Source organism: Rhipicephalus microplus, chromosome 8, assembly GCF_043290135.1.
Source record: "Rhipicephalus microplus isolate Deutch F79 chromosome 8, USDA_Rmic, whole genome shotgun sequence".
NCBI classification, from domain to species: domain Eukaryota; kingdom Metazoa; phylum Arthropoda; class Arachnida; order Ixodida; family Ixodidae; genus Rhipicephalus; species Rhipicephalus microplus.
Genome location: NC_134707.1, coordinates 42,184,942 through 42,317,984, shown reverse-complemented (window position 1 = coordinate 42,317,984; position 133,043 = coordinate 42,184,942). Strand labels below are relative to the sequence as shown.

The 133,043-nt window shown below is 44.1% G+C and overlaps 2 protein-coding genes across 5 annotated transcripts; both read right to left on the bottom strand.

The window, feature by feature from the left end:
• Nucleotides 1–44,477: 44,477 nt before the first annotated feature.
• Nucleotides 44,478–128,724, bottom strand: LOC119185370 (venom metalloproteinase antarease TserMP_A-like). 4 transcript variants are annotated; one of them, XM_075870461.1, is made up of 15 exons: nt 128,536–128,721; nt 113,089–113,235; nt 112,475–112,635; nt 107,396–107,491; nt 104,800–104,914; nt 99,530–99,583; nt 94,656–94,789; nt 90,031–90,102; nt 83,804–83,973; nt 81,808–81,857; nt 81,116–81,224; nt 71,756–71,899; nt 65,639–65,774; nt 58,506–58,688; nt 44,478–44,876 (listed from the first exon to the last, which is right to left on the bottom strand). In XM_075870461.1, the coding sequence occupies exons 2-15, from the start codon at nt 113,192–113,194 to the stop codon at nt 44,760–44,762; spliced, it is 1,647 nt and encodes a 548-aa protein (XP_075726576.1). In that variant the 5' UTR covers nt 113,195–113,235; nt 128,536–128,721; the 3' UTR covers nt 44,478–44,759. The 4 variants fall into 4 exon arrangements, with proteins under 4 accessions (XP_075726576.1, XP_075726577.1, XP_075726579.1 ...); XM_075870462.1 differs by lacking the exon at nt 128,536–128,721 and adding an exon at nt 128,339–128,474; XM_075870464.1 differs by lacking the exon at nt 71,756–71,899 and having other exon boundaries at nt 128,536–128,724.
• Nucleotides 47,675–51,780, bottom strand: LOC142768972 (uncharacterized). Its single transcript, XM_075871637.1, has one exon. It carries the CDS (start codon nt 51,576–51,578, stop codon nt 50,718–50,720), a length of 861 nt encoding a protein of 286 aa, XP_075727752.1. The 5' UTR covers nt 51,579–51,780; the 3' UTR covers nt 47,675–50,717.
• Nucleotides 128,725–133,043: the final 4,319 nt, after the last annotated feature.

The following is a 133,043-nucleotide window of genomic DNA, read 5'->3' as shown; positions in this document are numbered from 1 at the left end:
TCAACCCAGGGAACCACCAACGTTTCATGGGTCATCGTTTGAAGACCCGGAAACCTGGCTAGAAACATACGACCATGTGGCCGCCCTCAACCACTGGGACAACGAAGAAAAGCTCCAACGTGTGTACTTATACCTGGAAGACACCGCAAGGACCTGGCTAGAGAATCGGGAGTCCACACTCCGAACGTGGGATGTCTTCTGCGGCGCATTTCTGCAAACATTCGCGAGCGTCACTCGCAAAGAGAGTGCCGCTGCTCTATTAGAGACCCGGGTTCAGCTACCAAATGAAAAGGTTGAAATTTTTACAGAGGAGATGACCCGCCTATTTTGTCACGCTGACCCAGACATGCCTGAGGAGAAGAAAGTTCGTTTCCTCATGCGAGGGGTCAAACAGGAGCTCTTCGCGGGACTAATGAGGAATCCACCGAACACCGTCCAAGAATTTGTATCCGAAGCGACCACCATCGAAAAAACCCTGGACATGCGCACCAGACAGTATAATCGTCGCCTGACTCCAGAATGCGCTGCTGCTCAAGCCAGTGACTCCGACAACCTGCGTGAAACGATCCGAGCGATCGTGCGGGAAGAGCTGCGCAAACTGTTGCCTTCGGCGCAACCTCAAGTGGATTCGATCGCCGACATTGTGCGAGAAGTTCAGCAATCGCTTCGAATTCCTCAAACACCGCTGCCCGAGCCAGAAACTGTGAGCTACGCCGCTGCAGTGCGCCACAACGCTCCTCCCCGTCCACGCCGAAACGCCCCCCGTCGCACTTCCGTCGCCAGACACCACCGCCACCACCACCCCCACCGACGACCTACCGTTCGCCAGCGGGCCAGCGCAGTGCGCCGAGGAAAACCGACGTTTGGCGCACCCCTGACCACCGCCCACTGTGCTACCACTGCGGCGAGGCCGGGCACACTTACTGCCGTTGCCAGTACCGACAGATAAGACTGCGTGGCTTCGCCGTCAATGCACCACGTCCGCAGCCAGGGGAACGGCCACGTGACATCGCCGACTACCTGAAAGGAACTCAATGGACACCACGAAGTCCTTCCCGTTCGCCGTCGCCCAGCCGCCGCATGTCACCGCACCCCCGGCAGTGCTCCGGCCCAACGTGGGGCCAGTCTCCTAGCCCGTATCCGGGAGACTAAGGGCAGCAACCGGTGGAGGTGCGGTTGCTGTTCGACGAACTACCGAAGATCCTCCGACGACGACGACGCCGCGACGGAGCTTTCTGAACACAACGCCAACCAGGCAAAGCCCTGACGGCGAAAGCTCACTTACCGAAGGTGGCCTGACAACGCAACATGGAAGCAGCGGAACAAGCCGACGCAGCCGTGACCCGACGCCACGCCCTAACTGTAATGCGAGACGGCGAACTAGCGACCTCGACGTTCTTATCGACGGCCACAGTGTGACCACTCTCGTCGATACTGGAGCTGACTATTGTGTCATCAGTGGGTCGTTCGCCGCGAAGTTAAAGAAAGTTAGGACAGCTTGGAAAGGCACTGAAATCCACACAGCTGGAGGTCATCTCGTAACGCCTGCAGGAATCTGCACAGCGAGAGTCACCATTAACGGCCGTATTTATCCTACAGACTTCGTAGTCCTACAACGTTGCTCGAGAGATGTCATCCTTGGCATGGACTTCTTATGCCTCCATGGTGCTGTCATCAACCTAAAAACAAAGTCGGTAACGTTATCCACAGAAGAAGCACTACCGCCGCGCACGCCGTCAGGACACCATGCCTTGAATGTGCTGGAAGAGCAAGTCACCACTCCGCCTCGCTAAAGCGTCATTATTTCACTCGGTGCTCCTAAATCACCTTACTTGGAAGGCGTCGTCGAAGGCAGTCAGCATCTGTTGGTCACCCGAAATATTTGCGTCGCAAGAGGAATGGCAGAGCTGCGGGGAGGCAAAGCAACGGTTATGCTCACAAATTTCAGCAATGTGTACAAACATGTGAACAAAGGAACAACGGTCGCATACTTCGAAGAAATTGTCGAAGCCACCAGTGCTTTCGCCCTCACCGATTCTGGGGAACCTGCTCAGAGGAACCAAGCCCCTCCCATAGCTTTCGACGGGAATCCCAGACTTCCGAACGATAAGCAAGAACAGCTCAAGGCCCTGCTCCTGCAATACGAAGATTGCTTTTCGTCGTCATCGAAAATTCGGCATACCCCAATCACGAAACATCGCATCATAACCGAAGAAAATGCCAGACCACTCCGTCAAAGTCCGTACAGCCCCGCAGGGGCGCCTGTTAAAGCAGGCGTTTGGTGTGTAGCGACACCACGGACCCGAGCTAACGGGGGAGTTTCTACTCCCTCCCACGCCTAGCCGTGCGTGGCTTTGCCGTGTCCGGGGAAAAGGGGATCCTGGGGGTTGAGCTGACGCTGGGTGATTGGACCTTTAAGGCCCCCCGGCAGAGGCAACAAACCCCTTTGGCCCCGGCTTCACGTAGACGGCACCCCTGGGCTGACCCACCCAGGGGAAATCGGTAGTCGCCTTTTCCTATTTCTCTCTCTCTCTACATCTTAGTCTTTTCTCGTCTTTAAATCTATCCTGTCTTCTTCTCTCTTCTATTTACTTCCGATTTTTCCTGGCGGCAAGGGTTAACCTTGTGTATGTGCTCTGCCTTGGGCACAATACATTTGGTTATAGCGGCTGTGTACAGCTGACGTTGGCATGCCCCATATATATTTAGGACTTGTCACGTCCCCGTGTTGGGCTCCATGGTGGGCGGCTGGCATGGCTGCCGAACTCACATTTAGTTTATGGCTTTCTCTTCTCTCCCTCCATTGCATGATCGTCCTCTCCCGAAGAGAGGGCGCACCGAAGACTTTTGCAAGTATTTCAGCAAACCGAAAGAAACCTTTCCCCGCTACCATGTAATCCATTGTGAAACCGCTGAAAAGAACGCCAGAACTATTTCGCCTTTCGTTGTTTCCAAATGCCTCACCACTACACTTGGACCAGGTTACCAGGCTACAAGAATGGCCAGTGGGGATCTCCTCCTCGAGGTAAAAAGTCAGAGCCAGTACGAAAACCTCTCAAAACTAGAATCGTTTGGAAACATACCTATCTCAATTACACCACACCGCTCACTCAACACTTCCCGAGGCGTTGTATCTGACCAAGACTTGCTTGACCTGACTGAAGGTGAGCTCCTCGAGGGCTGGAAGGACCAGCAGGTGACACAAGTGCAAAGAATCAAAATTAGGCGTGATAAGAAGGAAATCCCAACAAAACACATAATTGTGACATTTTGCACCAGCACCCTGCCTGAACATCTCGAAACACGATACTTGAAGTTGAATGTGAGACCTTACATTCCCAACCCACGACGTTGCTTCAAATGCCAGCGTTTTGGTCACGGCTCTCAGAGTTGCCGCGGCCAACTCACCTGCGGAAAGTGTGCCACCACAGGACACGCTACGGACGAGTGTAAGGTGGAGGATGGGGCCCACTGCGCAAACTGCGATGGTGCCCATCCCGCATACTCTCGAACCTGTCCAACATGGAAAAAGGAAAAAGAAATTGTTACAATCAAAATCACTCAAAACATTACTTTCCGAGAAGCCCGTCAACAAGTATCTGGGCTTTTCACAAACAAACCATCGTTTTCCGATGTAGTGCAACAGGGGGCAGCACTACAACGGCCTGCGGCAACTGCCCATGCCAGGCACAGTGTGCCCAGGCGGTCGCCAATGCCCCCACCCACGGCGGGAACAGCCAAGGCTGCCCTGCCACTCCTCCCCACGGCGACAACCAAGGCCACTGCAAGCTCTTGCAGCGGCCAGGGTATCCCAGCACCAAAGGAGGTTCCTTCGACCTCTAGCCCAAGAGGACCGAAGGTTTCGCCCCCCGAGGTGAAGGAGACCCCAGGGTCGGCCGATATGAAGGCCTCGTCTCACCAGGCGAGGTCCCAAGTCCAAAACATCAGCTCGCAAATGCGGGCATCCAGTGCATCTGAGGAGGCAATGGACACCATGGCACCCCTGGTGCAGAAAGATCGGCGTAGCTCCCTGGAGCGCGCCAAACGAAATAAAAAGCCAATAACGGGGCCCGGCGACGGCCCTGTTCTTTGAGTCTTAACGCTTAGCTTAAGAAGCAGACACACCCATTGCTCCTTACACACAGCACTACGTTACCTCCAATATGGCAACACAAATAATACATTGGAACGTCAGAGGACTCCTCAGAAACCTCGATGATGTTCAAGAGCTCTTTTGCAAACATTCGCCGAAAGTGCTGTGTGTACAGGAAACTCATTTAAAATCTAAAAACACGAATTTTTTGCATCGGTATGTTCTCTTCCGAAAGGACAGAGATGATGCTGCGGCATCATCCGGCGGTGTAGCCATTATTGTTAATCAAAAAGTAGCATGCACACATTTACCACTGCAAACAACACTAGAGGCAGTGGCTGTTCGGGCAGTTCTTTTCAACAAGCTCGTCACCATCTGCTCTCTGTACATACCCCCACAACACCGTCTTGGAAAACGAGAATTCGAGTCCTTAATAGACCAACTACCCGAACCTTATCTGGTCCTTGGTGACCTGAATGCTCATAGCAGTCTATGGGGTGATTCTCGCTGCGACGCACGAGGTCGTCTCATTGAACAGTTCCTTTTTTTCCTCCGGCGCCTGTCTGTTGAATAGGAAACAGGCAACATATTATAACCTTGCCAACAAAACCTACTCTTCCATAGATCTCAGCATCGCATCTCCATCACTTGTGCCATTACTCCAATGGAAAGTTCTAAATAATCCCTACGGAAGCGACCATTTTCCTGTCGTTTTGAGTACACAAACATCATACGAATATCCTCCACGAGTTCCCAAATGGCTTATACACAAAGCCGACTGGGAACAGTTTCATAACAAAGCTCACTTATCTTGGACTGACATATGTACGCTAAGCATAGATGAAGCTGTGCAGTACTTCACAGCTCTCCTTATTAATACAGCAGCCAAATGCATCCCACAAACATCTGGACAGCCCGGCAAGCGACACGTCCCATGGTGGAACACAGAGTGTCGTAATGCGCGAAAGGAACAGAACAGGGCATGGAGGCTGCTGCGCAACTTGCCGACAGCGGAAAACCTTGAGAGCTTTAAGAAAATAAAGTCTCAAGGCAGGAGAACGCGTCGGCAGGCCAGAAGAGAAAGCTGGCAGAAGTTTTTGTCGGGGATCACTTCATACACACAGGAGGCTAAAGTCTGGAACATGGTCGGTAGGATAGCAGGAAAACAAGTACACACACTTCCACTCGTAAACACTCAGGGTGATACCTTGGAAGATCAGGCAAACTTCCTCGGTGCACACTTTGAACGGGTATCCAGCTCGTCCCACTATACTGACACTTTCCAAAAATACAGAACAAGAATAGAAAAGCAGAAACTAGAACACAAATCCACTAGATACGAGGCATATAACCAAGCTTTCAGCCTAGCTGAGCTCCGAACATCTCTAAACTCCTGCAGTACTTCTGCCCCAGGTTCTGACCGTGTGGTGTATGAAATGTTAAAAAACCTACCAGCCGAAACACGAAAAACCTTACTTTGTTTATACAATGCTATCTGGTTTTCTGGCACTATCCCTACCTCCTGGAAAGAGGCGATTATTATTCCCATTTTGAAAGAGGGCAAGGACCCTTCTTTAGCTTCAAGTTATAGGCCTATTGCACTTACAAGCTGCTTGTCCAAAGTATTCGAAAAAATGATAAACTGCCGACTTCTACATATTCTTGAAACAAACAATTTGCTCGACCCATTTCAGTGCGGGTTTCGAGAAAGTAGATCCACCACAGACCACCTCGTTCGTATCGAGGCACAGATAAGAGACGCCTTCGTCTATAGACAATACTTTCTCTCTGTGTTCCTCGATATCGAAAAGGCGTATGATACAACATGGCGTTTCGGAATTCTAAGAGACCTGTCGCACCTTGGTGTGCGCGGAAGAATGTTTCATATAATCGAAAGTTACCTGTCAAACCGGACATTCCGTGTCCGTCTAGGCAGTGTGCTCTCCCAAACATTTGTCCAGGAAACAGGCGTGCCACAAGGTGGTGTGCTTAGTTGCACACTTTTTATCATCAAAATGAATTCTTTGCACTTGTCCATTCCCCGCATGATGTTCTATTGTACATATGTCGACGACGTTCAGCTTGGCTTCAAGTCATACAACTTAGCCATGTGTGAGCGGCAGGTTCAGATGGGTTTAAATAAGGTCTCCAAATGGGCAGACGAAAACGGATTTCGACTTAACCCACAAAAAAGCACGTGTGTCTTGTTCTCTCGAAAGAGAGGCATGCACTCTGAACCTGACATTCGGCTGAACGGGCAACGTCTGTCCGTCAAAGCCGAGCATAAATTCTTAGGCTTAATCTTGGACACCAAGTTGACCTTCGTATCGCACATCAAGTATTTAAAAACAAAATGTTTAAAAGCCATGAATGTTATAAAAGTGTTGTCACGTACTACGTGGGGTAGTGATAGGCAATGCCTCATGAACCTCTATAGAAGCCTTATTCGTACCCGCTTAGATTATGGGGCCGTTGTCTATCAGTCTGCCACTCAAAGTGCCTTGAAGATGCTTGACCCCGTGCACCATTTGGGCATCCGCCTTTCTACGGGTGCTTTTCGCACCAGCCCCGTAGAAAGCCTATATGTTGAGTCAAATGAGTGGTCGCTTCATCTGCAGAGAACTTACATGTCCTTTGTTTATTTCCTTAAGGTGAAAGCAGACAAGAAGCACCCCTCATACTCTACAATTAATGATTTGTCGAGCTCAACACTGTTTCAAAACAGGCCTTCGATGAGGCAGCCCTTCTCAATTCGCCTGAAGTGTCTAGCTGAAGAAACTGAAGTGTCACTTGAACATAGTTTAATGGCTCCTGTAGCATACCCGCCACCGTGGCAGTGGCAGACTATAGACTGCGATGTGTCTTTCCTAGAGGTTACAAAACATGCACCTATTGCCCATATCCGAACATACTTTCTCGAACTTCAACACAAACACACATGTCCTGAGTTCTTCACAGATGCCTCCAAGACTAACTCCTCTGTGTCCTACGCTGCTGTCGGCCCATCCTTTTCGGATGCTGGCCCTCTACATCCACGCACAAGTATATTCACAGCGGAAGCTTACGCGATACTGGTGGCAGCTAAACACATCAAACAATTACAAATACAAAAAGCAGTAATTTATACAGACTCCCTCAGTGTGGTAACGGCTCTGCACAGTCTTAAAAAACAAAAAAACCCAGTCCTTGTCTCACTTTACTCCATTTTGTGCACACTCTACACACACAAACAACATGTTATAGTGTGCTGGGTGCCAGGGCACCGTGAGATCCAAGGCAACGTGAGGGCGGATCAGCTCGCTGCATCCGTCCATAAGAGCACCGCCATTACATCCATATCTATCCCGGCCCTTGATCTTAAGCCGTCTCTCAAACTAAACCTCAGGGACTACTGGCAGAGCAAGTGGGATACACACACACAAAACAAACTACACGTTATCAAGCCACACCTTGGCCATTGGCCACCAGTATCAAAATCACGTCTAACAGAGGTAACACTAACAAGACTCAGGTTAGGGCACACATACACGACACACACACATCTTTTATCCGGTGATGATCCACCATTGTGTGATAAATGTGGTGAGGTTTTAACAGTTCTTCACGTTTTAATCCAATGTAAAGATTTAGACACTCTAAGAAGACAACACTTCCCATTACCCTACCGACAACATATACCTTTACACCCTGCAATGTTTGTCGGTAGGGAACCACTTTTCACCCATAAATCATTGTTAGCTTTTTTAAGAGATGTTAATTTTTACCATGTATTATACCCAGGCATTGCGTAGCGTGACCTCTCAAGAGAGGTCGCTGCTGCTGTGATTACATTTAAAAGCACTTGCCTCGCAGCCCTTGGACACAAGGGCACTGATGAGGCAAGTGTGCTAGTGCCAAATATTTTTACGTTTTTATTATCAAAACCTTTGTCACCCTTTTTAATATGCATATCACGCCACTGTCATGTCTTTAATACTTATGTTTTTACCCGCATTATCGCGAGGAATTTTAAGGCCCCTATACAGCCACGCAACATATCATTGTCCGCATCTTTATACTCATTGAAATGGCGCTCTTTGGCCATCAATTGGCCCTTGCGCCATAAAACACCACACATCATCATCATCATCAAAGTCCGTACAGGGTTTCGACACGAAAACGTGAGGCCATGAAGAGACAAGTAGAAAATGCTGCGGGATGACATTATCCAGCCGTCCAAGAGTCCATGGGCATCCCCCGTGGTGTTAGTGAAGAAAAAGGATGGAACCCTACGTTTCTGCGTCGATTATCGCCGCCTTAACAAAATCACAAGAAAGGACGTGTATCCTCTCCCACGAATAGACGACGCACTTGATCGGCTCCATAACACCAAGTACTTTTCGTCAATGGACCTCAAGACTGGCTATTGGCAAATCGAAGTCGACGAAAGAGACCAAGAGAAGATGGCGTTTATAACACCGGACGGCCTCTTCGAGTTTAAGGTGATGCCATTCGGCCTTTGCTCAGCGCCTGCAACTTTTCAACGCGTTATGGATACAGTACTGGCAGGATTGAAGCGGCAGACTTGCCTTGTGTACTTGGACGACGCCGTCGTGTTTTACTCGAATTTCGAGGAGCATCTTCGGCGCCTTGTAGCTGTACTTCAAGCCATCAAGACGTCCGGACTCACACTGAAGCCAGAAAAGTGCATATTTGCTTATGAGGAGCTCTTGTTTTTGGGGCACGTTATCAGCAAGTCTGGAGTTCGTCCCGATCCACGGAAAACAGCCGCCATCGCCGACTTCCCGCCGCCCACTGACAAGAAGGCCGTGCGCCGATTTCTGGGCCTGTGCGCCTATTATAGGCGGTTCGTGAAAAACTTCGCCCGCATCGCCGATCCTCTCACTAACCTTACCAAGGCTGACGTGGAGTTCAAGTGGGAAACGCCAGGGTAACACGCTTTCCAGGAGCTTAAACATCGCCTCCAGACGCCTCCGTTACTTGCCCATTTCGACGAATTCACCGAGACAGAAATACATACTGACGCAAGCAGCGTAGGTCTTGGCGCCGTTCTTGTGCAGAGGGCTGACGGACTTGAAAGGGCTATTAGTTACGCCAGCCGATTGCTATCCAAAGCAGAAGCAAATTATTCCACAACAGGGAAGGAGTGCCTCGCCATCATCTGGGCTACGTCAAAACTTCGCCCCTACCTCTACGGCAGGCACTTCAAAGTTGTGAGCGACCACCACGCCTTGTGTTGGCTAGCCACCTTGAAGGACCCTTCAGGTCGCCTCGCACGATGTAGCCTGAGACTTCAAGAATATGACATTACTGTCATTTACAAGTCCGGCAAAAAACACTCCGACGCCGACTGTCTCTCTCGTGCGCCTGTCGACCAACTGCTACCCGACGACCCGGATGACGACTACTTCTTGGGAACAATAACTACAGACGACTTCGCTGAACTACAGCGGGCCGACCCGGAACTTAAGGCCCTAATAGAATACCTCGAAGGCAGCACCACCGAAGTCCCGAAGGTATTCAAGCGCGCACTTGCATCGTTCTTCCTACAAAACGGTCTTCTACAAAAGAGAAACTTTTCACCGTTTCGAGCTAAGTACCTTCTTGTGGTGCCTTCAGCTCTGCGACCAGAACTCCTGCAGGCCCTGCACGACGATCAGACAGCAGGGCACATCGGTGTTTCTCGCACGCTCGCGAGGATACAAGAAAGGTACTACTGGCCACGTCTTACCGCCGACGTCACTCGTTATGTGAGGACATGCCGGGACTGTCAGCGACAGAAGGCAACGTTGACTAGGCCAGCGGGACTTCTGCAGCCAATTGATCCACCTTGCCGACCTTTCCAGCAGATTGGTATGGACCTACTAGGGCCGTTCCCGACGTCGGCTTTCGGAAACAAGTGGATTGTGGTAGCTACCGACTACCTCACCCGCTACGCCGAGACAAAAGCCCTGCCAATAATAGGCAGTGCATTCGAGGTAGCTAAGTTCTTCGTCGAAAATATCGTCCTACCCCTACTGAAACGTTCCGTATGAAATCCCACGGAAAATATATGGACTCCGTAACATTTCCTTATGCTACATACAGAAAAAATATGGAGTTTTATGGAAATATACGGAAGTTGAATGGCATTTACGGAATGCTTCTTATGGAGTATATGGAAGGATAAGGAAATTGTATGGTGTATACGGAACGCTTTTTATGGAGTATACGGAAGGATAAGGAAAATATATGGCATATATGGAAAGCTTTTTATGGAGTATATGGAAGGATAAGGAAGTTTTATTGCGTGGATGGAGTGAGTTTTATGGAAAATATGGAAAGATAAGGAAATTTATGGAGCATACGGAGAGTTCATTATGGAAGATATGGAAGGATAAGGAAAGTGTATGGAGTTTACAGAAGCTTTCATAAGGAAAATGCAGAATGTAAGGTCTTACGGAAATATACAGATTTTGTGAGGTGCTTACGAAAATGTGCAATAGTGTATGAAAGGCATGTGGATTGTTGCAAAAATGTGGAAACTCTACAGTTGTTGTCACATTTTCAGCAGGAAATCCGAGCTCTATATAGTTATAAATGAATGCACAGTGACATATATAGTACAAAAGAATAACGCAGGCTAGTCTGTGTTGACAGTCACCGCTGTTCGCCCTTTTCCAGAATGAATACAACTTCTGCAGATGACCAGGTGTTAAAGTCTGTCACACGGAAAATGTGTCATTCACAAGGAATGACAATAACTGTCATTTTACTTGCATGCTGTCACACGAAAGCAAATCAAGCAAAAAAAGCATAACTTCAAGGGCTCGTTTTTTGGTAGAAACAATAATAATGAGAACTAAATTTAATATGAATGAACTTGTCAATATTAATGAAACTGTTCTCATTAACAATGGCAAAGAGAAATGTCATTTTAAAATATCGACCATGAGCTTAGCTCTCCTGAGCACCGACAAAAAAATGAAAATCTATGAAAACTAATTGCATGTAGCCTAAACATAATTTTTTATTGATAGTATGTGCTCCTACAATATAAATACAGCTATACACAACTTGCTACAGCTTCACGACAGAAAAGAGGTAGGGGCAGAGGGAGTGGTCCGAAAAATAGTTAAGTATGAGAGCACAACTGTTATGTACGGACACATAATGGTGCTTATCATTGATGCTAGGATGGTCGTGTATAGAGCTAAGTCGTTTTGAGATTTGCAAAAGCATTGTTTCAGACCACTATGCAGATTACGGTTCAATTGTAGTGCTACATAAGACACAACTTATGGGCCAGCTTTAATGAATAAGAAGATTATAGGTTAAACAATGCTTTAAAATATATCATATCATGGTTGCACGGACGCATACAAGCTATGTAAAGCGCAATAAAATGAGGACGCATAAGCTTTTCTTGATGCTTCAGTTCTACTAGATGCTTCAACTGTGCTGCAAAGAAATTTAACCAATGTCTGTGTGTGCAACATTGTCCATTTTAAACTATCTATATGTATATATAAAATTCCTACTGCGAGTTAAGCTACGTAGCACTCCATAACTCTTCCTTTTATTAAGGGCAATTTTTCAAACAATCAACATTATTCATTTTCTGTCTCATGACTTCGTGCCCGCAATTCTTGGTCTGGCTCGATCACAATTGTGCAGCCCTTATTTTGGAGGAATCAAAAAACATCAACCAAAATATATTTTGGAACTGCTTCTCGGCGATATTGCCTTCCTTCAACTGCCACAGCTTGAGATGAGTCATATAGAAAGTCTCGCGCATACCTAGGGCCTACCCTTGAAGAAACTGGTCCGGCTGTGAAATGCTCAGTTTTTTCTCAAATAAATTTTTTTGGTTTGAGTTTTCTCACTTCTCAAGTCCCTTCACAATCAAGCAGACCCAATGTTCCCCTTAGTCCTTTATTTCGTTATATTATGGAATAAATAAAAAAATTAATAATGAAAATAAAAATACTAATAACTGTTGTGCAAAAAACACAGTCCCACATACGTACTTGAACGCAATATTGCTTTAATTTTGTTTTAGAACCTAAGGCATTAGAAAAGACAGCAGTACAATAAAAACGTTGAAAAAAAACAAAAAAAAATTGACTGGGCGGGACTCGAACCTGCGCCACTGAGTTGTGCTCGCGTCGTGAACTGAGTGCGTTAGCTTGCTAAGCTATCCACGCTTTAGAGTGTCTGCGTTTAAGTTATGAATATAAATTTGCTTTTTCCACGCTATGTGTTGGCATATTTATGTACGATATGCGATCGTATCTATTGTTGTGTGCATATGTTTTGTGATTGTATATACGTCACATGCTTTTCGCATGTCTTTCAACTAAAGATTGCTGCCCCGCCGCGGATGAAAACAAGTATTTTTACACCCACACACAAGCTTGAGCAGTTGAAGGTTGTTTCCCGGGGCTCTCTTGCGATTGAGTCGGCCCCCACAGGGAATTAGAGTGATACGCCATTAATCCCTGCATCTAGCTGTATTCCACTTAGTAGCTCTATTGCTTGATGACAAATCAAGCGCGGGGCGCGACGCTATTGCGCATGACCATGCCTCGCGTAATGGCGACATCAGCTGAATGCGCCGGCCGGCTTGCTTCGATTTGCTTCAGAGCAAAGAAATGTCATACCTTGAAAGATTGCGTACTGCACTATGTCAAAATGTTACTGCTTTGTAGGCATCCTATTATTCATTGAGAATTGATAACTCTGATATCACTGTTGTAGAGCTTTGCGTCGGCGACACGCACCGAACGTGAAACCGCACTACGTCTGGCAGTAGGAGGCTGTCGTCTGCTAGAACAAAACAAAACAAAGACCTGCGAAAATATTCATAACTTGTAACTTGTTTTTTGAATAACTGTTTATCACTTTTAAAGTTATTTTGCCAGATAACATACATTTTTTTCAATTTATAGCAGCGACAGCTGTTTTTTTTCTCACACAGATATCCAAGTCAAATCCATTCACAGCTAAAGCCACATGTTGTTTGCCTTCTTTGTTTCCGTGGGCATGCCCTTTCGGTGCGTCTCTCATGTGTTCACGCTGCTACACACGAGAGCACGAAATGTTACATTTACGCAAGGAAGCGCCGTTCCTCGTTCGTGTGATGTGCTAAGATTGCGCCCTATTCCCGCGGTTGTTCGAGTGCGGATCAAGTGCAAGTCGTCCAAGGAATCGGCGGGTTGGGCGGGCGCTCGAAGGACTCCGAGGTGACGGCTGACGCCTGTGGTCGCTTCCCTCAGGACAGTGTGAAAGAAACTAAAGGTAAGAGGGACACTTTTTTATGTAGACCAAGTATGCCACTCAGTGCAAGTGTGTGTTGCTGCACTCGAACGAGGCGTCGTGAAACGGCAACCTTACGCGCCTTTGCGAGTGCGGTTGCCGATTCGCTTTGACAACGCTAACGCCAGCAGAGCCATGGCGCATCGGCGCGGCCTTACTGCAGCTAATTCGAGACAACTGCGGCAACATGCATGTGTATGGTGATCGATTTTTTCATATGTGCAATGTAGTGAGGAAGACGCACACGGCGCTTGCTACGTTGTTGATTAAACGAAGCCTGCAGTGCCATTTGATGCAAAGCAGCATTTTATTTACGTTTACGTTCGCGGGCGATACAATTTGTATTTTGGCTCGATTCACCTAGCCAACCGCCTAAGTGGGTTGATTAGCATACGTTCACGGTAGAGCGTTATTATGCCCCTAAACAGTGGCGTGTGCTTGTTAAAAGATATAATGTGTGTGCCTAGTGTAGAGAGAGAGAGGTGTTCGTGCAATCTGCATGTGTACCTGCAAGACGCCATTGCTTGTAACTAATAATGTACCGGCCAGCACCTACATTGTACGCCTGACTTTGAAGAAAACTTGCATGCACATTGTGAGATTTTGTAATCTGCCAGAGTTGCTTTTTATATAATAATACACTGCCAGCATGTTCAAAATATGTTTCGCTGCTGTGCGGCAGGGGTGCGGTTATCACGCTGTTGTGTAGTTGCTGATGCAAGCACTTATAGTTTTGATGCGTTAATATTTCTCATCTAACTCATCAGGCGTTTGGCTGTTTCAGCACAAACAAGGCAAAGAGAGAAGGAAGACGGGTAATGACAGGACCAGTGCCGACTTTTGTTTGCAGGAGAATACCCATGTTGGTGTATTTATTGTGACAGCCTTTCTGTGTTGCTTTTTTGCCCAATTCATGCAACAACACAGTTGTCAGCAATATGAGAGAGAACACTGAAATTAGCTTTAAAGATCATGGTGACTAAATGCCTAGTAATTCACAGCACAAAGTAACAACAAAAGACATCAGTATGATCAATGTGGACGAGTACAGTCTTGCATCTAAAAAATATATTGTGCAAAATGTTGCCTATGTAAGAAACCTCTCTATGTTTGCAAATAGTGTGACGTCACTTCGAGCGCCGTGCCATCCATTCCCTCTCTCTGTGCAAGCGCTGGTTGGCAAGGAAGTTGTTTGTGACATTCCTGATAGACCACTGAGATGTATGCGATTCTAAACCTGTAGCCTAATATATACGTAATCTTTTGTGCAGTTATATCGCTGCATCTGACACCTACAACTTATTTGCATATTTACATTGCTCCCTTAGGACCTAACACACAAAATTGTTGTTTGCATTGTCACTTCACGAATATCGAGCGGTAAAGTTACCGAGTATATGTGAAACAAGAACTTCTGCTTATTACATGAAGACATATGAGGCCTTCGATAAAACGAGTTATACCTTTATTGGGCTTGTGTACTCGTCGGGGCGATTCATACATGCAGCTTCAGCAAATGGTATCTTCCAGCCCGGTGACCATGCAATTTTTTTCTCCACACAGCGCAAGCACCGAGATGTACCCACTCGCAGATGGTCGTGTCAAGTGCATATTTACCTTGACTAAAATGTCGAATCAAGTTTTTTCATCCACCGGTCCCTGCCATGAGTACTAACGTCTTCGCAAACAAGACACATTGTTATTGACACTGCACACACCACACACAATATTCTCAGTTGAACCGATATTCTCAATACCTTTCAATGCGCACTACATGCCGCAATCAACAGTGCACATTTTTGAAGACTATGCCGCTGTTCCTCACACAGGCCACCACGTGTGTTCACTTCTTCAAGATAAACAGACAGCGTGGCAAATATTTTACCACACAGTTTACCACACAGCTAGATGTTTGCTGACACATACTACATCTAATGTCGACATTGTAATGTGAAGTGTAAGCTTTGAAAAATTAAAACTTGCCCCGAACACCACACGACTGTACCGGGCTGAGCCACCAGCGGGAGTGTTTTTCCAGCCACACCTTTTACATGTGCCAGTGACATCATGCTGTGACGTACCTCGGTAGGGGCCTATCGCTGCATACTCTATGTGAATGAGGGTCCTGTTAGTGAAAGCAGGCATTGTTGATTTCGTAACTTGTTCATTCCCAACTGGACCTTCATTTGCACGAGTTGTCTGACTAATATTCAGGCGAACTCTTGTGCAATAAATTATACAGTTGGCAGTCTGTGCTTGCTCCGTACTGTTGTTACTGGTGTTTCTTGTTGTTTCTTTGCACTGCTCATTACTGCTGACCTACAGAAACTAGCCTATCTCTCCGCTGTTTTGGACAAGATGCAGCTGGCAAGTGCGATAGTGTGCATAACTCTAAATTCTCAAGCTAAAATTATCGTTTCATATTCAGTTAGTTGCATTCATATCAGTACATTATAAGAAATCATTGAATAAACATGAATCCCTGTTCCTTCACATAATGCTCACAACTTTTATATCAAATTGAATGGTGTTTATAAAAAAAGTGGGTTTTAACTAAACTTCATGCTCTTTTCTTGAACAGCTGACAAAACGCTATTGCATGCTATCTTGCCATGAATTGGACTGTGTTTGAAATACATTGCAATTCTTCACCGGACTGCCAGTACACTTCACATTGGGGGAACATTTATTAACCATGGATTGATTAATTAAGAAGAGAAAGAAAGAAGCGGCAGGCCGGGATACTTGATATTGGCATTCTTTTTGCAACCCAGCGCATTATCATGCAAACTTCCTATAGAGTGGTTATGCGTCTTGCATGTGTGTCTGTAAACCAAGAACTTTGGGTAGAACTATATTTATCTTACAAATGGTTGCAGGACTGTGGATGCTGTAGGGCTGCTTAGGAATTGTGGAATCCCTGGACATATGTTTAACTATGCTGCATCAGCTCCTTGGTGTTTTCAAGGCATCTTTACAGATGTGTTGGGTGAGTAAAGCAAGCAGGTTTCAACACAAGGAAAAGTATAATATGGCAGCACCTCTTGTGCGTGCCTTCCATCCCAAGTATATCAAATATTTATCTTGCACCTTGTGGCCTGTATTTTTTAAAGAGACACTTCTTTTTGCTTTATATTTGAGTCTTGATGCTTCGACAGCAATGTATTTGTGTTTGACAGCAAGTGTTCTTGAACAAATAACTGATCTCACTAATGACAAAACACCCTTCATACTTGGTCCTTGGCATAAGCTAGCACATATCTGTAGCAGATACAATTATTCATTTTTTGCTGGGATGATATTGGGCAAGTAGTAAAGGCAAGTTCAGATTGGAGTGGTCGGTGACTTCTGTTTAGGCTCTGCCATATTGCTTTGCAACCAGAGTTACTTGTGGCCACATATACAATGAAGCCACATGACGTGCATTCTAAGTGTTATTACCATATCACATTTCACTGCATCTTAATATGTGCCAAACAAATGCAGATATCATTAGCTTGCCACTATAAAGAGATCCTAAACCAACACAAGGTTGAAATTTAGTCGTTGTGTTGCAGCTGTGTATGACTCTTCATCGGATGCATAGCCGTGATAATTGGTCTATATGTATTCGCAATAGTAATGTTACACACATTGTACGATACAAAAGAGGTCCTCGCTTATTTCGCTTTTTTTTTGCTATGCTTCTTTCTTGTCTCTTCTTGCCATGTGCTCCTCTTCACTGTACAAGGAGCAAGAACAGTGGGCACACAAACACATATTTAAAAAAAATGTTGTAAGGTGAGCACTGAGAAGCTGAACACTTCCAAAAAGCTCAAAGAGGTAAAGTTATTGTTTCTAGCTACTTTTTGGGCACCCATAGCTAGTTGTGCTGCTGCAGTTAAAAAATAAGTTAAATGTTCAGAATTAATTGTAGGTGGTTTGGCACCCATAATTGCAGTTACATACAGAACTAGGTTTCAATGTGTAAGCAAAATCTGTTCACTCTAAATCAATCCTAATGATATCTGAAATTCAGGAAATATTCACAGAAATGCTCAGGAAAAGGCTAAGTGGTTGCCCCTTGAACGTGAAGGAGATACCCTTCTTCTGAAAGGTCAATAGACAGTCTAGTAGTCTCGATATTACATGCACTACAAAATATTCTGGTGTGGTGTTTTTCATGCATGGTATAATGAGAGGGGTTTTTAATAGAACTGTTGTCACTTTGCCCTGCATTGCTGAAATTGTTCACATAGTTATAATACATGAATCACTTTATGCCTTTTGATTTTATGCAAATGGTTTGCTTACCCAGTCGGTTTAACTTGATTTGGATAAAATCATAAACGCTCTAAAATATTTTTTACTATACAGCAGGTTTATTTTTAAAATACGCGACCATTGATGTGAACGCAGTTGATGGCGTGCTTGATTAATCCTTCACTATAACCTCTCTAACTACACCTGCTACAGTGCATAGTGTTACAAAAGTAATGGTACTTAACATTACTGGCAGCATATACCTTTATGTCTCAAAATGTGTTAAAAAGCCTGGTAAAAATGTGTGTACATTTTTTTTCGCTCCAACTAAATATTCTGGTCTACTCAAAGTAGCTTCCGCTCTTTTAAGGTCCTCAAACTATTAGGTGTTCAAAAGAAGTATCAATGCCATATACTTTCTTTGTCAGCCTACTCACCACTCTTATAATGAGAATTTCCCGACAACATTACCCAGTAAAATATAGGGATGTTATAAAAAGTAATGTCAATTCAATTGCCAAAAACACGTTGCCAAGTTACGTTTTTGTTCACGTTTCTTTTCACAATTTTGTTAAAGTTACTTTTGATAACATCCCCTATAGTTTGTTTGGCATCATTTTCTGCTAGTTCTCATTATAATGTGTTCAACAAAGACAACAAACCCTTAAATTTATAGTTCTTTCCTTTACTCATGAATCTGAAACAGTGAATCTCAGTAATGATAGTGGTGTGTGACTTGTTTTTTTTTTTATCAGTTGTGCATGTGTTCAAGTACATGCATTTAGGTGGGAGGGCAAACCATTGCCACCTCCTCTGACTAGCAGATTTTTTGAGAACTGACAGATTCATAATGCTGCCAAAGAAGTATAGGGATATTGGAAGTAATCGTAACGTAATTGGAAATGTATTGTAATTGCCAGTAGGCAAAAAAAAGGTGTCCCACACTCGCCATAATGGTAACAGGCAGCGCTGACTGACTCTTCCATGTATAAATGCACATATATACCGTACAAAAAAGGAAGAGGGATAGCCGCCATGGTAGCTCAGTTGATAGAGCATCGGACATGTTATTCGAAGTTCGCAGGCTCGGTCCCTGTACAGGGCAGGCTATCTGTTTTTCTTCTACTTTTCTTTCTTCACAATTACAACACTTTTATTCTTCTTGAAGATTTTCTGGTGTAAAAAGGTACCTTATAATCTGAAGAGGCAAACAGAATGTGCCAGTGTACGAGTTAGCTCTTGTAGTGGTTACAAGTAAGATATGTTTTGAAGAATAAATCATTCTGCCTCTTGGCTAAAGAATGGCTACAGGACATGGCGCTGGATGCACTTTGTTATTTTTGAATCAAGCTATCTTGTATTCTATTTTTATAAATTACATGGGATACACATGACGGTATCACGCACTTTAATGTCACAAAGATTACGCAGCGAACAATGTTATAAATGCGAAATTGCATAAGGATAAGGTGAAAACTGCACCCTCAACGAGAATGTACAGGGAGCACAGGGTGCAGGCGTCATTCCTTCTGCCCGTGCTTTTCAAGTGCGAGCTGTTTTCACCTTGTTCTGACCAAGTAACTAGATTGAGATGTGTTGTTATAGTGCAAGAGGATGCTCCACGGGAAACTAGGTTTGTCTCAAACTCTGTGTGTGTCTTTCAACCTATATGGTGCCCGGTTCAAGAGTTCATGCAGACCAGATCGCGTAAAACAGGACCTTGTAAAATGGACCGTGTAAATAAAATAAAATGGACCATGTAAATAGACAGGATCGTGTAAAATGTCGTTTTCGTGTGCAACTGTAGTTGTGGTTGTGCTGAATGACCTTTCTTTATATACACTACATAACAAACTTGCTCCTTTAGAGTCGAGTGCATCTTCGGATTGATCGTAAATGTTTGCGTATGCGAGGCCTTAAGTTTTATAAAAAATTCCTCAGTGTGCCACGAGGAAATGTGTGTTCAGCGAAAATTTGTATATCATTATATACGACTCTTAAAGCCTCGTCTACAACTTTGTGCAGGTTGACCTTGAGCAGAAAACGAGGAGCGGCAGCAGCCCCCAGGAAAGAGCAAGCACCCTCCAAGCTCCCGAAGCTCTCTTTGACAGGAACAGCAAAGTCACTGTGTGGCATTGAAAACCATTGCAAGGAGTGTCTTATCAGTACACTGTGCTGCTCTTTCATCGCAGAAGACGAAGTTGACCACTCCAGAGGAACTTCACGCTGTGTATTGTGAGTGCTTCAGTGATTTTGTTTTTGTCCAGCCAGCAGTTAAGAAATCATGTGTCAGATTCAGCCGGGAGGGCTAGAGGGAGTCGGGCAGGCATGTTTGGACATTTGTATAGCCAAGTATTGCCAATTTTTGCACTGGTCCTGTTGGAGTTACTGCCACAATCACAGAAGCTACGTCACCTCTCTAAATGTACAGATGTGTTGGGGAAGATTAGCTGCATTAGGTTTTTCTATAACTGATAGCTGCCAACATTCTTTATTATACAGGAGTTTTGTTTCTCACTAACGGGTGTAAAGCCCTCCACAGAAAAGATGCAACACGTCTACTTCCAGAAGGCTCCAAGGCCCTACTTGTAGGTTTTTTCGGCTTGTATCATAAGCACCTTGTTTGGGTGTGCATGAACATTTTATAAACATGTACAGCGAAAAATTTTGGTGGCTGGTCGTTTTGTCGTTATCATGTTCCTCGCAGTATTCTTAAGCATGTTGTGCATTACGTTGTCAATTTGGTTCGTGTGCATAGAAGACAATACGAAGTTTCAGGCTACAGTATAAAAAGCCTGGAAGCAAGCTATCAATAATTTTTTAACAGAGTTGCTTAATCTGATACATGATACATCACTAAACTTTCGTGCGTATTCATCAATGTAAGCTCATCTTATGTTATTCAAAATGAAGATGTGAGTCGACAGATAGAAACATCTAGTGGGGTAATCAGGGTGAACAGTGGAAGTGCCTCAGACAGGCTGGCCGATGTTGCGATAGGAGGACCTATTTTTTAGAAGTCACCTTGTCATCCTTGGCGTATTAGTTTAAATGGGGTCAGTAATGTCATCATCTTTCGGTGTAAGCATGTGTGCCTGTTGGAAATGTTTGTCTGAAAAAAAAACCTATAACGCAGAAGAGTGCAGCCCTTGCTTCTTTTCAAGTTAGGTTGCGCTGATACAAAGTGTTCTCCTGTCGGAGGTTGGGGGTAAGGGAAGCAAAAAAAAAGATAAGTGATAGAAAAGAAAAAAAGAAGAAAGAAAAGAGGTATGCAAAGTAAAAGTAGTGCTACACTGCTCCTAATTTGCATCCCCCCGCTTCTTCTTTTTTTCCTTGTTTTCTTTTTTCACCTTTTTTGTTACATTTGCATTGTCCCATCTAGTGCATGAATCAATGACACATGGCTTTGCTATAGCAAAGATGCCTGTGTGGCGTTGGATTGAACAGTGCATTGTACTTCATTCAGTTAATTACAGACTGATCAGTCTTGCAATAAGTGCTTCCTGTCTATCACCACACATGATCAAAAGAAAAGTTTGTGCTTGGCTCTTAGTATGCTGGTATATAGCTTGTGTCTTGGACTACTCAAAATGAATATTATTTTGCTGCTGTTTATGGTAATGAATTTATCCAACATGAAAATATCTTGCCTCGTGAACTTTGTCAGACCTGCCTTTTTTTTCTTTCCTATGCAGGCATTGTATGTGAGGGAGGCAGTAACGGAGAGGTGATAGCTTGAGCTTCGGAAGAATAAATGCCGGCAGTGAGGCAATTACGCATCAAACATCCCAGCCATTTTGCCAACCATCCTAAATTTGTTTTGAAAAAAAAATATTGTGCTCGTTTACTGTATTGAAAACAGCAAAATGCTAAAATATATCTCAGAGAACAAAATATTAGGCCACGTTGGTGCCTTATAGACTTCCCAGGATGTCGTCTGGGTGTTGTTTGTAAAAAGTAAAAATAATTGTTTCAAAAATACTGCCTCTTCCACACCAAAATCGGTCTAGGTATTAAGTAAAGGGGATTGTGTGTAGTGCATAAAGCTCAGTAATATTAGTGCAATTTTTTTGCCACATCGAAAGCAAGGAAGCAGTTCTCTTTATATGGCAAGTTGTATGATTACACTTTGTCTTAAGGTAGAAAGGAATTTTTGAAGTTTTCTTATGATGGCTGTTTTCTGCATTTGATATGCGACTGCTTCCGTTCTGAAGTTCCCCATGGCTTTCAGTAGGAGACTTCAAAAATCATTTTCCTCATTTAAACGAAAATTGTAATGATAACACTTGCCATATAACAAGAACTGTTTATTTGCTTTCAAGATACACATAAAAGTAATTTTCAATTAAACAAACAAACAGCTCAAATTGCATCTCTATGTGGACAAAAACAATTATATAGTGATATTTGTAATCTGGACCTAACATTATTTTTTTCCGTGAAATATAACTTCTGTGCAGTGAGTCTTTGTGGCTCAAATATTCATACAAAGTGCAGTAATGCCATACAAGAAATGCAAACGATAAACAGTTTGGCTGAATTCTTCAAAGCCTATGTAGCGGAAAAATTGCACTAATGTTACTCGGCTTCAAATACTTTAAGAAGCATCTTTACTTAATATGTAGATCAAATTTGATATGGCAAGAAAAAGCGGTACTTTGAAATTTTTCTCACAAATAACACCCGCACGACATCCTCCCAAATTCTGAAGGTACCCACGTGACCACTACTTTTTTCTCTTCAAAACATTTCTGCAAATAACTATTTTCAGAAGAGTAAATTACCATCATTTTTTAAACTATACATCTGTGATGGTTGCCAGGCAGTATGGTTTGTATGTTTGGTGTAGAATAGCCCAGTGCGAAAAACAACAAATGTCTGAGCATCCTTTGACGCTCGGGCAATTTCGAAAGCATTTTTTGTGAGCAACAATTCAGTTAAGCCCTTGTCTTTATGCTTAGGCCCAGAAACAAAACACAAGTAACCAAAGTAGTCCTAAGAGTCATGCAGTCTCGCTGTTCCAATGCCCCGCCGCGGTGGTCTAGTGGCTAAGGTACTCGGCTGCTGACCCGCAAGTCGCGGGTTCAAATCCCGGCTGCGGCGGCTGCATTTCCGATGGAGACGGAAATGTTGTAGGCCCGTGTACTCAGATTTGGGTGCACGTTAAAGAACCCCAGGTGGTCGAAATTTCCGGAGCCCTCCACTACAGCGTCTCTCATAATCATATGGTGGTTTTGAGACGTTAAACCCCACAAATCTAATCGCTAATCGCTGTTCCAAGGCTTGTGGAGCCTAATTTAGTGCAAGCTTCACCATTTTTTAAAAATTCAGGTTTAACCAACACGTTTTGGAGGCACAGTGCATTTTCAGCTAACTTGTTTCACACCAGTTACTTAGATAAAAAGCGGAAAGTAGAGGAAAAAATGCCATTTTAAAGGCATTGTAGGTAATAACAAAAAAGGACTGCTTTCTTTTTTTGTGTGGTGCTTTGCCTGAACGCTGTGCTTTTTGTGGTATAGTTCATTGTCTAGTGAACATAGGCCTTAAAAACTAACATTAGCCATGTTGAGGTCGATTTCTTGGTTACAGTCATAGTAGCAATATTAAAAATTATGACTTCAAACTTGATTGTTCTTTTGAAGATTTTTTCTTTCATAATAATATTTCAGAGTCTTAGTCAATTTTGTTATAAGAAAACGTGATGTGATATTAGGGTCACTTTTTGTAGAGTCGTTAATTTCTACCTTACCTTTTACATTCCTAATAAAGCAGTTATTTTCAATATCGGTATTTATATGAAATGAGCATGCTGTATGTAGTAAGGTGTAAGCACTTACAGATAGCACATGCACCCAACATTTCTGTTGGCAGTTTATTTCTGTTATGCTTGATTTATATGTGGGGTTTCACATCCGAAAACCACTATATGATTATGAGAGACGCCATAGTGGAGGGCACTGAAAACTTCGACCACTTGGGGTTCTTTAACGTACACCCAAATCTGAGCACACGTGCCTACAGCATTTCTGCCTCCATCGGAAATGGAGCCGGGATTTGATACCGCGACCTGTGGGTCAGCAGCCGAATTTCTGTTACTCTTGCTCCCCTATATGTGTGCAGTTCAATTATAGTTATCTGGCTTGCACAGATTTTTAATGGCACCTGCCTGGTCCTGCTTGCTTTCATGGTGATTTTAACCTTCATAAGTTGCATAGGCTTAACTCTCAAAATTGTTCAAGATGCCAATTTTGTGCACAAACTGTATAGTAAAAAGACAGCAGATGTACATGCACACACTATTAAATGTACATTGAGAGCTTTCACTTGAAGTTCCTAAAGTTTTACTGTTCAGGAAGCATTCAAATCATAATTTCATAAGGACATATTATTCGATTATCTCTACCATTGAAAATCGTGACAACCTAGTTGTTTTCACTGTGATAAGCATGCTGTTTTCTTTGATGTGGCAGAACTAATTTTTACACTCATTCCTTCTATTATTCACATATGCATCACATGAAGGATTGTGTGCCTTACATTTTCAGTTTCATTCTGTGTGTTATAATATTTCTTGTGCATGTGAACTAATGTGCTAACATGTGTCTCTGACATTATTTGTGCCAATTATTTTTATTTCCAGGTGCCTATAAAGGACACATAAGTTCTATGGCAGTGACCTTCCGAATTTACAGTGGTGCCGGAGCCTCAAGCAGCATTTCGCCGATCTCCACAAGGCGTTCATGAGATAAACACAGCGCCACACTTTCAGAGTGCTATGATTATTATTTATATTTAAACATTTCGTTCTAAAATTGCTGTTACATTGTGTTTTGTGCCACCATTGTGGTTGGTGGAGCTCGTGAAATTAGGGTGCAGTCACCTAATTTGTGTACCATCAACACTGCAATGCCACTATTCACAACTGGAGCATACAGACAAATAAAAAAATATATTGATTGTAGCAGGGCTGTTGTGTATAATAATGCTTCTCGATTGATAATAATAACTTTATAAGTTCTTTAAGTCTTGCATAGAATACTGCATTAATGTGTTGCAATGTAATCACCATTTATGATCGCTAGCATGTTAACTTAGTAGTTTTGTAAAGTATTTTATTTAAAAAGTAATTTTGCTTCCGCATCACAATTAGAAAGATGCCGATGATTCAATCCTTCATCATGCACATTTAAGAAATATTGTGATTTGTACACAGTATTGCATGTACTCAAGATGTAGACGTCTATTCAATTTACACATTATATTGCTTTGCACCAAATAAAGACGTAACATGCACTCATTTCAGTAATTTCTGCATGATACGTCGTTCCATAAAATGCGGAGTCCGCATCATACGTCTTATGCGGAGTCCGCATCATACGCCTTCCATATACCAATAATTCCGTACTTGAGGTCTCCGCATCATACGGAACGTTGCAGTAGGGACGTCACGGCGCCCCTGAGGTCCTTATTACCGACAGAGGAACGGCATTCACTGCCGACTTAACTCAAGCGATCTTGGCATACAGCCAAACAAACCACCGCCGGACGACAGCGTACCACCCACAGACCAACGGCCTCACCGAGTGGCTTAACAAGACGATCGCCGACATGCTGTCAATGTACGTCGATGTCTAACACAAGCCGTGGGACGCCATTTTTCCGTATGTGACCTTCGCATACAACACGGCGGTGCAAGAGGCGACGCAGTTATCTCCATACAAATTGGTCTACGGAAAGAGCCCGGCAACGATGCTCGATGCCATGTTACCCAACGTCACCGACGAAGAAAGCCTCGATGTGAGCGAGTACCTTCAACGTGCCGAAGAAGCCCGACAACTTGCGCGTCTCCGTATCAAGAATCAACAGACGACAGACAGCCACCGTTACAACATTCGACGACGCTTCGTGGAATACCAGCCCGGTGAACGTGTTTGGGTGTGGACGCCAATACGCCGACGTGGACTAAGTGAAAAGCTTCTGCGATGCTACTTCGGACCATACAGGGTGGTTCGACGTCTCGGCCCACTTGATTACGAGGTTGTCCCCGACGGCATCTTGAACTCTCAACGACGCCGATCGCAACCTGAAGTCGTGCATGTCGCGCGCCTCAAGCCGTTTCATGCGCGTTAACAAACTGAAACAGTGTTTTTTTATATTATTGTTTCATCGTAATTTATTCATTGTACTTTCTTGCATTATTATTGTACTTTAATCTTTAGTTAAAGCATCGGGACGATGCCTTTTTTCAGAGGGGGGCAATGCCACGTTCCATTTCCCAAGTTTTCGTTATCGTCCCAAAACACCACACGATTCTCAGCGCATACCGCGCCTGCAGTTTTCGAGAAGGTTCCGGACTGTAGTAGATCATTTCGATAAGATCACGCCCACTGTGCGAAGGGTACAGATTGTTCTGGAACCTACGCCACCGCCAGCGATAACGCTAGAACATTCGATGGCAAGAGTATAAATGCCGACGCGCTTCGCCGCTTGTCAGTTGTTGAACGAAGGCCGACGCTCCGTGCGCCGCTATCAGTCCGAGACTGCTATCTGTGCAAGACTGCTGCTGTAATCGGACTTTCCGTTTACTGGGCACAGGTTCGCCCAAAAAAAACAGTTAAATCCCAACACGAAGTCTCCTGTCTTCGGCCACGTCACGACCCCGCGACAATATCTAGCGAGAGCATCGAGAACACCGCCTTCCTTTGGCGTAGTTAAGCTTGGTGTGACAAGCCACATAAATTCCGTTATTGAAATGCTATGATGCTGATTAATTTGTTGCTGGTCTTGTTGCACAATGAAAGAAACTAAAAACCAGCTCAAGGGCGGGTACACAGAAAGACAACAAGACAATGGACGTGCGCTTAAAGTAATTTTTTTTTCATTTCTTCAGCTCTGAATATGTCAAGCGTATACAGAATACTGTGCCGCAATGTGTCCCAAATGGCCTGGTTAACCATATGGCCCGGTTAATCAGGATGCTTTACACTGCAGGCCCATTAAAAGCTGTCCAAGATACAATCACGGCCCGTCTCCTCCAATATTGTTTTCTGGTGCACTTAATGCAAATATTTCCAGATTCTGAAAGCCGTGAACAGGTTTGCATGCCCCTTCATCGTCATGACCTTGTCGCGGTTAGATCTGCATTAAATATTTATCAGCAACGAGTTGTACAATTCTCGGTTGTACTTCTGTAGTGTCGCGAGAAGCGACACTTTTTCCACTTGACTGGCGGTGGTGAGAGTGACGCAGAAGGCAAGAGCTTTAATGACGCCTTGTGTATGCATGCAGTAGACAGTCATACAATGTGTGGTGCTGGGTGGCACCAGTGTAGCGCGCCTGGCCATGCATCAAGTGTTGCGCTCATGCGTCACATGGCTAAGGTTGGCAAGTAGGCGTCACAAAGGATTGCATCACTTCGCCAGCGTCACCACAGACCACGCACAGAACTGTCTATTGAATCTGCCCAATGTGTCACTAACGTTCTCACCTTCGACGTCATCCTTGCCATCAGCAGACAAGCGGGTCGATGATTCACATTCGAATTGCCGAGCATAGTACGTATTGTCAAATTGCAGGTCCTTGAAGGAGGACTCTTGCGTTCACGATGTACACTTAGAAGTATTTTGATAAGTGTCTCTACATTGACGCACTATTTTTCTCCACATGCAATTAGTGACCTGAGCAGTCTTACGGTGCTGTTGAGAAGACATGCACCGGCTAATGATGCGACGCTGCTCCACATTTGGTACCCAGCTAGAACTCCTTTTAGTGCATAACTTTGAAGAAAATGAATACAGAATCATGAAAACAATAAATAAAGAAGACAAATGCAAGTGTATATGCACCTGCTATAAGTGTACCATACGTTAGAGCCAAAGTACGGATTCGTGATGAATCTAAATTTTGTGTTCTACTGTTCGTTGTTTTATGACACCACCTAAAACATTGTAAATCGTTTCTAAGGCTTTTTTAGCTATCCTTCCTGGAAAACGAGAATACGCTGTTTGTTGATGAATACAATGCTTAATCAACTTTCCAATTTTAAAATTACTATCAGTTGTACGCATAAGTAACTTGGCCAGTAAGAAAAAAGCCGCAGGAACACCAATATGTTTGCGAATGTTAGCCTGGATACACTACATAGCGCTTTCGTAATAATGAATAACTCCACTTTATTCAGCATATGCAACATCCGTCTGATGAATCAAGATTTTGATTGCTTTAAGAGCAAGTGGCCTTAACAATGATCCTGTTATATATTATGATACTTCTAAAACAGATATTGGAAGAATCTTGCGAATGTTTCATATCCTGATGAATCAAGTAAATTTTATGCCTCAAAAGCTCATTCATTTATATCATATTCAATCACTCCGTCCTAAGGATCCTCTTGTAATTCAAAATAACAAGCCAGCCCATAATTGTTGGTTTTTTTTTGAATACCAGGAAGGCAGTTAAAAGCTACTTTCAGTGTCCTTGAATGCCGCAACGTTAATTTACAGCTGTGCTTCAGGACTTAAAGCGCGAGTGTGACAAATTAGGCGCTAATGAATTTATGAGATCTCAGTTCCGGTTTGTACGCACTCGGCTATCGTGCATGTTTTCTCATTCACCAAAAAGTATTATCAGTTAAGTATACTAGACGCACAAATTAAGCAGAGCACGAACAAAAGATTCACAATAATGCACGAAACAGCGTCGTTATTTGACTAGGCACCTTTGTAATGGGCTGATCGTTCCCGCAAAGACGGACCACGTTCTTGTAACGCCAACGCAGTTTCGAGAGAACTCCTGCAACGCTTAGTTTAGACAATATAGAAATGAAGATTTTACAGCATATTGTGCTAATTAACTGCTATTCAAAAGTAGATCTTACCTTTAAGCAGAACAAGGTTCTCTTCACAATATAAGCGCTGCTATAAACCGTTATGCAGCTGCACCGCGTATGCGTGATCGAAACAACACTGTACTCTCCTACGTGTGATGTGTTTGATAACAATACGATTCAACAAGCCTGTCTGGTGCGAAAGCCAAGCAACAGTTAAGCTAAGCAACCCGTACTCTTGAAGCTCACGCTAGCAGCGTTAGTCGAACACAAGTTGCGTCTGAGAAGTGATGCAAACGTGGCCGCATCCTTACACGTCGAAGCTTTGTGACCGTTGAAGCTTCCAAGGCACGCGCATTCCTCTGCATGAGCGTAGTATTTGAAGGGCCTTGGAAGACTATTCGTGGACAGTACGTGGGAATGGTGTCATCAGTCATTGGCTGCTGTTTTCTTACAGCTGGCAATGTGTTTCTTAAAGCTGCAGGTGCCATGAATCAATTCGTTTACACAGAAAACGTTAGACTTTTCTCTAAATTGACGTGTTCTGGCATCCAGAACACATAGTTAATTTATTATACTTTTATTATACGCTGAAGTACACTTTGTTTATTAAATGCGGCCTTCGTGACCTTTGTGTCGAATACATCTTTATTATGCCTTCATTTTCAAATGCGGAATTTGTGACCTTTGTGGTGTCTCCGTCCACGAATACCCTTTAACCTACAGCTAGCTAAGTGCGACTGACGGCGTCGTAATTCCAACTTTGCCATTTGCCATAATATTGAATTTTTAGGTGCAGACGTAAAAAACTAACCACTGAGCGTGACATTTCGACCAACTGCCGAACGTTGCCAGTAGCTTGAGCTGTCCTTTCTAATGCTATTAGTGATCTTTCAGTACTTCTCAGTAACGTGTCATCCCTGTGTCATGAACATCGAAAAATAAAGCAACATAATCCATCTTGGAGGGTCCAATGCCTTTATTTAGAAATAGCTGTTAGGTCCTATTTGTGGAAAAGAATATTCCTAGGATTCCTTCGGCAAGATTCATTATTACCGAAGGCTATTGATGTCAACTGTGAACAAAATTGTCAACTGTGAACAAAAATCAACTCAACAAAAAGGATTCTAAGTACGAAAAGACACAAGCTTACTTCTGCTTCGCGTCTTATTTTTACTGTGACGTTGTAGGTGAACGGACAGCCACATTTTGCTCCATTTCTTTCATAAATGTTTCACGCTGTTACATAAACCGTGGATGACAGCGTTACAATTCCCTAACATACAATAGGGTAGGTAATCGTTGGCGTAGTTCATAATAAAAGGTTCCGTTAGAGGACATTTTGCAAGATTAAGAAGACTTTACCTGATCGCTCTCCGCCACTGACGTAGTGTGATTCTGTAAGCAGATTTGTACAGTGAATATGATGTATTTATAGGCCTTATACAATGCTACATAAGTTAAACAGATCCCTCTCATGTTGAATCATGACAATGTTACGCACAGAGTCGAAGTTGAAGGCACTCGAGTAGTCGAAAAATATCAACTTTTCAGACTACGTACCCTGTAACGTGGCTATGGCGATCAAGAGAGCTTAATCACAGCATGGTGAATATGCGCTAGTTGTTGATAATTTATTTTGACCATTGATGGCGTAGTTCAAAGAAGGTGGTGACAGTGCTATCCACGGTGGTCTTGTGGCTAAGGTATAGTCAGCTGCTGACCCGCCTGTCGCGGTATCGAACCCGGCAGCGGCGGATGCATATTCGAGGGAGGCGAAACTGCTGCAGGCCCTTGTGCTTAGATTCGGGTCCACGATAAAAATCCCAGACGGTCGAAATTTCTGAAGCTCTCCATTACGGCGTCACTATGGTATTAGGCCCGACATATCAGACCATCAGAAAGCGGTGACACAACACTTGCTTTGTCACCTTTTCTGAACAACGCGTTCAGCTTTTAAGCGCTGTAAGCCGGTCAAAGCGAAGGCGTCGTTGATATTTAAAAATAAGAAAATCTTTATTGGACTAACTTAGGCCCAGAAATAGAGCATTCAAAATTTGATTGATTGGTGGTGTTTAACGTCCTAAACACACCTCAGCTCTTCGCCATATCCCCAGTCTATACTCGGAGAGTGGAAAATCGGGAGGCAGTCAAACTGACAATTTCATCGACAAATGCGCAATTAGTGAACGTGATGATCACAAATTGATTGATTTATTGATTGATTGATAATGTGGGCTTACCGTCCCCAAACCACCACATGATTTAGAGAGACGCCGTAGTGAAGGGCTTCGGAAGTATCGACCACCTGGGGTTCTTGAACGTGCACCCAAACCTGAGCACACGCGCCTACAACATTTTCACCTCCATTGGAAACGCAGCCGCCGCAGCCGAGATTCGATCCCGAAATCTGCGGGTCAGCAGCCGAGTACCTTAATCACTAGACCAGCGCGGCGGGGCAGCGTTCGAATTTGAGCAGTTTACACTGTACAATGATAGCGTTCAAAGGAGTGGAGAGATGTCGACAGGGGTGTACGCTCAAACATTTTTCAGGGGTGTGGCACTTGCTTGATTTCGGGATGGGGGAGAACCTCCTGGAAATGGCCATATTTTGCTATATATGCCATGTCGAAAAAACTTCGGGGTGGGGACAGGGGCCCGGTGTGCAACTCCTTGGCTACTCCACTGGCTGTTGAATAATCATATCTTTCGTAGAGCGCTTTGGCTTTTATCAATGCTAGATCGTAAACTCCAGCACTATTGATTTATGCCCCATCAGGTCCACAAAATTCTGAAGCTCTTGTTGCCCACTAAAGCTTATCATAAAGTGTTCAAAGAATATAGAGTACTCCTGGACACTCGGGTTTGGTTTGCGTAAGGTAGCGCACACCTGTAATGAGCCAGTTTTGTGGTTGCAATTGCAGTTTATGTTCTTTTGCAGACAAGAAAGCTCTAGGAAGTGATTTGCCTGTATTTGAGCGATGATCTCAAAAGGCATGTGGGGTGCGATCTAGTCGGTAAAAAGGCCTACCGCTACATATACTACAATATTGGCCCTGACCTTTTCAGATAAGCGATGCTCCTGTTGTGTCTTCCGTCTTTGTAGTCTGAGTGCTTTACGAATGAACACTGCGGTTGGTGGTATTACATTACTTTCTTCGTTGATTTACTAGTACAACCACTAGCAGCTACTAGTAGGGGCCTTGCTTGTAAGAAGACGGTTTATATGTACTTGAAATATAAACAAAACCTGCTAAAAAATGTCCGACATCTTAAGCCGTCTTCGTAACACTCCTCAAATAAGCAAACGGGGTGTTTGCAAGGTTTTTTTTTTGCTTACGAACACCCAAATTGTTAAACTACCGGTGTACTGAGGGCGTTTATAAAAGTGCGAAACACACGTATCACACTCCTAAGGGTGTGAATGTTTTTTTTTTTACTGTGTAAATTTTAGCACCCTCAATGCTGCAAAAATAAAGGGGATGCGCCTAAAATACTTGACTACCGTACCAAGGCAAACTTGTTCGTAAACATTTTTTTTGTCACAACTACTGTGCAGTAGAGCCGGCTATGTGAACTGCAAGTGTGATGTTAACAAAGTCTTGCTTGTTTGCCACCTTTAAACTCCTACTCTAACGCCTTCGGGTAATGCGGGACTATTATTGAATAAATGATGAAAGAATCAAAGCATGCGGTAAGTCTCTGTAACCTTGCTCGTATTTGATGGATTTTAAAAATAAATGCGTTTTGATTCAGTAGAAATATCAGCCGTCATGCAGACACTGCGGAATCAGAGCGTAGTTGAAGTATATATAAACATTCTGGAAGAAATCTACAGGGGATCAACTGCTACCATAGTGCTTCATAAAGAAAGCAACAGAATGCCAATCAAGAAGGGTGTAATGCAGGGGGACACAATCTCCCCAAGGCTATTTACCGCGTGCTTACAGGAGGTTTTCAGAAGCCTAGAATGGGAACAGTTAGGGATAAGAGTTAATGGAGAATACCTTAGTAACCTGCGCTTCGCCGATGACATTGCATTGCTGAGTAACTCAGGGGACGAATTGCAACGCATGATTACGTAGTTAGACAAGGAGAGCAGAAAGGTGGGTCTTAAAATTAATCTGCAGAAAACAAAAGTAATGGACAACAACCTCGGAAAAGAGCAGCGCTTCGAGATAGGTAATAGTGCACTTGAAGTTGTAAAAGACTATGTCTACTTAGGGCAGGTAATAACCGCAGAGCCTAACCACGAGATTGAAGTAACTAGAAGAATAAGAATGGGGTGGAGTACATTCGGCAAGCACTCTCAAATTGTGACAGGTAGATTGCCACTATCCCTCAAGAGGAAGGTATATAACAGCTGTATCTTGCCGGTACTTAGCTACGGAGCAGAAACCCAGAGACTTACAAAGAGGGTTCAGCTTAAATTGAGGACGACGCAGCGAGCAATGGAAAGAAAAATGGTAGGTGTAACCTTAAGAGACAAGAAGAGAGCAGAGTGGATTAGGGGACAAACGGGGGTTAAGGATATCATAGTTGAAATGAAGAAGAGGAAATGGACATGGGCCGGGCATGTAGCGCGTAGACAGGATAACCGCTGGTAACTAACTGGATCCCCAGAGAAGGGAAGCGGGTTAGGGAGAGACAGAAGGTTAGGTGGGCAGACGAGATTAAGAAGTTTGCGGGTATAAATTGGCAGCAGCAAGCACAGGACCGGGTTAACTGGCGGAAAATGGGAGAGGCCTTTGTCCTGCAGTGGACGTAGTCAGGCTGATGATGATGGTGATGATGAAAAAAAAAAAATGATGACATTCGATTCGTGAAAAGACAAGCTCTTCTAGTGAAGCCCTTCGTGGATTACCTCGAATGGTGTTGCAAGTCCCTTTTGCGAACAATAATAAGGAATTATTGAATCAAATAATGAATGAAAGAATGAATGAATGTATAAACGCCAACTTTTCGCAGAAATCCTATCATTTTTGCTTTGTGACGTCTAGGTACAAGCAGACCAAGTTTTGTAAGCATTCCAACGGCTGTCACGAGTTCGCCTTCGACATGTCGCGTACATGTGAACTTTAAAAAAGCAATAAAAAAGCAGGCATCTTGTCTAAATCGGTTGCCTACCTACTGTAACAAGTCATATAACAAAACACAATAAAGAAAAAGAAAATGGCAGGCCTCTTACACTGACCTGCAAATTTTGTGTGCAGGGTGATTCTTTCCGCAGCTTCAGAAGCACTTCCACACTCCCATTTATTTTCTCGGAAATTTCTGCTTCGCACATATTGAGTGTAGAACAAAAGGTCAATAAACTTGAAAGCAGGTGTCTTGCTATTATTTCTATCGCGCAACTGATCTGCAGTTCAGCTCCTTGACAATCGATTCCTATCGACAAGCTGTACTTTCTGTCGTTTTAGCTTTTACAGAACTTATTATTCTTGCTCAAAACATGGCCTTGATGTGTCAACACTGCTGATAATGAAAATATTTTTAATAACAAAATAATTTTATAAAATGGTAAAGGTTACTTACAAATGAATACTCGCCTGTAACCTTCAGTGAGCCAGAGACTTAATTCGTAGAAACAGGGCTGTTTGCCATTTATAAATTTGTCCTCTCCATGACGCCAGAAACAATATAGAAATACATGTAGGAAAGATGTGACGTCAGGTGGCGAGTAACGCTGTTATTTCTGTCTTAATTGCTGACATGTGGTTACAAAGCTCAAATTGCTTTTAACTAATTACCATAACGGCCTAAAGCATTCCCCACAGAACTTTTCAAACGACATCGCACCACTCTCATTTAGAAAAGAAATTATTCTTCAGTGTGTACAGGCAAGAGCAGATGTCATGGCAAAGCATATTGCAGGATGTCCATTGACACCAGGGCATCTGATACCTTCACATATGTTGTTTACGTGTGTTGGTCTTGACGTTGCTGTTCTAAGAAATCAACCACAGTCACAATACACGTACCTAAGTGCGGCTTCCTAGTATCGCTCCGTCGCAAGGTATTCCGAGCAAAAGGACAGCTTAACCTGCCTAGTTCTCAAAAAAAGCTGTAGGTTTCATAGCCTTGTGCTTAATCAGCCTCAGTGGCCAATGGGCATGTACACTGGAGCTCAAGATCACTGCCTCACATCCAATGGCCAGCAGGAGGCTTCAGTGAGAAGGCGTAGGCAGTGCAAACGAATCTCAAAGCTTAATCTTCAAAGTTCATAGAATGACTGATTGTCCAAGCCAAGCATTTCACGTTATGAGCATGTCGCGCGCATGCAGGCATGCTACAGGTGCTGATTGATGAGAATGCCGCCATTCGCTGATTCTTAAACAGGTTTATTTTTCACGGCAATACACCTTAAGTTCACGCTTTTTTAGTCATTCGGGCTGCCACCGGGGTGCAGCCCGAATGCGAATTGAATTCCCCCTACCAGGGGAATAAAATTGCTGGCTAGCCCACATAACGAATTGAAATTTTTTCAAATGTGAAGCATTTCTTAGCGAACTTCGGCGACTTTGAGCGTATCTATCTATCTATCTATCTATCTATCTATCTATCTATCTATCTATCTATCTATCTATCTATCTATCTATCTATCTATCTATCTATCTATCTATTTATCTATCTATCTATCTATCTATCAAGCCGCCTACGACATTTAGCTTTCCTGGCCGATTCGATAATGGTATCAATACCAAACTTAGTATGGCATAACGTGACTGTATGAAAAACATATTTGTCTACTCATAACGTGATAATCATCACATGTTTTTCATGAATGTCATGATTTACAATTCAAGGTCCTGCAGCTCCTGCGGTGGTATCACTCACGTTGCATGTTGCAAAACTGGTATGGTATGACATGATTGCATGGCGAACGTAAGTGACAAACCCTAACATGAAAATCATGAGATGCGTGTCATGTAACAGCATGACTACATCCCGCGCTCATGATGTGCTGGTGGCAGTTTCACTAGCTTCACTTATACAAAATTTCGTATTACGGGACGTGAATGAAGGACGAAAGTATGATACTGGTGCAAACATAATAAACATGAGATCTGTGTCATGTAACAACATGACTACATAGTACGCTCATGACGCGACCGCGGCCGTTTCGCTAGCTTCACATATGCCGAATTTGGTATTACGTGATGCCAATGGATGACGAAGTTATGTGACTGTTGCAAACGTGATAATCATAAGATGCGTGTCATATGAGAGCATGGCTACATGCCGCAGTCAAGGCACCAATACATTTCGACGTGACGCGGTGCGTGTGCTCGCTGGCGTTCTTTCCGTCGAGTCACGCCGGCGTTGTGACGCCAGGCGCCGGTCCTGCCTTATACTTGCAGGCGCACGCTGCGCTGCGATGCTTTGACGCATGCGTGTTTCAGTGTGTCTGGCGCCCCTTCGTCATGAAATAGGGAGACGCAGTGTTTTCTGGGTAATGCATCGGCGCGAAATGCAGCAAGTCGCATTTTGCGCCGGTATCCGTCGGGCCACGACGACGGACGCTGGTCGCGCCTGGCGCCAGACAACTCGCGTTTTGCTAACGTAGCATCGATAGGCCCACTGTGTTCACGCGTCAACGCTACATTGGAGTATATTGGGCCTTTCATGATGCGCTCGCGGCCGTTCTGCTAACTCCACATATACCAATTTTAGTGTTACGGGACGTCATTGGATCAAGAAATATATGACTGGGGCAAACATGATAATCCTGACATGCGTGTCATGTAAGAACATGACAACATACCACGCTCATAGTGTGCTTGCAGCTGTTTCGCTAGCTCCACATATACTAAATTTGGTATCACGTGACGTGAACAAATTACGAAGGTAAACGACACATTTAAACATGATAATCATGACACGGAAGTCATGTACGGCATAATATACTTCCACCCCGTAAGGGTGTGCTGGTTTTAAAGTGATAAATCAACATTTCTTATTCGTGCTTCGCAGATCATCGATTCCCGTTGTACGCTGTACGCGGGATCTGTTAATTTTTTTTTCATTTCACAAGTACGATAGTATACTTCGAGGCCACAAAAAAGACATTCATAATGCTCAGACATCCGTGAGCTCTCTGGCTGTTCGAAGGTGATGAGAAACTGAACGTTTCATTTAGGTTAAAGGAAAATTGATATTCACATGCAAGCGATACGTACAAAGTTAAGCTGATGCACTCATCAAGAATGTGACCCATGCGACAAACGTAACATAACTCAGAAACTAAAATACCGGTTTATGGCGTTCTGATAATGTGGGCTTGAAAGAACTAACTATAAAACGCACTACATTCATATTATTACGCTGTTTTTTCGAATGAAACAAAGGTGTTGGACAATAAATAGGTTTTGCGTTTTCAACATTTCTTTCTTTATTCTTATATCTGTTTCAAATTAAAAATGTCAAACATGTGTGTGAGGAGTGGGATTGCTTTTAATTGACTTTTTTTCTTTCTCGCTTTGCCGATATTCTCATGGGTAAGTTAGTTCGCTCAAATGAGTTGCGACAGCCACCCCACTCACTAGAGATGAGACACAGTTTCTGATTATGTAAAGTTTCCATCAGTCAATGACGTGTCTCATGAGTAGTAGTCACTTCTGAGTTCCACACAAGCCGATGAGAGCCAAATTCAATCAGGAACGCTGTCAGCCTGATTCATAAGAGAGATAGCTATTGCATTCTGTTGTCAGTGCGCTGCAGTCAAGCAATTACCATGATTCATATCAACAACATGGTGAAAGTTTCGCGGAAAACAACAAAACTTCATATAAGCTACCCGAATTGTGTCGCATATTATGGGCATCCGAAAAGTATGGTACATTCTGTGTCACAGGATTCTTTAATTGAAAAACGAAAAATGGCATTCGGGAAGTGTAGCGGCAATACCAAAAGGCTACCATATTGTAGGAGCGTATTATGTTTCCCAGCTTGCCGCACACGTGCAGTAGAAAAAGATCACAACCACTGGTGTAAGCCACAACCTGAACCGAACAATAACAAAAGTAACTTGAAGGTCTTGAAGCTGTTTGTGAAGAGGACGGACTAGGCATGCTGGGAAAGTGATTTGAAGGCGAGGCGTTGAGCTTTCGTTTGCATCCTTTTGTCCGAATGTCGTCGGTGGCGTTGGCTCGACGGCGACACGCACAGTCCTGCTTCAGGTTGCGCCGACGGTCTTACTACTGCTATACTGCCCTGCTTTTGAACCTAGGGCAGGCATTCAACGCACTGCAAATTCGAAAAGCAATTGAGTATGCCGCTAGCGTGACGTATAGCGCCACGATACTACGGATAACCGCGACTAGTTCACGTGACGTGTTCCAGAAATGATATCTGGTCAAAATAACTGTTTCAAACCTGGAATTTTCATTTTTTTTCCCGAGACTGATCTAGTAGGTATTTAGTAACAGATAGGACCTCAGTAGACTGCAAACGTACTATTTATTCGGTGGTGCAAGCATTTATGAACTTACAGACAAGATATCAAATAACGTCATCATGTCCTTGATTTGATATATGAGGTTTAACGTCCCAAAACCACCATATGATTATGAGAGACGCCGTAGTGGAGGGCTCCGGAAATTTCGACCACCTGGGGTTCTTTAACGTGCACCCAAATCCGAGCACACGGGCCTACAACATTTCCGCCTCCATCGGAAATGCAGCCGCCGCAGCCGGGATTTGAACCCACGACCAGCGGGTCAGCAGCCGAGTACCTTAGCCACTAGACCACCGCGGCGGGGCGTCATCATGTCCTTGTAGTCATTAAATAACATAAATTGCAAACTTATTACTGCTGTTCCCAAGAGTACACAAAATCTGAACCAATGTCGTATTAGAGTGGAAAGATCTTCAAGAATCCTTCCCGAAAACGCGGCTTGTCTGCCTCTGGTTGCCCGGCTCATTGTGATGCATGATGATGATGATGATGATGATGATTGTGGTGGTGGTGATAATGATAATGATGATGATGCCTCCACTATGGCTCTTGCCCACTAGGAGGATTTTCCAAGAATTGAGGATATGAAATTTAGGCCTTTCGAGTGATACCTAATCCTAACAGAAGGAGGATTGATTTGATTGATATGTGGGGTTTAACGTCCCAAAACCACTATATGATTATGAGAGACGCCGTAGTGGAGGGCTCCGGAAATTTAGACCACCTGGGGTTCTTGAAAGTGCACCCAAATCTGAGCACACGGGCCTACAACATTTTCGCCTCCATCGGAAATGCAGCCGCCGCAGCCGGGATTTGAACCCGCGCCCTGCAGGTCAGCAGCCGAGTACCTTAGCCACTAGACCACCACGGCGGGGCCAGGAGGAGGATAAAGCACACGTAAATACAGAAAGAGTGCAATACTTTTTTTTGTCATTTCGACCACACAGACTAATATACATCTTGACTTTAGTCAGCCTTTTTCTTCTTCATGGCTCTAAGCTCCACCAAAATAAAACAATGGGGATATCGATTGCAGTGGAAATGGTAGTGGGGAAATTTTGTGCGATGACATGAGTAGACGACAGTAGGACCACCATTGTTGAAACTGCTACGCCAGTCGCAGTCTCCGTTTATTAGAGCGTACGTGCTCGCGTGGCAGCCAGTATGAGCCACGTCATGTAGTGACTAAGCAATAATAATGTCCTGCGTAAAGCGTGGTGTGCCGCGCACTTTTTACAACCTCGACTTTAAAGACGTCGCTAAGCTGACGTTTCATTCGAAGAAATCAGATGGCGCGACGCCTTTGTCTGATCTAGGGAGCCTACGTGTGCGCGCGTCTCCGTGTAGACGCGCGCACATGTAGTCTCCCTAGTCTGATCAACACTGCCTCCAAATCAGTGTCGCCTTCCCCAGAATTATGGTGATGACGCCTTTTCTTTAAGCGAGCGCCCAATTGAGTCCTTTACACGGACACCATCTCTTTTCAATGGGACGTACAAAGATGATGAGATACACGCGTGAAACTGCAGCAATAATGTGTTTCAAGTGAACAAAGAAACACAGCACCAATTCACGGCATCTGCTGTAGCGCGCATGCGTATTACAACACCACATGGTGGTTGTGTAGGGGCGTTGCCACCCTAAGTCTTGTGTACATGAGTGCTCTTTAGTCTTAGTACTTGATTGATTTATTTGTGGGGTTTAAGGTCACAAAACCACCATATGATTATGAAAAATGCCGTAGTGGAAGGCTCCGGAAATTTCGACCACCTGGAGTTCTTTAACGTGCATCCAAATCTGAGCAGACGGGCCTGAAGCAGCCGCCGCAGCCGGAATTCGAACCCGCGACCTGTGGGTCAGCAGCCGAGTACCTTAACCACTAGACCACAGTGGCGGGGCTAGTCTTAGTACTAAGCAACCAAGCTGTAAAACACGCATAGTCCATGCATCAATGTGCAGCACACGTATTGGCACAGAGAATTCACGCAAATACATCCAAGCGATTCATTAACGGATAGAGGCATTTCTTAGCGATGACGTTCGGGCACTTCTAGGCGGTACGTCCTGAAACAATACATTCGTTATTGAATTGTAAGGAGACCTAGAATGACTAGTGTACTCACATTCTAAAATAAGCACTTTGGTCTACCTCATTTTTGCGTACTACTGTGACAAATATTATGCCCACCACTGCATCTCTCTACAAAGGTAATTCCCAGCCAAGGTGTGTGCTTTTAGTTGGTAGGCATATTTTCAGATACGGGTGTCCCACAGGAGCAAACAGCAAATCTTGCAACTAATGCACATTCGGGGAATGGAGCTACTTCGAAGCAGTTTAAGAGTAACTGCACGTGTCCTTTGTTTTTATTTGTACAAGTCCTGGACGGACGGCTCTCTGAAAGTCGAGTGCATGTCATGGGCTTAGAAGGCACGTCGTCTACTCTATATACTAAAGCGTAGTTATGCTGCATCGAAGTGTCGGAACTCATGTTCTGGCACTGACGCCAGTTTTAACGAAACTAAGTGCATTCTTTGGTGCAATACTGTCCATCTCATAAGTGGCAAGACCCTCCTCCCACCCATTTTTACTTGATGTTAGGCAACTGCCCACACAGCTGCTTGTGAAATACGCCTGTTTAAATTCTTTACATCTAGGCGGTTGTCTGATGAATCTCGCAGCCCGTTTTCAAGCGTTTATCTGCTTTATTATGTCTATTACTGTAACTAAGTGTGTCTTCACGCTGTCCCTGGGTATATACAAACTTGTAAATCGCCTGGGGCGCACGCCTTCAAGGAATAAATCGTAATACTAGCCTATATGGATGTCATGGCAAGTTAATTGTGCAAGTCGCATACGCTTGTACTCTTATGCTAATTTTGGTATATAAGAACACGGCCATGAGAGCATCCGCACGCACGCAACTACATAGATAGATAGATAGATAGATAGATAGATAGATAGATAGATAGATAGATAGATAGATAGATAGATAGATAGATAGATAGATAGATAGATAGATAGATAGATAGATAGATAGATAGATAGATAGATAGATAGATAGATAGATAGATAGATAGATAGATAGATAGATAGATAGATAGATGCTTTATATAAACCCTCTACTTAAGGTATGTGTAACGCATGCCGTGAAGCGGGAGGAAAATAAGCCCTGACGTGACAACAGATAATTTATCTGGAAAATACGCATGCGTTAATGATATAACCAGAGGACGCCTCTTCTTGAGTGCGACAGCTTTCCTAATGATGGCAAGAGCACTTGTTGAAACCATATATACAGTGATATTTGCTATTCAGCGTCAGAAATCATCACCCACTTTCTTCGCATTTGTACTTTTTAACCACATCCAACTAATCACCAACAAGGCAAATAATGACCCAGGACTTCCATAAATTATGCCCTAAGCCTTGTGCTACATTGCTAAAACGTCCAAGGGATATTTCAAATATCCGCTAGTAAACATTGTTGAAAGATCTAAAGCGCTGCCATCTACTGGATGGCTTTGCGGAGATTTTTTCTCGAGTGCATACGTATATTGAGAGATGGCGGTGGCATACCACTTGTTTGTGAACACATATAAGAAGTAGAGTGAAATCCAGGTGGCTACATTTCGGGGAAGAGACAGACAGACAGACAGACAGACAGACAGACAGACAGACAGACAGACAGACAGACAGACAGACAGACAGACAGATAGATAGATAGATAGATAGATAGATAGATAGATAGATAGATAGATAGATAGATAGATAGATAGATAGATAGATAGATAGATAGATAGATAGATAGATAGATAGATAGATAGATAGATAGATAGATAGATAGATAGATAGATAGAAAAGATTTGCGTAATAACTATTCATACACCCTCCCTCTCAGCCTTTAAACTTGAATGAAATATACCGCTCAATTTTTACACTTTAGTAATTTGAGCAAAAATTATTTTTCTGGCAACGGCAACTTCACTGTTTACTCGATTGCAGGTAGTGATGCAGTGATTATTTATAATCGCAGATATCCTTTTCGATTTTTTTTCTCTTTCTGTGCAACATGGCTTGCTCTTATGCACACATAAAAAAACGTTTCACTGAAAAGGTCTGTATATTCTTACGTAACATAGACTCATAACAGCACGAAGCTTGTAGACAGAAGAGGTGCCTTGCTCGTTGTTTATAGCAGATACTTGTATTTTACTTTTAGCAGGATAGCCGCCATGTGAATACATGTTGCAAAGTAACTGAGCACTAAGCTATTGTGGTAATGGGTAATTCAAATACCAACGTAACAGCGCTATGTCAATCGGCTTTTTTTTTTCTTCCGACTTACACTAGTACACGTACATTCATGGTCGTTATGGCTTGCATACTTAATTTAAACAATGATAATTAGTTGACAGCTCATCGTTGGTGGGGTGATACTGATTTGTCTAGCTACTATCTATTAAAACTCTTCCACTTTGCAATTCCTTGCTTGGATTTCTTTTATTCATAACGGTACATCAATATATCCTCAGTAGGGTGTTTGACATCACTAGAGCTTCTTTTGCATCGGAAGCAATGCAACGTACTATTGCGGAGTGATCACCTTCAAAACATTTTTTTAGTCACCCCGAGCGGTGCAATACATATCGAGGAGTTTACGTGCCATACTAACTCCCTCAAAAATCACCCCTGCCAAGTATTTTGTAGTTCTCAGTTTTTCAATGAACCTCGTTGCGACGTACGTAACCATATGATGAGCCCATATTCTCTTAAAAGCACCCCGTGAAACGTTCACAACATTTTGAGCATTTTACGGTTGCACAAACAACGTTATATACATGCTTGAATGCTTTATGTGCAATCTCAATATATTTGGCAAATGAAAACCCCTATCAGGCTGCATTTTAATAACCATAGACCACATGGCACAAGTCTACACAATCTTCCATTGCCTAGGTACGTTATTATTCTTGCTCACTTTTTCGATCAGCTGAGAGCTACAATATTGCAATTATGTTTCTCTTCACACCATCATACCGAAATTCGCGAGTCGTTGCTCATACACGAGTTAAATGCGTTATGATCTGGCTTAAATTCAACTCCAGGCAGGCTGACGTTTCTCCCGGTGCAGGACTAAGTTGTCGCATTATTATAGTCTAATCAGGTCACTGTATACAGACAGTTTCCTTACAAGTTAACGGTAGCTTCATAAACCATCGAAAAGTTTGCTCATTTACAAACGTAGTGGTCTGAATATTCACGTACTAAAAGGCTAGTGATAGGAAACATGAACGATAGGAAGGCACTCGAACACACAGAGGGAAGTGTTTCGAGGATGGATGGATGGAAGAACTTTATTAAGGTCCAATAGGTCGTGCTAGTGTCCTATAGACCGACGCGGGCTGCTCCCACGTAGGGACCGAAATACTTAGTCTTTCAGCCTTTTCGCGGATTCGTTAGACTGCCCGTAATTATCCCTCTAATCTAAGACTGCGCAAAGCTGCGTCCTATTGTTCTTCATCATTTTCCTTGTCGCTGCGTAACGCGGAGCAACGCCAGAGCATATGAGCAAGATCGATGATGTCGTGGCATTTATCGCATGTTGCAGTAATTTTTTTTACTTAAAATCCATCCCAGACCACTTGTGGACCACGTGACAACTTCAACGCACTGAGAAATTTTTGACCAATTTTTTATAAAAATTGGCCGTGTGATGATATATTTTTTCTCTTTGTAGAATATGAATTTTGCATAAGATTTCCTTAGGATAGTTAAGTTTGTTCCGGCTGGTTATGCACGAATTTGAATACAGTGGAGAACAGCGAGAGTCTCTCAATTGTTTGGAAACGCGCTATTTTCTATGCCAGCTTATAATGCTGACTGTTTAGTTGCCTTGTACAAAGAAGATTCTTGGGCATTTACAGCAGTTTTTACCTCCATTAGGGGTGTAAATAGATGTCATGGCATTGATGCCGCATATAAATTCTAGATACGCCGCTCGATTTCTGGCACCATGATTGAGATAGGCAACGTCTGCTCTTTGTGTGCGACACCTTTAATAATGTGCGCTGTTTTGTTAGGAACAGAAGAAAAAAGGAAGATACTTTGTATCAAGCTTGTTTGCACGCGTCGTTATAAGTCTGCAATTGAATCGATGCACGTCAACATTTTTCAAAGGATTATGCATGTGGAAGCAGGTACGTGGGTGAAGCTTTACAATTGGTATTTCTGAAGCTGGTATGAGGGTGGACTGTTTCATGTCCTCCCTGCTTCTGCAGGAAATGCCTCTTCAGCCCTTAATAGTTACAACTTGAGGCAGGCTACATCCTTGTCAATAGTTGTCGTTGCCTATTGGACACAGCCTCGGGCTCTTTGAGGCAAATGGAATTTCCTTGTTGACGTTTGTGTGCCTGATCAGAGAGCGTGTTTATTGATGGAGCACGTGTACTCAAAAGCTATTCAACGTCAACAATTTAGGGCAGACCATTCATGTCACAAAATTAAATTTGAATATGGAAATGTAGAAATAATTACAATAATAAAAGAACAAAAACACAAGAAGTAATGTTGTTTAAAACAATACTTTATTATTCTCTTTACCGAATGATGAAACATGGAAACAAAAGTTTTACTTATAACAATTACGGGAATAGAATCAGTCATCTTATTCATTTGGCTCTATGATAACAGTAATGTTTCTTACAATGCAGCCATGCAAAACTGATAGTTCAATAATAATGCAAACTGGTTTCCCTATATTTCTGTAGGCGATTTCAGCAGGGATGTTTGTCGGCGCTACTTCACACAAAGAGCACCTGCGTAATTAGAGGGCTGTAAATAGCGTTTAGGCAATGTAGAGCGATGAAATAGGTGGTTCAATATCATTAAACGTCCTGTTAGTGTGATGTTTTTTCCTGATTTCATCCCAGTTGAAAGTGTCGCAAATTCCTTTGTAGCATGTCTGTAAAAAAAAGTTATAACCGTTACTTATCGTCACTCTATGCTTAATCGCACCTTTAGCGATTGTACTAGAGTGCAAAGTAATGAATACCTAGGTGATCAATCATACATCTTAGTTATTTGGTGCACTCATACATTCAAAATTTCTCTGTAGTCTATTTTGCAACCATCCGGCCAGTATGCTGTTGATGGGACACTTCATAACTTGTAGTATTGCAAATTATCCCAAAGACCTCATAGCAATGTTACCTTTATTCCAGAAACAAGCAAAACCACTAATAAATAAAAGCAAGGAGAAATAGAAAAATCAAGGAATTACGTGATGGGAAGAGGAAGTTATGCAAGGCTGCCCTTCAGCTTCTTCCTTCCCAATTGGTCAAATACAATGACGTTTCTAGTACTCAATGCACAAAGTTTGTGTCGCTAATAGGAAGAGCTAATATTGTCCATCAAGTACTTTCCGCAATGTTCTCGGACAAAGCAGCACAGCAAGGCAAGAGTTGATTGCTCTACTCACGCTCCCTGCCTCTAGGATATACGTAAGCGAGAAGAGCGTCGCCAATAGCACTGCCCTCTTTCTCGTCAGTTAATAAATCCGTGCTCATACATATTTGAGCACAGGTAGTGTTTCGAGTTCCCAGCATACGACTAGTAGGGATATGATTAGAAACTTAGAGTACCACCTCAGAATATTTAATCTTCTCAAGGAACGACGAAAAACTGGTGTTCCTCCTAGATTTGCAATCTCTGCGTCTAAGCCCACAGAGCACTAACCAAATATAAAGTATAAATGTTGCCGCTTTATGTAGAGAGAGAGAGAGAGAGAGATAAAGATGCAAGGAAAGGCAGGGAAGTTAACCAGACGCGCATCCGGTTTGCTACCCTGCACTGGGTAAGGGATAAAGTGGAGAAAAAAGGTTGCAGAGAGATGAGAAGGTACACACAATCACGAGCACACTCGGGGAGCACACACAGTCTACAGGCGGTCGCTCAGGTTTGTTGACTTTAGGTAAAGTAGCAGTGCTTTAGTTGCTTTCTGCGCAACTGAGGCAGATGCTTAAGGTCCCAGTATCTTCTGTACACAAAATGGTCCGGGTTCAAGAAAATTCAAAACCATCCGGAGCTGGCATCGCTGTGTGTCGTAGCAAGCGCAGCTGCACAGGACGTGTTCGATGGTCTCATCAGCTCCGCAGAAGTCGCATGTAGAGGTGTCTGTCATACCAACGCGAAAAGAGTACACCTTTGAAAATGCAACACCCAAGCAAAGGCGGCATAACAGTGTCGCATTGGAACGGGAAAGTTGTGATGGTAGCTTTAGCTTGAGCGAAGGATCCAGTTCATAAAATTGACACCTTTGGAAGCTGGTAGACGACCAGAACGTACGTGTGAGATCTCGAGCCAGCAGGTAAAGTTATCTTGCTGCATCATTCTTTGATAGAGGAATCGGGACAACATGGGTTCCTTCATGGGCTGAGCGGGCTGCATCATCGGCTAATTGATTTCCGGTAATACCGATATGTCCAGGCAGCCATTGATATATATTATCATGCCCTCGTGCTAGAGCTTCATGATGGCAATGTCTTATTTCTTGTACCAATCGGTCATGACTCCTCCTACGCATGCCAGACTGCAAACTCTGAAGCGCTGCCTTCGAATCACAGAATTTGACCCATTTTCCTGGAAGTTCTTGAACGAGATATTGTAAAGTAGCCCTTATAGCAGCAAGCTCTGATGCCGTAGATGTAGTCATATGCGACAACTTAAACTTGATGGTCATTGCTGCAGCTGGAATTAGGAATTACAGCGGCACCTGATGAGCTGCTGGACGAGACGTACCCATCAGTGTATATCTGCGTTCGGTCTAAGTACAACTCATGTAATAATAGCAGTGTTGCTTGCTTGAATGCTACTCTGCAGTGATTGCTTTTCTTTTTGATTCCCGGAATTTCTAGACGTACTTGTGGCTGGTCGAGGCACCACAAAGGACATGCCATTCTCACAGCTGGCGTATAACCTGATGGAATGCTGTTTAGGTGCTTGGCTATGACGTCTGAAAACGTAGCACGTGGTCTTCCTGAGGGTAGAAGGGCCAAGCGGTGGTCGGGGACACGGCTAGCATGTCGAATGTGCGCTCTGAGGCAATCTACAACTCTGTATGTCTTGACCGGATGGTCTTTGGCAAGCATGATTGTGGCATAAGTAGAAGCGCATCGGGGCAGTCGTAGGCAGATACGCAGTGCCTGACCCTGCAAACTCTCCAAGGAATGAGTATTCGATTTTCAAGTGTTAGTCAGTACCGGCAAGCTGTAGCGCAGTAGACCCAGAAATAGGACTCTGTACAGCTGTAGCATGGAGGCCACAGAAGTTCCCCATGCTTTCCCGCACATGAATTTCATTATATGCACAATAGATAGCAGTCTCTTCTTTAAGTACGCACAATGTGGGCTCCACGAAAGACTTCTGTCGAGTATTATGCCCAGGAAACAATGCGTCCATGAATATTTGACACTCTGCCCATTGATGTAAACAGGGTATGGCGTCATTGGTTTGCGTGTACACGCCATCAACGCGCACTTCACAGTTGATATAGTTACGCCTTGCTTCTGAAGGTAGGCTGTTGTGAGGGTTGCTGCCCGCTGTATTCGTGCACGCACCTGAGGGCGAGTAACTGCAGCACTCCAGAGGCAAATATCATCGGCGTATATGGATAGGCACACCGACTTTGGCAGAACCTTCACCAGACCAATGAGGGCCACATTGAACAATGTGGGGCTTAAAACACCTCAGTCAGTCAGTCAGTCAGTCAGTTTATTTTCCTTAAAGACCCCCAATGGGGGTATTACATAAGGGGTGGGAATAATATTTAACAAACGTAATCAATACATGGGTTTCAACTATATACATTTCTTCATATTACAAGGAAATATGCATGTACAATAAATAACACACGTAACCAACATGTAATTCAAAAAAGCACTTAAAGGTTATTTGTTAGAAGATGGTCAGTGACATGTTGTGCAAAAGAAGATGGACATATTATGTCGACAATGGAAAAAGGGAGGTCGCTCCAGTCTTTTGCTGTGCGGGAAAAAAATGACGCGAGAAATGTTGATGTTCGAGCGCGCATTAATGAAACCTGCTGCGTGTGGCTTGTCCTGGCTGATATGCGTGTTGCGGGTTTGATGTAAGATGGTTGATGCAGGATTGAACTGTGAAAAAATTTATGGTAAAGACAAAGAGAAGAAATGCGCCGACGAAGAGCGAGCGATGGAAGATTGGATAGTAATTTTAGTGATGTGACGCTGATGTCGTATGAATACGAAGAATGAATGAAGCGAGCTGCACGGTTTTGAACTGATTCTAGAGCGCAGATGAGGTATGCTTGGTGCGGGTCCCAGATGGCGGATGCGTATTCCAATTTCGGTCGCAATAGTGATGTGTAGGCAAGTAATCTTACTTGCATTGGAGCACTTTTGAGGTGACGTTTTAAAAAGCCTAAGGTTTTGTTAGACGATGAAATGATGTTTTGGACATGCGTACGCCAGATCAGATCGCTAGTCACGGTGACACCTAGGTATTTATAAGAGTTAGTCAGTTCTAGGGGTAAGCTGTTGATTGTGTACGGAAACATGAGCGGATTATTGCTACGCGTAAATGACATAGTTTTGCATTTATTTACGTTTAGTGTCATTAACCAAGTGGTACACCATTTCGAAACGTTAGTAAGATCGTTCTCTAAGGTTAACTGGTCAGAGGTGTTTAGTATTGTGCGGTAGACAACGCAGTCATCTGCGAACATACGTATATTACTGGTTACATGCAAAGGTAAGTCGTTAATATAGATTAAAAATAGTAGCGGGCCAAGGACGGAGCCTTGAGGGACACCTGATGTTACTGGGATGGCAGTAGACAGGTGGTTATTTACAGCGACGCGTTGTGATCGATTAGTAAGGAACTCTATTATCCATTTTATGACGGTGGGATGTAAATTTAGTTGGGAAAGTTTAGCGAACAATCGTTGATGAGGCACCTTATCGAATGCTTTAGCATAATCAAGAAAAACGGCATCAGTTTGCACGTTAACGTCGAGGTTAGTATGAATGTCATGCAAGAAGGCTGCCAGCTGTGTTTCACACGACAACCCCTTGCGGAAGCCGTGTTGTGAAGGGTGAAAAAAATTATTGCTGTCGAGAAAATTCATTATGTGGGAGTAGATGACATGCTCCATGATCTTGCAGGGGACGCTTGTTAGGGAGATGGGGCGATAGTTAAGTGGAGAGTTTCTATCGCCTGATTTGAAGACCGGAACGACCTTCCCTATCTTCCAGTCACATGGGATGATTCCTGAGGAAAGGGACTGGGAAAATATTAGAGCAAGAAAAAGCGAAGCACTCTCTTTAACATTTTTTAGAATTTTGGAATTGATACCATCCATGCCCGCAGAGGATGACAATTTCATTTTTTCTATTATAGACAATATTCCATTTGCGCAGAAATTGATTGCTGGCATGTCATGATTACAATTAAAGCCAAGTGAAGGTATGCGGGAGTGTATGCTTGGTTCATCAGTAAAAACTGTAGCAAAAGAAGCGTTGAATAGATTCGCACATTCCCCGTCAGTAATAGCTTCACCAGATTCAAGGGTTAGTACAGTGTCACGCGGTTTGTCAGCCTTAAGTGTTTTCCAGAACTGTCTGGGATTAGTCTGCAGTAGCTTGGGTAGGTCTGTGTTATAGAAGAAGTTTTTTGCTTTGCGCAGGGCTAAAAGATAATTGCGGTCAGCCTCATAGTACCTATCCCATACACTCGGTTGACCTGCACGTTTGGCAGATCGGAATAAACGTTTCTTTTTATTTTCAAGGCGTTTTAGATTTTTAGTAAACCAGGGTTTGTTGCAGGTGCTTGTGAAGCTGACTTTAGGTATGAATTTATCGGTTAGCTCCGTCAGTTTACCGATAAAGCGGGTCCAATTCGTATCTACTGTGTGTTGATGTAAAGTTGCTTGGAAAGTGTGGAAGAATGCGCTAAGAGCTTCGTTTATTGTTTCGTAATCCCCTCTGTCATATAGATGGATCGTTTTTTTGTAGGTTTCTCGTTTAAGCGGTTGAAAAGAAAAAGTGGCGTGAATTGTCTTATGGTCACTGATTTCGGGTAGATAGTGAATGCGTGACAGGCTTTCAGGATTGTTGGTTAGTATCAGATCCAGGACACTGGCTGTATCTTGCGATACACGTGTTGGCTCTGTGACTAGTTGGGTCATGTTGAAGTTTAGGCAAATATCAAGAAACGCATTAGCTTCACCTACACCCGTAGATGAATGCACATTGCTGGTGCGCCATTCTATTTGTGGGAAGTTAAAATCACCGAATAAAAGTACGTGCGCGTTTGGATGAGCAGACGTGAGCTGGCACATGGCCTGATTAAGTTGGTTGCTAAAATTGGAACTAGCACGGGGTGGTCGGTAGCAAACGCCCAGTACAACGGACTGAGGATGTGCCTTAATAAGTACCCAGAGCATTTCTAGCTCTGTTTTAATATGTACGACTGAGCAAGATAATTGCTCGTGAACAGCAATGAGTACACCGCCACCACGAGTAGATGCGCGGTTATTCCTGTACAACTGGAAGTTTGGTAATTCTGACAGAACTTCGTCATCACGGATGTCATCAGTTAACCACGTTTCGGTAAGTAATAGCACATTGCTTTCAGAGGATGATACAGTGCTAGATATAAGTTCCCGTTTGGGTAGGAAACTGCGAATGTTAGTGTAAATAACAGAAAGTGAAAGAGTTTTGCTAGTAACCGCAACAGCGGTCGTTTTTTTTTCCCGGTGGCTTGATTGCTACGATAGTTCTTTGACGGTGTTTGATTCGGCGTCGAAAATGTAGCGCTTCTGATTCATGTGCAGTGTTTTGAAGTGCATTGAAAATGGCTTGTTGTTACTTCTCGCAAAAGCAATTAGTTGTTTTCTAGCATTTTGGACTGAGCGTGAGAAGTCTTCACCTATGCCGTAACTTGTCCCCTTAAGCTTGCGACCATTCGATAATATTGCAGTTTTTGTCTTGTGCAGAGCAATCTTCACGATTATGGGCCGGGAGCGTTCAGGTGAATGTCGACCGAGACGATGCGCGCGTTCGATATCTCTTGGTTCTAAGTGAACCTGTAGGTTGTCCCGGCAAAGATTCATTACCAGCCGCTCCGATTCAGAAAATGTTTCAGATGCGGAAGGGTCCGGGATACCGTAAAATATTAGGTTGTTTCGCCTTGAGCGATTTTCAGCGTCATCAATACGGGCTTCTAGTGCAAAGATTCTGCAGGAGGTCTGCTCCGTGTTAACGCGCAGGACTTCTATTTCTTTTCGAAGTGGTACCAGAGACTGATAATGACTTTCAAGGTCTGATAATCTTTTGTTCAGTTCGCCAATTGTTTTATCGGTGTTACCGAGCTGAGACTTCAAGCCCTGTACTTCTGCAATTAGTTGTGTTTGACCTGTAGATAGCTTACGCAATTCAGCAAGAAGGTTCTCAGAGATATTTGAAGGGCCAGGGTTAGTTTCAACATCTCCAGCTAGAATTAGTAGTGCACGAATTACATGGACACACTCGGCAATAATAACCATACAGCAATGCGGGCTTGGCAGCTGTACCAGAAAGTAATTACCAGATCTTTTCGAAAAGACAACGTAGGGCTCACCAACCTGCATAGCGGGAGCGAATTGATTAGTGATCCGTGCAGTGGCACAGACACCAAGCCCACAGCGCTCCGTTGAAGGTCCTTGTTCTTTTATAGGTGTCGGGCTCGTGGATGTCGATGATGATGCAACCGTCCAGGCTTGGTTGAGCTCAGCTGCCCAGAGTCCCTCTTCTGGTCGAGCCAGGCATTTGACGATAGGCAGAGGGCATGCGCTGCCTTCGTCGCTTCCAGGACAGCTGAAGCCATGTTCCGCCGGCGCTACCGCATGCGCAAGCGCCGGCGGAACCTCCACCTCCCTGAGGTACTCCGCAGTAGGTGTAATGTTCAGCAGTTTTACCCTCATATGTTTGCACGAAGAAACCCCTGCCAGTTATATAATCTTTCATCCATTGAAACATTCGTTTACCAATGCCCATTGCTGCGAGAGAAGTGAGGATGACATCGTGAGCTACATTATCATATGCACCCTTCACGTCAAGCAAGAGTGCCACTGATATGCGCTTGCGACTTTTTTCTTGTTGCACAAATGTCGATAAGTCAAGGACACAGTCAATGGAGGAGCGGCCCCGACGAAAGCCTGCCATGCAAGAAGGGTATTTGGTGTATCGTTCCAAGTACCACTCGAGACGAAATAGAACCATTCTTTCCATCACCTTTCCGAGGCAGCTTGCGAGGGCAATAGGGCGGTACGCTGTCAAGTCCAATGGTTATTTTCCCGATTTCAAAAGTGGTATTAATCGACTTATTTTCCATTCTCGCGGAACACTGCCGCCGAGCCAGGAGCTGTTGAAGCATGTTAAAAGTTCTTTTCTGGCTTTTTGTCCAAGGTGTCCCAACGCACTATAAGTAATACCATCAGGACCTGGCGATGACATGCGCTTAGAAGCGACTAACGCACCTTCCAGTTCTTCCATGGTGAATGGAATGTCCATTTCTGGTAATCGCGTCTCAGGAACGATCATGGCGTCGATGCTCTCGTTCATAATATTCCCGGCAACTCTCGTGCAAAATTCTTCAGCCACCTCGAGTTCTGTTTTTCCATGACGGAGTGCCAAAGCTTTAAAAGAGTGCCGTTGTTGCGGAGAGGAGCGAACACCACGAACTGTTCTCCAGATAAATGACAGCGGTTTATGAGGGTCTAGAGATTCGCAGAATGTTTTCGAGCGTTCGCTCTCCAGCTTGTAAATGCGTCGTTGAATCTTTTTCTGGAGCCGCCTTGCTTCCCTCAGAACGTAAATTGATCTTGTGCGTCTGTATCAACATTCAGCACGCCTTTGTATAGCTCGTAATCTTTCCAGTTCGATGTCAAACTGTGTTATTTTAGACGAAAATGGTAATTTACATTTGGACGCTTGCATAGCTTCCGCTATGGTAGTTTCCAGGCTGCAGGCGAGGCCTTCTTGGCAAGCGTCCTCAACACGCGATGTAAACATCGACCAGTCAGTGCCAATTGCAACACCGGAAGAAATTTTTTTATGATACCATCGATCGTCACGTAGGTGGGTATGAGATCACTCCCATGAGTCTGAATATCGCAAAACCATTTAACTTTGGGAAAGAAGCACCGTGACACCAACGTCAGGTCAAGGCAACTGCCATACGTGAGACCCCGCAGATATGTGGGGGCACCATCGTTCATGATGGAAAGGTCGTAATCGGAAGCGAATGTAACAATGTTCCGGCCCCTGGCATTCATCCTAGTGCTCCCCCAAAGCATGTGATGGGCGTTGAATTCACCGGTGATGATCCAAGGCCCATCGGTCCTCATTAGGATGTCTTTTAATCTGTCGCAGTCAAATCGCGATGACGGAGATACATATCCACCAATAAGTGTGAACGAAACTGCATTCTTCTTTACACGAAGACACACGTACTGATTGTCATCATTTGAACTTATTGGGTGCGAAAGATAAGTCAAGTCTGTGCGAATGTAAACAATTACTTTGCTTCGTTCTTCGCAAGCGGCTGAACAAAAAGCTTCATAACCGGACAATCTATAAGGCGTTGATACGTTTTGTTCACATATGACAAGTATAGGGATTGATTGGCCCGAACAAATTGGCGAAAGTCCGAGATACGGGAATTCATGCCTCGGGAATTCCACTGAAAAATTGACACACTTTTAATTTCAGTGCGGAAGATGAGATTTTGTTGAGCCATTGTGCTTATACGACGTTAGCTAGAACTGGATTCAGTGCATCCAGTATTTGCAGTGTACTCTTAGCAGACGGAGATTGTGTGCTGCTCAGTAGCGTGTGAATCGTGGCGATTAATGATTGCACGATTGCAGTCACTTGCCTGTCTTGGTTGGAAAGATCTCGAACCGGGATCGCGGACTGGCCGTCTAGAAACTCCTTCGGTTCACTTGATGGTGTTTCCCTTTGAAGTGCAGGCCTCTCTGTCGCAGTTAGGGTATGCTCACTGGCTTTGTCCTTTACAGCCTTTTCCACGGCATTTGGTATGGGAGGCAAAGGAGGTGGTACTGATGAGGGATCTGGCAAACGTGTCGAGGAGGTAGCGGGCTTCCTTGAAGACCGACGTCGACGTGAACGACGCCTTCTGACTTTAGCTGCGGCTTCTCGATGAGATGAGTGATCGCGCACCATCTCCGTCAAGATGGCAATTTCCTTCTGAATCCGCGGGCAGTCCTTCGATGTGGCTTCATGGGATTCATTGCAATTAGAGCATTTCTTGACAGTCGCGATGCACTTATCCGCTTCATGGGGCTCGGTGCAGCGCTGGCATAACACCGAATTCTCGCAGATGCTGCTCACATGTCCAAGTTTCATGCATTTACGGCACTGGAGAGGCTTTGGAATGAAAGGCCGCACAGCATGTCTGAAGTATCCCACCTTCACATGAGAGGGGAGTGATGTGCTCTTAAACGCAATCTTCACACAGCGAGACTTGCCTAGCCGGGTGACATCAACAACTGGAGTATCAGTTGTTGACTTGACAAGAAATTGTAAGTCATTATTGGATATAGCCACATCTATGTCATAGATCACGCCGGTTACTACATCACATCCCAAGGGAACATGAGAGCGCACCTGGTTGCCGTCCAAGTCAGTTACGCTGCGCAGAACGCCCAACACGCTTGCGTGTGAAACGTCCACAGCCAGTATATTCTTTCTGGCGTTCACTCTTATGTCCGTGATCTCATTTGGCACGAGCGTTTCCAGAGACCTCGACACAGACTGTCTGTTAAGGCGTCTTATGCTGACGGTAGGAAGTGCAGGCAGAAACAGGATGGTATAAGTGTTCGATTTTGGCGCTTCACTTACAGTTTGAATAGTTGAGGATGAGGATGTCCTCATGTTCCTCCTCTTCGCTTTGCGGCTCCGCACAGGTTGGAAACCGTCATCTAAAAAGTTCTCACTGCTGAGATAGTAAGCATGAGTATCTTCACTGTCGCTGTCACTCGATTGTCCCATCCGCTTCCTGGAGGCGGCCGCCGCTGACGCCGCTGGTACCAGCAGGCGCCCGGGGTGGTCTACATCCATCCCCTCCAAGGGAGCAGCTAAAACTGATCAACAGACTTAAATTACAAATGAAATACGCCAGAGTTAGCAGAAGTAGCTCCTATTCAAAACACACTTCTTCGTCTTTCGCCGCTTTATGTAAAATAACAACTATGGGGCTGATGTGTTTTTGCCAGCTGTCTCTAGTACTGCTAGTAGACCTCGGTTGGTGTATATCTTAGTCGTTTGATCCATCAAGCTATTTACTTAACTCGTCGAGCATGTACTACATGCAGTAAAATGAAAGTGAATTGGATAATATTGAAATTCAATATTCTGGTTGTGGTGGACCGTGCCTCTTATACACTTACAATCTCAAGATGGTAAATTTCTGAATAGCCCTAAGCTTTCCACTCCATGAGAATTCGTACTGCAGACGGGGCAGTGAAAATGAAAGGTGACAGGTATTGAAAAGGTAGCAAAGACTAATGCATGTCCCACACACTTACGGAAAACTACCCTACTCACCAGTGGTCTCTTAAAATGTCCCAACATGCAGATTGCGGTAACAAGGCAGATGCTGCTCGAATGGTTTCATGAGACTGGGCATGAAATGGCTTGCATGCGGCGAGAAAGCGCGCGCGGCAATCAAGCAAGACATGCATATGTATATTGTGACAAATGTAGGTGTACTGTCCAACATAAAGTATTACTGGAGCGTACACTGAAGTCAAAGGGGCTTTCAGTGCAGTTCAAAAAAAATTCTCTTCCTGTCTAAGTATACAATACAATCAAATGCTGTGGCACCTCTCTGTCGTACGTTGCACAGCTTCGCTGATCGCCCACCTTGATATAGTGGACCGGCTCATGAATTTTTTCGCGCTTCACACATGTAAATCAAATAATTTCACGCGTGTTATTTTGAAGTGCCTGTTTTAAACCAACACAGGCTGTCAGCAGTGCTCGGCTCAGATGGTGCCCATTGGTTCGGGAAGCTTCACGATTGTAGCAGAATGTTTTGTTGTTTTGTTAAGATCGCGCGCACGACGTGAACTGCCATGCTTATCCAAGAGCTTAGGCGAGCGCCAGTAATAAGGCTTAAAAGTTCAATGTCAACGTATAAAAGACGGTTCGACCCAGTGATGATCAATTTTATTGACGGCCGACGCTCTGTTCACCGGCGTGGGTATACAGCTCGCATTCCTTGTAATACGTTGAGTTTGCATATTCCACGCCACAAGCCAAATTACGTGTTTTATTTTGTACATGCCGTCTCTGCATCCCGATTCGGGACAATATGAAGGCTCTTGAGTTGACTAACACGCAATGCCATCTTAAAATCAACAGCTGTAAGTCTCAGCACACTATTGGACGTATAGAACAATAAACTTCCTTTGCATCTAGCTAAACGCATTAACTGCTCCCGTTCATTGGTGAAGAAGCCTATTTCTTTCTACACAACTGGCACATGTGTGCTGCGTAGAGGTCAACCGCGCAGCGCAATGAGTCGCTGTAGGGCTAGGTAACGTCTGCTCTACCAAACCGCTTTTGAATGATTTAGATGTCAGTTGCTGAATGTTGAAATATTTATTTCTTCAAACTGGTAAAAGAAATCCAGGGGAGTAAAGCCTATCTTGAAAAATACGCTGTATTTTCCACTATCTACACCTTGGTATGAACATCATGGTAATCGTTGCGCGCTCGTGGTAAAGTTTTGTCATTTTGAGGCACCCAGCACATCTTCAAAAAAAATTATCCGCAGGACGCAGGCAGCTCGTTTTTTACAATGATAAGTAAACAATTCAGTACACTTGTTGAACCAGTACTCTGGTCGTGGTCATGGTTGACGGGGCTGTTTGAGGTTTTACGATGCTCAGTTTGTTCATTTTTGAAGAAATTCTTATGCCTGTATTCTATACACAAGGACATTCTTAAGCACAATAACTGAAAGTGAACATCCTGCCAGTAGATATACGTTATGTAAACACGCTAAGCCGATCACAGCATTTCAGTGGTAGTCACTCAGTGGAATGATATACAACGTAATTGCAGCATCGATTGGGAATACAATGTATACGGAAGGTAATAGAAAAGAGCAATTTACACGAGCTAGTCAAATATGCTCACAAAGAGGAGGCCAGATGAAAAAAAGAAACAGTGATCCCAAGAAAACATTTCTCATAATTTCATTTGTTAGAGAAAGATACTAAATAGAGTGTTAGATTGAGTGAGTATCTGCCATTTTGGAGTGTCAGCAATCACAGGTACTCGGGACGGAAGAAGAATATAAATTTAACTGCACGGTTCAGCAACTAACTACATACAACAGTCTGATAGTTCACGAATACTTTGTAGGCCTTTTAAATTCTTTGTGCTTTTGTGAAAACATTGACACTTCGTATCTATCTATCTATCTATCTATCTATCTATCTATCTATCTATCTATCTATCTATCTATCTATCTATCTATCTATCTATGTATCTATCTATCTATCTATCTATCTATCTATCTATCATGCCACACCTTTCTGTGGGTCTGGCCATTTCTTCACTTTGGTACAACAAGGACAATTGATGGTAGGACGGCTGTATAACAAGCATGTCGCTGAGGTCATGCCGCGAGTTGGCGTTTCCCGTGTATCACAACAAAAAATATAATATGTCATCATGATGTGAAGCAGTGCCTTTACAATATTGTTGCGGAGATAAAGTGGGGGAAAATGAAGGGAAAAATGAGCTTACAGGCGTGAGAGTGTGTTAGACAGCCATACGTACTTGCCTGTTTTTTTTTTCAATAAATACATCTTGTACATGCGCCACAATCCCATAACGTATTGGTGGAGGTGCTGGGTATGCATTATTGGTATACGTGTCAATTTTTAGGACGTTCATGTGTATGTGTTTCTGTTTATATGGGCGTGCATATGTGCCCCCTTCATAGCATGTACATATATACATACGTTTCCTATTCACAGCCTATGCCTATCCTCCCAATGGCGATTATACGCAGAGATGGACAGTTTGTGTACGTCAGACATATTGCCCTCTTGCTTAACCCTAATCGTTATGATGAAGTGTCCGTAAATGTGATATGTCACAAGATAGTTCAGTGCGAACAATTCGAATAAAATCATTTCGTATTTCCTTCTCAGGGAAGGTCACGTAGCTCGACAGTTGTCGGGGCAAGGTGTCATGTCATATTGTTTCTAAAATATGCTATAAATACTATAAATATACTATAATAAAAAATGCCAGTAGACAGACGCTACACGGCACTGTCTCACGCTGTCGCATTTCATTTGGGTTTGATAGACTTCAACAATCTCCGGATAGTTAGTTTTGCCTCAAGTTTAGTACTGCGATGTAACGTTGCTTTTCAGATCACTTCACCGTTGCTAAAAAATTGTATAATACATGGTCTGGCTGCACAACTACTCACAATATAAAGGAGAAAAGTTATGTATGCCATAACATACCTTGTTTTCGCCACAAGTCATTCCGTCCGGCTTGTCATAGTTCTCACAAACATCTGCATAACCACCACGGCCATCATATTCACCTATTGTGTCTGCAGTACTCGAATAATCGTATTCGGCACCGCCATTACTAACATCTGTCAAATTCCAGCAACACTCAATAAAACATTGCAGCGTCTTGTTCTGTCGCAAGGAGAATAAATGCCCACATATCATAAATGATAACACATACAGTCACATGATAATAGTATTAGGAAAAGTTGTTGTGGTAGTGCGGAGATTAGAAGAATGCTCAATATTGCGTCATTAGAGGAATATTAGAAGTGACACTGGCTATATGTGCCCTACTTTAACTTACTCTCCGCTATCGTCACTCATGGTATGCCATTGTCCCACATTGCAAGCAGCATTCGAGGCAAGTGAGCATTCGAAATGCCTCGTCTGCAAGCTTACTTGCTGGTCTTTGGTTTCTGTCTGTATGCTAAAGAATGGCATTCTTATTTCCTTCATCTTCACGACAACATCAGGACTTCATACAGTGTTCAGATGTTAATTATCTCTACTCGTTATATTTCATCAGATTTAGTGAGATTTAGCATCCCAAGAAGTAGTCCTGAAATTCTGACCCATTGGGGTTATTTATTGCGCACCTTCGTCTAAGCACGCTAATCTCAACCATTTCCACCTTTACCAATATAGTGGTGGACATGGCTAGGATTCGATCCCGCAACCAAAGCCTCATTATTATTTTACAGCGAAGTCTTGTGTCCGTGACTTACGCATTCATAATATCCACCTCACATGAAAATTGTGATCATTGTGATACCTGGTCGCTACCACACTGATAAAAAAATTAAGGTATAGCCTATAGGCGTGCCAAACCCGAATTACGAGGGACGCAGCTCCCTCTGGTCAGTGTACGGTGTCTTAATCTCTACAGACAACGTCCAGTTGCCGGATGGAGCTGCGTCATTCGCACTTACCCGTCCCAATGTCGCCAACAGTGGCCGTTGAGGCATGCAGAAAACAGACATGTGCACGCATCCACTGTGCATTCAGGCCACACTCATCCCACTCATGCAGGGAGGGAGACGCGCAGATCGTGTTCCATATTGAAAAATCTGTGCAACACTTTGATATGAAGCATGGTCAGAAAACGCTGCCGATCGGTGCTAGATGTTCCCGGGGACACTCGAATGAAATATTATAGCGCAAAAGCGACCTCTAATTCGCCATAAATCCAAATTCATCTAAACATATAATGCTTGCTCTTTGTCGATAAACGACGGATGAAGCTTCAAAATCCCTCTTCACAGACGTTCTCTCACGGGCTGATTAGAACACGACACGCTTGGTCGTTACAGGGATCGTCGGGGGAAGCCATGACTTGTGCACACTCGCGTGAGTGATCGCCTTGAAAAAAAAAAAACCGCGTATTCTAAGAATAGCAAATTTGCACCATCTCCTTCTCAAGGGGACCATGAGGCAATGTGAAGCAGCATGAGGGGTGCACACCGCGGCGTTTGCATCGGTTTTACTAGGTGTTTTCGTTATGTTTCTGTTAATGTTTTATAGTTTGTGTTATATGGTATATTATATAGAGGTATTTAGTGGCGTCAGCACCATCGAAGCCTGCTCGTTGAAGCTGTCTAGAGAAATGTTCTGCCCGGGCGTTTGACTCCCGCCTGCAGCCGACGTGTGGGCTCAGCGCTTACCTGTTCGCAATGCCCACGACCTATTGGTAGCACGCCGTGCAATCCAAGATGGCTGCGGAAGAAGGATGAACCCGTGAACTCGCATAAGAAAAGATAGGACGCGTGGACGTACTCCCCGTACCGCTTTCAGTGGATGAGCTGTTAATCGTCAAATGAATATATACTGAACCAAAGTACTTTCCCAACCGATAGGAACTGCTGAATGCTTGCTACCTCATTTCTTGCCGGAGTGCAAAGGTTGGTGGTGTCAGCTGATCGACCATCACATATGATGGTCAATCAGCACCTCTACTACTCACCTGATATTCAGCACCTGGTACTACTACTCAGCACCTCCACCACGTATGAAGTCTTGGTAGTCTTGGTTGCGACAGCGTTTATTCGAGAAAATACCTCGCAAAACGCAGTCAGAGCCAGTACACAGACGATGACGATGATGCTGACACAGAATGACCATGAGGATAAAGAGACGAGCGGATGATGGTGATTATGATCATGTAGAAGTGAGAACAATGTAAGTAATAAACACCCACAGTATCAACAATGATTTGCGTAATCCTGTGCATGCTACAGAAAACTGCGCGAATCAGAATTCACGTATGAACTGAATGGCACAAGGACATCATTCGTGCCGAGCTTTTTTGGCGGATTTGACACAGTAGTAGGCCACTAGCGAATAGCGTGCCGTCGCGGCTGCACAGGAACGAATGCTTAACGTAGTGACGGTTTCCAAACAAATTACGCCGTCGTTACTTGCGCTGTAAGTATCATGTAGCTGCTTCTTCAATAAAACACAAGCATTTAACTTCCCATTAGGTAGCACTTGTGTCTCCCCCATGATCGGACGCTACCAGTGCGAGATTCCCTGCACTTTGATGTTGCAGGTCTCATCAGCGCAATCGAAACAATGATATCGAAACAAATATACGCGTACGCTTTTCGCAACGTCAAAATTGGAAACATTTGTCGAACAACAACGAAATTCGGACGGTACCAGTGAAGTGCAGGAGAACTTAGGTGGACTGAAGTCATAACTGCCTAATTGATTGCTCTAACCATTTCGTTTCACTGGTCGAGCTCGAGCGTGTTGGCGGCATGTGGCGCTTCGCAATATCCACTGTAATTGGGATACATTTCATGCACAAGAAAAAGTATGCGTCTATTTTGAGCTCGCTGAAGGATATTATACAATAAATACAATCAAAGGGACCTACGAGCATGAAGAAAACATTAACGCACGACGGGGCGTGAAGTGCAACTATCTGCTTGTGAGCTAGCAGCTGATTGTTCATCGTCGCTGTCACTCTCAGCACGTTGACAACTATGTACGTCCAATGAAAGATCCTCGACGTCAAGACGTTTTCTTTGAACATCAGTGCTGAAAGTAATATGAGGAATTCTCTCCGCCAAACGACTTTGATCTCACCAACAACGCGTCATTCACCACGCACAACACCCACACGGCGACACTCACTACGTTTATCAGGCGGTGTGGATATAATTTTGCTGCGATACCTGACAAAAAAAATATTCGCCTGCAGTGTGCTGTCATCTATCAACAAACTTTAAAAAAAAACAAGCGCCGCAACGTAAGTCAAGGTTTGGAAGCGCAAATCGCGAGCCTGCGCTGCTTACTGCGTACAATGAATGTTGTAAGGTTCATGCACTACAACAGAACTGACGAATGCTATACGCACGTGAAACAAGGCGAGTTTTACCTAAAATGGTCAGAAGTTAACATTTAACTATCCAAAGTGGCTGCAGAAAATCTCGCGAAGCTGATATGTGTACTCTGCGGGCTATGATCGAAAGAGTGAGTAGCCACGAATTTTCATGAAAATTTCGTGTATCACAAGAACGAATCTGATTTATTGTGTCACGAATGGTCCAGTACATTCACTGATGCACGAAACATACAAAGTGTTCTGTGTTCGTTTTTTCCTAACGCCTTAACACTGTGGCTAGCACAGCCAAAAGCATTGGGGGCGTCTGCCTACTGATCAACCTTGAGAGGACGCTCCTGATTTACGCAAGGCGGCGCGACAGTTTATGAACATTGCGAACAGGCTTCGACGTCGACGTTCCGTACGGCATGGTTTTCTTGCCGACGCTGCCGTTTAGTTTCAGCATGTCGAGCCCGAATTTCAATCGTAGAATTTTTCCGCCGTCATTGTAAGTAGCGATGGGCATGCGTAGACCAGAGCTCGGGGTCCATTTGCCGACGTGTACATTGCGCTTCAGCGTGTCGAGCCTCGGCAGGCAGCGTGTCCAGCCACGGCCGCGATCTTGGCAAGTATCTGATGTTGAGGCAAAGTGAGGGAAAGAGGCCACAACCTCTTACACAGCCACTTATACAGGACCGAACGCACTAGTGCGTTACAGAGCATTCTTACTAAGATACAATGCCTTGGTTTATCGCACGTCAGTGAAATTTCGCTTGCCGACGCCATCATATGACTGCTGAGACAGTGTACGGAAGACAAGCCACAGCATGTTACACAACCCCTTCCACAAATCGGAACGCGCTAGAGCGTGAGCGCGTTCTGGCAGTGCTCAGGCCAGCTGGGGCCAATGCGCAGCAAGGTTGGTCACGCCGAACACCCAATCGAACAACGCTCTAAGACGCCTCACATGTAAAAAATTGATGAAGGTCACAAGTCGCCCATGACGTACTTTCTTTGCTTGTGCTATCTCTCTCTGTTTTGTTTTCAATGAGTTCGTTTAGGAGGAGAGAAGAAAAAAATGCGATTGAAGCATGCGACAAATCTTTGTAACTCCACTCGTACTGGACGGATTCAAAGAAAACTTGCGGTCGTCATTGTGTGAGGCAGTAAGCCATTTTAGTGAATCCTTTCCATGGGTGCTTGAAAAAGTTGGGCAGGGCTCTTGAGTGCAATGTCAGAAGTGTCCATAAAAGAAACAGAATGCTTCTCGTTTTCCGTCTCACTTAACGTGGAATTGTTTGTTTAATCCACCTACTTCCTCTGTAATTCATTTATTTTGACACCTGAAACTATTCTTGACTTTTTCATGTCATGCAATAGTACCAGCGCTAATGAGCCTACACCCAGTACATCACATACTCATAGTGGTTTTTCTTTTTATTTAGCTAGACGGTGTCAAACTCTTGCGTTGCTTTGAAGTAGAACGTAGAACACCAGCTTCCATGCGGAAGGCCTGCGTTTGATTACAACTCATACGAAATATATTTATTATTCAACTATTTTCATCTAAATCCAACTTTCTCTAGCGGACAACGCCAGTTTCTCACTCACTACTAAAAACATTCCCACCGGAGTTTATGTGATATGATTTCTGCAATGCCATAGTGCTAATAAGATGAGAGACTGTAAATGAAACAATCACAGCATATACACGGGGTGAATGATGATGAGTGGGGCGAAACGTCCGTTCGTGTGTCGATACGTACATGTTCCCGTTCATTCACCCACCTGTCTGTCCGGAAGGACAGATGGATGGACGAAAAACGGACGAAAGCATGGTCGGATGGACGTACGGTTTAGTGAAAGCGCGGATGGACATACGGAAGCATGGACGGACGCACGGATGGACAAAGTATGAAGAGACGGAGAGATGCTTGAACGGATGGACACATGAACGGATGGACGAACGGTTCGGCCACTTATCATCAAGCACTTCTTAAATACGCTGTGCAAACCCCTATTACCATCGAGACATATTAATCTCGAGGACATATACACACAACGCCATCTAACAAGCAACTCATAAACTAGAGGCCACTACATACTACTAGTACTACTATCCCTACTACTGCAGAGGAGGAAACGACCCACGGCCTAAGGAGCTTCACCCCTAAAAGAGGATACATGCTAATAAAGCAGACAATAACAGGCCTATCTTGGTGGAGGTGGTGGAAAAACCTGATTTATTGTCCGGGAAATTAGTGGCACGGGCTCACGTCTCCCATGTCAGGACGTCAAGGTCTTGCCTCTCCACCGCTTCACGGGACCGCTAGACTGCCCAGAGATGGTCAGTGAGCTTAGAGCTCAACAGAGTGGCTTTCCACCTCGCCGATAGGACATCGACAATAATACGTTTTGTTTTAGCCTCGTATTTCCAGAGCGTGTGTGTTAGCGTAGCGGTGTCTGTCTGGCAGACCTTACAGATGTTTGTGCTATAGAACTGCTTGGGCTCTGCATAAATTGTCATAAGGCGGAGGATAGCATCGGCGGGTCAAGTAGAACGCCTTGGTCATGTCGTTGCATCTGGTAAGTCGATCCTGGCCCGCGTACTATTCAACAAGGCCATCGCCTCCTGCACAGTTTGTTGCGTCACGTGCGGCGGAGTGAGCTACCTCGTTAAGGTTGGGGAAGTGCGGGCAGACTTCGCCCATATGGGTGGGGATCCAGATCAAGGTAGACTGGGAAATCTGTGCGGCATGCACAAGTACGTGAAGGGCTTCAGTCGAAATCTGACCCTTAGCGAAATTCCGTACTGCTTAGCACGAGTCACTGAGCACCGTTTGAGTTTCAGGGTCAGTTAGAGCCAGAGATATGGCCGTTTCTTCAGCCATCTCCGGGATAAGAATTTCGACAATAGCTGCGTACGTGTTCGCTTTGTCGGTGTTAATCCTGACAATAGTGCACCACCGTCCGTTCGGATAGCACGCGGCGTCAGTGAAACGCGTGTTTTTTATCGTTGCAATATGCTTTCAGTAGAAGTGAGTGTAGCTCTGGCTTTTCTGCGACCTTGGTTTTAAATCAGGTTCATAGGCGCTTTTATTTCATCATTAGCAATAACATTCTTTGTTTTGCTGTGATAGTTACAGGTCTGTATTATCCGTCTGTGTGTTGGATTTCCTCGGTTTTTGTGTAAAACTATATTGACCCTAAAATTACAATGTTGGAGGCCTTGAACATGCCTTGCCTGTCTATTTTTATTGCCTAAAGCACGTTTATTTATTTCTTCAGTATCTAGAGTCTTGTTCTAATTCAACAGTCGAAATATCAGCATTGTAAGCACTAAGAAAACCTCAAAACTTCTTATGAAAGTTCCGCAAAAAATTATTACATATCTGTAGTTAACAGGTACATGGCAACAAACTTATTCTTCTCTCTGTCATGAAATGCAAAAAAAAATGCATCATAATATGAAAAAAAACATGTAAACTTCTGTTATTATAGTTGCACAGTACTTTTCAGATATGTGAAAAGGGGCTGCTCCCGACAGAGGCGTAAAATACTGCAGCGTGTGCGAAAATTTGGGTGCACGTTAAAGATCCCCAGATGGTTTTTCGGAGCTCTCCTCTTCGGTGTCCCTCGTATTCATATTGGTGTTTCAGGACCTTAAACCCCTCATATCAATGAATCTAAAGGGGCTACTTCCATGAAATACGTAAGTAAGTAGTAATGAGGTCAGCATTTTCACGAATCTTACAGTTAGGTCCGGCACTACACGTATTCCTGGATGCGTTAAGTTGCAAAACTCCTCCTCGGTCATGTTCTCTCCGGGATAAAAATCATTTGTAATGTTTGCAGTGTCATTTACGAATAAACAAGAGTCCGGTAGTCTACTGCAAAAGAAAGAAAAAAGGCACGCCATTGCGTAAGTTGGTCATTTGACTTAGAGCTTCGTATAATTCAATACTGCACAACCTTCGTACGCAGCACGCATTTTTCTTTACACGCTCTTATTTTGCCGCACAGACAAGAACGCAACTGGTCGAAGTTGCTCAACGTACAAGCAAACAGGTGTAAACTATCACAGAGCACTAGATATACACGTTCACGGTGATGAAGGCTGCTTCACACCACCTAATCTGGAAGTGCCGATGTTTTGAATAGGAACATGCTGGAGTGGTTTAGAAAACGGGCCTCCATTATGGTGCCACGGCCAGCTCACAGAGCTTGCTACACGGTATAGCCTTTCACTACTTATGGTCCTAGTTTTTCCGACTACTTGAGGATATTGATGTAAAGCGCCATCTTTTGGTGGTACTAACAGTGGCTTGTCAATGCAGAAATAATATCTGATGAATAAAGCTAGTTACAAAAAATAACTTCCTTTTAATTGGAACAGACGCCCCCTGGAACATCAATGTGTAGTTAGAATATCGCACTGCGAAGCCTCTGGCTTCTTAAGACAATTGAACAGTGTCCATCATAAACTCGTTTGGCTCATTGTAAAATAACAAGTGATATACAAAAACACACCTTTTTTAATGTGGCACTGCATTTTTACCAAAATGTTCAGTGGAGCTAATCAGACGAAGTCATTTCCAGCACATTGATTTTTTTTTTTCGTTAGGCATGAATTTTTTCGCGTGCTTTGAATTCAGTAACTGTAGGATACCACTATGAGTGACAAGTGCTGGCGATGCGCACACACGACTCCAAAGGCTCAACATGGCATGCATATTACAGGCACTATAGTGCACATATGGCATCACACATCAAGGCTTGTGTTTGAATGGTAAGCCTTTGTGGAAAAACACTTCTGCCGCTGCAGTCTCGGCTTAGTGTCAGAAACGCCAGAATCCTTATACACTTCAATTTATATTACAGTGTAATGTACTTGTCAGTGGTAATTCTATGTAAACACTGTATCAATGGCTCAATTTTTTCATTGATCAGATTTGAGGTAGCTGGTTTGGTGAATTGGTATCCATTAGTGCTTTTTCTTGACTTTTTGCTCATACTCTGGTTTTTAATGATTTAGCTTTACAGGGTGTCTTGAAAGATAATCACCGTAATAATTGTATTACAACCAAAAGGGGTACGTAGATAAATTCTACATGCCCTCTGTGGCGATACCATTAGGCGAAAAAAGATAAAATTTACGTGCGATGTTTGCACACTGTCCGAAATAAAGAAAAAACAAGTGGCTCTTTTAATCCTCTCTTCATTAAAATATGCGGCATCATGTGTTCCTCTACACTACTATGCTTCTATTGAAAGGCACAATAAGGAATGACATTTCTGACGCTGCATTTCAGGAATTGATTGATGTGACGACAGCCTATTTTTTTTGCATTTTGTCTGCCTAGGCCGAGTAAGTAAAAAAGAAAAGAAAAACCTTGGTGGAACAGTGGCTGCAATGCTCGACTGCTGTCAGATAGGTCACGGGTTCGATTCCAGTTGTGGCGTTGGCATTTTGATCGAGATGAAATAGTGGAGGCCCATCTACTGTGCGATGAGAGTGTACGTAAAAAAAAACGGATGGTGGAAATTCGCAGAGCCCTCCACTACGGCCTCTCTCATAATCATACGGTGGTTTTGGGACGTAAAACTCTATATATTAATATAACATTTAATTTTCAAATCTGCTTCATGTACCGCTTCGGCCAATTCAATTTTACGACTGCAGGTATAATCAGAAGTTGAAGCTACATTTGTCGTCAATCGTCGCGAAACCATTCCGGTACACCCATGAGCATTAACGATAGCCAGCCTCTCTAAAATCTTGACATGAAGTAAGTTGTCACATGCCAAGAGTACCCTTACTGTTGATTTACCGTTTTTATGTGATGATTGTGACAATTAACCTTGTGTATTCGTTATTAAAATTGGAATATCTTTCAGTTCACGCTGTAGTCGGTCTGGTGCTTCGGCATAACCGAACACTAGAACAGAATGAGAAGCCAGGTAACATACGTGCTCACATTGCGACTGTTTTAGTGCGATAGCGTTCAAGAGCTCGTTTCGTTGGAACTCCGCTGTTGGCGTCGTTGGTTATGAGCGAAAAGTTATCATCTGATACGGGACCCAAATATTGAGAAATATGAAAATAAAATGAACAAATAATAAGAAATTCCGGAGCATGGTGGGGACCGAACCAGGGTTGTTTGGATCCTAGTGGTGATCAAACCCGGGTTTTTTGCGTAGCCAGTGGATGTTCTACCACACGGCCACACCTCTACTTTTTTTTTACTTATTGCACGCATTCAACATCAGTAATGGTGTTGAATACGCCCAAATTACTTCATCAGTAGTCTGGCAAACACACACAAGCATCCAGAAAGAGAAAGCACTCCAGAACAGATTAAAAAATCTCAACATCACTGCGCACTTGACCAGCTGCTTCTCGAAAGGTGGATCTCGTCGGATCTCGTCGGATCTCGTCGGCCGTGGTGGCTCGGCGTGTCTACACGGCCATGTCTCTACTTGTGGAAATAGTAAAAATAACTTCGTCGGCTGAGAATTGCAGGGAAAGTAGCTTTTATGCTTAACAAAAAACACGCGTATACTGTATACGTGATTCACAATGCAACGTCAAATATTGTAGTAATAATGCGTGGTACAGGCCTTTACTTCAAATGGGCGTTAGAATGTGTGATTATCAAAATAGCTCCGTGGTTGAAATCCGGTACCCAACTACACAAGGCACGCACGTTGCGTACTGAGCCTACTCTCTTAAGGCCACGTAGAGTTGGTGCATAGCAAATTCGAAAAGGTTTCATGCACTAGGTAATTGAAATACGCACTAGTAACAGAATGTCACTATCGCGTTTAACTCGTAAAGGTTAAGCTTTAGGGACCCCCAATGTTTTTATTTCTACCATGTCCGTCAAATATCCACTCATAAAATGCTGAGAGGCTGCCAAAAAATTTGAATAACACCCAATAGAGTAGCCTAGTGGTTATGAAGCAAGACATGCTGAACCGAAGATTTTGGACTGAAGCCCCAGCTGCAGCTGTAGTTTGCTTGAGGCCCGTGTAATTGAATTTGGGTCCACGTTAATGAACCCCTGGTCGATGAAATATCCGGAGCCCTCCAATACCGCCAGTCAGGACCATATGGTAGTTTTAGGATATCAAACCGCCACATATAATATTATTTTAGACAGAAAGAATTTGTAGGAAAAATTAATAATTAATTAATATTGACAAATTATTATGAATCTAGAATTTTTGACGACGCATGCAGGTTGATCTATTGGGCATCTATGAACCTAAAGATTGGGTGTACTGAGCAGCACGGAGGTAGGGCTTACGAGGTTTAACGCATAATACTCTACACCTAGGTATGCCGCCATGATTTCTCGTCCCAGTTCGCACTTAAGGCAACATAAACCCTTGCTATCAGTTAACGTAGGCCAACAACCACATCGTGCACAGTGCGCCACTGTATTCCTTGGAGATTGAGGCATTTCACTCGCGGTCCTGTTATCTCTAAATTTGGTGCTTGAACGCACGTGTCTTCATGAGTCACATATTTGCACAATTCACCCTCATTTTATAAGTTCTTTTTCACGGGTTTTTGTTGGCCCCCTACTATTTTTTGCTTGTCTGTAAATGGCTTGCGTTGTCAGTATAAGCAGTTAAAAGTATACACACAAAAGTGCCTTGCGTCCTCGTTATGCCCTGGTTTTCGCCAAACATGCCAAACCAAATTAGTCACCGCTGAATCCTTATTTCATCAGGCAGCATTTTCATACCAGCCGGGTTTGAATACCTTGGTCTATACCGCAGACACTTTAGCCACAGCATGCACAACTTGCAGGGCAGATGAATCAAGCTTGAATTGTTTTTCCTTTTTAGGATAGGCTTCTCTAATGTATCATAACACAATCACAACGCAGAATCAATGAATAAAATTGTTCATCTTGCTAAGTATAAAAAAAACGGCTAGGTACTCAATCATTCCACAAAATGCACGTCTACCAAGTGTCTTTTTGGGTGGGCAAACAATGAAAGATTTGATGATGCCATGCCAAACAGGAATTTGGCACTGATGAAACTTCAATTTTGGTCTGTATTGTCCCGCAACTTTCTTTCTTGCCTTACATCATATATATATACTTCACCTGCGAATGTACCCACCCACGTCCTACAAGCTCTGACTAACACCGGAGTGGACCTCTCCCATCAGGTGATGAAAAGCAAGAGGCAGATCACCTTTCACTTATTTCAGTGGTTCTGTAAGCAGCCTCGAGAGGTAGGTTGCTGCCACGGGACTTCATAACCACAATCTTCATAGATTCCCCTTCTTTTATTGTATGTGTATTCACATCCTGTATCCAATAAACCTTTCAGATGTGAGTAAGCGATCGTTGTCCCCGTCTTCATCCGTGTTGGTTTCGCGGCAGTACTATTATGAAACCTTACCAAATAGCCCAGTTGTCGGCTTCGATAACCCTCTAGTGTTAGAGGAGGGCAGTGGTGAGTAGGGTTAACGCACCTGCCAATACATTTATCTCGTATTTCGCTTCCAGTTAAAATGAAAAAAATATAATTGATCAAATATTGGTCTACTCATTAAAACAAAAATGTATTAAATTCATAATTAAAGCATCTACATAAGCAAAAACACGAAAAAAATATTCCAAAGGCAGTATGAAAATGTTTGCCTATTTTATCTCGTGTAAATTGTGTATTATTGACATTGATGGCACCTAAATCTTTTGTGATTCCCACAGAGGTGCTGCCAAAGTATTTACCATTACATATATATTCTTTAAAAAAGCGATACCTATAAAATGGTTATAAAACCAGAAATTGGACTCTACTTCGAAGGTATGAGGTTTTCATATCACCCCGTATAACCCGCAAACGTGTGTTATTGACTTGTCAATGTTTTGATATGTTATTGCAGGTACTCTTGCACGCAGTTCTCTCACTAACATTTCTTGTAATTTTCACAAGGCCAGCTATGAAGACCTTACAAGCAGGAATGGTTGCGCAGAAGCAACTAGAACACTGTGCTCACAATTCAAGAGTTGTTTTACCATGGCACAAAAGGCATCTTTTCTTCCATGGCAAAAACTGTGCCACAAGCTTGTAATGATTTAAACTATTGCGGCCATCAGGCCTTCTTCTCAATCGTGTAACGTATCAGATAAACGAGAGACAGCCAACGCTTCTCATTGAAAAAATTGGCTTAGAAAGTGCGTTGTCTTGCTGATTTCTGCACGCAAAACAAGTGTTGTGTCAGTGATTTCGCGCATTATTCTAGTGGCAGCAGCGAAGTAGAATGACGCTGAAATGTAGGTTTTGTGAGGTACATGTTAACAGCAATGCAAGAATCAGCCTAAATTCGTTTGATGGTTATTCATGTCTTTGATCACGTTGCGAATCTCTACCATCTAGGAGGGATAATTAACTTCTCACGACAGAACAATTGCACTGTTGTTACTGCGCGCACAAGCGCAATTGTACTTCTTGTTAGAAGTATATGTAATAGAAATGTAGAACATAAACACAACTACGCAAGAGTATACATCTATCTTGAAATTTTTTTTGCAATAAGACTGTGCTTATCACAATGGTATCATTTCAAACTATTTTGTCGTTAGGTGTGAAACATTTCCAGCTGTGCTTTTGTCCGAAGAATCTGGTAGCTGAAAGCACTTGGCGCTTTTTATTATGCTATGAGTGTTCCACCGAGTATTCGACCCATGATGAGGCTCTGCCAAAAGTTTGCTGTATCCTAAATAATTGAAGCGTTCTCCTCTTTATGCTTCATTAGCAACTCAAGTTCTAAGAACATAATCCCGCACTTGCGTAATATTAGACTTACGGTTAATGTTAACTTGCAAAATAAGTGAAATCTTACCTCACTAGAAATTTAATCTGCTCCATACTACAGTTCGACAGTATTGATTTGTTCTGCCTATCTCTATGTACGTTAGACATTAAATTTCCGTAACTAGCAGAACAATTCGTTGCGTTTGGACAGCCATCGTGATCACTGCCTAGCCTGAAAAAAGAAAGCAATGGTCATTGTCCACCATTATTAATTAAAATTTTCCCACAATAACAGGCAGTTCGCGAGCTGTATTTTTACACTGCACAGCTGCTTTTTTCAATGTGAAAGAATTTAAAAAAGAATAAGCGCCGGTTTGTCGGATTCTGTAAAAGATCCATTTGCAAGGGTAAGAACATTGCGATCACAGGCTAAAGTCACGTTATTGTTTGTGGGCTCTCGGCAAACAACTTTGTTATCGCTTTAATGCTATTTCACAAAGTACGCTCACAGCAACATAGCAGAGGTGTTTGCTGAAAGCGATAAAAAATGTTAACTGGCTTGTATTGATTTGTGGTAAAAGAAGCTGTCGAGAGATATGGACACAGGCGATGAGATCAAAAAAGCCCAGTTGCCGAAAATTAGGGTATTTGTGCTGCTGTGCTCTCTTCTTTTACGTAAGTTCGTATCTGCACACCAACTTATTATCTCGTAGAGGTGCCTATGACCGGTCTGCCAGGTCGAATAAACAAAAATAGCTCATAAATTTGAATAACTAGCCAAACGTAGCGAACTTGAATGAAAGGCTGTAATTGTTGAGAAATGTAGCTAACAATGGATGAAATAATTGAGACGTTTTTACCATTTCTATCAGTGAATACAAAAACCTTCTGGAAAATTTTTAAATATATACTACGAAAGTTCTGTAAAAGCAGATATTCTGATATTCACGAATAAGCTTCTGACTATCGCAATGATTTGACGCCCGATAAGGAAGTTACTGTTGGTAAAATCAGCAGTTACAGAATTGATTAGGCAGAGTTCTGCGCTAGTCTTGGAGCTACAGCACATATGTAATACGCTAACGCGGTTATGCTCTTGATACTGTTAAGATAGCCCTACGCACCGAAGCAGCGCGAACGCCATATACCCTACATAATACTGTCTAGTGACCGTGACCCCCTTCGACTGTTCTGCGACTTTTCATTGGCAGAAAAAAAAAGAGACTTGTGCTGACCGTAGAAACAGCTAGGACTTCACACTGCTGGAAGCAACAGTTGCTGTAACAACGGCACTGAAACATATACTGCAGTCGTTTTTGCAACAGCTCTTTGTGGGATCAAGAATTATGGAACGTTACTAGCCCACAGTCGCAATTCCGATCAAATTATAAACAATGACCGCAACAGGCTTTTTATATTTGATTTTTTTATTTTTGCCAGCGCAAAAAAAAAACACAGAATGAAGAGCGCTTTCTATTTCTTTCTTGATTTTCAAATTCATTTAGAGTCGCTTGCAGCGAATTCAAATTGGTAGTGAAGATAATAATGGTTGTTCTGCAAATCAGTCCCCATGCAGAATATTTCCAAGTAACCAACGCTCACACCTAAAAGCCATCTGTTTTGCGTTGTTCAGCTGTGTAGATATTTTGAAAAAGTGAAACCTACCTTAGCCGCCATGTTTTCACATCGCGTAGTTGTCTGGTAGTTGTCCAAACGTACCGAAATGATAATAATTTGGTTCAAAACGTATCAATGAAAAAGTGCCTAGAACTAAACACGCAAACAAAATATTTGTTTTCTGCCACCACCTGACCATAAAAGTAGCCAAGGCTGAAAATCCTGGCCTACAACATTTCTCATAAATAAAAAATTGGCAAAACTAGTAAGATTAGGCGTGCTTACGTAAAAAAAATGTGGGACTGTTTCTAAACATTCCAACCATCGATAGCACTATCAGCCCAATAGAAAATGTTCTTTATATTCAGCTACCTTTATAAGATATACGAGTCGCTCTAAACGAAATGGTTGGGTGAACATTCTGAATGATTGCTGAAGTAAACGCAGCTGTCTTGTCAGATAAAAACTTTATTATTTCACTTTCAGTTTCATCCTTAGTCTATCTTTCTCTTTGTTTTTACATTATCTGTATTTCACGAATATGTTGCATTTTATTAAACCAATTAAAAAGTGGTATTGCAATGCTTATTGAGAGATTACGCTACGCTTTCTTTTCCTATGCTTCAGAGTGCATATGTGCCTCAAAGGGTCTCTCAAACGGTTTGTTCGCATTCTGTTTTTGAATAGACCACTACTGGAGCAAATCATTGGCACCAGAGGTCAATAGAAACACCCATAATTAAAGGAGCTACCAGTAATAAAAAAGTATCCTCCTCCTCCGCTCCGCCTTTCACCCTCAACTGCCCTCAACTCTTTCTTCATGCGCTGGGAACCGAGCTAAGCCTTCACGGCGCCTGCATCCCGATGTGGCGTGAGACCGCATACGCGTAAATCCCGCCACCAATTCGATACTAGCAGTCTGTGCGGCGCGTTCCACAGCCAATCAGATCCGCTAGAAACGATGACGTCAGCGGGGCAGAGCGTGTCTCTTGGTGTATAGGCGCTTTCAAACCCGTTTGGCCGAGTCGCAGTGATATGCAGTGGTCTGGAGTGATTCGCAGCTACGTTGTAATAAATTACACAGTTTACGCAGGGAGCTCAAATCGGTCTCTGAATTACCCTTGTGTCACACCTGTCCCGTTAAATAGGGAGGCGATCGCCGGGCTAATTCCAAGAGCCGAAGTATCGGCCCCCCGAACCGCACCACGAAAGCGTGGACAATTTAGAAGTGGTCCTTATTGGTGCGCCAGCGGACGCCGGCTGTGGCCCAAAGAACAAGTCAGAGCCGAGAGTTGATAAACAAACAAAATTATATTCTCATTAACGGCAGATCAAAAACAATACACACGTATGCACACTCCACAATAGTTACATACAATACGTCACCAAACAGACAATGTACTACACAGTACAATCAACCACACTTGAAACAACGGACACAGACAACAATACGCACTACAATGCAGTCGCATGCATTGAACAACCAAGACACTTAAAGACTAAAGAGATATAAAACCTATTCAGTCCAAAGTCCTTGGAACAAAAGTCTGAATGATACTCTTCCGAGAATCACTCACTCAAAGTCCAGCGTTGTTGTCGTTCCGCAGCTCTCGAAGTTCTCTCCCAGGAAACCTCCCGTCTTCAATTGGCCACTCTTCCAACTTCAACTTCTTCGCCGGAACACGACGGCTTCACACTCGCAGCGGTTGCCACGGGTCTTCGCTCGATAGCGGTAAACACACACTCTTGCCTGTAGCTCGAGCCGTCCCTACGGACCACAAACTTCGCCGACTACACGGCGGACTCTCTACGCACTCTGGCGCTCACTTCCGTCTCCTCCTGTTCTGTCACTACGGGCAGAACCTTCGCCGACTACACGGCGTAATTCCTACGCGCTCCGGCGCTAACTCTCCGTCTTCTCCTGTTCTGTCGTCTCGGCCGCTCGATTAAATACCTTCCGCGCCACCTTCCAGAAATTTCTGGTCATTTCGTCGGCGCGATACGCGGCGAAAGCTGGGAAGAGGGCGAGACAGTTGGAATGCCCTCTCCGGCCGGTGAGTCAACTCGGTATGGCCCCGCCCCCTTCGTTCTGGAAACATCGCGGGCTTGCTGGGCCGCCGATGTGGGGTGAGGAGGTTCGTCTGCGGAGCCGTGCTTCTGCGGGGAGAGCGCGCGCCCGGGGGCCCTGGATGTTTGCTTTCTTTTTTTTTTCTTTTTACCTCGCGGCGTTTCTGCCGCCCGTTGTCGCAAGGATTTGGCGGCGCGCTCTTGTTTAGCGCTCGTTCTGTGACACTGCCCCCCACTTTAAGAATATTATCTCATAATATTCAAAACCACACAAACGAGCGCGAACAGTCACCACACATTCTCACAGACTGTAACACCATCAGTCGCTCATAACACTTCACATTCACAATAGATCACTCAATACAATCGTACATTGTAGTTCAATTCCACAACACATGAAATATAGCCACAGGTATATGCCCACATTACTTCATCACACATTCTAAACAATACAAACGTACAAAGTTCTCTCATTACAACAATTATACAACACTATACATCACATCACGGCACAACACTTCGACACTTGTGACACAGGATAACAAGAACATTAACACAACATATGTCACTCAGCTCTGCCAAACACATTCTGATTCCACCTCAGCACCTATCTTGAGTACTTCGAACAGCGCTTGCGCCCCTTTTTGCGGTGCTCGCTCGACTTCTTGTTTTTCCACGTTCCCTTTCGGCGAGCCCTTTCCAGCGACGATATCTGAGGCGGCGTCTCAGCCATCGTTGTCACTTCCGACACCGTTAACGGGTCATTACATTCGACGGGTCCTGTCTGTTTATTTACCCGCTTGATCATGCCTCTACATTTTGCCCGGCTGGCCAGCTCCGTCTCCTTTACACTGTCGGTCGGTTGAGGTCGTGCCGATTTAAGTCCGGTTGCTTGACCCGTGAACTTATTCGACACGATCGTCTTCTCCTTCGCTGTCTCTTGCGCCGCGGCTTCGCCTTGGGCTCTAGTGAGATCCGTCACGGGATGCTCCTCCACTGTATCTCGCGGCCGCTGTGTTGGCGAGGGCTCTATCTTCGGGTCTTCTCCCAAACATTCTGGATCACTTGGCCCTCGCGCCCCGTCGATGTTTCCGATGACAAGGTCATACAGGGGGGTCGTCATGCATAACGCAGTAACCTTCCCGCTGAAGTACGGGGTTTCAACCTCAATTTCTGCTTCGGGAAGCATCCGGACCGTACGGTCAATTAGGCAAACCGGTTTCGTTCTGCCTGTCAACTCTCTTTCCCGTACCAAATTTCTCCTCACGATAACCGTGGAGCTACCGGTGTCTCTTAGAACCGTAATCTTCTTGCCTGCAATCTTTCCAGGAAGCGTTGGCATTCCCTTCGTAACACCGGTTGGCTGTTTTGACATTACAGCCCCCACAATAGGAATTTTCTTCCCATTTTTCAACTCTACGAATCCATCGGTGACGGCATTATTATCAGATTTCGGTGCCGCTTGCACACAAGATACCTGGTGAGTTTGACTCACTCCGTTCCGACAAGCGTCTGCTTTGTGCCCAGTCTGACCACACTTAAAACATTTTACTGCCGGAGGGCTCGTAAAGATCGTTCGACAGTTTTTCGCGCGATGACCCACTCGGTTGCACAGAAAACATCGTGGAATGCTCTCTGGTGCACGCTTCTTTTCTTCGGGAGCCAATTTTTTCGAATCATCGGGACAATCCTTCTTGACCTTGGCCAAATTAGTTCCTCCTTGCGCTTCTAAGAATTGATCAGCCAATTCAAGCATTCCTTCAAATGACTCCGCCTTCCTCTCTTTCAAATACAGCGACAGGCTTGGGTGGCAACTAGTAAGAAATTGTTCTTTAATTAGCAGCTCTCTAAGCTCATCGTACTCCTGTGCTGTCCCTGAAAGTTCAATCCATCTGTCGAAATAGTGGCAAAGTCGGGCAGCATACTGCGTAGCTGTCTCACCATCAGCTGGCTTTCCTGTCCGAAATCTGTCCCGGAAACCTTCTACAGTAAATCTAAATCGCTTCAGCAAAGCAGCTTTCACCTTTGCATAGTTGGCTGCATCGGTCGGCGTCAGCCTACCGTACACACTGAGCGCTTCACCACTCAAGCAAGTACTCAAAGCAGTTGCCCATTGATGTTCCGGCCAATTCTGGCTCTTCGCAATCGTCTCAAATCGGTGAAGGTACGCGTCAAGGTCGTCCTTCCTTTCGTCAAACGCTACGAGCAGCTTGCTTGGGTTCAAGCGGAAGCCGTGATCTTCTCGTTCGCTGCTTTCAACTCTAGCTTGGACCGGAGTTTCACTTCGCTGTTGCAAACGGAGCCGCTCGAGTTCTATCTCGTGCTGTCGCTGCCGCTCCCTTTCCTCTCTTTCTTCTCTCGCCCTTTCGGCTGCCAACTTTTCTCTCTCCAGCTCCAACTTCAATTGCTGCTCTCTTTCTTCCTTCAGCTGTCGCTCTTTTGCCTCTCTTTCTTCTTTCAGCTGTCGCTCCTTTGCTTCTCTTTCTTCTCTCGCCCTTTCAGCGGCCAGCCTTTCTCTCTCCAACTCAGCTGCCTTTTCTTGCTTGGCCCTCTCTGCCGCCAACCTCTCTCTCTCCACCTCAGCTTCTTTTTCCGCTTTGGCTCTTTCGACCGCCAACCTCTCTTTTTCCAGCTCGGCTGCTTTTTCTTCTTTGGCTCTCTCTTTTTCTTCTTTTTCCTTCTGGGTGACCCACTTCCGTAGTTCGGCGCCAGAAAGACCCATCTTTTCACCAAGAGCAACTAACTTTTCGAGATCCATTGTGTCTCGCAACTCGCAAATAAAACCTTGCCGCGTGCAAAAAGTATCTGCCTAAATCAGTCTATCGGAACACTCCCCTGCACTCGTCAACGAGAACACGGAACAACACACAAAATCGTTCCGATAGCACTATCAACAACTCGAGGCTCTTTCTCACTACTTTGGACACACTGTGCACCAAAAGGTCCTGATTCGCGGACGCCAGATTAATTGTCACACCTGTCCCGTTAAATAGGGAGGCGATCGCCGGGCTAATTCCAAGAGCCGAAGTATCGGCCCCCCGAACCGCACCACGAAAGCGTGGACAATTTAGAAGTGGTCCTTATTGGTGCGCCAGCGGACGCCGGCTGTGGCCCAAAGAACAAGTCAGAGCCGAGAGTTGATAAACAAACAAAATTATATTCTCATTAACGGCAGATCAAAAACAATACACACGTATGCACACTCCACAATAGTTACATACAATACGTCACCAAACAGACAATGTACTACACAGTACAATCAACCACACTTGAAACAACGGACACAGACAACAATACGCACTACAATGCAGTCGCATGCATTGAACAACCAAGACACTTAAAGACTAAAGAGATATAAAACCTATTCAGTCCAAAGTCCTTGGAACAAAAGTCTGAATGATACTCTTCCGAGAATCACTCACTCAAAGTCCAGCGTTGTTGTCGTTCCGCAGCTCTCGAAGTTCTCTCCCAGGAAACCTCCCGTCTTCAATTGGCCACTCTTCCAACTTCAACTTCTTCGCCGGAACACGACGGCTTCACACTCGCAGCGGTTGCCACGGGTCTTCGCTCGATAGCGGTAAACACACACTCTTGCCTGTAGCTCGAGCCGTCCCTACGGACCACAAACTTCGCCGACTACACGGCGGACTCTCTACGCACTCTGGCGCTCACTTCCGTCTCCTCCTGTTCTGTCACTACGGGCAGAACCTTCGCCGACTACACGGCGGAATTCCTACGCGCTCCGGCGCTAACTCTCCGTCTTCTCCTGTTCTGTCGTCTCGGCCGCTCGATTAAATACCTTCCGCGCCACCTTCCAGAAATTTCTGGTCATTTCGTCGGCGCGATACGCGGCGAAAGCTGGGAAGAGGGCGAGACAGTTGGAATGCCCTCTCCGGCCGGTGAGTCAACTCGGTATGGCCCCGCCCCCTTCGTTCTGGAAACATCGCGGGCTTGCTGGGCCGCCGATGTGGGGTGAGGAGGTTCGTCTGCGGAGCCGTGCTTCTGCGGGGAGAGCGCGCGCCCGGGGGCCCTGGATGTTTGCTTTCTTTTTTTTTTTCTTTTTACCTCGCGGCGTTTCTGCCGCCCGTTGTCGCAAGGATTTGGCGGCGCGCTCTTGTTTAGCGCTCGTTCTGTGACACCTTGGGACTTGGTCTACCAGCCCAATGTGTTTGTAAAGATCGTCAAAATCACTTCAGGGTCCCTTTATTCTGGCGGAATCGTATCAAACCAATTCCAGACCACACATTTACTTTACATATACAGGGATTGCAAGTGTCATCCATTACATCGCGAAACAAAGGCGTTGTCCCGGCACAGAGTTACCACAGTGAGAGGAGTGGCTCTCTACAAATCTACAAGCATGACAAAACGTGTGTCTCCAGGTCTTCGGTCACATTGCAGCGGCTAGACGATCAAAAATCTAACTGCCATCCTCTTATTTTTTAGTCATTTTTTGTATTAATGTGAGTGTTTCCTTCCCGGCACAGAGTTACCACAGTGAGAGGAGTGGCTCTCTACAAATCTACAAGCATGACAAAACGTGTGTCTCCAGGTCTTCGGTCACATTGCAGCGGCTAGACGATCAAAAATCTAACTGCCATCCTCTTATTTTTAAGTCATTTTTTGTATTAATGTGAGTGTTTCCTTCAATAAACTTTCAATTGTTAGTCGGCACTTATGTGTGTGTGCCTTCTCTGTTTCTTGTCGCTTTTTTGTGCAGTTTCTATCGTTATGAATTACGAACTCATCCAGCATTCAGTTCTCTTAAGTTACATTTTCTTCCTACCAACACGGCACAGCACTAGCAGGGTACCCAGTATACGTCATGACAATGACGACGACGATGAAACATCTACTACGCCAGTATACCACTCATCCCTTTTCTGATAAATGACGTACCTAACACATCTGTAAGGCATATATGTGTACTGTGTGCTGTGGCTGATGAAGCATTCACTTTCTGCCGGGAAGGAAGGCGAACGTAAACACGCTGTTACCCGCGATGCTGCAGCGGCACGGGAACATCAGCAGGCCAATCCAGGCTGTTGACATTATTGTAGGTATCATTACCGAAGAATGGCTGTGCAGCATATTATATCAGCATGTGGCATCAGATGCAGTTCATATGACTGTAAACAACCAACAACAACCAAGGAGGCGTGTGTAGACCTCGCCTTTCCTAGGTTAAGCTAGCTTACATCTCATCGAAGTACGCTTTGTTTCCCATTTCACTGCTCATAACACGGTCTTAAGGAAGGAAAAGCGAACTCAACACCTAATACGACATATGACCAATAGAACAACATTGTGTAGATTGTACACACGTGTCGCCACTGCTATGCATGTTCGACTGGGCAAAGTGCGGGGGATTCACGGTTAGCCGAAGGATCCCCGGGAGCTTCGCCCACTCATGATCATTCACTTTGTTGATGTGCTGTGATTTTTTAAACCTTTTTTACAGTTTCAGACTAAGACGCTCTTGGCAACATGTGTTTGCTGTGCTTCTGGACTGAGAACATTCAATATTGTGTTTACCTAATTCGTGAACTCATGGTGCTCTTGGCCATTACTGGTTGTTGCGCTATTGTCCACCATAGATAGCCGTTATCATTTTATTTGGGAAGCTAACTGAAATAGCAGCTGTAGGTATTCTATAGAGAGCAACCAGATTTCTTATGCTAGTCATAAAAATTGAACTATATGCAGGTAAAATTTCGTAAATGAACGAATTCAACTTAATTGATAGATTCTATAAAGTGCTTACAAATGCCCGATTTCATGTGCCATTGTTATAACACCACTGAACAGTTTTGGTTTGTCCTCTCCAAGAGCAACTTTGTCATCTGAGCAAATTCCACCGATTTCAGCCAAACCTGCAAAAGCGCTGTTATTAGTCACCAGATTTCACAGTTACGAGCAAGCGCACCAAATTGCTGACATGAAAGCAATATTTGTGGTTGAGACCACAGTTTTGTCATTAGGTTGAACATCTGCATTAGCGAATGCTCTTTTTATCATTTTCTGAAGTGAACATATTAGCTATTGCTATTTTGTACCTTTCAGTGGTGTTTTACCACTGCCGAAGAGCCTCAATAGAAGCGAAACAGCGTAGGCCCATGTTTTTAGGATAAGGCACACATTAAAGAACACTGTTCACTTGGTCCCAACTGGCGAAGCGCTGCACTACAGCTTCTTTTGTTATCATGTCATGGTTGTGGATCGCGTCCCAAACATTTACTATTAATTTTTTCTAAACCCTACTATATGACGCGAACTTTAGCAAATGGTCTTTTATAACCTTTCAATAAATGGCCCTCTCTTCTGTGCACGTTTTCCTATTTCAGACAACCACCTGTTTATTAGGTAGCCGATAAGCATCGTTATGTAATATTTGTATACGGTGTTAGACGTTTTTACGTGTCCACTACATCTGCTAGTTAAAGATCTAACGCTTACCTTGGACGTCCGAAGAAAGTGTGCCATTGTCCTCGTACGTGAGATCATCGCTGGGAGAAAATATTCGCACGTTATGTGCTAGAGCGTAAAGCATATTATTTTTTTTTAATTTACACTATGCAGTGAAATTTGTTACAGCTTTTATTCCTTATGTGTTCAATGTATGAATAGCGCTGTATGAAATCTTTTTGTTATATAACATTTTCTATTTCATTGCTAGGCTTTATGGGAGCATTCAATAGCGGGTACACAGTGATGTCGAAAACTTGTTATACCTGAGTAAGCGAAGCGTCATACTTATTGGCACGTGATTTAGTTAACGCAGGATGTACAGGCGCTCTTCGAATAATTTGGAACGCCAGACGCACAGCTGCTCACCTGCGGAGCGTGCTGCAGAAAAGTAGTACGACGATTTGCGTGTGAGTGGTCTACCTAGAAAGCATTGCGTTGCTCCTTAGTGCACGCATAATTATGTTGCGTAGCTCGTACGAAACAGTAGCTCTTGGTACCTCTGAGCGCCTCGATACGGGGGGCTCAGTGGGTGGTGTTTGTGACAAGCTCTCCTTTCACGTTAATTGTGTTAGAAAGTAGGCCTTCCTGCGTGTGAGCTTGTTCAAGTGTTACGGTGCTTATTTTAGTTCTTTTCTTTTGCTACGTTGTCCCGTCCCAACCTAATAATAATTTCAGCACAATATTTACAGAAGGTGAACGTGGCTAGCACTGGCGAACGGATGCGTTTTCGTCTGATGTAGTCGTGAGCATATCGGCCAGACACAGTTACATCTCTACCTTTTGTTTTAGATTGTTTAGAAGAATAAACCGTGTTCTTCCTGTTATAAATTATACCTATTATTATGCTGTTTATTTGTTTTTAACTGTGACTGTCTATCGCTGACTAGAATCACTTACTACTTCTGAGCAAAAGAAAACAAGTGTTTGTGGCAACGAGTGAGACTCGATCGAAATGTAAAAAAAAATACCCGTTATCAAGATCTTAGATTCTGTTATTGATTGCTGCACCTAGATTTGTGAACCACAATATGTGGCGCGCGAATTAAAACTCTGGAGTCATGCGGAGCAAATTGGAGCACATACGCACTAATTAAGTCCCTCTGCCTGAAAGTTGCTTTAACAAACATGCCACCTTATATCATTTTCTAAAATGCTTCATTGGCACTATCCCATACACGCCTGTAAGGAGAGTGTCTGTGGTAGTGCAAATTGTATTCGTATCATCGAGCTGTAGTAAAACACAGGCACGTGAGGTTATTAATCAAAGAACCATATAATACTTCGCCAAATAGGCGGACGCAGTTTACATAAGGCAGGGATGCTGTTGTTATGTCGCCTTACTCTCGTGCTGTTTCCGAAATGAATGCAGAGAATCGCGGGATTACGTCGCATGGAATTGACAAAATTTCATAATTATGAATTACGGAACGCGGCATGCTACACGCTCATATCTGTCTAGCCCTCATTGTCGCATTGTAGAGCCCCTAGCACTGCCCCTTTCGAGAAAAAAAAACGCGGATCTAGATGCACTGTAGGGAGCTATACTTTCTCGTTGGGTACACCAAGCATGCGCACATTTTGCCTGTTTTTCTCCGCCGGTGCACTTCGCCCATGAACGGCTTCATGTTTGGTGTTTCAAATTATTCTGAGAGCACCCGTACTTGTGTCTCTTGTATATGTAAGTCAAGAGCTACATGAAATATGCTTTTCACGGCTTTTTTATGGGAGCAATTAGATACCTCGTAATCCAAGAAGTTCGCATGTTATTGAGCTTGTTTCGCTCCATTTTAATTGGGGTGACCAGGCTGCTGTTTCTTTGTTTCTCCCCTCTCAACGCCACCGATTCATGGTTGTCTCTGTAGGTATTTTGACAATTTCGAGGCAATAAAAAGCAAAAGAAGCAATCGAGAAAACGTTTTTAGTATTAGTTTCAAAAAGTCAGTGCTGGGAGATAATGCGTGGCTCATCATAAAGCCTCTCCTACCTGATGAAAAGGTAAACAATATCGCAGTTGGCGGTGACACAACCATTGATGTATTCAGTGGACTTGTTCAGGGTGGTTTCAGCATCGGAGGTGCAGATATCGCTCTTGCCACCGTCTTCTTGTGCACTGTCTGCTTCTTCGCAAGTTCGATTTCCCAGAAGATGTTCATCCTAAAATAACAGAACCGTCGTGGTGCTCTTAGAGGTAATGATGCCTTCAGAAACTTGCATGCCGTATTAAGCAACAAGACTCACGCTTTCCAACCAGTACAACCAAAACATACAGCCTCCACAGCCACCATTTCGGTTATCAAGTTTGAAGTTTAAAGCCATGTTTGTGAGGTATGTTTTCTTTTGCATATTTCGAGACCAAACAACTGTTGAAAACTCTCTAGGAGTAATAATCTATAAGAATCATAGATAGCACAATGTCGTGCAAATCCTGTACAGCGAAGCATGGGCTCGTGGCCCGTCGAACTCCACTTCAACCGACGCGTCTGTCATCGGGATGCGATATTTATTTTCCGAATTGGCCAAAATATTACGACAACAGTAACGGGAGAATGAAAATGCTTTTTAGGGGCGAAGCTTCTTATGGCGTGGCTTGTGCGTCTCTCGTAGTACGTAACCACCAGTGGCACATACGCGAAATAAGTATAACATTTGACCTCCAAGGTGGTGCCGGTGAGATATTTCTTCTGTGCGTTGTTTAACAATAGAAAATAGTGTTCAACGTACATGCCAATGGCTGCTAATGGGGAACGAGAGACAGGAGCATTCGGCTTTTAGTCAACGCGCACGCTGCGATTCCCATTAGCAGCCATTGGCATGTACATTGAGCACTATCGGACAAAAAAGGGTTGCTACATTATACTCGCTGGGTGTAACCTCCTTAGTTTTAGAAAGGTTTAGCGAGCGTTGAGCCGCAGGGCCATGAATACAATGAACTAGTATATATCATGAAAGAATTCGAGGTGGTTAAAGGGGGAAAGCAGATACGAAGCGCAAGCCGTAAGAAATTAAAAGCTGAAACCTCCTGTCTCTCATTTCACATTAGCAGCCACTGGCATGTACATTGAGCACTATCTGACAGGAAAAGGTTGCTACATTATACTCGCTGGGCGTAACCTCCTTGGTTTTAGAGAGGTTTAGCGAGCATTGGGCCGCAGTGCCATGAATACAGTGAACTAGTATACACCATGAACTCAAGGTGGTTGAAGGTGAGAAGTAGACCCGAAGCGCAAGCCGTAAGAAAGTGTGCGTGGGCCACTTCTCGTTTAGTCCTTGGAATTTCCACTGAATGGCGGTGCTTCTATAAGGGGAATATATGATAAAAAGATGCGAGATGGTGGGACTTGGAGTGTTGAATAGGTGGACGAACGGACACACAGACAGATGCATGGATGGACGCATGAACGGACGCAGGGGCGGATGCGTGAATGAACGCAGGGACGGGCGCACGAACAGACGCATGGACGGTCACACAGATGGACGCATGGACGGACGAACGCTTCGTCCCACTCTCCATAATTGACTCCGTGGATATACTGCCATTTTTTAACACGAAAGTGTTTTATGCTAGGACGCATCATTGCTTCAATGACGTATTTTCGTTACGGAACTGATGTCCGAAGAATACGCATGATCATATACCAAATACAGTCGAGCATATCCACAGAGTGAATGATTATGAGTGGGGCTAACTATCCGTCCGTCCGTTCGCCTGCCCGTCCATCCGTCCATCATTTCGTGCATGCGTCCGTCACTCTGCCCGTCGGTCTGTCTGGCGATGACCACGAAGTATCGCAACACTCCGCGTTCACCACTACACTTCGTCCATGCCCCACAATAATCCGACACGTACGGCGACGATCCAGGAGACTGAGAGAGGCAATCCCTTCCCGCACACCCAGACACAGCACGCGCCACACCCAATCGAAGAGTAGCGTTACAGCGCCATCAAGAATATCCTCACTGAACTGCAGTCTCAATATGCTTCTAAGAGAAAGCGCTATCTATTATACTGTTCGGAAATACTGCCGGTTGTGGCTGATGCTGGACAAGGTTAGGCTAAAAGGAGCTTTGCCTCTAAAAAGATCTGTAATTAGGAACAGAAACCGTGACCTTTGCGTCAACGGCAACAGATGTTGGGCATCCACTGCGCCATGGTGACATACATTGGACCTACCTCTTAAAAATACACCTTTGATATCTTCCACAGTCTTCATAGCATTCTTGGTAAAATGCAGTAATACATCATGGCCGTGGAGTTCGTTATTGGTTCCTTTAACGCCTCCTGTCTAAGCTGGCGCCTCATTCAGCGTGTTTTAAATGCGCAGCATTTTTTAACGAACTTAGGTGACTTTGAGCGTATCTATCTATCTATCTATCTATCTATCTATCTATCTATCTATCTATCTATCTATCTATCTATCTATCTATCTATCTATCTATCTATCTATCTATCTATCTATTTATCTATCTATCTATCCACCTAAGACTTTTAGCTTTCCTCGCCGTTTAGATAATGTTATCAATACCAAACTTGGCATGGCATAACATGACTCTATGAACTACATACTTGGTTAGTCAAAAACATGAAATTCATGACTTATATGTTATAAATGTCATGATTTACATTTCATGGTCCTGTAGCTCTTTCAGTGATTTGCTTCATATGGCATGTTGCAAAACTGGTATGGTATAACATGATTGCATGGTCCTAACGTGAAATTGATGACATGCATGTCATGTAACAACATGACTACATGCCGCGCTCATGATGCGCTCGCGGCCGTTTAGCTAGCGTCACATATACCAAATTTGGTATTACGGTACGCGAATGAATGAAGACAGTATGTGACTGGTGCAAACACGTTAATCTTGAGATGCGTGTCATGTAACAACATGACTACATGCCACGCTCATGGTGCACTGGCGGCCGTTTCGATAGCTTCACATGTAGCAAACTCGGTATTACGCGACGCGAACGGACGTAATAGATAAATCACACATCAGAACATGATAATCACGACATGCACGTCATGTAACAACATCAATACATGCCACACTCATGATGCGCTCGCCACCATTTTCACTAGCTTACATATGCCAAATTTGGTAGTACGTGACACCAATGGATAACGAAGGTATGTGACTGGTGCAAACGTGATAATCATGAGATGTGTGTCATGTGAGAACATGACTACATGCCGCAGCAAGGCGCTAATGCATTTCGACATGACGCAGTTCGCGTGCTCGCCGCCGTTCATTTCGTCGCGTCACGCCGGCGTTACCACGCCAGGCGCTGGTCCTGCAATATACTTCAAGGCGCGCGTCGCGCTGCGTTGCTTTGACGCATGCTCGTTTCAGCGCATCCAGCGTCCGTCCGTCACGAAAAGAGAGAGACGCAGTGTTGTCTGGGTAACGCATTGGCATAGAGTAATGTTACTCTGTAGCGTTGGTGCGAAATGCTGCCTGTTGCATTTCGAGCCGGTTGGCGTTGCGCCGCGTTGACGAACGCTGGTCGCGCCTGGCGTTAGACTATTAGAATACTCACGTTTTGCTAACGTAGCATCGCTGTGCCCAGCGTCTGCGCTCTTCAACGCTACATTAGAGTATAATAGGACCTTCATGATGCGCTCGTGGCCATTTTACTAGCTCCACACATACCAAATCTGGTGTTACGTGACGTCAATGAATGACGAAATATCTGACCGGTGCAAACATGATAATCCGGACACACATGTCATTTAAGAACATGACAACATACCACGCTCATAGCGTGCTCGCGGCCGTTGCGCTAGCTCCTAATATACTGAATATGGTATCACGTGACGTGAACAGATGACGAAGGTAAGCGACACATCCAAGCATTATAATCATCACACGAAAGTCACGTATGGCATAATTTACCTCCACCTCGTAACGATGTGCTGATATTAAAGTGACATGTCAACATTTCTCATTAATGCTTCGCATATCATCAATGACCATTGTACATGGGATCTACCAATATTTAATGGAAGTATGTGCAATTCTGCCAATGTCAAACACACCCGCTGGAGGCGGTCTTACCTCAAGCGTCGGTGTCACTCATTGCATTCATGAATACCAAAAAAAAAATGGCAGCATATCTACGGAGTGAATGATGGAGAGTGGGGCGAAGCATTCGTTCGTCCATTCGTTCTTGCTTCCGTCCGTCCATGCGTCCATCTCTGTGACCGCCCATGCGTCCATCCGCCCATCCGTGCGTGCGTCTGTTCGTGCGTCCGTCCCTGCGTCCGTCCATGCATCCGCCCCTGTGTCCGTTCATGCGTCCATCTATGCACCTGTCTGTGTGTCCATTCGTCCATCTATTCAATACTCCAAGTACCACCATCTCGCACCTTTTCATCATATATTCTCCAAATAAAAGCACCACAATCCAGTGGACATTCCAAGGACTAAACGAGAGGTGGCACACGTACACTTTCTTACGGCTTGCGCTTTGGGTCTACTTCCCACCTTTAACCACCTCGAGTTCATGGTATATACTAGTTCACTGTATTCATGGCACTGCGGCTCAACGCTCGCTAAACCTTTCTAAAACCAAGAGGTTACACCCAGTGAGTATAACGTAGCAACCCTTTCTTGTCGAATAGTGCTCAATGTACATGCCAATGGCTGCTAATGGGGATCGCAGCGTGGGCATTAACTAAACGCCGAATGCTCCTGTCTCTCATTTCCCATTAGCAGCCATTGGCATGTACATTGAGCGCTATTTTTTATTGTTCAACAACGCACAGAAGAAATCTCTCACCGGCACCCCCTTGGAGATCAAAATGTTATGCTTGGTACATACTACAAAGGCTACTACGAGGGATGAACGGGTGCCGCTATAAAAAGCTTCGCCCCTAAATATAGCTCCACAACGCATACAGCAATGCGTCTGCCTCATTTTGATGCAGAAAGTCCGCGTTCACCACTCACGCTTCCCGCGCAAAAAATTGTGGCCAGTCAACAGACAAGTCAAAGCGGGCGTTAGGTTTCCCCAGGTCGGGACGTCGCGTTCAATAACTTCTACCTGCCGTGACTAGGCGACCTTAGCTAAAGTTCAGCGTTCAATGAGTCGCGTTTTAGGGGCGAAGTTCCTTATAGCGGCACCCGTTCGTCCCCAGTAGTATGTAACAAGTATAACATTTTGACATCCAAGGTGGTGCCGGAGAGAGACGTCTTCTGTGCGTTGTTAAACAATAAAAAATAGTGGTCAATGTACATGTGAATGGCGGCTAATGGGGAATGAGAGACAGGAGCATTCGGCTTTTAGTTAACGCGCAGGCTGCGATCACCATTAGCAGCCATTGGCATGTACACTGAGCACTATCTGACAAGAAAGGGTTGCTACGTTATACTCGCTGGGTGTAACCTCCTTAGCTTTACAAAGGTTTAGCGAGCGTTGAGCCGCAGTGTCATGAATAGAATGAACTTGTATATACCATGAATGAACTCGAGGTGGTTAAAAATGGGAAGTAGATACGAAGCGCAAGCCGTAAGAAAGTAAAAGCCAAATTCTCCGCCTCTCTTTTCCCATTAGCAGCGATTGGCATGTACATTAAGCACTATCTGACTGAAAAAGCTTGCTACATCATACTCGCTGGGCGTAACCTCCTCGGTTACGCCCAGCGAGTATGACGTAACCACCTCGAGTTCATATACCATGAACTCGAGGTGGTTAAAGGTGGGAAGTGGACTCGAAGCGCAAGCCGTAAGAAAGTGTGCGTGTGCCACCTCCCGTTTAGTCCTTGGAATGTCCGCTGGATGGCGGTGCTTCTATATGGGGAATATATGATGAAAAGATGTGAGATGGTGGTACTTGGAGTGTTGAATAGATGGACGAACGGACACATAGACAGATGCATGGATGGACGTATGAACGGACGCAGGGGCGGCTGCATGGACGAACGCAGGAACGGACGCACGAACAGACGCACGCACGGACGGGCTCATGGACGCATGGACGGTCACACTGACGGACGCATGGACGGACGGAAGCAAGAACGAATGAACGGTAGAATTCTTCGCCCCACTCTGCATCATTACAGAAGAAGACTCTCACCGGCACCACCTTGGAGGTCCAAATGTTATACTTGTTACATACTACGGTGGACGAACGGGTGCCGCTATAAGGAGCTTCGCCCCTAAAAATTATTGTTTACAAACTGCTATTTCTAGATAGGTTTAACATACCTCCACCACATCAAGTCGGTTAAGCTGGAACGATATTTTAGGATGTTCCATCTGAGTATATCGCAGCTGAACCTGCAAGAACGATGTGTAGAATAAATTGGTGAGTCCTTATAAGCTGCGTTTCCCTCTAATTAGCATACAGAATATGCGAAGTTAAAAGCTCTAGAGACTGCTTGCTTTTGATATTGGTGCCTAATTTCTCAGTGCAGTAGGATAATCTTATGTACTTGAATTATCTCCTGGAAGTGTACTCGCACCTAAGCATAACCTTGGCACATGTGCGTCAGTTGTATAATTAAGCTCTGTGTACTGTTGGTCTACGTATACCACAAAGAATTTGTGTGGTGATTCCCAGCTTGCTGTTGGCATTGTTAGTTTATGGTAAAAAACTGGTGATATAAAACATGTGCATATGTTCATCAAATTATTTCTATGCGTGCGACATTTGTACATAGAATTACATGGTTTCGTAACTTTCCAATGAACAAAAAATTACTCAACAGTCAACTTCCATTCTCGTGCTTCCCTTAACTTGTATTCCCATGGTACGTGGGAATTTCTCAAAGTGGATGATCAGCCAAGATAGCACATGAGGAAAGCTCAGAGACATTGTAACTTATAAGCAAACGTGACCACGATCCCAACGACCATATTCAAAATGGCTCTCCAGAAAATTCCTCTTGAATTTAGAGTGTGCTCCTTCAAGTTTTTCATTTCAATAGCATGCATACTTTCGCAATCACACACGCAGTATTGTCTGTTTATGATTCATGTCGTGACAAGCGCCATCTTTTTCGGTTCGCTACATGGGCTAGGCATTTTGTGCATGATCCCAACTGGCACTTTCCGCCCACATTTCAATTGGCCACTTGTGACTTGTGGGGTTTCTTGGATTTGCATGGAACAGACGTTGGTGATTGCTACCCACGTGTTCACTTCAGTTCTAGTGTGCCGGTGACGACTACTAGGGTCTGCCTAATTTGTGTCACCCCGAAACCCAAATTATTTTGGTGCACAAACAAATGAACAAGTGCAGTTAAGCTCTAAAACTAATTTTGTAATGTTACCGCTCGTATAAAAATCTTACAGCGTATCACATACATATACATAAAGCGACTTGACTGTAAATGTTTTTTATATTTCTCTTATCAGTCGTTTCATTGATCGTCGTCTACTCCCCCACCCCTCTGGCTATGAAAGCTTTCCCCAACTAATACTTCGTACTCCCTCCGAGATCGGAAGCATTAAAAGCTCTCTGTACCTGGTTTTGCATTGCCTCCATGATCGGCACCAGAGGACGAGGTGTTGGCGTCGCATGATAAGTGAAGACGAGCCTCGTTTTTGTTTTTTGTTTGTGTGTAGCAGTGATTTTCTGTGATGCCAAACCCACTTTGCAAACCATAAATCATGAGGCAAATCCTTTATTACATTTTGGTAATAGAAATCACAGAACTTATTCGGGTTGCTTCAACAAATGGTCATCTTATCACTTTCTAGTGGATTACCGCGCACTGCGGCGTGATGGGAAACAAAGAGGCAGACGCTGAAGCTGAAAATGCCTTAAGCAGTGCCCCTGAAGTATGCATTGCGATTTCACAAGCTGACACGAACGCCCTGCTTCGCTGCGCGATACGCAGCTACACACTTCAGCACTGGACCAAACCGGAACGGCGACAGCGGCGACTTCACAAATGGGGCCCAGAAATGAGGTTCAGCATGCCCCTAAATTGAAATGGCGTATCACAAGTAGGATTTACGGCATTCGTCTTGGTGTGGCGTGCACAAGACGTTACGCACATATCATCGGTCGCAGTGACACCGGTCCTAATTGTGAACACTGTGATGTGCCAGAAACACTTGAGCACATATTTTGTGTCTGCCCAGCATACGCACGTGAACGAAAAACACTGATTTCTTCGACGGAACTATATCGCAGTAGGTCATTAACTGATGAGTCCGTGTTGGGCCGTTCGCCAGACACCAACAGTGCAACTGTGGTCATAAGAGCGGTTATACCTTTTTGGAAGCAACTGGACTATATGCGCGGCTATAAAATTTTTCTCAGCTAGAAAAAATTCTGTATACTGACCTCTCTATTTTACTATTGTCATACATTAATCTTTCTTCTCTCCTTTGCCTCCCCCAGTGTAGAGTAGCAGGAGAGCAAGCTATCGCTCAGGCCAACCTTTATGACTTCCAGTAAATAAACCTCTCTCTCTCTCTCTCTCTTGCGTGTATTTGGATATATGCCTGTGCACACAAGCACAAGATTTTTGTACATTAATTGTGATCTTTTCGTTCTTTAACGCATCCATTTCTTTTAGTATCACGCACTTCTACAAAGACCATTCAGTTTTTGGCCTAGCCCCAAACAGTGAGCGTGCGCTGCAGTTAAAGGTGAAAAACAACAGGAACACTCATGACTACCGATCTGCTCATTCTTGTTGTTTCTGCGTTTTCTTCTACATCGCCACTTTGTTTTCGGCACCGATACAAGTGTAGACACCCTCGTATTCCCGTTCAAAATGGCGGCGTTAGCGGATGTGGTCAACATGAAATGCACTACGATCCACAGTGCCGCAAACATCGACCAAACCAGTGTCCACTTGCACTGGTCCGATGAATACTAATAGCTCCTGTAATACCTTAAGGCCGCCCCGCCATGGTGGTCTAGTGGCTAAGGTGTTCGGCTGCTCATCCGCAGGTCGCGGGATCTAATTCCTGCTGCGGTGGCTGCATTCCCGATGGAGGCGAAAACCTTGTAGGCCCGTGTGCTCAGATTTAGGTGCACGTTAAAGAACCCCAGGTGGTCCAAATTTCCGGAGCCCTCCACTTTGGCATCCCTCATATTCATATGGTGGTTTTGGGACATTGAACCCACATATCTATCTATGCTTTAAGGCTAAGAGAATTGGCTGCAGGTCCTCCCTGTCAATAGGCACTACAACTCTGGCATCTATTGAAAATACTTTTGTCAGTACGATTATTTTTTTGTCAGAAATCGGTACCAATGACCTGTAACGACTCAACCAACTATCGGTTCTGTGGCTTCTCGAAGCGGTGGTGCGAAATGAAATAAGAGAAGTGAGAAGTTTCTTACAAAAACTTTTCTGGCTATCAACCATGAACGTGAGCACATTGAACATAATTACAGCCCTTCGTGGCATAAAAGTACACTTGTGCATTTCACTGACTAGTGTCTCCACGACTTGCGTCGCCTATGATGTGGACATCTCTATTTTTACCACAAACTTGGCCAGTCTTGCTCAGACAGTTGCAGATGGCACCGCTCTAATACATGTCTCGCATGGGCACGCCCCAAAGTGTAAAACTAATACTTAAGGGTGCATCTTTGTGCTCTTGCGCCAAAGCAGTCTGTTTCTGTCACATTCTACGAAGCCTTATCTTAAGGCCACTCCTAGATCTAATTCATGATAGATGGCAACTCAGTGTCATCTGTGAACACACTATTTTGATGATGCTCAGCGCAACTGCACGCTGCAGACTCCTGTGTTGCCACGATCTTCAAGTCAAGCACTTAGCGCCGCTCCCATGATGTTTATTATAATGACAGAACAAAGATACAAACTTAAAACTCCATGCTGATGTCGCGAGACTACATTTTGTCGAGAATCCGCTGCTCGTTAGACAGGTACTCTCCCGACGCCATAGTGCAATTCCCAGATGACCCCTCCTCTTCCGACTTTTGCACTAGACACGTCCCAGATTTCTCAGAACGAGACCACAGGAAAGCATATAGACTCCGAAGCATGACCGGTATCACTGAAATAGGCCAGGCAATACTAAAGCTGAAGTCAGAGCCACGGCTAAAACCACGGCACAATTCACAGTGACTAGCAAGGTCGCAGCAGACATTCATCGAACTAACTACAGCTCTCATACCCAGGACAAGCTCGAGAAAGCTCCGGCTTCACTGACCTATTCTACCCCTCCTTACATACAGGATTCTCGAACTTTTCTTTCCAATTTTGTTGCAGGGCAGGAATCCAGAGGCTCGTCTGGTGAAGTTCGCCTTTGACCAAGTGACTAAGTTATGTATAATGTGTTATGTGACGTCATGTGATGCAACGCCATAGGGACAGCGTGACTACATAACCAACTTTAGCTATATGTAATGTAGAGACGACGTTATCGGGGGCGTCTTCAAATGGTGGTGATTTTTCGCATCAATTACGTTTTTGCCTATGCTAACTATAAATTTTAGCGATTTATGAATAATCTAAGGTTTCTATTTTAATAAATGTATTGCGATATCTGTAATTTTCAGTTGAAGCCCTCCGCCATGCAATGTTAACGACCGTTGAGGTGTCTATGCTTTATTTTAACGAAAATCGAGAGAACTACTCGGAAGAATGGTTGCAATGGCTTTAAGGTGGTCAGCAGTTGGTCTGGTGTTCAGCCTGACCAGACCCATTTTATTGGGCGTAAAAAGCGAATACGCCCGGACACTCAGTTCAGCTGCGCTTTAACTGAAGAATGCAAGAGGTAACGTGTTTGCATTGTCTCTTAGCTATATTACGATTATGCTCCTCTCAACCGTCAAGTTCATAAACATATGCGAAATTGCCAAAGCCAGGCGCAGAAATAGCAAATGTGCTACTCACCGCATTAAGCATCGTTGCTGCGTATTGAACTAAGTCTTTGGTTGAGTTGAATGTATTGTAATATGAGACGCTTGTCACCATGCATACCTCCACGACAAATTCATCAGTTAAATTAGGGTTAACTGGTCGGCTGCCTGAAATAGAAATTTCAATTATGTTTCTGTTTCAGTATTTGTGAAGAGCCTACGTCTAAAAATCAACTGCTGGAGGTTTACATATGAATCAACTCGTTTGTTATTAGTCATTCTTTATTTGTTGTTAGCCATCTCGCTTAGGAATGTGCATTGTAATTTTTTTTTCAGAAATGCATAATGTCGCCATACATCTCTCACTTTTATCGGCTTTCGTGTTCTTACAGGGTATGTATGTCTCGTGATTGTCGCAAGTATTGACTTATTGCAATAGGCTGGCCCATAAAAACTCTGAGAAATAATTAGCGCTACGTGGAAGACACGACAAGCCAAACAAGCGACACCTACTTAAAGTCTCGACCTGCGCTTGCTTAAAAATATCGTTGATGATATCAAACATTCTTTATGATTCCTACCAACTAACGTACATGTGTCCCAAATTCGGTGTAAATTATGCATTGGCTGAAGACGACTCAATGACAAAAATTGTTCGGCATTTTTTATCTTCTCACTTAATCAAGTGTGATCACTTCCTATTGTGGTTAGTTTCTACACCACTCGTGTTGACAACACTGATGCAGATCATCGTTTTCCCATTGGACGAGGGACATAAGGATTCACCTAAACGATAGTGTCACGGGGTCGTGAAGTGGACGAACTCGATGTTCCGTGAAACTCTTTATTCGGCCGAACATGTGGCCAGGAAACTGAAGGACAGATTACAGCAATACACGTGCACTGATAGCGATGAACAAAACGTCGGTCGACGATGAACTGACATGTGATGAAGCCGCCGGCATTAATACACGTGCCATCGAATATTCTAGCGTTATCGTTAGAGGTGACGTAAGTTCCAGAATAATGGGCAATGCTTGGGAAGTGGGTGTAATGCTAACAAAGTGATATACTGCAGCCTTGAAACTTCTCGAACACTGCAGGCATGGTGAACCAAGAATCACTGACAGTAATATGGGCAATAACAAAACTTGAGGATGAAATGTTGCATTAGTATACCTTCATCCAGGATTAGCTACTTCCTTTTTTTTAATTACACTACCAAGTATCATTACATGAGACTGCTCAAGCATGGTACAGACCATTTTTTGCAGCTAGTTTGTCTATGCAAAACTAAATGACGCCACCACACCAAGGCGCGACGGACTTTTCCTCGGCGGCGCGGCCGCGATGTGGCGTGAGGCTGTCGTTGCTACGTTGCTCCGCAGCCTACGGCGAGAAATATTGGTGGTAGTGGTTTTTCAAGAAGGAAAAAGGCACCAAATTTCTGTCAGTCATAACGCGACACGGCGAAGTGCCTAATAGAAAAAAAATGGGGACAGGTGGCGCTGACTATGCGATGAGCATAGTCAGCTCGCCTGAGGTTCGCTCGCCTTCATCTCGGGAATGGCGGTGGTGAACCGGCTGGCCATCGGCGACGGTGAAGTGTAAAGGAGAAGGCCATTAGATCCAGTGTTCAAACGTGCAAGCGCCAGTTCATCGCTGCGGAGAAGCTTCTATACATGGGTTGCACGTACGCCACATCCGGGAAGGAGATGACCGAGAACCGCCATGTTTGTCAACATAAGCAGCTGCCTGGAAGCGTAGTCGGGAGCTTCGCAGTGGTGAAGCCTGGTCTCTGGTCACACTACCGGCGTCACCGTGACTATTTGTGCCGTTTTTGGATGCAGAATAATACCCGCCACGGTAACCTAGTGGCTAAGGCACTCCGCTGCTATACCACAGATCATGGAATCGAATCCCGGTCACATTTTCGGTGGAGGCGAAAATGCTTGGACCCGTGTGCTCGAAGTTAGGCGCACGTTAAAGAACACCCGATAGTCGAACTTTCCGGAGCCCTCTACTATGGCATTTCTCATAATCATATAATGGTTTTGGGACGTGAAACTCCAATCTGTGACTGTAGTCTTCACTTCATCACAGGTAGGAGTATTTTCGAGTAATGTCCAAGTTTGCCACGTTTACTTACGGGATCGCGTCGCTTTCTCCGGATTGCTACCTAGATTCACAGCGATCTACAGCCGACCTTTTCCCCTTGAATAGTCGTGTCTCGAGTTTAAAATGGTTAACAGGGCAGCATATGTGAATATGTGTTCTTTTAAACCACGAAGTTATGACCGATGCGAACTGCCACTAAGCACCGAGCCTATTATTAGTGCAGGGCTACAGCCCTTATGACCAGACTACTGCCGCAGCATCAGTGCCGTTTTACCGCTCAAGAAGCGACAGACAAACGTGCTGCATGCAATCGCAGCGGGCACGCCGTCCACAGAATCGGGAACTTTGGTCCAACTGTCTGTCGTAGATGCAGAACCAGAGAGTGATGAACCATCAATGGTAAATTCTACAAAACCGAAGCTCACGACAGAAAACTAAACCAAGCATAGCAACGCTACTGAAACCAGCACAAATGCGGTAACTTCTGAACATGAAGTTAGGCAGGAGCATGCAAAAGGGGCGTTAGTGCCTGCCAAACAACACCGGAATTTCCCCCAAACCAATGGAACATGGCATCGCTCTCCTAACTACAAAATCTCGTCGAATCACAAGTTTTGCTTCAACCGGGAAAAAACCTCGTAACTATATTGAATTGGAACGACGACACGCTGTGATGGAAGCTGCTTTGCTGCTATGCTCTTCACCCATACGCTGCATGGTGAAGTAGTTTTGACCACCCAGCGACTTGCAGAACTTCATTTGCGTGACGTGACTTGTTCAAAGCACCACTAGTTGATGTCGCCGCGTGACATGGAAGACAGCATATCAGTGTAGCATCCTTACCGATGCGCAGTTTGTGCAGGTCAATATTTTTGCTCAATAATGCACACAAGTCCGTCCCACAAGCTCTTCAAAGTATGATGGGCAAAACGTGGGCACGTTTGCTTTCGCCATATCACATGAATGACGCCGAGAACCTCCCAACCGGTGGTAAGCTGCACGCGCAGACTGATTAGCCTGACTCAATGTTGACAAACATGGCGGACGGTTCCCTTTCTAGCAGGAAATGACGTCACGTGCAACCCATGTCTATCAGAAGCTAGCGGCCAGGATTAAAGCAAAGTGATACGTGCTCTAATAGTGCGGTTTTTTCATCTAGTCAGTTGAAGAAATTTTGAAGGAGCGCTTCACGAAGCCTAAATTGAAGACAAGGGATACTGGCGCTAACTTTAATTCCGTGTTCTTTTGCGGAAACATAGTATTGATGAATACGCACACAAAATTAGCTAGCGCTGAACTAAAAACCGTAAAAGCAAAAGGAGGCAATTGACTTTCTTTAGAACCTACAGGGGACGTTTACGCCTTTCTTTGAAATTTCATGAAGAGGTGAATAATCTTCATGCCACTTTAACGAAGAATATTCCTTCAGGGGATAACAGAAGGTTTCTCGGGGCTATGTTTTAGATAGCAGAGGTTTTTGGCAACCTCTCTTGAACTAGCAAACTTCGTGCTCAGCCGTAACCACGTGGCCGTGGCTCCACTGAATCACGGTTTCTTTGTGGGATCAGAACTGTGCTTTCAATGAAGGAGCGGGTCGAAAACCCTCACGAAACTGAAGAAAAGAAGGTCGCATAGCTTTTGATCTTTCCTCCCCATTGCCACTCCCCTTATTGCCGGGTAGCAAACCTAATGGAACGATTCTGAATGCAGCTGTGGGGCTGACCATACCTTTGCCCTTCCGATAGTTAGACAAGAGAAGCTCCTTCTGGAGTTCCACCATGACCCTTCGTTTTGTAGCTCAATCGAGTTGCTGTATTTCGCGGGGGCTCAGTTCCGTAATTTCATATTACACTAATTCCACCAGCTTCAATGTCACCTCTCCACCTGAGGTGTACCATTGAAGATGCACTCTTGTCAATGGCCTTCCAATCAAAAACAACTTTCTCAAAATCAGGTTGACACCAAGGACCCTCACTTCCCAGGCCACTATCAGCCTAATAACCTCCAGCGTTCCCCCTCTTTATTCATACTATATCCCCCCTTCACCTAAGCCGTTATTCAACACGGATTCTACAACATAGAATTGTTTTATTTCCTTGTAGAACCACTTTCTTTCACTTGTGGGATTCCGGAATGTATGCAGCTTCTGATGGAGCCATCCAACTATCTCTCCATGACTCCCCGAGGCCATTTTGCGTGGCCAGAAACGGACCTTAGGTTTCTACTAAAAAATCATTGGTTGCCTTGGCACGCTTTTACTTCTATATAGAACATACACGACTTGTAGGATCATGTCGTAAAAACCTATATTTTACAAGAAACCTAATAGTGGCGGCCCTGGTGGTGGCTAGAAGAAATTAATATGTGCATTTATTCGATTTTGCAACCATAGCAACAAAATATGTAAAAGGTTGTACTGCAGTATTATATACAAAACGCGATGGACGAAATGGCACGTAACTTGTTGCATACAAATCAGAAGGATGTGTAAACGCCCGCTAGAACACCATTTGACTTCCTGATGCATGCAGTATATCATAAGTTGGCGCATGCCCTGTGTGTATCATATTCAGAACTTGTGCTAGGCGGCAACACTATAGCTCCTTTGAAGGATACTTCCTAACTACCTCCATAGTAGCAAGACATTACCTTGATAATTCTTAACAGTTGTACTTGAGTGATTGCTTCGTTTGACAACGCTTGTTTAGTGCAGTCATGGTAAATCAATCATGCCACTCCGCATATCCATATATGCCTATATATAGCAGACTGAAGAAGGGACATGCTTACTGAAATCTTTAGGATCACACTCTTGCACAGGAGCTTGAATACGTCTTCCGTCATCTATAAAGAAAACAAATGAAAAAATACAAATGAGATTTTATAACCATTGTTGACACCAAGCATTTTTTTCAACTATTCAAAGCATGGTCTCATCACTGTCACCTTCAAATTTTTTCCCTGTGGCCTGGGATTTTTCTTCTCCATTATAAGTGCTGGTGGTGGGGACGTTGCCACAGACAGGGTTAGCCTTACAAAGCAGGCCAACAATTGCTCCACCTCAGCGACTCTTTTCATGTAGTTCGGCTCACGGTACATCGCGTTATCTTGTCTCGCAGAAAAGGTAAGACTAAGTTAGTTATGTGCTCTTGCGTCAAGCGCACACCAGTCGGAAACACGGTGTCTTCAGAGCATCCGTGGTGTAACCCTTCTTTCTTCACACTGTTCAGTAATGTCTTCCTTTAACAGCCAAAACGCTTGCACGACCATAGTTAGTACTGAATATCCACGATTTCATTGCATTCAGTACACAACGGAGAGGGAGCGCCTCCGGCTATAAATAATCATTCAGGAGTGTATGCAGATCAGGTTCTTTTTGTGTCTAGTAGAGTTGACTCGGCCTGACTAAAGCCTGTTGTGACACTAGGCTGGTGGGTCTAATTTCATAGAAAGGAAAAATGGCATCGAATATTCTGTTTTGGTAGTTGGTTCATAAGAGATCAGGTTTTCGGTTGTCTTGTATGCGCTATGTTGGCTACGGCATGTGCTTTTTTGTCACCGATGACATCAACAAGGGAAGGTATTCACTAAAAAGGTACGTTGATGCCTCTTTCTGAAGCTTCTTTCAGTGATGCAACAAGCGGCGGCAAGACATTTCTGGGACTTCCTCGACAACGTTGTTACATGGCACATTTACAGTCAGAAAGGTGTACAGCTTGCTGGGTGGGTCCAATCTTCAGTAGGCGATGAGCAGCAGCAACAGCTGCGCTCTCTCCAACTTTTGATGAGACAAGTCGATCCAAACAGCTAGACCATGCACCTCCAATAGATAGCATACATTATACCACAGCAAAGGCGTTATGGCCGATTGTGACAGAACAATATTTTTATCCATGAGGACAGTTTGAATACTTCCTTCCAAATGCCCGAGTACCTGGCAGCGTGCTTCTGTTGAAGCTCGCAATGAAGTCCTAGTATATTAAAGTCGCAAACAACACCTTGAAGCGTACAAGGGCCCCCGTTACGCATTTTTCTGGTGTTTTTACTATCCAGGATATCGTAGATATTTAGCACTGCATAGAAATGAGATCAGTACCTCGTTCCGAGTCTTTTGGTCTGTCGTAGGAGTTAGGTCACTAGAGCTTTGGATGCCAGATGACGTAGTGGTACAGACTGGGCCTCATTCACTAGTTTTTTTTTTCTTTGACGCTGCCTTAGAAACTCATAAGGACAAACGGATGCCCTTGCAATTGCGACACTCCAATCATTCATACTGGACTTCAAATTGAAGCATAAGTCGTAGCTGGTAGAATACTCGGCTGGTTAACAGGCCACTATCCATTACGACCATATAATTGGGGGTCATTACCCAGAATAAACCACTTACTCACTTGAAGACCTGAAGTCGAAGTAATGATTCTTTTGAGGGGTGGTCCCCAACTTTCCTCCATGGGTGTCTGTTATCCATAGTCACCCGCAGGAAAAGGGCGCTTGTTGCCTGTCGCATTGGCTGACTTTCCAGGTTTAATTGCCACCGTGTGGGGTTGTGTTGTCACACAGGGAATAAAAGAAAAGATGATTTCTTTGCAGCTCCTGCGGACGAAGTATTAGCAGGGAGTTCTGAGCGAGTAATATTGTTGCTTGAGTTATTCGTTCAAGCAGTTTGCGGCTGTATTCCACGACCCGGGTTAAGAATTCATCATCATAGATTAGCATTCGGTGTTGCACGCCCAGACACCAAACTGCACTTTTATGACCTGCCAAAACAACATTCTATAACAAAAGAGAGACGACACAACACTACGGTACACCGCGAGAAACGCTCTCTCTCTCAGTCCGAGGTGGACATGAATACGTCGGCAGTATATAAAGGGGTGTTATCAAACGCAGCGAATTTCTCGTAATTCCCATGAGTCACAGTGGTGTGACCAAAGAACCCCCATGAAACGCAGGTATATTTCTTGCAAATGTCCACGAATGCAGCAAAGATTAAGAGGCCGTCTTCTCTATGATGTTCGATATGGCTTACGAGGTTTAATATACCACCCTGATTGCACAGTAGCTGTCCAAAAACCAGTAGTACATGTGGGAAGCTTCATTTTGTGCTCGAAATACCAATTTCGACGGCTATGAACGAGCTTCTCTCTGTAAATTATTTGTTATGTAGGATGTTTGGAAAAGTGGGCAACAAGAGGGCGATTTGTTTATTTATTCATCATACCTTACAGGGCCTAGTATGGCATTGAGTAAGGGGGGAGGGGGCAAGTACAAAGTAAACAGAAAAAATACATCAGTGAATAAAAGAAAATTTGGTAGCGTCTTCCCTGTAACTTGAAAGGAGCCCTACCAAGGCAACTTTTATTATTTTTGTATGCTCCCTGTGTTTCATACTGCATAGAATATGACTAGAGGTTCTTTTTTCTGTGGTAGCGGCAGGTTATCGAGTATCTAGTTACTGATGAGATTGGAACCTACTGCATAAGGTCTCCACAAGCTGCTACACAATGTCTCCACAAGCTGCTAGGCCCTGACTCCCATTCCCAAAAACTAAAAGGGCCATCCGTCAGAGAAGAGGAGAGAGGTGGCATGGGAATTCAGGCATTGGATGAGCTGCGGAACAGAAAGACATCCGCTAATTCTTCCACAAACACTGCAAGAATTTTCCTTAGCTTCGGGGCACGAACGTCAAAAGTTCTTTGGCGGTTGTCTTTCCAGCAAGCGTACCAATAATAGCTCTCAATACAGACATTGCGATAAACACTGATAAGCTCGTGCATATTTACTGTCGTCTCAAATCTTTAGTGCGCCTACGAATCACAGCATTTATTCTATTCAGTGCTGTTCTGAGCTCTGGTTAACTTTCTTGTGTCAGTAACGTATGCTGTGCTCTCCTATGGGAGGGACAATGACTTTGTAGCGTTATTTCAGGAGCAGGAAAATGCACCGGCAGATTTAATAATTTAACAGCTGCTTTCTCGCGGCACAGAATTTCAGCAAATGAAAATCGGGTAGGCTCTTCAAGGACTTCACGGTAGATGTTCTACCATGTGACAGAAGATTACTTGCACTCACGTTTTTTACATGCATCAGTATTCGTGAAAATAGAGAAATAATCGCTACTCACTAAATCTAAAGCTGTCATCGATGAAACTATGAAAACCGCTGAGTGTGTTACAAAATCGACAAAGCTGCTAGAATTTGGGGGCCTGATAAATGTGTTTTCATCACTCGTCATGCACAGACTCTCCGCATTCATAGCTTCAACCAGTTCTCGTCCTAGTGCGTCTGTGGGCTTGTCAACTCATGGAGGAATATGAGCATTGCTCTTTTTGCGCTCTCGGTCTGTGCAGGTAACAAACGACACTACATTGGATTCAATCATGCTTTGAGAGAAAGTTGTAGACAAAACAAATAATTGTTGTTAGGCATGGCCTTCATTGAAACTAAAAGAAGGTAAAGTATTCACTAAGTTCTTTGCAAAGCTTTGCGACCGAGTAAACTGACGTGGATTCCTCATGCCAAGTACTTTTCTTCGTTCGCCCCGCTGTCTCACCTTGTTGAAAGAAAGCGTGATTCAGTAATTCACTTGGCCTTTTGCCTTCAATAGCTTAATATTTGCTTCATTAATGTTGTAGAAATGTATTTGCAGCTGCTGGCTGTGCCAGCCAGTGCTTCCATGGCTGTTTTTTTCTTCAGATAATTAAAATAAAATTAGGGCTCTATCAAAAACGCAGCTGTTGGACATGATTTGTAAGTTCGCATGTCTTCCGAATGCACTAAGCGCGTGTATTAATTATGGTCAAGGTACTTAACACATATATTGCCATATGAATCATTGTGAATATTTGTTATTTTCTTTTTGTCTTTGGTATTGACTGGCTTGAAGGAGGGTTCACTTGCACAACTCAGCATAACTTTCTGGTTTTGATGAAAATTGTGGCGTTATAAAATACTTGCTTACGGGCGTAGCGTTGTCTTGGACTGTGCCGAAATTCTCACATCAATTAGGCTTGTTTCAAAGTACGCGATGTTGACACAGATAAAGGTACCGCGGCAGCTTTCACCGCTTGAGGGAAGAAGTATTACTGCCATGCCCCCCGCTCAATCTTATGTCCTGCAAAGGTATGCCTATTGATAACATTGTTTTAAAAAAACTACGTAATCATCTCCGGTGAATAAACAAAAATAATTACAGAGAATGGTCTTTATATCAACCTGATACACAGACAGTTTTGTTCTAAGCTGACGGCTACTACCTTCTAATATTACTTCTTGAATTCACAACACAAAATTCCTATCCATATTTAAAGAAGTAACAGATAAAAACACACAAAGCGAATTTGCTATTTTGTATCATTCATTCACTTGTGAGTAACGGTTGTTAGTGGACGTTTTGTAAAAGTACAAATGCGGTAATATAATGAAAGTACTGAGAGGGGTATCATTTGGCTCTCAGTGTTAGGCTATGTCAACCCAAACATTGTAGCGATGCGCGTTATTCATCGCGGTGCATGTTAGGCATGACATCTTCTTTCTTCAGCAAGCTGAAGTCATTTATTCCCTATTTCTGATGTTAGAACCTCGCCATGAATTTGTTTAAAATTACAACAAGGGCCAGAAAGACCGCCCCATTTGATTTGCGGCAACTTAATGAGAAATAAGAGCACTCAAGTATATTTAATAACTGCTTCGCTGAGTGGCTTTCATTATACTGTTTTCTGATCCCGGCTCAATCAAGACCTGTAAGGAACTTTCAATATATTAAGAAAAATAAGTATTCTCAATATGTGGGCCAGATGAGTACACAGAATCAGTTATTAGACACATTTAGTAGAGCTTCCGCAGAGACATTACGGACGCGCTCTGTCATAGGAAATGGCTTCTGTCAAACAACGCAAAACTGACGATAATCTCTAAACGTATGCAGCCACGTAATCATTTTTAAATTTAGTGCATCTATAACTATACTTTATTGACTTGAATAGCATGGTAATAACTAATGCTACAGTTCAAACATAACACAAACGCATTACCAACAATCTGTAAAAAGAGGAACCCACCTTCCTCTGACAATGGTGCTGCAACTTCTTCCACCTTATGTGCTCTTGATTCAATTCCAGATCGGCTCGACAGACCAGCTGGAGTGATTCTCAAGTTACGAGTAAGCATTCCTCGCTGAAATTTTCGAGAAAACATACACACTGATGAATATTTTTTCAAAGGACACATAGGTATAGAAATACATGTACCCAAGAAGTGTTTTTATTTGTAGGTGCGTATTTGCTGACAATCTAATATGCATTTCACATATAGCTTTTTATTGGCCTGTACACATTTTACGTTACCATGCTCCTAGAATACTCGATGGAATATGTGCACCGGCGCCATGCGTCAGTTTGTCCATCCATGCGCGCATCCGTCCATAAGACTATCCGTCTATCCCTTCATATATTTTTCCGTGCATCTGTACATCTGTCCATATATCCGTCCATGTGACCATCCGTTCATGCACTTGCATGTTTACCCGTCTATTTATCCATGTGTCCGTCTACCTGTGTTTCGTCCATCCGTGCGTATTTTATCTCAGTCAGCGACTTCAACAGACATTATGGACCTTGGAACCTAGCTTAACCCACTCGTCATCATTCACTTTGCCGATATGTGTGGATTTTTTGTCTATTTAGCCTCAATATACGGCCAGAAAGGAATTAAGTCATGATAAATGCGTGTCGACTTTTACCATGTGTGCACTATGCAGGCACGCTGGCTTTTTTCTCGCTTTTTCAAGCAAGACTGAGATTCAGGTTCGGTTCGATAAATGTGTTTTTCGACAGGGAGTGTTAACCTATTTCCTAATTGAGTTGGATGGTTGGTTTGTCTCACAATGGTTTTTCTTTGGAGTCCTGGCATAACCAACTACAAGAAATCAGCCATGAAACTGGTAGTATGTTTTGTTAGAAATAAAATGGTTTTACCGGCCGAAACATTATGTTTTGAGAAACACATTAGTATAACATTGAATAAAAATAGAATAAGTATAGAAAAAACCAAAAGAACATCCAACAAGCCAATTGTTTGAATATAAAGTGAATTTACGCCTAAGTTTGACGTTCTATTTTTTGTTTTCTATGTGAAGTCGCATGCGGCTTCGCAAATGTTACTGTGACCATAATGAACCCTTTTCACTTGCTTCAAAACAAAGAACAACCGCAAGGGATAAATTTAAAATCATCCTAAGGAGTGGTTCTTCTAAAAATATTTTTCTTTCATTTGAAAATAACCTGTATGTCGAGCGGAAATGACTCATGCAGAAATTCACTCTCGTTACAGTGGAATCATGAGGGTAACTGTACCAGACATGATCGGTGTAGGTAATAATTCATGGGGAGGACTCGGAATCCTAATTTTCTAATTAATATTTTCGCCCTTTTTGAGGAGCACCAATAAATATTCCAAGAATACCTAGGATGAGAAAACTCAGACGGTTCGAAACGAAACTTTTCAAAGTTATCTGATAGGGCAAGTTTTTCAAATTGTTTCAAGGCAATAAATGCTAACATCGGCGATATAAGAATTATGTGATGATTATGTGATACCACTGCAAGTGCATGAGCATGTTCATTGAGGGTTAAACCTTGATTACCTGGTACCCATACCAACCGAATGCAACGTAAATATCTTTGGACAAGGGCTTAAAGCACGTTTAAGGCACTCGACATTATAGGTGCAGTTAATAAGGAACAGACAAACTGTTAGCCTGTAAGAATGATGGCATCTACTACAAATAGGGGCTATTTACGTGATGCTAAGACAATTGGAAGGGATTCCGCTTGATAAGTAGGTGTAACACCAGGTAAATTTAATTGAGAAATACCGATGCGAAATGACCAATGGCATTCGCACTCCTGCCTTTTCTTTACAAATTGAAGCAACAGGTGCTAATACAACGCTTAATCTAGAATTATCAAGTGGCCTTTCAAAACGACATTTAGGTGCCTACTGGCAATATCTGTGCAATTCCTGGAGAATATAATGTCGAATTTGATATAAATTCTTTGAATGGGTCTCTTTAATACCAGCACCTCACAAAGGTTTACTTGTAGTGATTCCAAGTGTTTCTGTACGACAATGACTTCGTTTTGCAAAGATTTCCTTTTTTACTTCTTCAGTAAATTACCTGCCTAGGCTTTAAAATTGAAGAGCTGCTTTTGTTACCTAAGCAAAATTTTCATTTACGTCATTGTGAGGAATACTTGCAACTTAACCCTAGTTCTGCAGTGAAAAGGCTGGAGTATGTAAAAGAGAAATAAATATTTTTTTTCTAATTTCATCAATACAGTATTGGACACATGACATACACGTTGAATGTTCATTTGTTTTCTTAGCTATACAGTAGATACAAACTAAAGACATCAAATGGTTAACATGAGATCTATTCAAAAAGCAGGCAGCAGCTAGCAATTAAAAATGTAAAGTAAAACTTCTGGTACAGATTAGAGCGCAATAAATTATCTGCATGTCGGCTGCTCAGTTTTTAAGCAAGCACGTGAAATATCATTCTAAAGTCTCGGTTATGTAAGACCACAATATAAGAGCTTCATTCGCACATCCCATTGTTACATTTCATGATACTGTTATTCCGGTTTCCGAACTTACCACTTCCACGCTGTCTCCAAACAGCTGCTCAATAATGAGAGATGACTTATGTATGTTATCATGATACAAGTTTTTTTGGAGTTCTTCGCCGTTAAGCTGTGAAAAACACACACAGTCAAGTTAAAATTAGCATAGTATTAGAACTCACCCTTAACAGGTAGAAAACAGAGGGTTAGCACCTGATATAGAAATAGTCAAACTTAACGTGGCGTTTCCAGTGAGGCAAAACAAAAATAAATGTGAGATACTATAAATGCACAATACACTTGGTAGCAAGCTCTCGCCTGTAGCATTTCTTGTGTGCGTCTGATCTTTGTAGAAACATAATGCTCTGGAGAGCCTTCCTGACTGTGACTGGATTATCAGTTCATGTTGCACTTGGAAGTTGAAAAATCGGGACTTAATCACAGTGCATGATGCCTATCGTCAAGCAAGAGTGCCAGGTTGAAGAAGGGCTAGATATCGAAGAAGTCTACGACCCGCACGTAATAATTGCCGAGTGATGTGAGCCTACTGCCAACTCAAAAACCCCACCTCCAGTATTCCCACACACCTAGTGGCTTAAGTTAGTGTAGACCCAAATTCTTGAGTACTTCAACCCATTCATTACTGCTACTGCAGGTTGTACTACATTTTCTGAAGACTGCATTGACGATAGAAATAGCCCATCTGTACGTTGCAAGCTTCACCCTGCAATGCTAAAAGAGACTATTATGAACAACTGCATTGCTGATCTCCTAGAACGTGAACTCATAGGCCAGAGCACGAGGCAGTAGACGAGCACTCCTGCTCTGGTTGGAAAAAATTCCGATGGATTCTGCCTTGCCATCGATTATTGGCCACTGAGAAGCCGAACAAAGCTGTTTGCCTGTTCCATGTCCAAGACTCTTGGCACAGTTGGGTCAAGCCCAATAATTTTCAAGTGCTCACCTTTCGCAAGCGTAATTACTGACCACAGAGCGTGAGCAGGATATTCCCAAGACTGCATTTGTTTGCCACCAGGACATCTATCAGTTTACTAGGATGCCTTTCAGTATCGTAGATGGACCAGAAACTTTCCAAACTTTGCTGGACACTGTTGCGGATGGTGTAAATTACATAGTTGCAATGTCATTCCTCGAAGATATCTTTGTTTATTGAGTCACCCTTGATGACCACGTGGAATACATTCATTGTGTATTCGAGAGCATCAGGAAAGTAGGCCTCCCCATTAATCTAGGCAAGCTCTTACTCGGCCATAATTCCCTCAAGTTCCTATGACATGCCATTTCACGTGGGCAGTGTACACCTGATGAGGGTATGGTACTGGCTGTGTTGGAGTGCCCTTGACCAACAGCCGTCTAACAGCTTCATGCGTTTTTCGGCTCGGTATGGTATTATAAAAGTTTTATACCTTAGTTTTCTCTCACAGTTCGCCTCCTAAATGTCCTTATTAAAGAAAATGCACCCTGGCAGTGCATCTAAAAGACTTAATAGCTAATGATGCCGTGGTGAAACTCCTTGTCCTCAACTGGCCCTTTGTGGTGAAGACGGATGCTGGTGGTATCAAAACAGCAGCCGTAATTTTCCAGGCTAGCCCTGAGGAATGGAGACCTCTGTCACTTTAAAGCAAGGTCCTCGCTGACGCAGAGAAGCAGTGCACAGTTCGAAATTATGAATACCTGGCAGGGGTCTGGGCAGTGCATAAAGTCAGGCCTGACCTCTCATTTAAAGAATACTAAAATTTTCCGACCATTCTTTTTTATTCTGGATGTTTCAATCAGATGAGGCCTCACCACGAGTACTGGTGGGTCCTTCGGCTGCAAGGTTTGAAGGGCAAAGAGATACACATGAGGGGCCTGCAGACAATCAAGTGACGCGCTTAGCCGAGATCCTTTAAACTGTGTCCCGATAATCCAAGCCAGACTCTAAACGAAGCATTGTTTTTTGTTACCATCCTTAAGCTCGAGCAACACATCACACTATAGACAGCTTCCCACTTTCTACGACAGACATCACTCCCCTGAGTTATATTGTAAGTCTGGTTGAGAAACGAATTCACGATCCACTGCTTGCCAAACTGAAAAGCGTTATGCAGGATGCACTACTTCTGCGGAACGACACACAGTCATGCCTAATGAAGGACTTGCTGCTTCGAGAGATCTGGGATCTAGTGGCTTACTCGTTTATCAAAAAGAAAACCGAAATGTGACTTGTCTAGCAGCGTGCTTCTGAAATCTAGTGTGTAAAATCACAAATTATCACCCCACTAGCACACATGCAGGTTTTTTTTTCTTCTCACTTTCTTTCCTCTCACTTCGTTTGGCTAGGTTGGCCAGCAAGCATACCTGAATATATCAGATGCTGCAAAGTTTCTCGCGCTCCAAGGCCAATCGCCAATCGCCTGCCTGCTTTATGAGCAGCCAGTGGGCCACTGTGTCAATAGAGGAGCTCAGTGTAGATGTTATTGGACCACTACCACTCACACGACGGCTCCCCCAGTACCTGCTGTTGGAGGCAGACAAGTTCACAAAATTCATTGAATTCTTTCTGCTGAGAGTCGCTGCTAGCCTAAATGATTGTTAACTGTATGCGCAAAGTCTTCAACCCCCAAGGCGTATGCGGTATCAATTTCTAGCGACAACGACCGGCCATTCGTCAACGCACTTTCGAAAATATTTCTAAGGCGATTCGGCTTTATAGCGTTGTACCGTGCCTTACCGCCCCGCGGGACAGATGATAGAACGTCAAAAAGGTAAAATGAATACTACTTTCAGACCAACAGCACCAACCGTAAAGAGTAGGACTCGCGCATTCCTGAAATCGCATTTGCCCTCCGCACTGTGGAATGTGTTGTGACAAGTTTCACGCTAGCATTTCTTTGTTATGGCATAGAGCTGCGCACTCCATGGGAGCCACGTCGCACAAAAGACTATGTTCAACCATTCGCTGAAGCCTCTCATGCCTTTTCCGAAGAATTGCACCGTTGCCTTGCCAAGTTTTTGAGTTTACTCAAAGGCAACAAGTTGCTGCTCAAGAAAAACGAAAGGCACATTAGGACCACCAGTCACCAAGTCAACCTGAAGCCAGGCGACCTTTTTCTCAAAGACAGCCAAACCCTATGTAATTCAGCGACAGGCGTCCCATCGAAACCCACACTAAGACGTTCAAGTCACCATAAAATTACTAAGATAGCCGCCAATGATTTCCGGCTGACAGGTCGTACGGCCGGCGCCGTCGCGGGATAGCCTGTGCTGGCCACTAACAGTGTACCGAAGTCACGAAGCTCAATTGAATATACACGCGATGGGCTCACGTATTACAGGGAGGAGGACGGGAGTCGTGGGAAGACTATGTGGCGGAGGCGGCAACCGTAAGGCCGAGCGATGGCGCCACAGTTGGTGCTAGTGCCGTCATCATAAGTATCATGAGGATTTACAGGGGCAGGGGAGTAGGGAATAAAGTGTGTGTTTAACGAGGCTCGTGCACGTTTTCTTCCTGAAATCACATTCAACTCTAAACATAATTACACCGCAACACTTCTACATTACGAAATTGTTCGTACGTAACGACAATAAAATTACATTTAACATAATACTGGCGATAGGTCAAGGCAATTGTGCTAAGAAAACTTAAACCTATGAAACAATTGCCCAGATACTAAACACTACAACAGTTGCTCTGTTACAAGTAAGCATGTTACGAACTTTAGGTTACAATAATGCTGTTATTCTGCTCATTCTACCCTTCTATTTCAACATAAAATTTTATGCATCTCACTGAACGCGTGAAACAGTCAATGCGATAGCAACTAATCAAAATCTTGTACAAAGCTGTTTTAGTGTCTGATCTGCTACTCTCAACAAATCCCTGGCTTAAAAGAATGGAGCTGTGGCAATTAAGTAATAGGCTTCTGCCCCACAACATTCCATTTTCTTCTTAATGACATTGATGTTGTGCTTTTCTTCTTGAGTGTTTCTCTGAAGAAATGTTTCTGAATGAGAAAATGCTTTTTGTAAAGAACTGTGCGGCTTTGTGGAAGGAGAAATACTTAATTGCTACGCAAAAGCCTGAGTTTAATTTTCACTTGAATCTAACATTTCTATACTAATTTTGCATCTTTTTTTTTTAGTTGTCACACTCGGGCCACACTGACTTCTTCCTCACAACCGACAACACTTGAACCGTTACCATAGCTTTTGCAAAACGGTGTTCTTGCAGAATGTGGGCTGCCCTTATAAATATTGTTCCAAAACATTGTCAAAGTGCACTTGGCATGCTACTTTTTTACGCAAATTGTTGCAGCACAACGTGACATCGGCACGAAAATCTTAAAACTGCAGCCATGTTTTTTTATGAGCGCCACGTAGGAGACGCAAAAAAAAACGTTTTACAATATACCACTGTACTAAAAAATTCTGACCGAACAGTATAAAAAACACTTACAAGCACAAACCATCAGTCAGCAATTTTAACGCAGACAGTACAAAGTTTAGGGCCTAGCTTATCACCGGCTCTAAAACATTGCTGAACTTCGTGAAGGCAACAGACTTGCACCGGTGGGCATAGAAGAAATAGGACTATAATGACTGTGAACTGCAATTTTCTGTGTGCGTGCTCTCCTTTCTCCCCCTCTTTCAAACTCTCTCATTCCTGTCCTCATTGTAGGGTAGCATACCGGTCCTCCTAAACATGCAACAACCCTGCCTTTCCTTTCTGTCCTGCTCCTTCATTCCTTCCTTCATGTCATTTAATGTACGTTATATAAAGCAAAGCTCGGGTAACGTGCAGTAAAGTAGAAACACATGTGCCGTTATGCCAACTTGCTTCGCCCACTTTAGCAACATTCTTTGAGTATTATTTCACTCCCCTACACATCTGTTATAACTAAACAAATGCACGCATATTGATATCTCAAATCAATGAGCACTCCGTGTGGCCATCTACTCATACAAAGTATGAAAATTATTGCGGAAACGTCAAAAGCATACTGGGTGTTTCTGTTCAACAATAATAAAATCGTGCAAACGTTCACTATTATTCCTTGAAATGTTTCGAACGACTTTCAACAGCATATCTAAACGTTGGTAGTATTCTTACGTTTTCTGTATGAAACTGGGCGGAAGATGAAGACACGAATTGCAAGTTCTTCGCTATTATAGAGCTCTTTTCCAGAGTAAGGGTGAGACCATCATGAACGTGCAAGATGAGTTGTCCTTCTTTGTCCCTGCTCTCAAGAAGCCTTGGGTGCACAATGAACCCTAGAAAATAAATGGAAGTGCAGCAGTGTTCTTGACATATTTCAAGATTTTTTATATCGTGCTCTGAATGGGCAAACTGAATTGATCTCTCCATACTATAATGTACATCACTACAGAGAACTATATCTAACTGAAGTTTTGTTGATGGTTTGTGCCATCGTAAAAAAATTTACCCGTCTAAATATTTCTCGCTATTTTGAGATTGGTTCATAGAAATATAGCAAAGATGTTAAGTGTATACAGAGTAACTTGATTTGAGGCTACTCTGAGTTGGAAAATGGGCATGCAGTACACTTCGATAGGTGCTGTCACACTTGGTCACTACGAATACATTGTGTAGCGACAGCACATATTACACCTGTGGCTCTCCGTGTAGACGTGATTGAGAATAAGTTTATGGAAGCGCACCAATCAATTCGAGGAGTAACTTGATAACATAGAAGCTGTGCTTACCTGAGCAATAGTTATTGAGGAATACAGAAAAAAGTATGTATCGGCAAGCTGTGGAGAGTAGTGGCTTAGCTTTTGCTCTGTAAGGGAAGCAATGGTCAGACTTCATAGCCCTCAAAGTTCAGATATCCAGACGCCCCTTCTTTTTCTCTGGTGGAATAAAGAAAATTCATGTCATTTTAATACACATGCTACCGATACTTTATATAGGCAATAAAGGACACGAAAGTGGATTTGCAACGATTCGTCGCGGAAGACGCCGCTTGTCAAGTTAAAAAGTCACTTCAAGTGTCTATAGCCCTTAGTGTATAGAAACTCCCATATTAAGTGCAGTAGATACCGTAAACATGGAATAATTGTTCTCCTTGAACTTAGGAACTACGATTTGTGTTACTGTTAGAACTTTTAGTAAACGAAAAAAAAATGCTCAGTAACTTCGAAGGAAAACGCACAAAATTCACTGAAGACGTTCTATCGTTTCCTGCCATTCACATATCAATTCGTCATTTTTTGCAGGACAATGAAAGCAACGTGCATGTATCAAACCGTGTTGCAAATCACTAGCGACGACAAAAATACATTTCTACTCATACGTTTTAGGCACCTACGCGTTTAGCGAAACTCCTCAGGAGTTTCATAATGCGCCAAGGAGTTTCAAGATAACCACCAAGGAGGGCTAGTATAAAAAAAGGTGGTGGCATGTCTGCGTGCTTTGCTGGCAAAGGCCATTGAAAGAGGAAAGTCGTCTGTCTGGAGAGAGAGTACAAAACGTTTACTTGAAGAAAATAGGTGAAGAGACAGTGCGTGAGATCACGCGCAATCTAGCAGTAATTTGAACAAATGAAGTTTTTCTAGAACGCAAGGTCACTGGTAGCCGGCTGCACTATGTATTTTTAGTGAAGTGTAGCAAACACCTATTTTTTTGGTGACAGCGTGGCATTGCCAGTGGTGTGGTATAAGCACTGCGTCTTTAGAATTACGTATCTATGCATTTCTTTCGGAAATAAAGTAACTTACTACCTAATTAGCCCGTACTGACGTTGCGCTTAAATATACGTTATGTTTGCTTTTAGATCGGAAATGCTAGCACGTGTGAAGGCAGAAACTTGATCAAGATGGCTGATCGCAGAAAGAGAGGGGTTCAACTTGCGCATTTGCGCTGAATCAGGTGACCCAAAAAGCAGGAGAGCCGGAGTGACAGATACTGTAAATATATTTTTTTTCTAAACAGCAAAGAAATTTTCCGGTGAAATTATAGTGAACTAGAATGTGATCTATTGGCGTGACCAGCCGATCGCGGAGGCCACGCTCGGTGGTTCAAAATAACACGGGCGGCCGCTAGGATTTCTCGCGGTGCCACTGCGCCTTTTCGTGTCATGTGCGCGAGGTGAGCCCGCGCCGGCCGCGTCTTCTCTGTATGGCGCGGGCAGCGCGGAAGTCAGTCAGTGTGTTTGCGTGAGTATGTGTGTGAGTTTGACGCGTTGAGCCACCGCCACCTGAAGAAACTTCACCAAGGCCTGGAAGCTCTACCGCATATGTCAACGGGCTGACGACGCTGGTTGCATTGTGCGCTGTGGCGGCACACTATGCAATCGACCCCGGCATTCGGCGGTGCGTTCGCATCGGCGTTGCAGTTCCTGCAGCATTACTGCGCTTCGACGAGAAACAACGAATGTCTGATCGTTCTCTGTGTCTTCTGGCTCTTCAGAGTTATGATGTGTGATACTTGGGTTGTGCTCGTGTTCTTTGGGGAGTGACCTGATTGCGAGCAGCTGCGATGCCACGCAATTGTTTTGTCCACATTTCAGTGGTAACCGTAAATCTGGGCCGCGGGTGCATGCATTCGTATTTCCTACTGACCGAAGCGCGCGAAAAGTCATAGATACGGGCTGTCCTAAGGGATAGTGTCAGCCCAAGAAAACAAGAAAAAGTAAATATACTGCTTTTCTTTCGTTTCGTGTAATGTGTTACATCTAGTACCGTGTTATTCCGTGTCACTTTTATCCCATGCCCGCATTTTGAATTACGCGTTAAGGCCACTACCAGAAACGGGAAGCGTAATGCTGTCACTTTTTTTTTGTCATTCGCAGATGTTCGAAACAATCTTTAGTCAGAGTGGTATAGACGAGAAGGTCAGCGACGGCCAGAAAGAAATCCTAGCCCACACAAGACGCGCTTTTGAAACCTCCGGTTCATGTGCACGCTTCTCAACAAGTGTTCTTGCGGGACGCGTACGGCACTCTTGTGGACCGCGGTACACGTAAAAAAGCGAAGCCAATGAGCGTCTCTTGCCGGCCGGATTATTGCATTTCCAGTTCTAACAAGCTACTCTACTGCACGCTGGCACCGTGGTCGAGTCTTTACTTTGTGAGATATCCCGCACCAACAAACGTGTAGCTCGCGACATCCTCATCATCATCATCATCATCATCATCAGCCTGACTACGTCCACTGCAGGACAAAGGCCTCTCCCATGTTCCGCCAGTTAACCCGGTCCTGTGCTTGCTGCTTCCAATTTATACTCGCAAACTTCTTAATCTCATCTGCCCACCTAACCTTCTGTCTCCCCCTAACCCGCTTCCCTTCTCTGGGAATCCAGTCAGTTACCCTTAATGACCAGCGGTTATCCTGTCTACGCGCTACATGCCCTGCCCATGTCCATTTCTTCTTCTTGATTTCAGCTACGATATCCTTAACCCCCGTTTGTTCCCTAATCCACTCTGCTCTCTTCTTGTCTCTTAAGGTTACACCTACCATTTTTCTTTCCATTGCTCGCTGTGTCGTCCTCAATTTAAGCTGAACCCTCTTTGTAAGTCTCCAGGTTTCTGCTCCGTAGCTAAGTACCGGCAAGATACAGCTGTTATATACCTTCCTCTTGAGGGATAGTGGCAATCTACCTGTCATAATTTGAGAGTGCTTGCCGAATGTGCTCCACCCCATTCTTATTCTTCTAGTTACTTCATTCTCGTGGTTCGGCTGTGCGGTTATTACCTGCCCTAAGTAGACATAGTCATTTACAACTTCAAGTGCACTATTACCTATCTCGAAGCGCTGCTCTTTGCCGAGGTTGTTGTACATTACTTTCGTTTTCTGCAGATTAATTTTAAGACCCACTTTTCTGCTCTCCTTGTCTAACTCCGTAATCATGAGTTGCAATTCGTCGCCCGAGTTACTCAGCAATGCAATGTCATCGACGAAGCGCAGGTTACTAAGGTATTCTTCATTGACTCTTATCCCTAACTGTTCCCATTCTAGGCTTCTGAAAACCTCCTGTAAGCACGCGGTAAACAGCATTGGGGAAATTGTGTCCCCCTGCCTTACACCCTTCTTGATTGGTATTCTGTTGCTTTCTCTATGAAGCACTATGGTAGCAGTTGATCCCCTGTAGATTTCTTCCAGAATGTTTATCTATACTTCATCTACGCCCTGATTCCGCAGTGTTTGCATGACGGCTGATATTTCTACTGAATCAAACGCCTTCTCGTAATCTATGAAGGCTATGTATAGTGGTTGGTTATACTCTGAGCATTTCTCTATTACCTGATTGATAGTATGAATGTGGTCAATTGTTGAGTAGCCTGTTCGAAATCCTGCTTGTTCCTTTGGTTGAATGAATTCTAATGTTTTCTTTACTCTGTTAGCAATTACCTTTGTAAATAGCTTGTATACTACAGAGAGCAAGCTGATCGGCCTGTAATTCTTCAAGTCCTTGTCATCTCCTTTCTTATGTATTAAGATGATGTTAGCGTTCTTCCAAGACTCTGGTACTCTTCCCGTCAGGAGACACCTTGTAAACAGGGTGGCTAGTTTTTTTAACACAATCTGTCCTCCATCTTTCAGCAGATCTGATGTTACCTGATCCTCACCAGCAGCTTTGCCCCTTTGCATGCTCTCCAAAGCTTTTCTGACTTCTTCTATCATTACTGGTGGGGTGTAATCTGGGTTACTGCTAGTTCTTATAGTATTAAGGTCGTGGTTGTCTCGGCTACTGTACAGATCCCTGTAAAACACCTCCGCTATCTTAACTATCCTATCCATATTCGTAGTTATTTTGTCTTCTTTGTCCCTTAGTGCATACATCCGGCTTTTGCCTATCCCAAGTTTCCTCTTCAATGCTTTGACACTTCCTCCGTTTTTCAGAGCGTGTTCAATTCTCTCCATGTTATACCTTCTTACATCGCATACCTTACGTCTATTAATCAACTTCGAAAGCTCTGCCAGTTCTATTTTGTCTGTTGTACTTGACACTTTCATGATTTGACGCTTCTTAATTAGGTTCTTCGTTTCCTGTGAAAGCTTGCCAGTGTCCTGTCTAACTACCCTGCCTCCAACTTCCACTGCACACTCCATAATGATACTCGTCAGATTTTCATTCATTGTATCTACGCTAAGGTTGGTTTCCTCACTGAGAGCCGAGTACCTGTTCTGCAGTGACACTCTGAATTCCTGTACTTTCCCTCTCAGTGCTAGCTGATTGATTGGCTTCTTGCGTATCAGTTTCTGTCGTTCCTTCTTCAAGTCTAGGCGAATTCGAGACCGTACCATTCTATGGTCACTGCATCGTACCTTGCCAATCACTTCCACATCCTGCACGATTCCAGGGTGTGCACTCATTATAAAGTCTATTTCGTTCTTATTTTCGCCATTAGGGCTCCTCCATTTCCACTTGCGGTTTTCTCGTTTTCGGTAGAAGGTATTCAAAATCCATAAATTATTGCGTTCTGCGAATTCTACTAGTAGCTCTCCTCTGGCGTTTCTAGTACTGATGCCATAATCTCCTACTGCCTGGTCTCCAGCCTGCTTCTTCCCTACCTTTGCATTAAAGTCGCCCATCACTATAGTATACTGTGTTTTTACCTTACTCATTGCCGATTCCACGTCTTCATAGAAGCTTTCAACTGAAGCGTCATCATGGCTGGATGTAGGTGCGTAAGCCTGTACTACCTTCATCTTGTATCTTTTATTCAGTTTAATTACGATACCTACCACTCTTTCATTAATGCTATAGTATTCCTCTATGTTGCCAGCTATGTTTCTGTGAATTAGGAACCCCACTCCCAGTTCTCTTCTGTCTGCCAAGCCCCTGTAGCAAAGGACGTGTCCATTCTGTAGCACCGTATAGGCCTCATCTGTCCTCCTAACCTCACTGAGCCCTATTATATCCCATTTAACACCCTCTAGCTCCTCGAATAGTACAGCTAGACTTCCCTCACTAGATAAGGTTCTAGCGTTAAACGTTGCCAAGTTCAGGTTCCAATGGCGGCCTGTCCGGATCCAGAGATTCTTAGCACCCTCTGCTGCGTTGCAGATCTGACCGCCGCCGTGGTCAGTTGCTTCGCAGCTGCTGGGGACTGAGGGCCGTGAGTTATTTGACGTAAGCATGTGGGAGGTAGTGGCCAGATACTGCACCAGGGTGGCCAATCCTTCTCTGGTGAGGGATGCTGCTTGGTGCTCGCGACATGTCGAAGAGGAAACGAATTCTGATTATGCTTTGCTCCGGGTTGCCCAGTCGGTAACTGGGGTGCTCGAAGGTGCCACTCTTTGCTACTCCCAGGGGTGACGATCGCCGCAGAAAGTGGGAGTGCAACCTCCGGAGGGCTGACAAGCTTCTGACCGAAACTTCAGTAGTGTGCGAAAATCATTTTGAGCAAAGATACATCCTGCGCGAATATGTGCACATGATAAAAGGCTGTGAAGTGCGCATTCCCCGAGGAAAACCGCCACTGGTTCCTGATGCCGTGCCAGTGCTTTTGCCAGGTTGTCCACGCAGTAACTGGCGTTGTAATTTTACGTTTGCATGAACCAGAAAGCATACGCGCTTTAGAAGTAACCACATCCGCAGATCTGCAGGAGTCCGCGATGGCCCGACAACGCAGCCGAAGCTGGCATGGATTGGATGGATGGATTGATATAGCTGTAGCCTTTAGATCAGGCGGTGGCTAAAGCCATGAAGCCGTAATGCTTAGTCAACCAAAAAACCACTGTGGCGAAGCGCACCTCCGACGACGTTACGAAGGGCGCTACGAATCTCACCGCTGCAACCACTGTTTCGAAAGACGGCGACGCCAACACGGTCCCGAAGGCGCCACTGCTTCGAACTCCACAGGGAAGGTCACCAGCCGTTTGGTAGCGTAGGTTTCTCAGCTCGCGACTGCTTCTGCGCAGAGATAGCTCTCCTGTTCACATAGCGCTCTTCTCTGACACACATGTCGGCTCTCCAACAGGTCTGCTGCTAACACGTAGCTCAACTGCTAACACATAGCTGAACTGCTAACACATAGCTCTCCTGCTCACATAGTTCAACTGCGACACACATGTCTGCTCTCACATAGGACTGCTGCTCGCGACGCGCCGCAGGGCTTCTTTTATATGCACCGGGTGGATTTTTTGAATAACAAAATGTCCAACCAGAAGCGCCGCTGGTCATGAGGTCAGGCTCCTCCGATGGGGTCGCCGCTGGGCCGCATTCTTTCTCATCGAATCTGGAGAGGCTGCGCTGCAGGTGGCTGCACCCAAGGACGAGTGACGTCGCCGCGCATTGCGTCAGACCCGCCAGACAGGAAGACGCCGCTTGTTTACTCGACGGGCTCGCGGGCTGAGGTGACTCACTGCACGTGCGCGCCAGAAAGGCGCCATCGCGTGATGACGCCGTTGAGTTGTTGATCGCGTCAGGCGGGCTCGCGTGCTGGCCTTGACAAAGATTACCTTTTTCCGAGGCATGAACGTTCGCTGCGGACTCGCAGGCATAACAGCACCCCCGCCGCCTGACAATGCGCCGGAAAGACGAGCTGCTTCCACGTGGCTCGGATGTCAGGTGCGCTCGTTCGCCAGGTCCCTCCAGGTTTGCCTCCAGGGCCATGTGGAGAATGCAGCTCCAGACTCTGTTCCGGGAACACATCCTATTCTTGAGGATGGATCCCAGCTCCACTGGCTTGTCGCCACAACTTGTCGACCAGCTTCGCCCGTCTCTTCTGATGATCTTTGGTTTCAGCACTTGTCGATGGTTCTGCAACTTGTGAAGAACGGTTCGACAACAGACAACACACGACACAAGCAAGTGCCCTCGCTCACCCGACAGAACACCAGACAAGTATAGTACAACATATACCTAGCTACGTGTCTATCGGAATTTCGTTCCCTGTACATCAAGAGGCACATGTGGGACACAAGACTCTTGAAATGACAACTCGAAAATTTTTTTCACGTACAACAACGTAACGAAATAGAATAGAACATAAAGTTGGCTCGCTGAGCTTACTCTAGACGAGAGCGCTCAGCTAAGGTCGTGATGAGGTCAAAATTTTGCCCCGAATCGCCAGCGAGAAACCGAAAGGTGGAGAAGGTACTAACTAAACGCACGGCTCAATGCATCTGCATTAGCGTTTAGCTTTCCTCTTTTTTTTTAAGCGAACGTCAAAGTTACGCTGTCGGAGTATCACGCTCCATCTCAGTAACCGGCCACTTTTAGGCGACGATACCTATGCGGTACCAAGAGCGGCTCATACTTGCGACGTTGCAGAGGGGAACAACGATACGGCTTGCTAGGGATTGGCTCCTCACAAGTTAGCTTGACATCGTGTTCGATCACCGTCGTGTTTCCGGGATGGTCCGAACACACGTCTTCAATCTTGGAAACAATCTTTCTCGGGTCCTCCTTTTGGACTTCACTTAACCTAGGCTCTAGGTTCAACTGCTCCAAGATTACCTCCGATTCCCTTTCGATTACCTCACTAGAACTAAATATTTCTGCTCCCTCTTCCTCTGAAGCATTCAAAAGCATATTTACGACTGCTTTCAAGTTACTGTGGTAAATTTTGTTCGGCCGCCTTCCTAATTTCACTTCATAATTCGTATCGGAAAGCTTAGATATTACTTTGGCGGGCCCTTCCCAATGAATCTCAAGCTTGTTCCTTTTGAACGGCCGCAGCAGCATTACCTGATTTCCTACCTCAAAAGCGCGCTTCTTCACCGATTTGTCGTTGTACTCCTTCGACAACACTTGTGCAGCTTTCATGTGGCTTTCCACTAGCGCTTTAATCGAGAGGTCCTCACGCTTCTCTCGAATGAGCGTCTCTCGTTCAACTCTCGACAGCTCACTCCAACTTTCCGCTACAGGCGAGAGCGTTGCATCCCTCTCATTCCGACTCAATGGCGCCATGTCGTCTCCCCCTGCTACGGAAACCGCGCCGGTCGCTTCGGTGACAGGCCGCTCGAGTGACTGCTCACATGACTCACGCGGAAAATTCCTCTCTGAGGTTCCGTCGACCCGCCGACAAGGTCACTCAGATCTGCTGCTTTTGAACTTGTTTCGCCACATAGAACAAGATCAAGCCCCTGCGAAAGCTTCCGCGCTTGCGATCGCGTGAGGGCCATGTCCTCGCCTACTACGAACGGTGGCAGTTGGTCACGAATTCTCTGACCGCTGACTTGAACTGTTGGAGAAGCTACGCTAGGCACCTGCGAACACTGTAGTATTGCCAATTCTATTCGTTTCAACTCGAGGCGCTCCTGTCTCTCGACTTCTTCGCGGCGTTCTCGCCTTTCAGCTTCTTCACAAACTTCTCGCCTTTCAGCTTCTTCACGTTCGCGAGCTTCTCGCCTTTCAGCTACTTCACGCTCGCGAGCTTCTCGCCTTTCAGCTTCTTCACGTTCGCGAGCTTCTCGCCTTTCAGCCTCCTCGCGGCGTGCTTTTATATCCACCCAGGCCTCATCGACTTCCTCAGCCGACACTCCCTCATCCTTCATGATCTCAAGGATCGCTTGCTTTCGTTTCGCACGGCCCAAAGTAATGCCGAGTTCCTCACAAATTTCGATGAGTTTCTTCACTTTAAAGTTCTCCATCGTTCACACTAGCCTCTTGCTGTTTGCCCCTGTTAACAATTCACTTGCCGTACCCACTATAAGTCAACTAGCAAGACGCGCAAGCAATTTTTCACACTCCCGTGTTTACCCCCTCCGCATTAACTTTGGTTTCAAAGCACTTCGACTTTGCTTGAAACGATCAGAGCTCACTTCAATGCTTCACACAGCCCTTCTCTAAACTGCTACAACCTGAGCTAGAGTAGTCTGGTGAACTGAAGGGAAAACATCAGGCACTCACCGCATCGATGTCGCTGACGCCGGCGATCCCGCAGCTGCCAACCAGTGAGGTTGAGGACTCGTACTTTGCAGTGAAGGGTTTAATTTTCACTCGTGCCTTGATTTCAGCCACTAATCAGATGACCTCCTTCTAGTTATTTCTACCCACTTAAAGTCTATTTTTCCCTCCCTGTCCCTAAACCTCAGTGCTTTGAAAAACTCTGCGCCATCATCCCGAACTATATGGTGAAGCCCTTTACAGAAAATTATCATGTGTTCGGCAGTTTACTCTTCCTCTCCACACGCACTGCATACCTTGTCTGCCCCTTCCTATTTAACCCAATATGTCTTGGTTCGCATTACTTCCGTCCTGGCCTCAAACAGTAGAGAACTACAACAAGCATTATCATAGATCCTTTCCTTGGCAATTTTCTGCTTAAAAGTTCATTAGATCTCTAGTGCGGACTTCTTAATCATGCCAATTCTCCACATATCGGGCTGAGCTTTCTTCACCTTCTTCTTAACCGATAATTCCTGTTGGTTTGGCCCCCTGCTGTTTTCCAAGTACTTACCAGTCAATTTTCTGGTTCGCTTCCTCCATTTTGTATCAACATTCTTTATGTACAAGTACCTGAATACCTTCCTAGTCCAACAATCCTTCCCCGTTTCTCTCAGTCGCTTATGAAATTTTATCTTGCTGCTAGCTTCCCTGCCCTCAAATGATGTCCATCCCAGATCACCTTGTCTCCCTGATTTGGTTTATTCCCGTGAGCTTCTAAGGCAAGCCTACCTATTCTACGTTGCCTAATTTCTAACCTTGCTTGAACTTCTGATCTCATGCACAAGACCGCAATGCCAAACGTCAGACCAGAAACCAAGACCCTTTTCCACATTCCTCTGACAACATCATACCTATTGTTATTCCGCAGTGCCCTGTTTTTCATTAACGCTGCATTCCTGCTACCTTTAGTCGTCACGTATATTTTGTGTTCCCTTAGGTACTCCGCTCCATTGCTTATTCATACGCAGAGATATTTGTATTTATCTGTTATCTCTAGCATGACCTCCTGTATTCTAAGCTAACTACCTTCATTATAATTAAAAATCATGAGTGATGATTTTTCCTTACTGAATCTGTAATCTAAACTATCTCCCTCATTACCGCAGATGTCCATCGATCTCTGCGAATCTTCATTGTTGTCGGCCATTAGCACTATATCATCTGCGTACATCAATGCTGGTAGTGCCTGTTCAATGAGTTTTCCTTGTTTGACGGAAGAGAGGTTGAAGCCCAATCCACTTCCCTCTAATATGGCCTCTGATCTTCATAGGTACATCATGAATAACAAGGGTGACAGGGGCACCCCTGTGGGCTTCAATACCTGTGTTTCCCACTTTATAAGTATCTTCCCTATTGAAAATCCTGGGTTGGAGGATGTTGGAATCGTTGGTGGATATGATGGTAAGAATAGTGGATATGGTGGAAATATTAGTGAATTTGGTGGAAATAATAGTGGATATGGTGGAAACTGTAGTGGACATGTAGGCTGATGACGGCGAGAGTGGAAGAAATGATGGCAGATGGTGGTGGTGGTGGCGAGCCAATAGTGGTGACGGTGGAAAATGCCGGCTCAGGGTGGCGAGGCAAAACGTGTTTGGTGGAAGGCTTGGTGAGCAAGGTGGATGGCGGTTGCATGATGAAAAGCATATGACAGTATGTGAAATCACTTATTTGTAGTGTTTCATTCTCGAATGCGCAGAGATATATTTTATGGTCAAAAGAAACCAACGCTGCTCATCACGCTTTCTAGTAAGTTTTTTTTTTTAATTCCTGTGGTGTCAACAACGCTTCAATTTTTGTAAAGCATAGAGTAGGCGGCCGAGAATATGTTTACATTTCCCGCACGTACTTACATTAGTTTGACATCCGCAATGTGTTTTTTTGTTGGGATGCTTAGAAGACTGGAGTTGTCACTGTGAACATGACAATAAATGTTTGACATCGGCGCGCAGTTGTCGACAAATAAATGGGCTCCAGTTCGCAATCGCTCCTTTCACTGTTGGAGCAGAACACAGCGCGGTCACTTGATGTCCCCACGCTATAAACGCAACTCTGGTAATTCTTGCACACTATAATATTAGAGCCGTACCTTTAAGTTAACAAAGTGCGTGCGAATACGCATAAACTTTCAACTTTCGACATGCGTCGAGATGAGCCCCAGCCAATTTGACTTTCACCCTTTTGTTCTACCAACATGATTTCCACCAAAGGTTAGTCATACCGACCGAGCCCGTACGAGTGTTATCGGCACTTCTGAGTTTCAGAATACACAATTTTGACGAGTAAAAATGACAATACAGCACAGCTGCGGCATCATTTACCTAAATAAAGGCTTTTTTATTGTGAACGGTGTCCGCGCAAGAAGCGACAAACATCGATGCGACACGCTTGCAGCACTTCTATTAAACGTACGCCTTTCCTCACCGACAGCCGCCGGTCGCACTCGCCGGCATTTCACTGCCTCTTATGCGGGAACATAGACACGTCAATTCGTACGCTTACTGAACCAATATGATAGCATAATGTTTTTGGCGCACTGCATTTGTTTTGGACAAGCCGTTATGTAGCTGTCCTTAACGACAGAGCAACAGCGGTGCGCTGGCAAGAGTGCGGTGGGCGTTGCGCGAAAAACATGAAAATCAATTGTGTGGGCATATCTATCGAATGAGCATAGAAGCGTAATAAAGCCTGAACTGATATCGCCCTTTGGAAGGAGCGGGAAACGGATAAAAAACTTGCCAGTAACCACCGATAAACTCTACCTGCTCTTTGGTCCACTGAGTTGTTTTTTTTTCCTTGCGCTTGTAAAGTGTAACAAAAACATAGCGCCGTTGCCATTATCGCAGTGGCAATCTTTGCAGGCAGCAGTTGATCGTGTTTATCAAATGTGCAACGTTTAGTAGCAGGTGCAGATCCCGTCCCTCCCGAGTAAACGACAAACGGAACTGAAGTTAAACAGTGACTTTGTGAGTTGACTACTTCTTTAACAGCTATGACGCCATCTATCGGCGTGGCAAGGTGGTCAGTGTGCTGAATTTGAAATACGAAGGTGGCAGGTTTGATTCTGCGCTGTCGCACCTTTTTTTTTGCGGGTGCTTCCTTAATAATTTTTATACAATTATTTTTATTATTTCTTTAGTGTCAGCTCGTCACGGTGGTTCTGACGCTGCTTCGCGCTCCAGCAGTGCCAGCTGGAGCACGCCATTCACCATCCACTCCACCATACGCCACCATACACCATGTGCCACCTACATTTCCACCAGCATAATCCAACAAAATGGTGGCGGGTGGAGTGCACCATTCCTATGGTGGACGTTTTTTCATTAGGGTTGTTACCTTTATAGATGCCGTTTAGAAGATTAGTAACTCCATCTTCCACACCTAGTGTGTCCAGTATTCCCCACAAGTCCTCTTGACACACCCTATCGTACGCTCCTTTGATATCTAAATATGCTAGCCACAGGGGCTGGTATTCTTTTTTTTTGCTATTTGGATGCACTGCGTCAGTGAGAACAGATTGTCATCCAAACACCTGTGTCTCCGAAACCCATTCTGCAGTTCCCCCCGAAAACCCTCATCTTCTATCGATGCCCGCATTCTTTTCTTTATAATCTGCATCGCCAGCCTGTAGACCACTGATGTCATTGTTGTAGGATGGTAGTTGTTTATGTCAGCTTTGTCCCCCTTTTCTTTATAGATCATGCTCATCCTGCTAAGTTTCCATCCATCGGGGATTTCACCATCAATTATTATTTTGCTGACTGCCTCTCTCAAAGCCTGCTTAGACTTCGGACCTAATGTCTTTATCAGCCTAATTGGAATGCTATCTGGGCCTGTTGATGTACTACTAGGAACCCTTTTCTCAGCCCTTTCCTACTCTTGTTGTGAAAATGGAGCCATTGCGCCACTTCATTCATCCTTCTCTATTCTGGTTCATAAAGCACTTCTTTGTTGAAAATTTTCTGTCACCCTTATTTTTATACATTCAATAGCTTCGTCCCCTTCTAGCCTAGCACCTTGATCTGTAGTTATAAACCTCTTCTCTAGGCTCGTCTCATTTCTTAGGGAGTTTAGAGGGTTCCAAAATTTCGCAGCTGTCTTTTTATCTTTTTTGGTACTTCGGCCAGCCACTGAGCTCCCTTTCTTCTAATCTTTTTATTGATCAGAAGGTTGCATCTTTTCTACAGCTTAGAAATATTTCCCATTCTCTTTCAACATTATTTGTCAGTTCACTCCGCTGCTTGGCATGGCTGTGTTTCCTAGAGGCTTCCTGATGTTTTGCTATGGCTCTATTAACTTCCTCATCCCACCAACTCTTGAATTTTTGTCTTCTTTTCGGGGTGACTTGTAACGTGCCTTAGCAAGCTGTAGCTCAAACAGCCTAATTAGATTCGTGTATGTCCACACTGCTTTGTTATCCTAAGTGATTACTTTCTCAATTTGTTTAGTATCTATTGCTATTTGCCTTTCTGAATAAAAATTTTTTGTAGTTGCTCATCTTGTCTCTTTCCCACCTTCACTGCTCTTCCAAAACTTAGCTTGATACGTTTGCGTTCACTACCCAGATTTCTGGAGCCACCTTCATCTATGTGCATTCCACTGAGCTTATCATACATCCTATGTGACATCAGTGCGTAATCTATCGTCGACTGCAGCCTTCTTAACTCCCATGTTATTTGCTCTTCATACTTCTCGGTACTGTTGTAAATGATCAAATCATGCCTTTCACACATATCCATGATCATTTCGCCTGTTGGGTTGTTATAACCATCTATATCTTCTATGTGCGCAATCATATCTCCTAGCATAATTATCTCGCACTCTCCTCCTAAATCCTCAGTGTCTTTGATATACACTCTATCATTGCCTGGTTTTCCTCTCTGGCCTTTGCTCCCGTCCACAAGTACACCAAACCAAGGAGTGTCATTTGCCCTGCCACTTTCCCTTTTAGCCATAAATGTTCCTTGCACTCCTACTTGACCCTTTGCCAGTCTGTACTTTTATGAATGAATGCTCCAATACCACCCCCCTTTCTGCTGCTTTCTGTTCTATTACAATATTCCCACGCGTAGTCTGGATTGTTATGGGGTTGTTCCATGTCCCTATGATGTGTTCTACAAAACGGTATACCACCGGCCTCTCCTCCCTTAGCTGTTCTTCTATCTCTTCCCATTTTAGCCTGTTCCTACCGCCCTGCATGTTAATATACCCTATGTCTGAATTTGCTCGGCGCTCGTGGCTACGTCTATTTCTGCCCTGGACTCTACCTATCTTAGATACTGGTGTCACTTTGGAATCCTATCTGTCCATACCACCTATCGAAGAGTCTCCCTGGTTGTTTTCCTCGTTACTAGCTATCCTGCAGCCCGAAGGGCCCGCGTGCCCCCCCCCCCCAAAAAAAAAGCTACTGCGCGTCCTGCAAGTCGCCAACCCACCTCATGAACTAGCCACCCATCGAAGTGAATTCTGTCTCGTTGAAAACCACCCCACCTATGCATCTCTCTGTTTATTTCTACCACCTCAAAGCCTTTCTCTCGACTCATCCGCCATATCTCTTGGTTTGCGTTGACAACCGCTCTTTGCAGGTAGCTATCACGCACCGGTACCTCCGGTATCGTGCATATCGCTACTTGTACCTCAGGGAAGTGGCGCGCATGTCATCGACGCCTTTCGCCAGTGTAGTTGCTAGTCCTGCTGTATCTTCATTTAAGACATCGTTTAAACCGCCTGCAATTATCACGAGGTTTCGTCTATCAGCTGTAGTTTTGAGTTTCGCGCTGGCTTGCCTCATGAATGCTTCTAGCTTGCGTCCTGGGAACGCCCATACTGCAACCCTCTTGTCACCTCTTACCCTGTTCTTGATTGCTTCTGCGCAGTACTCTTTATTTTACCTCTAAAGAACAAACAAAATATGCGCACAGATGAATGAACCAGCAACCTTTTTTGGAATAGACACTTTTTATATGGTCTGACCGATCCCGGAAAGAGGGACCGCACTCTTATAACAAGAACGCAGCTTTGAAAATATACATTGAGCGCTTAGTTGTCGCATGAAGATATCAAGAGGTTATAGCTGTTGTGCTATGGAAGGTGTTATTAAGAAAGTGATCTCACCTGTAAACAGAACACGGCCCTTTCCACACTATATATAAAAGCTACTGTAGACCGTAATGAAGCTGCACAGCGTATGCGTGACGGAAAAAGCGTTCTGCTCTTCCTTTGTGTGATGTACAGATAAAAATACAATTCAACAAGTCCGTCTGGTGTGAACGCTAAGCAAGAATTGTAACAGCTGTACTCATGCTCCTCACCTTAGCAGCGTTAATCCAACACCAGTTGTGTCTGAGAATTGATGTGAACGTGGCCGTATCTTTACACGTCAAACCTTCGTATACCCGTTGAAGCTTCCAAGGCACGCGCATTTGTCTGCATGAGTGTGGTATTTTCGACGGTCTTGGAGGACTATTCGTGGAAAGTATGTGGGAAGAACTTCCTTTTTAGCTGCTGTTTTCCTAAAGCTAGCAATGTCCTTGGGTGCAAATGCAACACATCAATTTATTCATACCCAAAAAGTTCATTTTCTCTCCACAATGACGTCTACTGGCATCCATAATACATAGTTTAATTATTATTTCGTACTTCTGAATTATACTTTGAATATGAAATGCGGCGTTTTTGACCTTTGCGGGGCCTCCGTCGACGAATAGTCTTTAAGCTACAGCTCGCTGAATACGACTCACGACATCGAAATTTCTTCTCTGCCATTTGTCATATTTTTTTATTTCCTAGGTGCAGACGCATAAACTACCCACTGAGCGTGACATTTTGACCAACTTCCAAACGTTACTAGTAGCTTGAGGTGTCCTTTCTATTGCTATTAGTTATCTTTCTGTACTTCTCAGTAACTTGTCATCGCTATGTCATCAACATTGAAAAATAAAGCAACATAATCAATTTTCGAGGAACCAATGCCTTTATTGAGACATAGCTCCCAGGTGCCATTTGTTGAGAAGAATATTCCAAAGGTTCTTTCGGCTGGACTCATTATAACCGAAGGCTACCGATAACTTGTAAATGTCAACAGTGAACAAAAAGGATTCTAACTATAGACACACGCTTACTTTCGCTTCACGACTTTTTTTAATGTGACAGTGTGGGTAAACAAACAGCCCCATTTTGCTTCATTTCCTTCAGGAATGTTCCCGCTGTTACTTAAACCGTTGACGGCAGTGGTACCAGTTTTCAAGATACAATAGAGTATGCAACCATTGGTATGGTAGGTAATTAAATGGTCTCTTACGGAGCATTTCGCAATAGAAAGGATAGTTTATCTGATTGCTCGCCTCTGCTGACGTCAAGCCATCTTCTAACCAGCTTTTTAAAATAAATATGGTGAAGATATAGGCCTTACACAGTGTTACATAAATTATACAGATCTCCCTAATGGCCATTCATAGTAAGGCTACGTACAGAGTCGCAGGTGACCACTCGATTGGTCGAAAAAGCTCTACTTTTTACACTACCTTTGTGACCCTGTGACATGGTCATAATAATTAAGAAAGCTTCGTATACATTCGGGATAGTTGTTGATAGCTTATTTTTGACCACTGAAGGCGTGTATCAAGGAACGTGGTGACATGCCCCACTGTAGTTGTCTAGCGGCTAAGGTAGTCGAATGGCGACTCGCAAGTCGCGGGATCGAATCGCGGCTGTGTCAGCTGCATTTTCGATGGAGGCAAAAATGCTGTAGGTCAATGTTCTCAGATTTGGGTGCACGATATAGAACCCTAGGGGGTCAAATTTTTTTAATCCCTCCACTACGGCGTCACTTCTAATCGTATTGTAGTTTTCAAACGTTATACCCCGGATATCGATCAATCAGAAAGTGTTGACACAACGCTCGGTTCGTCAGTTTATTTTAACTTCGTGTTCACCTCCAAAGCGCTCTAAGCTGGTCAAACCAAAGGCTTCAGTGATATTCAAAAAACATGAAACTCTTTATTGGACTAACTGGGGCCTTCGAATGGAGCGTTCAAAGTACGAGCAATTTACCCTGTACACTGATAGCAGCTGAGCAGTCGTCAGCTGTCGACAGGGGTGTACGCAGAAATTTTTTTCGGGGTTGTGGCACTTCTTCGATTTCTGGAAGCGGGGCACCTTCCTAAATTGGTCATGTTTTTATATGTATGCCATGGCAAAAAAAATCAGAGCGAGGGTACGGGTTCGGTGTACCACCACTTAGCTTCACCACTGGCTGCCGAGTAATCCTATTTTCGGTAAGGCGTGTTGGTACTTATGTAGGTCACATCAAAAACTCCAGCCTTATTGATTCTGGGCACGTTAGGTCCATACAAACTGTGAAGTTTTTGTTGGCCGCTAAAGCTCATCAGGATATTCTCAAATATTATGAAATGCTCCCAGTTACTCGTGCTTGATTTGCGTAAAGCAGCGCCTACACGTGTAATGAAAAAATTTTGCAGCTGTGATTGTTCTTATGCACTTGTAGCTACATGTCAAAACTATAAGAAGTCTACAGGGGGTATTCGCCTGTACTTCAGCGATATTATCAAAGGGCTTCTGGGGTACGGTCAAGTGGGTAAAAAAGCCGACAGCTACATATACTTCAATATTGGCCCTGTTTCTAATTCATAAGCGGCGCTTCTGCTGTGTCTTCCATCTTTGTAGCTAGGGCAAATTCACGAATGAACACTGTGTTTCGGCTGAATTAATTTACTGTCTCATTACTAGAACCGCAAGTGGTAGGAGGTGCCTTGCGTGTATGAAGACTGCTCGTATATACTTAAAATAAAAGAAAAAATTACCCAAAAATGTCGTAGTTTTGTAGCCTTCTTCTTACCACCCCTCAAATAACAGTGCAAATGGGAGTTTGCAAGGTTGTTTCGCTCACGAACACCCAAATGGTTAAACTAGTGGTGTAATGAGGGTGTTTATAAAGGTGCGTTCAAAAGAAGCCCGCCTGTTACACTCTTAATGGTGTCAAACTTTCAGCTTGGTGTAAAGCTTTCAGCGCACTCGCTGCCGCAAAAATAAGGAGAGTGGGCTTAAAATACGTGAGTACTGTACTATAGGCCGAACTTGTTCACGAACTTTTTCTTCGTCAGAACCACTGTGCAGTAGAACCAGCTGTGCGAAGAGCAAGCGTGATACTCCAATGAATACTTGTTTGTTTTCCGTCTTCAACGTTCTGCTATAATGCCGGCGGGTAATTCGGGGTAATTCTTGAATAAATATGAAATTGAAAAAAGCATGCGCCAAGTCCCTGTAACCGTACTCCTATTTGACGGATTCTAAAGAATTGTGACATTCAATTCGTGAGAAGATGTGCTCTTCTAAAACAACCGTTTGAGGAATGTTTTGGTTAGTGTTGCACGGCCCCTTTAGGAAGAATATAAATAAATAATTGAATGAAATAATGAATGAAAAAACGAATGCATGTAGAAAGCCCAATTCTTCACAGCAATCCTATCATTGTACTTTGCGACATATAGGTACAAGCATACCAAGCTGTGTAAGCATTCCAACGGCTTTCACGAGTTAGGCTTTGATATGTCGCGTAAGTGCACACATTCGCAGTGCAATAAAATAAAAGCTGACACCTTGTCTAATTCGGTTCCGTATCTGCTCTAACAAGTCATAGAAACGAAGCACAAGTCAAGAAAATAAAAATAAATTGTCTGTTACACTGACCTCCAAATTTTGTGTGCTGGAGCACAAAATATCCCTTCCGCAGCTTCATAATCACTCCCACACTCTATTCTCTCAGGAATTTTTGTTCCGCCATATCGGGTATTCAATACACGGAGAACTAACTATAAAGCAGACGTCTTTCATTTAGTTATAGTAACAGGTGTGCAATTAAGCTCCTTCAACATCAATTCCAACAGACCAGCTCCACTTTCTGTCGTTTAATACTTTATAAAGCTTGACCTCCTGGTTGAAAGTGACGTAGCTTTGATGTCTCAACACTGCCGATATCGAAAATATTTTTTATAATGACAAGCGATTTTACCAAATACCAAATGTTACTCAAAATAAATACTCGAATGTAGCCTTCAGTGAGCCAAAGACTCGTATTTGTAAAAACAGCGCAGTTTGCCATCTATGGAGTGTTCCTGTGAATGACAGTGTGAATAGTAGTGAAAGCACATGTAAGATTAAGGTGACGTCTGGTGTAAATTAACGGTGTGATCAGCATCAAAGCTGGTGACATACGGTTAAAAAGTTCAAATTTCTTTTAACTATACATCAGAGAGGCGTGAAGCACTTCGCACAGAACCTCGTGAGCGACATCACAGTACTCTCGTTTTGAAACGGTATGATCCTTAAATGTGTACAGGAGAGTCCAGGTATCTTGGCAAATCACTCCGCGGTAAGGCCGTTAACACCAGTGCATCTGATCTCTTCGCATAATTTATTCACGTGCGTTCGTCTTGAGTTTGCTGTTCTGAGAAATAAACCGCATTTGCATGTTATAGGTACGTAAAAGGGGCTTCTTTGTATAGCTCTGACTCATGTTATTTCGAGCGTTAGGGCAGCCTAACCTGCCTAGTTCTCATAAAAGTCTTAAGTTCAGTAGCCTCGCGCTTAGTCAGCTTCAGTGGCCAAGGGGCATGTTCATTGGGTCCCAAGATCTCTGCCCCACATCCAATGGTCTACAGGGGGCTTCAGAGGGGAGACGTAGGCAGTGCAAGTAAATCTGAAAGTTTAATCTTCGAAGTCCATGGAACGACTGATTGTCCAAGCCAAGCACGTCGCGTTGTTAGCACGGCGCGCGCATGTAGGCATGCTACAGGTGCCG

Coding starts and splice junctions, on each gene's coding strand:
- LOC142768972 (XM_075871637.1), bottom strand. CDS start 51,578: ATGCAGGTTGGTGAGCCCTACGTTGTCTTTTCGAAAAGATCTGGTAAT.
- LOC119185370 (XM_075870461.1), bottom strand. CDS start 113,194: ATGAAGTCTGACCATTGCTTCCCTTACAGAGCAAAAGCTAAGCCACTA. Junction 104,915..107,395: donor TTGGAGACAGCGTGGAAGTG/GTAAGTTCGGAA, acceptor CGAAAATTTCAG/CGAGGAATGCTTACTCGTAA. Junction 90,103..94,655: donor CAGCAACGATGCTTAATGCG/GTGAGTAGCACA, acceptor TCGTTCTTGCAG/GTTCAGCTGCGATATACTCA.